At 38.5% G+C, this 121,896-nt stretch overlaps 3 protein-coding genes across 8 annotated transcripts; 1 reads left to right on the forward strand and 2 right to left on the reverse strand.

Annotated features, from left to right (window-relative positions):
- The first annotated feature begins 32,036 nt into the window (after window positions 1-32,036).
- Window positions 32,037-38,756, forward strand: cuedc2 (CUE domain containing 2). 2 transcript variants are annotated; one of them, XM_057848231.1, is made up of 9 exons: window positions 32,037-32,202; window positions 32,757-32,838; window positions 34,157-34,300; window positions 34,371-34,432; window positions 34,506-34,636; window positions 34,707-34,874; window positions 34,949-35,013; window positions 37,019-37,079; window positions 37,159-38,756. In XM_057848231.1, the coding sequence occupies exons 2-9, from the start codon at window positions 32,765-32,767 to the stop codon at window positions 37,303-37,305; spliced, it is 852 nt and encodes a 283-aa protein (XP_057704214.1). In that variant the 5' UTR covers window positions 32,037-32,202; window positions 32,757-32,764; the 3' UTR covers window positions 37,306-38,756. The 2 variants fall into 2 exon arrangements, with proteins under 2 accessions (XP_057704214.1, XP_057704215.1); XM_057848232.1 differs by having other exon boundaries at window positions 32,044-32,166.
- A 31,035-nt stretch (window positions 38,757-69,791) lies between these two features.
- On the reverse strand, window positions 69,792-80,890 carry hif1an (hypoxia inducible factor 1 subunit alpha inhibitor). 2 transcript variants are annotated; one of them, XM_057849082.1, is made up of 8 exons: window positions 80,319-80,890; window positions 74,992-75,242; window positions 74,752-74,924; window positions 74,534-74,679; window positions 72,325-72,431; window positions 72,188-72,251; window positions 71,223-71,333; window positions 69,792-71,047 (listed from the first exon to the last, which is right to left on the reverse strand). In XM_057849082.1, exons 1-8 carry the CDS (start codon window positions 80,502-80,504, stop codon window positions 70,979-70,981), a joined length of 1,107 nt encoding a protein of 368 aa, XP_057705065.1. In that variant the 5' UTR covers window positions 80,505-80,890; the 3' UTR covers window positions 69,792-70,978. The 2 variants fall into 2 exon arrangements, with proteins under 2 accessions (XP_057705065.1, XP_057705066.1); XM_057849083.1 differs by having other exon boundaries at window positions 74,776-74,924; window positions 80,319-80,831.
- Window positions 80,891-93,739: 12,849 nt separating this feature from the next.
- wnt8b (wingless-type MMTV integration site family, member 8b) lies at window positions 93,740-120,700 on the reverse strand. Of its 4 annotated transcripts, XM_057848515.1 has the most exons (8): window positions 120,467-120,700; window positions 117,273-117,392; window positions 111,824-111,857; window positions 111,097-111,219; window positions 109,621-109,759; window positions 105,660-105,785; window positions 101,217-101,359; window positions 93,740-95,058 (listed from the first exon to the last, which is right to left on the reverse strand). In XM_057848515.1, the coding sequence occupies exons 2-8, from the start codon at window positions 117,341-117,343 to the stop codon at window positions 94,489-94,491; spliced, it is 1,206 nt and encodes a 401-aa protein (XP_057704498.1). In that variant the 5' UTR covers window positions 117,344-117,392; window positions 120,467-120,700; the 3' UTR covers window positions 93,740-94,488. The 4 variants fall into 4 exon arrangements, with proteins under 4 accessions (XP_057704498.1, XP_057704499.1, XP_057704500.1 ...); XM_057848516.1 differs by lacking the exon at window positions 111,097-111,219; XM_057848517.1 differs by lacking the exons at window positions 111,097-111,219; window positions 117,273-117,392; window positions 120,467-120,700 and adding an exon at window positions 115,280-115,353.
- Window positions 120,701-121,896: the final 1,196 nt, after the last annotated feature.

Genomic DNA, 121,896 nt, shown 5'->3' on the forward strand with positions numbered 1-121,896 from the left:
TGCGTTGGGTCCTCCGTGGGACGTTACAGAGGCCAAACATAAAGCAGTGTTTCATGCGGCTGCGGCTTATCTGGCCTCTTCAAGTATGTGAGACATGCCAGGAAACAAAGGAGCGTCTCTGTACGCCCACCGACGGGGCGAGCATATCCTTTTCAGGGGCCACACATTGGACCGTGGGCTACACCTGGACCGAGATGGAAAAAATATAGCTATAGACTTACTGCTTACACTTAAGTGGAGGAGTAGAAGACATAGGTTTAAAATGTTGAAAGTCTGAATTAGGACTTAATGGGGAGTTTTTTAAGGCCACTTCAGTCAAAGTGAACAAAATGCAATCCCTATTGTAAATCAGCCTTGTTGTTAATTGTGCCTGTGTTATTTTAAGATTACTTAGATTTGTTGTTTTTCTTTGTTTGTTTTTTAAGTATACTTAAGGCTTGAGTTACCATTAAAAAATAATAATGAGCATCCAAATGTCCCATCAGGCAAAGAAACTCATGTTGCATGTGGAGTTTATGTTTTAATATTTCGGCTCATGTTCTCATGACGTGTCTTTTATGTGTTTGTTCTTTTCGATGTTTAAACCAGCTCTCAAATTACAAATTGATTCTAATTATGAGGCCAGCACACAAAGGCAGTGAGCCTTGTGAATATAACTATTTGTGTGTGCTTACTGTGTGCAAATGAGAGGCCTCGCTCTTCCATGACCCATATAAGGCTCTGCAGAGACGAGGAATGAGTGCAGGTTGGAGAAAGCATGGCCTCAGCTGGCCAAACAGGAGTAGTACAAGCCAAATCTGAATTTTTACCTGCTATTTTTAAGTACATGAAGGCTAAAAATATCAGATAAATAATCGCACAAAAAATGACTGCGAATGATGGGCTTGCACACATAATGACTGTATTTCTATGTGAGAGCGTGCCTATGTGTGTGACATGAGTAGTTCGGTGTCACTGTGTCACAGCTAATCCCTAGTGTACTGTCAGAAGACAGAGACCCTCAGGGCCTTTTTTAAGTAAAAGTGTCTATACAGCATCTGTCAAATGGTTGCATTACAACTGTGTGTCTCTGTGGGCATGTTTGTTCATTTTAGGGTATCCATATTTTGTGAATACACTGGTGCAGGGTCGTCAAACACATGAAGGTAGGCAGGCCACATTCATCCCAAATTTCTCAAGCAAACACGACAAGTCTATTTGTGGCTTAATCTATAAATCATCCAAGACAACTTAAAATTTCACCTCTTTTTGGGGGGTAGAGGGTGCAAAAGACTACAAATCCATTTGGAAAACATTCACACTTATCTTATGAAAATTATGTATGCAATCTCCAATTTTTGTGAACAAAAGTATGTGCGGTTTCACAATATTGTAATCAGTGTTTTCATTTACACATGCAATTTATATATGACAGTGGCTTTATGCACAAGGTGTACCTTTTATAAAACAATTTCTAATCATCTCAAAACAAATTGAAATTTGCATAAATGTCCATGTCCATCTGGAAATCATAAAATCTACTTGGTCCTCACACTATTAAAAAAACTGTGCGTCATCATAGTCAACATTTAACACTACACTCCCATTCACTCAAAAGTTTCAACAAATTTGGAAAAACTCGATTGTACTTGCAACCCCAACCCTAATCCATGAAACTATGTAACAAACTGGCCTTATTGGGCCCCATGGCAAGCCAGTTTGGGGCCACGGGCCATCAGTTTGCCACTATTTGCATCATTAAATGAGTGAAGATGGTAGTCATTGCTTCTTAACTCATTGAATGCCATTGACGGTGCAGACATCTAATCCAGTTCAAATGGGTTGGACGTCTATTTCTGTAATTAGCACTGAAATAATTATTCAAAGCCAGACTTCCCAGTTTAAATCGATTGGACATCAGTTGTATCTTAAGGAGTGCTTGATAATTAGTAGTAAAGGAAGATGACGTATTCATCACTTGTGTCTGTATGACTTTATGATGATGATGATTTTAAAGGCGAGCAGGCAAGAAAGAGCAGCGCAATGAACTTGAATTGCAGCATTAAATAATGGATGTACAGACTATTTTTAAACTATTTTTAAAAGGTGCTTTTACTGTTTCTTTATTAAAAACACCAAAAAAAATTGGGGGGGGGGCAGGGGCTTTTTCAAATTTGCCACAGAATGCCACAGAACGAATAAAACACATATCTTAAGATCCTACCGTATTTTCTTTTTATTTCTCATTGTTTGTTTGCCGGATAATATGGATCACTGATTCTATGTTCAATACACCTGCCAAGTGCCCTTTCTTCCGACTTCCTCTTGTGTTTGTTTGTTCTGTCTTGGATAACAGGTCATTCAGGTGGCCACAGCCAATGTTGACCTTGGTTTAACCCCACTGCCACAGTAGCCGTGCTCCATAAACAGCCAGGAAAGACATGGCGTCTGGTGTTAAAAGCCCCAACTGTCTAAGTAACGAAAGGTAAATAACAGTGACTTGAGTTGTGGTGCGTCTCTTGCTCTAGCTGAGCCATTGTCCTTAGGTTACCTTGAGCAAGGCTGAATAGCCAAATGCAATGATTATATATCTATAATGGCTATTTTTTTTCAAGATATGGTAAAAACCCGAAAGTCATGAGTGGAAATGTAGCTTACTTTTTACAGAGGGACATTTATCATCTTTTCTAGGGTCATCAAAAAATGTTAACTGTACAGAGTTTTAAGTAACATTTTCAATCTTTTTAATGGCCATACAAGTTTCTTTCTTTCACCAAAATGTTTGTAATTGAGTAAAAAGAAAAGAGAGAAATCTAGCTTTTTTGCATATTTACTATGGGTGTAAGTAGTAGTATTTATTGGGGGTGTAATTATACATTGATCTCGATTGATACATTGATTGGTTATGGAACGACCCAATCAAGTCGATTTTATAATATCGATTAAGATCAAGATCGTTTAGACATGCTATTTTGTTAAACAGAATGGTTTCCCTTCAAATGTCTGAAATGTTTTGGCAACAATTTTCTCAAAATGTACAGATTGCTCTGTAGTATTTCTTATTGCTTTGGTTGACATGTAACTACTGTGTTTTCTGCACTACAAGGCACGAAAGATTATAAGGCGCACCTTCAAGGAATGGCCGATTTTAAAACCTTTTTTTTTTTTTTTTTTTTTTTTTTTTTTTTTTTTTTTTTTAAATAGAGCACACCACATTATAAGGCGCAGTAGTAGTAGTAGCGTTTGGGGTTGCGTCATGCATCCACTTGATGAATGCTAAAAGGAATGTCATGCCAAGATTCACCAATGTTGATCCATATTTAAGGCACATCAGATTATAAGGCACACTGTTGGCATTTGAGAAAACTGAAGGCTTTTAAGTGCACCTTATACTGCGGGAAATACGGTAACTGTATTGATCAAAAGCCCTTGGATAACATCTAATCGTGGCAGACTTTCTAATATTGTGTTGTTGTCCAATTAATTGATATCGTAGTCATGAAATTGCTGATTTAACCACATATTAATTGTGTTGTATCAACATAAATCTACTTTAAAATGTTACATTTTTACACTGTAGCCGAAAATCAATATACTACAGCCTGGAAAATGTTACATTTTAATGTTTAAATTACATTTATAAGTGTGTACTTTACATGAGGGAGAGAGTCAGTATTAGTACTTTTAGATGTAATATTTTTTATATCTCTTACTAAAATAAATGGGGGGGTTGCTATTAATTTACTAGCACAATGATTCAAAAAGTTTTACTAGTCTTGGATTGGTCTCGGTCTCGACTCTCTAAAGTCTTTGTCTTCTCTCGGTCTTGGACTGGCCGGAGGAGCAGTATTTAGCTTTTCAGTCAAGACCAGCAATTCAATTTCAATAGTTTAATTATAAGACGGTGTCATGGTGATTGCGTGGTTAGTTATGAGATCATGGGTTCAGTCCAAGGCTAACAGCCTTCCTGTGTGGAGTTTGCATGCTTCGTGCCTGTGTGGGTTTTCTCTGGGTACACTGGTTTCCTCCCAACCCAAAAACATACTTGGTAGGCTGATTGGTTACTCCAAATTGTCCGTATGTATGAATGTGTGCATATATGGTTGTTTGTCTCGTTGTGTCCTACCCTCCCAAGTCCCCAAAACAGGCATGATAGGCTGACTAATCATGAACAGCATGAATGGTTGTTCAACTCCTTGTGCCCCGTGAGTGGCTGGCAACCAATTCAGGATGTTCCTCACCTACCACCCATAGTTAGCTGGGATAGGCACTCCAGCAACCCTCGTGAGGATAAGCGGCTCAGGAAATGGATAATTCAATGAAAGAAATTAGTTGATGTATTATATTTGTGTTATCACCATAACAACATAGAATATGCATATACGTTCAGTACAATTTATTATTTTTAAAACTTATTTGTATTGTCTTGTACTCGTCTGTCTGGACTACCAAAAGTCTTGTTCATCTGTTGTGATTTCTGGTGTCGGGCAAATAAGCACAGTTTTAATACAAATAATGTGCATTAAATTAGTGTGGCCTACCATATTTAACTCAATGTCTGCCGTTGACAGCAATGGATGTCCGAGGTCTATCGTCCGCAGCTAATGTCAAGTTATGATGGTAACAACTGCTAACACAGCAAGAGAGTAAGGAGTTAGCTATCGGTTTGCTGTCCAAAGTGTCTATATTAATATAATTAATAGAAAATTAAGGAGGCAAAATGGTGACCAGTAGCAAGTTGTTGCAAAATTAATGACTGCGTCATGAAAAGACATGATGGAGTCAATAAGGAATGTCCAGAAGTCTATTTATGAAGCCTTTAACATTATACGAGGCTCTCAAAGAATGGCTAGCGGCGAGGTATTTATTTGTTTTGACGCCGTGTGGTACTGAGAAAAGCGCTGAGCTAATGCTTTGGAGAAGCCTCTCGAAAAGGCACTGAGGAGCTCACTCGCTTCCTTGAGTAGACACAGACAGACTGCTCCAGGTTAACTGGTTTTCTTAATGTCGCCACGCTAGCCAAGTTTCTTTCAGGAGGTGAAAGTCAAACAGGGCCCGGTGAAAGACTTCATCGGCCATTAGCACAAGAGGGGGTAAATGGCTCTCCTGTGAGCTAGCGGTAAAAGCAGGGCCAAATAAAGGGCCTCTCCACGGTCCACACACACTTGCTCAGACAGATTAGTGAGGTGACGCTAGTCTTGAGGGTGGAAAATGTTTGTATCCGCACGGGCGAACGTTCCAAACTCAGCGGCGTCACCATTATGTAGATTGTTAGGAATTAGCAAAAAATCTGCAAGGGCTCCCCTGCAATTAAAAAGCTTGTACTGATGTATTATTTTTAGGGCTACCAAAAACGATATTTTGATAGTTGACTAATCATCGAATATTTTCGCGATGTATTAACCAATCGACTTTTATATAAGTCACATAATTTATTACTCTGATTTTAACATTTGAGCTGAAAATATACTGTACACTGGAACCAAAAGCTATGCATTGACAAAAGTTGCACTATGTAACTGTGTCATTGCAAAACAGATGTCTGCAAATGTCTAATTTTGATTGACTACAAAGATAATCAAGTCTGCTTTTCATCGAGGGCTAAAGAAATCAAAGAATATTTACGCTTAAGAGGCTCAAAGAAGAGTATTTGGACATTTTTTGGGGTAAACAATATCGCTAAATGATCAATCGATTATCAACATAGTTTTTGATCAATTTAGTTATTGATTAGTTGTCGTTTCATGATGGCAGCCCTAGTTATTTTGGAGCTAATGTACAGTGGGGCAAATAAGTATTTAGTCAACCTCTAATTGTGCAAGTTCTCCCACTTGAAAATATTAGAGAGGCCTGTAATTGTCAACATGGGTAAACCTCAACCATGAGAGGACAGAACGTGGGGGGAAAAAACAGAAAATCACATTGCTTGATTTTAAAGAATTTATTTGCAAATCATGGTGGAAAATAAGTATTTGGTCAATACCAAAAGTTCATCTCAATACTTTGTTATATACCCTTTGTGGCTATAACGGAGGCCAAACATTTTCTATAACTTTTCAAAAGCTTTTCACACACTGTTGCTGGTATTTCGGCCCATTCCGCCATCCAGATCTCCTCTAGAGGAGTGATGTTTTGGGGCTGTATTTGGGCAACACGGAATTTCAACTCCCTCCACAGATTTTCTCTGGGGTTGAGATCTGGAGACTGGCTAGGCCAATCCAGGACCTTGAAATGCTTCTTACGAAGCCACTCCTTTGTTGCCCTGGCTGTGTGTTTGGGATCACTGTCATGCTGAAAGACCCAGCCACGTCTCATCTTCAATGCCCTTGCTGATAGAAGGAGATTTTCACTCAAAATCTCTCGATACATGGCCCCATTCATTCTTTCCTTTACACAGATCAGTCGTCCTGTTCCCTTTGCAGAAAAACAGCCTCAAAGCATGATATTTCCACCCCCATGCTTCACAGTGGGTATGGTGTTCTTCGGGTGCAATTCAGTATTTTTTTTCCTCCAAACACGAGAACCTGTGTATCTACCAAAAAGTTCTATTTTGGTTTCATCTGACCATAACACATTCTCCCAGTCCTCTTCTGGATCATCCAAATGCTCTTTAGCGAACCGCAGACAGGCCTGGACGTGTACTTTCTTCAGCAGGGGGACACGTCTGGCTGTGCAGGATTTGAGTCCCTGGCGGCGTATTGTGTTACTGATAGTAGCCTTTGTTACTGTGGTCCCAGCTCTCTGTCGGTCATTCACTAGGTCCCCCCATGTGGTTCTGGGATTTTTTGCTCACCGTTCTTGTTATCATTTTGACTCCACGGGGTGAGATCTTGCATGGAGCCCCAGATCGAGGGAGATTGTCAGTGGTCTAGTATGTCTTCCATTTTCTAATAATTGCTCCCACAGTTGATTTCTTTACACCAAGCGTTTTACCAATTGGAGATTCAGTCTTCCCAGCCTGGTGCAGGTCTACAATTTTGTCTCGGGTGTCCTTCGACAGCTCTTTGGTCTTGGCCATAGTGGAGTTTGGAGTGTGACTGACTGAGACTGTGGACAGGTGTCTTTTATACCGATAATGAGTTAAAACAGGTGCCAATAATACTGGTAACGAGTGGAGCCTCGTTAAACCTCGTTAGAAGAAGTTAGACCTCTTTGACAGCCAGAAATCTTGCTTGTTTGTAGGTGACCAAATACTTATTTTCCACGCTAATTTGGAAATAAATTCTTTAAAAATCAAACAATGTGATTTTCTGTTTTTTTCCCACATTCTGTCTCTCATGGTTGAGGTTTACCCATGTTGACAATTACAGGCCTCTCTAATCTTTTCAAGTATGAGAACTTGCACAATTGGTGGTTGACTAAATACTTATTTGCCCCACTGTATTTGAGCGTGGGTGGGGAACCAATTGAAAAAGGAATAAAATCTCAAAAGAACTGTCATGAAAAAAAAAAAAAGCGACTGACCCAGTTAAAAATTGGATTGGATGTCTATCACTATCAATGGCAGTTAATGAGAGAAAACCATGTTTTCAATTGTGGTAACGCAGGTAATGTATCATCAGAATATATACAGGGCCGTTGACTTGTGTGTTTAATTCATTCCGAGAGCATGCTTATACATCAAATCTTTTCTATTAAAGGAACTTTTTCTATTGAGAGTAATAGAAATACCATTAAACTGTTACAGCACCCAAAAATCCCACCAAAAAAGCCATATGCTGTAGTCACATTATGCAATAGGATGTATACATTGTGTTCCCTGTTTTGTGGCCACCAGTAGGAAATATTAAACATACGTCAATTTTCAAATTCCTATTTTAAAACATATATTGCAGGTGAGTGATTATAAAAGATTGATTGGAAAGACTGATAGAAAAGTTTTTTTTTTTTTTTTCAGAACCAAGAATTGGCTTGAGTCGAGACTGTTGCCTGGTGATCCTGGAATAGAATATCCTATTTGTGGCCCTTCCCAAGGTTTTCCATTTTCCCCTGTTGGGGTTTTTGTTTGTCTATTGTTTGTTTTGTTTTGTTTTGTGTTTCTTGTTCTTTTGGGGGTTCAGATTAGTGGATGTCGTAATTGTCTGTCAAGTGTGGGCCAATAAAGCCCTTTGAGGCATTTGATGTGATTAAGGGCTATACAATAAAAAGTAATTTGACAAGGTTGCCCAGTTCCTCAGCGCTCTCCATACTAGTGGGCATGAAGGAAGGAGGTAGTAGGCAGCTACTTGCATATTAAGGCACGGTGTGACATCACAATGTGACTGATTTCAAAACCTACCATTTGCAGACGATTTAACTTGCAAACACGATTGCAATCCAATTTAAAAAAAGATTTTTTAAAATAAATAAATAAATAAAACACACTTCAATCAGGCAGGGCAGACTCCTATTTCATTTTGTGCATGAAACAGTTCCAAATATTGAAAAATGACATCCAGGCCTCTTTAAGCTCTAAACTTAAAACACTTTTTTCCAACGACTGCAAAAAAATAAAAATGAAAAAAAAAGATTCGTGTCACCACTAGCTTGTTGCTCCACTGCCAGCGTGCAGGCCCTGATTTGGTTGCAGCCAAGAAGTAAATGTTACATGCCCAGTTAGCAAGTGAAACCAAGCAAGTAGATGTGTCAGCAGCCTCAGTTGACACTCACCAGGCCCTGATGCCGCCTGCCCGCGTGTGCTACATACTTTCCAGCCAAGTCAGCTGCTCAGTAGCCATGTTAATGAGCAGGCGTATGTGTGAGGAATATACAACAATGTAGCAGAAGACATAAATGCACTTTTTTATTATTTGTTGTCAGTGTATTTTTCACTTTTCTAGAGTTAAAGCATGTATTTATATGAGGACTGCCTTGATCGTCAATAATCGATTAATTGTTTCACCATTTTCACTTGAAGATTGTCCTTTTTTTTCTTTCTTTATATGTATTCTAAAAATATTTTAGATTAGAAAAACAAAAAGTGCAAAGGTTTTTGAAAAATGTAGTTTTTCATTTCCATTACTTATCATTGTATATTATATTATCTATATTGGGAGTGGGAACCTCTTGGTACCTTGCGATACGATACGATTTGCGATAAAAATCTCACGATAACGATGATCTGACAATATAGCGATACAACCATTTTCGATACATTGGTCAGGAAATAATTCTAGGATATTCTCCAAAAAAACAATAAACAGAAAAACAAGCTTCTGCTGTGAATTGGAATGAGTTCATCACTAGTAGACGTCCAATCCATTTGAAGTGGGAGGGGTGGCAGCGAATGAACATTTGTTCATTCGCTGCCATCCCTCCCACTTCAAACGGATTAAACGTCTATGGCCGTCAGTGGCAGCCAATGCCAGGCAATGAGTAATTTTGGGCCATTTAAGGTCATTTACCTGTTGATTTTCATTTACTTCCTGTTGATTTTGCGGTATTTTATGGGTCACTTGCTATTTATTTTGCATTACAGAACAGGAAGTGACCCGGGTATCACCCAAATGAATAGGCTCAACAGCTCAAACTCAACAGGAAATGACCTGTAAATGCCCTAAAATGAAAAGCAAGTGACCTGTAAATGCCCCGAAAATCAGACCAAATGACTGTGAATGCTCTGGTATATATTGTATATATTCTGAATTTAAAAAGAAAAAAACAAAAAAGGAAAACAGTAAATACTCCTTTTTCTGTTTTCTTTTATTAGAATAAGCAAAGAAAAAAGTATAAATACAGTAAATGTTTTCTGACCTCGGTTGTCCTCCATGAAAGCTGATTACTTTTATACTAAATTAAAAAAAAGACATTTGTAAATATCAGCCTGTTTTGGAAAACATTGATAGAGTTACATAGTTAAATTATTATTTAGTGTGAAATATCTCACTCTCCTCGCTCCTATTAAGCTAAACGCTAAGTCCAGTCATTGTTGTCAAACTCGGATCCTGCGGGCCAGATCCGGGCTGCCACACCATTTGTGTGCCCCGTGAAAGTAGGGCATGCGCATCGACTTGATGTTTCTTAATAAAATAAGATTTAAATAATATTTCTGTAGTCCTGAAAGATTGAGGACCACAGAAATCAGAGATTTTTTTTTTTTTTTTAATGAAATTTAGAATAAATTAACCGATAAATGATTTTAAAAAGAGAATATTACCTTTTTTTTCTTTTGTTTTTATAAGAAAAAAAAAACAAAAATGAGCACTACAGAAATCAGAAAGTATTTATAATTGTCGATCCATTTGATAATCAATTAGTTTTCGATCAGTCGATTCATCACGGCAGGCCTTTGCACAAAAAAAAGCAATTTTTTTATGCATACCTAAAACGTGCCAAAACGTCTTCACTGTTTGTTATGGGTAGAGCAGAGGTATGTCAGCTATAGCAAGAACACAATAGCCCTGCTTCTAAGAGTACGTAACAGTAGACTCTCATAAAGTTGCGGCCCGCAAATAAAGAGCCACATTCGGCTCACGTTTCAACAACAAGGACCGCCATTATGCAACAGGAGCTGTGGTTTGATGAAGGACACCAAATGTCAGGGAGCAGCAAGAGCAGCGAGACCACCGCCACACAGCGATTCAAACGCATCGTAATGTACATGGTGAATTAAGAAGCATTAAAAGATGTCTGTTCATATTACAATGTGTGTAGACATGTAGGTTTCTTCTGTAGAATGTCTTAATTAAAAATATAGCACTTAACTATATGAAAACATTTACAGTAATCACATCATTGACTCATTTACTGCTATTCATGGCGATAAGACATCCAATCCATTTTGACTCGGATTTAAAATAGATTGGACGTTTATCCCCATCAAAGGCAGCCAAAGAGTTGGCTCACCCTCCCACCAAAAATGGACTGGATGTCTATTACTGCCAAACATTGTTCATTCTGAAAACGTTGCAACCACACAGTAACCTGGCACGCCAGATTAATTGTTCCATATAGCCACTATGAGTATATTCCACATACAGTATCTATCTGAGAAAGATCCAATTGACTCCTGTTTCATGGAAGGAACCTTAAAAAAATACAGCTACGGATTGGAAAATGGCTTTCTCGTCACACTCCTGACGACATCATTTCCTGTCAAAAAAAAAAATTGTTGTTCTTTGCTCCTGTTTTAATGAGGAATTAAGTGTCATGTCTTCAGCTCCTGCCTCTTTCCCCGGATTGGTTTACCATCATAAAGCAACCAATCCACATTAAGCCACAGTATGGCGCATTGGTTCACTGAAGAGCAAAACATCATTTCACATCAAGAAAAGCTTTTCGTGACGTTCTTTCCTCTTCTTTTAATGAGGAAATGAAGTGTTTCCGACAAACTTCAGAAATTTAACTAACTACAAGAACCGCTTTGCATAACGACACTGTCTTCAAGTGCAACTGAGGTCACAAGCGGTACCATCCAAGTGGGATAAATCCGACTTCCCACCTTCCTCGAATGCAGCATAATCACACAGTGCTCACAACTGGAGGTTCTACAGAAAGTCAAAGGGGGGAAAAATTGAAAAAAAAATTTTGAAAAAAACTGGTTACTCATATCTCAAGGCATTACTGTATGTACAGTATGAGGTGAGGTAACAAAAAAAATTAAGAAAGTAGATTGTGTTGAAAACAGTCATTTAAACAGGGTAAATGGTTTTTTCCCTTAAAAACACAATTTGGTATTGTGTCAATAGTTTGCAAGCAGCCAATGACTCTGGGAGCTTTTCCGGCCTCCCCATTGCTAAAGGTTGTGACCTCACTTTTTAGTTTTCCCGGGGCTGTTGGGTTAATGAAGTAACAACAAACTAAGCCTGCGGCTAATTTGGAGTGGCACTTCCTGCACCCCCCTTCCCTCCTTCGTCTCCACCAAGACGTATTTCATTTTCTCTTATCTCTGCCTCAGTCATGTGGCTTTCCGCATGGACGCCCATGTCTCCCCCACTTGCAAGACTAATGGAAACTTCGTTAATGTCATTAATCTGCCGACCAGGACACGGACCCAACATGTTTAACCTTCCCGGTTAGGTAGGCCGCTGCCACCGCAAATGCAGGTGTCCGCACACTGTAACCCTCATTGGCTGCCATCTCCGGTGATAGACGTCTAATCCATTAGAACAACGACGGGAGACGGCAGATGAGACATCTATCATCGCCGATGGCAGCCAATGAGTTAATAAAGAAAGAAGAGGGAAAACAGCGAAGAAAGAAAGAAATATGAGTATCGTTATTTTCGGACTATAAGCCGCTACTTTTGTCCATTTAATCCTGCGACGTATAGTCCAGTCTGGCTTATTTGTTGATTTATTTTGGTTAATAGGTAACACTTTATTTTACAGTGGCATTCTAAGACTGCCACAAGACCGTCATATTTATGACATGACACTATCATGGGCCTTAATGAATGCTTATGACGGTTGTCATTTTGTGTCATCCAGCAAATTATTTCACTCCATTTATGTCCAGCTCAGATCTTTTATATCCATTCAAAAGTGAGACGATGCCCAATGACAGAAAATGACATCAGTCATAAGCATTCATTAATGCTCATGGCAGTGTCATGTCATAGTTATGATGGTGTTTTGACATTCTTATGGTGGCACTTTCAAATAAAGTGTTACAAAATACCTTAACTAGCAATTATTGAAATAACTAGAACAGTAACTGAAGAAATAATTAGCACAAAACATGAATTTTGATTGTAATTTACATCTGTAGCACCGCAATTCATGCTAGGAGGCATGTTGGACTACAACAGTTGACAGCAGGTGACAGCAGAGGTTCACTGTGTCCTCCAAGGGAGTCGTGATGGCCACATGAAGCTTCTTTAAGCAATGGAGCTTTACAGCTAATTGGTTCAAAGCTTCATGGTGTTTATTTGTTCTTATGAAAGTCGTATGATGCCTCTGTTAAATGAAGTGTTACTGGTTAATATTATTCTGGTGTAAATATCCCATGATACAGTGAGGACAGCTGCAGCTTATCGTCCAGTGCGGCTTATCTAGGAACAAATGCCGTTTTTGTATCAGATTTGGTTGGTGGCAGTTTATAGTCAGGTGCGCCTTATAGTCAGAAAATTATGAAATATAAGGGTAAAATTATGAAAATAAGGGTAAAGAGAAAAAGGTAAGTAGAAAAGCTTTAAACAGATTACACGTCTATCAGTGTCAGAGGAAGTCTGTGAGTTACGTGTGTATCTAGTCGGTTCCACAATGACTGGTGACACTAACTTTTGCTCTGACTTGAACCTTCAATAATAATGGTTTGAAATTCTGGGAAATCTGGCGAAAAAAATATCATCTGATCTCAATTTACTATCACGATTTTTTAAAAACTTGATTTTTATCTTCTATTTTGATTAAGAGGTTTAAAGAATCTGTACCACCCAACTTTGTACAAACATATGAAGTAAATACTACTACAGTATATGAAGATAAGATAATATGAAGTATGAAGTATAAGTCTGAAGCGACTTATGTGTCAAATTATTAACACATTATTATATCATTTCACATGTTATTTTGGTGTTTTGGAGTGACACTAATGGTTTGGTAAACTTGTTAGCATGTTCTTTATGCCATAGTTATCTGAATAACTTTTAATGGCTATGTAACATTAACATACCGATCACGTTCGCATTTCGTTGTTCATGCATCATGTAACATTATCTTACTGTACACTTTTTCAGCATGTTGTTCTCTATTGTATTTTTATTTTAAATTGCCTTTCAAGATGACATATCTGTTCCATGTGTTAGATTTTATCAAGTAAATTTCCCCCCAAAATGCGACTTATACTCCAGTGTGACTTATATATGTTTTTTTCCTCTTCATTGCGCATTTTTGGGCTGGTGCGACTAATACTCGGGTGCGATCAAATAAATATAAGGTTGACTGATTGGCTGATTGCTACATTTCTGCTAGCTTTCCTTAAACGACATGGTCATTTTTTAATGATAATTCCAAGTGGAAGGTGTCTTCAGATAAACACTCAACTTCATGTTTTGTCATTTTATTTCTATTCAAATTCTTCTTCAAGTAAATGTAGAGCAGGAAAAGGTTGACTGACTTGACTCCGATTGGTTGTCAGTTGTTGAGCGCTTTTTCGACCTTGTTTGATTGAGGGAATACGCTAATGGCTAAAAAAAACAAAATTGACCACAAATTTTTGCGATCATATAATCGCAGCATAGTTCAGACCTATATTTTTTTCCTACCTGTTTAGCATAACCGACTTTTTTTTTTTTTTTTTTTTGGATGTTCGACTCGAGATGTTCCACTGTATCTCCTTTCTTTCTTTTCCAATCAGCCTCACTCCACTGACCGAGCCATTTCTACATGACAGCACGCTCACTTCCACCATGCACATTCAAACAATGGCGACGTCAAAAGCCTGCTTAATGACTAATCAGGTGGCTGTGATTCATTCCTCATTCAGAGCCCCCTTATTCACACATTCCAACCGCTCGATGAATGGACACTCTCAGCCCTGCGTGGCGTATACTTTCATTCATAAAGAAGAAAACAGGAGAGGGGGGAAGCAAGGTCGTGGGGAGGGGGGGGGGGCGAAAAAAAAGAGAAACCTCTCTGGAAGGATGGGTAACCCAGGGGACATCATTTTCTTTTGTGTGGCACTCAGCTTATGGGGCCAAATGCCAGCAGGCTTACCCGCACACTGTCTGTCTGTGTGTGTCCCTCTTTCCTTTGCACACAGTAATTAGGAGGATCTTAATTGAGAGGGGGTTTATTAGTGTCTGAGGAAGGCTTTAAACGTCACTTTAATTAAGGGGGATTCGGCAGACAGCTTGTGTGGCGATGTCACCCGTTTTATAAAATCCTTGTTTGGGCACAACAAGGAAAATAGAAGGCAGCGGGAAGGCCAAGGGGGCTTTCCAGGGGAGGTTGTCTAGACCTGCGGTCAGACACAGAAAAGTTAGTCTGACCCCGGCCGGGCATCCAGATGACGGCATTATCTGCCAGCAAATTGTGCGTGTGCAACGTGTGTGCAAAGGGAAGCCAATCGCTTCTATTCAAAAGATAACCTGGCTCCAAAAATTCCAAAGGGGGGGATTAATTTATTCCCGGCATATCCTATGGCCACTCATGCAGGATATAAAATCAGAGATTATTTCCTGCTTGGTTAACCCGCATCCGGCCGCTCGCTCGCACAAAGCCACTCTAATGTTACCATTAGTTATGCTCCTCTGGTGGCCAAAAGATTGATCCCAGACACTTGGAATCCAATAAATGTGGACATGAATGGTCGGGGGAGATAACGCATTTGCCGCCAATAGCCACAACGGGCGATCTGCGTTTGTACGTGATTGAAAAAAGATGAACGATATCGCCGTCGTGTAATATTATTCACTTGGACGTTACGGTTTTTCTCTTCTGGTCATATTTTTAGTAACATTGCTCACACTTACTATACTTATGATCGGCCAATTGAAACGTTCCACTACAAAGGCAATGTACTGTAGAGGTTGACTTAGGGGCAATGCGAACTGGTATTTAAAAAAAAAAATGAGGGGAAAAAAGATGGGGGTTTTTTCGCTTGTTTTTTTACATTGTATTTTATCTGTACTGACTTATATTAAAAAAAAAACAGTACTACATATTTGAATCTTTTAATAACATATGAAGTAAATCATAACAAACCTAGCATCACTTGTTTATTGATATGCCTCTTGCAAAAACTTCTCATGGTGAATAAAAGACCAAACCCAACATCATTATCTACAAAGTAAATAACGAGTAAACTAGATGAGATATTTTTAAAGTATAGGAAATTCAATAAACAATGAAAGTAATGTATGAAAAGATCTTATAGGTAGAGTGATTTTTAGAGGTAAACAAGATTTTTTTTTTTTTTAAAAATAAATGAATAAATAAATAAATAAATAAATAACCTCCTCCCTGAGGGCAAATGAAGACACTCTGGATTTACATTTCTACATTAACATCGTTGTTTCTTTGAAATGTGTATCATCTTCAATAACAATTGAAAATTTTGTGAAGTTATCAATCAGACAAATTTCTGCTACTTTTAATCGAGTAAATATGTCACCACTGATCACCGAAATTAATACAAAATAATCGCAATCAAATAATTGCCCAGCCCGAGGTTAACCATTTCGAGACTGGTGCTTTGAAATTCCAGTTTAACTCATTCTAAGACCTTGCTTATAGCTCAAAAGGTTTGTATTTTTTTTTTTTTCAAAAGCACGTTTAAAGCGACATATTTGTAGTAAAATAAGTAAGATTATATTGTGTACATCTTTGTTAGAAAATGAACAGACAAAGAAATTAGGATTGAAATAAAATTGTTCACACTACAGTGTATTCCTTAGTTCAATGCAGAATGTGCTGCTCCCTCTGTTGTGCACCATTCAGCCACTTGAAGGCAGTATAAAACAGATTTACAGTTGTACAGTCACCCCTTGCTCCCCCCAAAAATGTCACTTAAGAAATTAAGAATATCATGGAAAAATGTCAATCACAAATTTTCATTTAAAAAAAGAAGAATATCAAGAAAAAAAATATTCTATCTACAGTAGGCTACAGGCCAAAAGTTTGGACTCACCTCATTCATTGCAACACAAATGAAGGTCCCAACCCCATACACGTGAAGTCCAAAAACATTTTAGGTGACTCCCTCTTGAAGTTTATCAAGAGATTGGCAAGAGTGTGCAAAAACGAATTTACAATGTAAATAGTCATGAAAATAAAGAAAATGCACAAAGGAGAAGGTGTGTCCAAACTTTTGGCCTGTACTGTACATCTATAACAAATCTTCTTGTCCTTTCGGCCTTTCCCTTCTGGGGTCGCCACAGCGAATCAGTTGTCTCCATCTAACCCTGTCCTCTGCATCATCTGCTCTCATACCAACTACCTTCATGTCCTCTTTTACTGCATCGATACTCCATAAAGTCTATTTCAATAATAGAAAAAAAATATGGCGGAAAACACAGACAAGACTGAAAAAGCAGTTTCTGCTTTTGCACTCCTCTTTAAAAAAACTGCTGTATTTTAAGCCAAAACAACTGTTGTGTTTGATAGAACAATATGTCTATATGCTTCCATAGCAGATTCATGGCGCATTAAGCCCCCGAACTATTTTTTATCTGCCCGTTTTACCCTGAAAACCCCCGTTTACAGACGTCGCGCAACCGCTTTTGTTTCAACCCAGACATAAAACGAAGGTAATTAATTATATTTATTACTCAAAATGTCTGTCATTTTTAGCTTAGAATCATTAATGGATGTCTAAAATTTCTTTAAAAAAAAAAAAAAAAAAAAAAAACGACTTTGAAAAATTATTCACTCGCATATTTTAAACTTTTAAACAAATGACGTCACAATGAAAAAAATGATGTCTGTAAAAAAGTCCCGGATATTTACCTCATAATTATCGCTTAATTGTATTTTTTTTTTTTTTTCGTTTCTGTCTCATTTTCCCTGATATGTTAGATGATAAATAATCAATCCAAATAAAGAAAAAATGGAAAAAAATGTTTAAAAAGGTAAATATATGAAAAAGAAAATGTCGACCACTCCTTGATGTCTGCGATTTCTGCATCGCGACCCTTGTTATATCACCATGTTTCACCCATATAATTCCCAAAAAAATCCAGGTGTGGCCATTCACAGCTGTGTCTTGACACTCGGTGATACATGCTACAAGGAGTTTTTGGATCGAAACAAGGTAAGTACGTGATAATATTTCGTTAAAGTCATGGCTTCTGTAATTCTGCTCTCGCGTGCTCTCACCTCCAGATAGGGTTTTGCTGTTTAAAAACTTTTTTTTTTAAATGCCCTCCTGTTCAAAATTTTTCTTCCCCCAAAAAATGGAGATTTTAAGCTTTCCAATGATGTATCACACGGGCATATGGGACAATTTTGAAATTTGGCCAAATTGGTGGTCTCAGAGCAGAACTTCAAGTCACTTGAATGTTTTCCGCAATATAAAAATATTTCTTTCCATCATAACATTACAAATTAATATTTTTGGGGTGACCTGCGGAGTCACCTATTTCGCTCTTTTTTTTCTCAACATTTTGTTTTTCTTTTTAATTTTGGGGCATGAATCAACGTGTGTTTATCACTTTTTGGTTGCCATTAACTGTGACAAACATCCAATCCATTTGAACTGGGCATGACCACTGCCAGGCCCTCCCTTTTCAAATGGTTTGGACGTCTATTGGTGTCAATGGCAGTGAGTGATATAACTGTGTGAGCTGAAATAAGAACTAAACCATTCAAGGCCCCTTAAGCCACACAGCATACAAGTGAAAGAGCACCTCTCAATGTCCACAAAACAACATGTACTCACTCATAAAAGCCAGTGTTGTCACAGACATCATGGGGCTATAAACGCCGTCTTCCACAATAACCGCAGCTGCCGGGAGCTTGCGTCGGGGATCTGATAATGGGCCTGAGGGGAAACGACAACGTGCTCAGGGAGCAGGGATTGTCTGCCAGACAGATAAGAAGTCACAGGGATGGGTTATCAGCTAGTTTATGGGGTGTTGCTATACGGTGAAAACACTCACCTGTTCGGCCGGGGAAAAGAATAATCATAGCGTCACGCTTTCTACCATGTAGTCATGGCACTCTTGGTCATTTAAAAGTACATATTTTGAAAGTGTGGAAACATTTCTTGCCGCAAACGATTGTATAAGCTGCTCTCACACATATTCAGTGGATACTAGTACTGTATATATACATGTGTATCATTGAAAAAAGGTAGACTATGTAACTTTTTTCCCAAAGCAAAAAGTCTTTGCAAATACGTACAAAGAGTTTTATTTTGATGAATTACAGACACAACAGTCTAATAAAGACCAAATATTTCTAAATAATTGTAGTATAATTACAATATTTTATATAATAATAACAGTAATCGTTTATTCATTCATTTGAAAATCCTTGATTGACAATCAGTTATTGCAGTCCTACTGCTTAATAAATTTTCTTTGTTAACATCTTGTGACATCTCATCAACCCAGATACACAATAAGCTTACCCAAAGGGCGTGCAAGCCTTTTCCAGGTAGTCCCCAGGTTACGAACGAGTTTCGTTCTTACGCTGTTCACGTAACCCGAATGGCTGCGTAAGTCGGAATCAACCCTTCAAGTACCTTTTAATACCCGCCATATCTCAAAATAACTATCCAAAAACATGTATTATACATCATTGTACCATCCTCACCAAGGCGTTGGACCTAAGTCCTAGCTAGACAGCGAGCTAAGCTCCGAAATGACGATGACAGACATCGGCTGGGTTTGCTGACTTTATTCAGCTGCTGATGACATCAACAATTGCAGAATGAAACTATAATAAAAATGAAATTAAATCAGTTTTATCTTCATTAACAGGAATTAAAATTTGCATTTATAACTAGCTGCTGATACAGCAATAACAATCCACACAAACGATTAGCATGTATTATTTCGCGTCTGCACATCATCAAAAACACTCACATAAACTTGCCCCAAGTATTCGACCACAATTGAAAACGCACAATAAACAGTAAAAAAGGTGTTATATACATGTGTTGCCTCCATGGATGCGTCACAAACAACAAATGTGTACGCAGGCTTGTAGGCTTTCCCCTCTTTCTCTCTCTCTCTCTCTCACTCGTCTGCGGGACATCTTCGCTGGAACTAGGGCTGCAGCTATCAAATATTTTAGTAGTCGATTAATCGATGGACTAGTTCGTTCAAATAATCGGATAAGGAACATGAAAAATTAAAATACCTGAGCTGAGCCTCAAACGGTATAATTTTTTTTTTAATGAGGATCTATGTACAACAAAAGAACAATTTGCTAACTTACATAGAAAAAGTCTGCTAGCTTAAATGCAGTAAAATGCAAAAGTTTTTTTTTTTTTTACAATTCTCTGAACAAATGGTTCAGACACATATTCCCACAAAAAAACGGCTAAATATACCTATAAACTAAATTATGAATGCATTAAACAAAAACTTAGCTTACGTTGGTCTTAACAGTGAGCAGTTGGATTCAGCCATGTAAAAAGAGGTGGGGCAGTGTATCCACCCTAATCAATAAAACTAAATGCAAATACTTTCAAAATAAACCATTACAACACCACTATAATTAAGCGAATATTCGAAGCAACAAAATTTAATTCGAACATTATTTTTCTAATCGAATACTCGAGTTAATCGATTAATCGCTGCAGCACTAGTTGGAACAAATGAGCTCTTCCTCATGTGTGCACCTGCCTGTTCGCTCTTCTTCGTGTGCGCAAATACGTTCTTCTTCGTGTGAACATGCGCTCTTACTTGCGTGCCATTAGTACTACCTGCTCTACGCTTCCTGCCCCAAGATAAAAGCATGCCTCACAAAACAAAAGTCAACATTATCCAGAATTTTAAAAAAAAAAAAATTTAAAAGAGATTCCAGTGTCGTAAAGTCGAAATCACGTAAGTCAGGTATGTCGTAATCCGGGGACTACCTGTATTGACTAACTCACAACCTAAAGGCGACAATAAGTTGGCTGTTGACTTATCAGCCTTGAGACAAAGAAAAAAAATCAGGCTCTGATGATCAATGTCAAATAAAAATCTGCAGAGAATAACATAAAAAATAATAATTGAAAATAAGATTTAATATTATTACAATTTGATTTCAGTTTAACAAGCAACACTATATTGTTTCCCTTCACAGTGACAATATGTTTCGTACATTATTTATCACTGCAATCCATTATTATACACACATGTACGTAGATGATAAACTGAATCCAATTTTCCTCTGAAGTGGTTCTAAAACTATGAATATATCATTGAATTTAAAGATTTTCCCGAATTTAATTGTAATTCTTTAGACTAAATAAAAATTAAAAACACAAGATCCTACAGGTTTCACCAAGTGAAATTTAAGACTTTTTAAGAGGACATAGAAACAAATTTTAATGCCAATTCCAGGGCAAACTTCACAGCCAACCCAGCAAACAAGCACAAGTCTGCCACAGCGCACAAATTTGTAACCTACAGGCCAAACAGACACCAATAAGTCTGAAATTAATTTATCAGCTCGGAGGATCAGTAGATACTGACTCATGCTATATTGCAACCAAGTTTCAAGACAATCAGTTCACAAATGATGAAGGATTTCAAGGTTAGATTCCACAAGAAGAAGAACGACAACAATAACTTGAACCTGTAAAAATCAGTAACTCCTAGAAAAACTGAAAAATTTTCAGTAATAATTTCCTTCAATGAAGTGCAATTTAGGGCTGCAGCTATCGATTATTTTAGTAGTCGATTAATCAATGAGTTAGTTCGAATAATCGAGTAATCGGATAAGAAACATGAAAAATTTAAATACCTGAGCTGAGCTAAAAAAAAATAATACAAAAATAAACAAGGATCTATTTACAAGAAAAGAACAATTGGCTAACTTACAGTGCCTTGCAAAAGTATTCGGTCCCCTTGAACCTTGCAACCTTTCGCCACATTTCAGGCTTCAAACATAAAGATATAAAATTTTAATTTTTTGTCAAGAATCAACAACAAGTGGGACACAATCGTGAAGTGGAACAAAATTTATTGGATAATTTTAACTTTTTTAACAAATAAAAAACTGAAAAGTGGGGCGTGCAATATTATTCGGCCCCCTTGCGTTAATACTTTGTAGCGCCACCTTTTGCTCCAATTACAGCTGCAAGTCGCTTGGTGTATGTTTCTATCAGTTTTGCACATCGAGAGACTGACATTCTTGCCCATTCTTCCTTGCAAAACAGCTCGAGCTCAGTGAGGTTGGATGGAGAGTGTTTGTGAACAGCAGTCTTCAGCTCTTTCCACAGATTCTCGATTGGATTCAGGTCTGGACTTTGACTTGGCCATTCTAACACCTATACGTTTATTTTTTAACCATTCCATTGTAGATTTGGCTTAATGTTTTGGATCATTGTCCTGTTGGAAAATAAATCTCCGTCCCAGTCTCAGGTCTTGTGCAGATACCAACAGGTTTTCTTCCAGAATGTTCCTGTATTTGGCTGCATCCATCTTCCCGTCAATTTTAACCATCTTCCCTGTCCCTGCTGAAGAAAAGCAGGCCCAAACCATGATGCTGCCACCACCATGTTTGACAGTGGGGATGGTGTGTTCAGGGTGATGAGCTGTGTTGCTTTTACGCCAAACATATCGTTTTGCATTGTGGCCAAAAAGTTCAATTTTGGTTTCATCTGACCAGAGCACCTTCTTCCACATGTTTGGTGTGTCTCCCAGGTGGCTTGTGGCAAACTTTAAATGAGACTTTTTATGGATATCTTTGAGAAATGGCTTTCTTCTTGCCACTCTTCCATAAAGGCCAGATTTGTGCAGTGTACGACTGATTGTTGTCCTATGGACAGACTCTCCCACCTCAGCTGTAGATCTCTGCAGTTCATCCAGAGTGATCATGGGCCTCTTGGCTGCATCTCTGATCAGTTTTCTCCTTGTTTGAGAAGAAAGTTTGGAAGGACGGCCGGGTCTTGGTAGATTTGCAGTGGTCTGATGCTCCTTCCATTTCAATATGATGGCTTGCACAGTGCTCCTTGAGATGTTTAAAGCTTGGGAAATCTTTTTGTATCCAAATCCGGCTTTAAACTTCTCCACAACAGTATCTCGGACCTGCCTGGTGTGTTCCTTGGTTTTCATAATGCTCTCTGCACTTTAAACAGAACGCTGAGACTATCACAGAGCAGGTGCATTTATACGGAGACTTGATTACACACAGGTGGATTCTATTTATCATCATCGGTCATTTAGGACAACATTGGATCATTCAGAGATCCTCACTGAACTTCTGGAGTGAGTTTGCTGCACTGAAAGTAAAGGGGCCGAATAATATTGCACGCCCCACTTTTCAGTTTTTTATTTGTTAAAAAAGTTTAAATTATCCAATAAATGTTGTTCCACGTCACGATTGTGTCCCACTTGTTGTTGATTCTTGACAAAAAAATTAAATTTCATATCTTTATGTTTGAAGCCTGAAATGTGGCGAAAGGTTGCGAGATTCAAGGGGGCCGAATACTTTTGCAAGGCACTGTAAATGCTATAAAACGCTAACATTTTTTTGTTGTTGGTTTTTTCTTTACAATGCTCTTAACAAATGGTTCAGACACATATTCCTAATATTCCTACAAAAAAACGGCTAAATATACCTATAAACTAAATGACAAATGCTTTAAAAAAAACATTAGCTCAAACAAAAACTTGCTTATGTTGGTCTTAACATGGAGCAGCTGGATTCAGCCATATTAAACGAGGCAGACTGGAGGGCAGTGTATCCACCCAAATCAATAAAACTAAATACAAACACTTTCAAAATTAACCATTACCACGTCACTTTAATTAAACGAATACTCGAAGCAGCAAAATTTAATTTGAATATTTTTTTCTAATTGAATACTCGAGTTAATCGATTAATCGTTGCAGCACTAGTGCAATTTCAAATTGAAAAATTTTAAGACATACAAGACTTAATTCAGTACGTTTTTAGGTAAATTTGACTTTTCACATTTGTAAGACCCAGTGGGAAACCTGTTTTTATGAATTTCATTGTGATTTTACAGTCTGACACCTCACATCTAAACAAAGAAATCCGCGAGTGTTTCATAATAGAACCAGAAACAGACAAAACTGTGGCAAAGAAAATTTCATGATGATACAATACGATGGTTATTCTTTGAACACTGATATAATATTGACCTATATTACATGGGCAGTCAGTTTTCCTCATTACTGTTTTTCACTGATGGCAGTAGACGTCCAATCCATTTGAATGAATGGTCTCCCACTTCAAATGGATTGGACCTCTATAACTGTCAATGGCAATGAAACATGATCAATGACCACATTTCTATCAACTTGGATGTCCAGCAGCATCACAGAACAGATGGAATGTCTTTGACTTTGTGTTGCCCACCAGTATGCAACAAAAAGCTTGTGTGCATGCAATCTTGTGTGAGTGTTTTGCCCTGAAATGACTGGAAGCAGCTCCTTGACTAAGATAAATGGCAGTGAACGGGAAGAACACAGAGGTGATGTGCCTCGTGGCGTTTACAAAAGAGAGGTTGTGAAAACACTTCCTGTTTATGCCACAAAAACAACTCTTTACAAACCTAAATCCACCATTTGTTAAACTTAGAGGTGTTAATTTGTGTAAAATGCCAAAAATTACTTCAACCAACGAACCACATGGATTGTTTTTGATACAAAAGCACACTTTGTAAATTTCAATTTTCCAGTAGCTTTCTCAATCAGATAACCAGTGCATCTTTATGAATAATTCATATTTTTCTTATCATCTTACACCAGCTTGTCCAACCCGCACGGAGGAAGAAAATGCCAACAAAATTCCATTTAAAATTACTGTTTAAGTTGACTTTTAGGTGAAATAACATTTTCTTCCCACTCCTAGAAATGTTCAAAACAAACGGCGTCTGCTTTCGACAAGAGACGGAGGCCGCAAAATCTGACAGCCTTTCGCACAACAGATGTTTTTACAGAGGGGTGTCTCCTCTCCGCTGAGCAGTCTCACACATGAGAGACCCCCAAAAGCTGCAGATAAACGTCCAGAAAATCAACATGTAAATTTGTAACTGCCACATCTTAGACTGACGGCACCAAAAAAAAAAAAAAAATAGTAATTAAAAAAAAATTCAGCACAGCTAGAAACACGTCTGTATATTCTAGACTTTACATGTGAGGAATTGAATGTGAATTTCAATACTGGGGGACAGTGTTATGTGTTATTGTGAAAAGATAAGTCTTATTGATCCACATTGTGGGCAAAGGCTGCACTATTGACAGGAAGACAGAAGACGGCAGAGAGGCGATATTTCATACATTTGCTCTGTTCACTCCATCAATGTGAAAGGGCTTGTTTTTTCTGGCGTGTATATAATAACACGTGTGCTCTTTATTTCCCGCAGATCAATGGTAATGCGCGGGGGGGTCGCCAAAGATGGATGCCACGCGCAGGTTAACCTATCGACTGATGCGAGACAAGGGGGGCCGAGTTTGCTGACACGGAGATAACAGAGTTGTACAAGGAGTTGCACCACTTATTGTGTGTTTTAGTAAAACACGGAATAACTCATTGGCTGACATTGACGGTGATAGACGTCCCATTCATTTTGACTGGGAGGGGATGGACCTCAGTCAAAATGGAGTGGCAATGATTGTTTTTTTTTGTTTGTTTTTTTTTGTTTTGTTTTTTTTTTTTTAAATAGTGGTGGGGGAATAGAATATTGTAAGAAAATAATGGATTTGAAAAATATTGAGTTGTAATTTTACAATAATTGAGTCATATCATAACAAGAAAATTCAACTATGTCATTCAACTATGACAATAAACACGTGGTTTTCGGAATGTTATTACAATATAATATTCACATGAAAAAAAAACAGTTACCAGAGTAAAACGAGAATTACGGCTGCCACAAACGATTACTTCGATAATTGACTAATCCTGATTATTTTTGTGATTGGTCGACAAACCTTAAACAACAATCACGTAATAGACTGCTATATTACTCTGGCTTTGACATTTTAGTTTTAAATATGTATTGGAACCATTAAATGTGCTAAGAACTATGAATACTATCTATGTAAGAGTATCATTGTATATGTTTTATTTAAAATCAGATGTCAGTGAATATCTTATTGTGACTACTTACAAAGATAAGCACTTTTCTGTCATTGAAGAGTAAAGAAATCAAAAATCATTCACTGTTAAGAGGCTCAAAGAATAGCATTTGGACCATTTTGAAATAAACACTTTCTCTAAACGATTAAATAATTTTCAAAATTGTTGTTCATTGATTTTATATTCAACTAGTCCATTAATCGGTGCAGCCCTAATCAGAATTCTACAATAAATTTGCAATATTACATTAAAAAGTGTTGCAAACAATAAATTTGTAATGTGACAAGAGCAAATAAGTAAACATTGCAAAATGTCATAAAATTATACGAATAAATCTAGAATAATATAGTAGAGTTGATATACTATTACACAAAAATGTCTACATTACAAGAACCAAATCAAAACTTTTTGAGAAGCCATTCATGTTACTAATGTCAAAAAAAAAAAAAAAAAAAAAAAAGACAACAAAGGTTTACGACTTTTGAGAATAATGTGGCTGTTTTTTCAAGAATAATATCACCTGTCTCCTGTGAGTCATGTTACATTTTTACCAACAAAATGCTAAGTGCTCATTTGAAACCTAAATTGTGTGTGTGTGAGGAGTTTGAATAAGGGGGGAGTCAAGTGGCAATGAGCCGGTTGGAGACCACCTCCTGAAAGGGGGACAGGATGCAGACGGGAAGACAGGCTAGGCCCACTTAGGTGGCCCGGATCTGGATTGGGTCAAGCACTCAGTGCATAGGAAATTTGCCAGCTAATCTCTTGTCCCTTCAAGTGAAAAAAAATGACTTCCAACAGTGACTTTACAAATGTATTTAACAGAATGTCGCATCTACACAATCTATTTAAACTGGTTAGGGGAATGTGTTAAAGAATTTTTTCATTAAAGACAGGCTATGATTATGAAAGGAAGCCGGCATTGTCAAAGTTCTGATTAATTAAAGCGTTGTGTGCTTGAATTCACACTATAAATGCCTTTTTATAATGCTCAGAGACAGCTAGACTAAGTGAAATTTGCTATTCGACAAACCCACCCGGCAAAGAATGTGCTGATAAGATCTCTGTCGCGCGAGCGTTTCAGCAGAAACTATCGAATAATTCGAAACCATTATAATACGGATGCAACGCTACACGTCGGCTTGGAAATACAATAAAATCCAAATATGAAGTCACTGTAGCTGAACTGCAAATTGTGCGTTAATAGAATAATACAGCTCGAGCAGACAGCTCTGAGCGTTATTGTCTAAAGTTGGGTAAAGGGTAATTAATTTGGCTCATTCAGTGTTTTGTTGATGAGAATTGTAATTTATCTTTTTCTCCTTTAGCTCAGACATCCCCACCGTCGACCCCCAATTGTCATTGTCTGAATGGAAATGAAAATCTGAGTCACCCGTACAATATCAAGGTTCAGAGCATTGGCTCAACACTGTGGAACGACAAGCTTGATTTTAATTGCACAACACTGTAAATACACCATTAACACATTTTAAGTTTTAACTAGGAAAGTGGCACATCATGTAGATATGTATCATTGTTTTTGACAAAAACACAATAATGTCATTGGCTCTTATACAGTACTATTGAGGTTGACCCATGTGAAACATTGCTTTTTATAAACATGTAAATTGGAAAAAAAAAAAAAAAAAAATCAAAGTATACCAGAGAAGATGAATAAATTCACTTTAAAAAGCAGCAATGAATTACATGTTCAGAACTTTACATGTTGAAAACCCTATATAGTCCTAAAACAGATTATGTTATATAAGTCTATCCAAGATCATAGAAATGTTCTAATTACAGTATTTATCTTTGAAGTGGTTGTTAATTTTGTATGTATGCATACATGGCAACCCAACAATTAAATCACCGAGCTTCAGTTTAATATATTTCATCATCTGTGCTCTGTATGTTTTTTCTCATTAGATACAACCACTCTTTTCTACCCTCATTATGCCTTTGTGAAATTGAAGTGTGGTCAATTACATACACAGATAAAAGATTTGTTAGACTCAGCCAAAGCATTACAGCCGTCTATTGCTGTAAATAAAGCCAATCAGGCTCCACCTAAATGTTAAATGGTCATGTGCAATCTACATTATGGAGATTGTTTTATGGGGTCAGTGAAAGTGGATGAGCTGCAGTTGTTATTAATAACTCTATGCTGCCACCTTGTGCCAAATTGATGCCAACTCATTGTGCAATGCTGGCTGGCGAGTAATAATGCAGTAAATGGAATGTTGAACACTAACTTTTAGGCCAGGGGTCAGCAACCCAAAATGTTGAAGGAGCCAAATTGGAGCAAAAAAACAAATACAGTTTTCTGCAGCAAAAAAAAATTGAAAGCCTTATATAAGCCTTATAATGAAGGCAACACATGCTGTATGCATATTAGCTACATTGGGATACTATCAAAATGAGTAAATTGGCTACAAATACAGCCTTCATGATTACTGTATTTTCCGCCTCATAATCCGATGTGCCTTATATATGGATCAATATTAGTTAATCATGGCATGACATTCCGTTTAGCTCAGCTCCAGCTTGTGGATGCATGACGCAACGGCAACCACTTTGTTGAGGTGGTTGCAGCTCAACGTTGCATTCGTAGGAAGAATTGACGGAGAATACGTTGTCTTTTAGCCAAAACTCGGCGTATTTAATTTCCATTGACATGCGGATACATCCTCTCTCATTGCTGTCTTCACAGGCAATCCCACAAATCAAAGTCATCAAAGTCAAACACAAAGAAGTAATAAATGTAGCACTTTAGACAATTAAGTCCCATCCTGCCATCTTGTGGCGAAAAGATAATATGTCAATAATAACAAGCAATAGGAACATTATTTTAACATCAACTGAGGACACATTTATGAATACAAAACATTTCCTCCACCATTTCTCTCAACACCCCCACTTGCTCTCATGTTGATGCCTTTTTAACAACCAAATGAAATTTTACATTTCAAATTCCAAAAATAACACTGTCAAACTTCTTCAATTTTAACTTTGTCACAGGTTTTGTCAAGATATCAGCAATCATGTCATCCGTTGTCAGTCAGGTAGCACTCCGCATCTCCTCTTTTGAGTGCGACTCCACTGCACCGGGTACCATCTGCCAACTCGACGCTGTGGTTCTCTGGTTTGAACGTCTCCTGGAAGCTTTTGAATTTGGTCTCGTCAGTGATGATATGAGATGTCGCTCCCGTGTCCACCATCAGGCCTCGTTCCCGGATGCTGTGTGTATCCTGCCGCCTGGTGTCGGGCTGTTCATCTCTCACCTTGAACGCGAAGTCAGGATCTCCATCTTCAGCAATTTTTCTCGCTCCCTCCGGTGTTTCCTTGCATCTGCAAGTGGTGTCTTTGTGCGTGTCCGTTTTGCACCGACTACACTATGTCTTTTGTCGACATGATTTTGCACGGTGACCTTTGATACCACATTTGAAGCACACCAATTCTGTGTCGTCTTTGATCCGGTCACAAGCGTTTGCTTTTGTGGTTTGCTTTGAAGCTCTTGCTTGAGTCATCACTCTGTCGCTTGATTCTGCTGCATTTAATTTTTCCGTTTCTTCAAAACTTCGGAGTTTGGTTTTGAATTCTGAAAATGTCATTTTCTCATCGGTATGCGCCACATGAATTGTAAATGGCTTGTAATTTTCTGGCAGCCCCTTCAAGACCATTGCGATAAGTAGACCATCTGCCATTGTTTCACCTGCATTTCGCAATGCTGTGATGGCGGTCTCAGCTCTTATTATGTAGTCCACTATGCTTTCTTCGGTTCCCTTTTGAAGAGATGTTAGCATGGTGTACAAGTTTATAATCCTGGGTTTTCCCTTCCCAGCATAATATTCCCTTAATATTTTCAGAGTTTTTCTTCCGGGTTTTTCCTTCCCAGCATAATATTCCCTTAATATTTTCAGAGCTTTTCTTCCGTCATTTGGCGCATCTCTCATTATTAACGAAAGGCTTTTATCATCAAGGACTTGTATCATTTCAGCATACGCGTCCGCATTTTTCATTTCATCATTTTCTCTCTCTGCTTCAGTGGTTGGTCCTACCAGCACTGTCTTCTTTAGCCCGATTAGATGAAAATGTCCCAACATTTTAGTTTCCCAGAGTTCATATTTAGCTTCATCTCCGTCAAATGCCAGTTGAGTCAACCTACTTGTTCCTCGTGGATCCATGTTGCTTGTTAGCTTTTTCCGCTAATCAGCAGTCCGTGAGCACGCTGTCCTTCGCGACCTTCTACACGGTGGAAACTGACTTTACCTTCGAATGACTCCTGGGCCCATAACCTGTTGAGGTGGTTGCAGCTCAACGTTGCATTCGTAGGAAGAATTGACGGAGAATAAGTTGTCTTTTAGCCAAAACTCGGCGTATTTAATTTCCATTGACATGCGGATACATCCTCTCTCATTGCTGTCTTCACAGGCAATCCCACAAATCAAAGTCATCAAAGTCAAACACAAAGAAGTAATAAATGTAGCACTTTAGACAATTAAGTCCCATCATGCCATCTTGTGGCGAAAAGATAATATGTCAATAATAACAAGCAATAGGAACATTATTTCAACATCAACTGAGGACACATTTATGAATACAAAACATTTCCTCCACCATTTCTCTCAACACACTTCTACTACTACTATTGCTGTGCCTTATAATGCAGTGTGCCCTACACATGAAAACGGTTTTAAAATAGGCCACTCATTGAAGGTGCGGCTTATACTCCGATGCGCCTGATAGTGCGGAAAATACGGTAAATTTTTATTTTCCCTGCAGTGCATCCTATCGAGAATGACACGCCACGTGACTACTCTTTTGTACGACGCTGCCTTAAGTTTAACTTAATTACAAATTTAATGAATTAGAAGAACGTTTGTGTCATGTTTGTCCTCCTACAGAAACCATAGTAAACACCAAAGAATATATATTTCCTTCCACCATCTTTTTCCATTTTCAAATATTTTTGAAAAAGCTCCAGGGAGCCACTAGGGCAGCACTCAAGAGCCGCATACGGCTATAGAGCTGCGGGTTGCTGACCACCATTCTAGGCCTATTAAAACAACAAAAACAAACATGTACAGTGGGGAGAACAAGTATTTGATACACTGCCAATGGGTTTTCCCATTGACTGTGTATCAAATACGTGTTCTCCCCACTGTAGCTGTGGCAAAAATGTGTTGCAAAACACACAATCAAGCGCAATAAGACATTTTATTGTTGAGTTTTTAAAAAAAAAAAAAAAAAAGGATTTACGTACAAAAAAAATAAAAAATGTAAATCGTTAAGTAACCGCAAATATTTAAAGAAATCAAATTCCTGGTTTGAACTTTCAACTAGGCCTGCAGCTATTGATTATTTTAGTAGTCGATTAATCGATGAACTAGTTAGTTCGAATAATCGAGTAATCGGATAAGGAACATAAAAAATTAAAATAGCTGACCTGAGCCTCTAATGGTATAAAAAAATAAGTAAATGAGGATATACTGGACTGTCTCAGAAAATTAGAATACACAATATTCTAATTTTTTGAGACAGTCCTGTGTATATATACAGGACTGTCTCAAAAAATTAGAATATTGTGTATTCTAATTTCCTGAGACAGTCCAGTATGTAGAACAATAGAACAATTGGCTAACCTACATAGCAAAAGTCCGCTAGTTTTAATGCTATAAAAAGCCAACGTTTTTTTACAATGCTCTTAACAAAGAGTTGAAACACATTTTCCCACAAAAAAAACGTCTAAATATGCCTTTACACTAAATTACGAATGCATTAAAAAAAAAAAAATTAGCTCAAACTTTGCCTATGTTGGTCTTAACATGGAGCAGCTGGATTCAGTTATGTGAAATGAGGCAGATTAGAGGGCAGTGCATCCACCCATATCAATAAAACTAAAGGCAAACCCTTTCAAAACAAACCACTACATTGCCACTTTAATTAAACGAATTCTCGAGGCAGCCAAATTTAATTTGAATATTTTTTCTCTAACCGAATACTCGAGTTAATCGATTAATCGTTGCAGCACTACTTTCAACTACGGATGACACCTCGAGGTCTGATTACTGAAGGCGTTTCCACGCGTACTAGGAAAATGTTGTCTCTTAAAATGAGTTTGCCATTTTATGAACTGCACATATATGAGTATAATTGTTAACAGAGTTCATTGTTAAAAATAATAATAATAATAAAAAAAATAAGAATCAAACTTCAAGGATAAAGTGGTTTATGTATGTGGTTTGTTTAAAGTTTTATTGGGAGGGTTACTCCGAAATGTATTAAATTATGTGTGTGTTTGCACGTTTGCTTCAGTAGATGCCTTTAATGTAATTGCCGTAATGCATTCGTACTTTGTGATATGAACAGTCTAGATAGTATAAACACGTTAAAACACATTATTTCTCTTTCGTACTACATTGTTGAACGGGCTGTTTACAATGTGAGGAAATGACGTCGCAATGTTGTGAATTGCTAATAAGCTTGCATACACACTCAGAACCAATTTGACTCCATCATCCTGAACTGAATCCCACCTCAGGAATAATTTTGAGTCAACGTAAGAGCCATTCATGTCCTAACACATTTGGACACAGTAAGTCAATTAAAATCAGCGTCGTTTTCGATTATTAATAAGCCGAGGCATATTGGTTAGCCTCTTAGCTATTAGCAATTTACCTTTGGATTGACAGTCTTCCACTTACGTCATTTTTAAAGAAAGAAAGCGTGCCATTTCCCGTCGTAATTGAAAAATGAGATGAATATTGTCGTCGTATAGGGAGCATAAGTTGGAAATAATGCCTCCGTTTTGCTTCGAGTGTGCTGTAAAGTAACACAGGAGGTTAGCTCTGGTAGCATTGCTAACGACTATCTGAGAATTGATGCAGAAAGACAACCTTCATAAAGAGCTTTTGAATTGACATAGCCTATGCACCTTAATCATGTTTGTGTGTATTACTTTGTCTGTACTTTTAAAAATTCTAAATGTCACATGTTGAGACTGACAAAATATATTAGCCGTTTTTTTTTTAATTAAGTGTCGTAATACGTTTCACAACTTGTTCACGTAAGAGCGCCCTATATTTAGTCTGTACGTTTGGTATGGGGTCGACCGGACCGCTCTCACCGGTATAGTTGTTCTCACTTCAGAAACCACCATGGACCTCCACAAAATCATCCACGGTGCGTTGCAGGACTTCTTACTGACTTACATCCCTGATGCAGATCTCAGGTCAGTGCTCCTCTCGATTTATCGTTTTTTTCTGACCTCTTTGGTGTCGTTAACTGAGGTAGACGTCCGATCCCTTAGGACTGGGAAGGCTGTTGGCATAAGCGGATTTTAGGGGGGGGCTGGTGTCTGAGAAGTGTCATTGCATGTAACTGTCTTTCCTATAGATATAAAAGTTGTAAAGCAATAAAACTGCAACAAAAATGAATGAAATGAACAAAAAAAAATATTTTTATAATGGGTCAAAATTATTTTTCGAAAAGATCATGTGACTAGCAGTTTAGACGGTCGTTGGCTGCATATAATTTTCAAAAACAAAAAAATTAGGGGAGGGCAATTTTATTTTTCAAATGATTTTTTTATTTGATTGAAGCAACTTTTTGGGGGGATTGAATCATTTAGACACAAATGTCCTCCCCATATTATGGCCCAAACATAAAAAGGATTTCTTCAATCAAAGGCAACTTTTTCAGTGAAAAATTAAGTGTTCAAATGCAAATTTTTCAATCTCCAATATTTTTTCGCATTCAAAAACTTTTTTGATTGAGATTTTTCTTTTTTTGATTGACTTTTCTTTTTGAAAATATTTTTTTGAAGCAACTAATTTTTTGTTTGAATGATAAAGACAAAAATGTCCTAGCCAAAATGTGGCACAAATCAACATTACTTCAATCAAAAAAGTTGCTTCAATAAAAAAAAATATATATATACTTCAATCAAAAAAGAAAAAAAAAAATCAAAGAAAAATAGCTTTCACATGTATTTTTTTGTTTCCCATTTATTTTTGCATTCAAACACTTTTTTTTTTTATTAGAGCGACCTTTTCTGGGGTTGAAAATATATATTTTGATTGAAGCAACTTTTTTTATTGAAGAAACTTTTTTGGATTGAATAATAAAGACACAAATCTACCTCTACAGTATATGGTTCCGCCCAGGGGATACAATTTTTGACTGGGGTAACTACATTGGCACGACACCGACAGGCGTACAATATTCAACGGATGACGATCTTGGCGAAAAATATTGTCTAAGCAGCCTGATTTAGAATTCCCCTCAAGAATGATGGGAAACAAAAAAATTGTCTCATTGTCAACTTATTATTATTAATATTCTTGTAAGTTAATTTTATTGCTGACACTGCGTTTCGGTGTCATGTTGCATGTTTTGCCCCCCCCCCACTCCCCGCCCCAATAATCAAACCCCGCCTATGGCTGTCGGCGATCATTCGCTGCCAGCCACTCTCAGTCCAAATAGATTGCACGTCTATTGCCGTCACTGTCACTGTAAAAATGCTGTGTTGAATATTTTTTTAAATGCAGCACTTTGGATGATGTCCTCCTGTCATACATCACCGGAGTTCTGGAAGATCTCGGCTCACAGCAGAGTGTGGAGGAGAACTTTGATGTGGAGGTCTTTGCCGAGATGCTGGAGGCATACATACCGGGTTTTGCTGAAATTGATAGGTCAGAACAACAACAAAAAAAGTTCTAAAAATGCAATAATTTAAGTTTGTTCTCTGTTTTAATGTCTCAGTGTCAAAGTGTGTGAAATGATGTTCAGCCTGGCATCCACGCTTACCAAAGCTCGAACCTCAGGTACTTCTACTCTTTGGTTACCACTCTGCTTGGCGCTGATTCATATTCATTATGTGAATGTGTTCCTTTCTAGCGGACGGAGAAAACAACATGGTTAAGCCGCAAGACGCCTCCTTGAAAATTGCAGCTCGCCTACTGAGTGAACCGCAGACTGGCAGGGACATGCAGCGCTTACAAACACAGACAGAGGGCGCCACCGCTGAAGTAATCCGCAGTAGTAAAATGAGTATCGTTTAAAATTTCAATTAGAGAATTTTGAATTCTGCGTTCTCAGCTAGCAGCATCAGAACTGGAAATCCAGGAGCAGCATCTTTTGGAAATGTTCCCAAAGTGCAGCCTCTCCGAGGCCCGCAGTGCTCTATCTATCGCCAAAGGAGACATGGAGGAAGCCGTACGCCTCATCATCGAAGGCGACGTCCAACTCAGCCCTACGCCGCTCAACGTCAGTCCACCCTTGTGTCATGTTAATGTTGTGTTGTAGAAGAAGTTGGCGCAAATTCCTTTTTGTTTCCTCAGGTAAATCAAGGGAAGAATATCTCCCCTGTGGCAGATCAAAAACTGAAAGAAAGCATCCTTGAGAAGTAAGTGACTGACCACAGGCGTTTTTTTAACTGTTGTATGGTCATAATTATGAGAGTCCATGAATCGTGCAAACTTATCGATGATCAAATTAATCGATGACACTTCTGATAGTAGATTAATCATTTAGCTTCAGTTATAAATTGGCCAACTCCTTTTTGCCATGAATCGAGCAATCGACAAAATAGATAGAAAGACAAACTTATAGACAAGCACTATTGAAACGCCACATTAAATTTTATAATTAGGGTAAAACCAGAATAAAACAACAGACAAACACTTTTGAGTCATTCCATATTCCTAACCTAACCATTAATAGCTGTAATTAAGTAGATAATTGAACATAATGCAAAGGAAAAAAGAAAAAAAAGTATCTTCCCTCTCGAGTGAGGCGATGTCCTCTTGTTTCACAAGATCGAAAATGGTGTTGGCTTTGTGGCAGACTACCATCTCGGTGATTGTGTCCCCAGCGATTTCCTATTCATTAAGCCAGAGAAGTCTTTCCATCATCATGAAACTGACTCCTCTTGCATGATAGTCAAGCTCTTCGAAAGAGTTAATGCATTGATGGCTTCCTTCTGTTTCAAGATGGTGCCTATTTCACTGTTCGTGACTAGTATTGTAGTGAACAGTATTCGGGCTTAACCTTTTATTGCCAAATGTATCACATTTGATACACCTAAAATTTCATGATTTTGAGAGTGAGAGTAATTCAGAATTTTGACATATCTTTTAGGGGGGGAAAATGATGGATGCAAGTCAACACATGCAACCGCAGGTTCCGTGAGAAAAAAAAAAACAGGATTTAGCGAGGGTTATAGATATTAGAGCGCTGATTACACATATTCATTTTGACATTTCTTTTTACAAATTTGAAAAAAAGATTTCACTAGGACCTTATTTTTCGAATTTTGGGATTCTCTGATAATTGCTTCATGTTGCAGGTCTTTAAGGGTTAAAAAAAAACAAAAAACTCTTCGTGAGACAAAAACGTGAGGAGACCTGTGCTCTTTTGGCGAGGACGTCGAGCCCGCTATAACACCAACACTGTCGCACCTGTGCACATCATCGTACTGCAACACCCAAATTAAAACCTCCTCAACAATAGGCCAATAGGAGAGAAGAATCGCTTTACTGAAGCATATTGGGAAAGATTATGACCAATAGGGAAGAAGGATCTTATGGTGCAACATTTTAAAGCAGGAAGTACATATGTATCTTAATACAATATTGTATAGTATTTTTGCCTCTCGTAACCTGAAATTTCTTTCATAACAAGAGGAAATAGTTTCCCGTTTAGGCGTTTTGTAACATGAAAATTAAGTTTGTAGAGTAGACGTACAACTGTAGTTGTTTTATAAATTGGCCAAATCCTTTTTAAGCCTTTTAAATGTAAATAAATGTTTTTTTTTGTTTGTTTTGGTTTTTTTATTTATTTATTTATTCTTGGAAAAAAAAGAAAAGCAAACAAAAACTAAATATTATATATTCAATATTGTTTTTTAAAAAGCATGTTTTAAAAACGAGGGGGAAAAGCTGCATATTCTTTGTATTTTTAGAAAAACTGATTAACTTTGCAATTAATCAAAATTATATTTGCAAACATCTGCTTTTCACTTTGAAAAACAATGATAGATACTTAGTATTAGTACCCCAACTTTTTGTCAGTGCGTTGCAGTTACAACTAAAATCTTAAGAGCAGATGTATAAAACAGTAAATAGCGTAATATATGAAAAGATTAATCGGCTAATATTTTTTGTTTTTTAAATCAGTGATGGCTGAACTATCGAAATAGGCATTTGTGGCACTGTGGCGACCCCTAAAAGCTCAAACCAAAAATATGAAAAATAATCATAAATCAAAATAATTTATAGCAACCGTAATAATCACACATGGACAACGCCCAGTCCATTTTTAATTGGGAGGTACAAGCAGTGAATAATCACAGCCAGTCTTCCCTATCCAAAGGGATTGAACGTCTTATTCCCCTAAAACTTTTTTTCCAGATACATGCTCGTCGATAACGAAGAGGACAAGAAAACGCATCGACCCGTCGCCCCTAAAGAGGTAAAAAGTCCTGCAGAACCTGTTTGTCGGGCAAACACGCAGCCGGTTTTAATTCAAGTTCTATTTCCATTCGGAACAGGCCCCCAAGAAGCTGGTTCGCTACCACGGCAACCAGGTGGTGAGCACCAAAGGAGAACGCTATCAGGTGGTGAAGAAAAATGAAACTGACGACATGAAGAAGACGTATGTCAACCTCAAGCCGGCGCGCAAATACCGATTTCATTGACAACACAGTCGTCTTTTATTTATATCATTACTCTGGTTTGGATTTTTTTTCCAAAGCTTGTGAGCTTTTTCTTATTGATATTTTCATGGTTTCCACATTTGTTTTTGGATATATTTCATGTTTTCATTTTGGTCGTGATTTTGTTTTAAGTGCTCTTTTTGTACATTGTTTATTGTCCTTTGTGGTGTTGAAATGAAAGAACAGTATCCCTTCACTAATTCTAAAAGTGTTGCTTTGGCACTATTTTATCAGGAATTATAGGTCATTTGTGGGGATAACTGTATCGAAATTTATGTCAACTTCTAGCGGTGCTTTATATATTTTCTTATGTCAACTGCTTGTACAATATGAGAACTCTTTTTATTTCGTATTTTATTTGGGTTTTTTTGCCATGCCGTCAAGACTGATTTATGATCGTTTGCACTGTGGTTTCTCCTCCAGATAATGCGACGTACTGTCCAGATATTATTTTATAGTATATTAAAACTAGTGTTTCTGAGTAATTACATATTTTAGATTTGTGGGTATATTTAAGATTAGATCCCATTTTTTCTATTACTGTCACATCATTTACATCAAAGAGCTGTGTCTGTATAAGCTAAACATTTGTATCATTTCAAATGGAAAAATAGGAAAGAGATTTAAACTTACAATTGGGAAAAACATGCAAGTCAAAATTGTGATTTTGTCCAAAGGAAAAAAACATTTTGGATTTAAGAGTCACAAATTTGGAGATACATGTTTTTATTGGACAATATGCTTGATTGACAAACATAGTAACATTTAGCAACTTAGTTGTGTACAGCAGTGCCTTGAGATAAGAGTTCATTTTGTAACCATGCTTCTAACTCAAAACTAGGGCGATCCGTCAAAAGAAAAACTTCTTTTATATCGTCTGATCTGTATTATAATTAGCTTTTTTTTAACTTGATTTATTGTTCAAAGACAAAAGGTCAACTGATTGGCTGTTGCCATACACATTTGTGTAACATTTGACCGCAGATCACCAAAACCAACCTCAAATTTTTCACAATCAACAATCCCAGTCATATAATCGTCCTGCCCGATTGGAAATACTCTCAAAGCAGTTTTCTTTTTAAAATTAATGGTGACATTTTCCATTCCAACCTTCTTAAACTCTTCAATCAGGTCACATCTCAAAGCCCCACTGTACTCATCACATTGCAGAGTATCATGAAATCTTGGGTTTTGTGAATTTGGTGTGTTTTTTTTTTTTTTTTTAACCATTAGGAGTGAGCTCTAAAGTTCCACACTGGTCAATTGTGTGTATCTACTGCATACTCTTTCATTCATAACTGAGTGATTATACAGCAACAGTGGTGTCTGTGACTGATATGATGATCGGTATTACTGTAACGCGTGCCGTGGCTGTTGACTGAACTTGTAACCCTCTTGCTTTGACGAAAACGCACAATTTATAGTAAAGACTAATTTTGTAGATTATCGTGTTGCTGTTGTTCTATTTCTTCCATCAAAATTTGGTTCTTAACCTGGGTTCGATCAAACATCAGGGGTTTGGTGAGTAAGTCTAAGGCAGGGGTGCCCAAGTCCAGTCCTCGAGAGCCCCTATCCAGCTTGTTTTCCATTTCTCCCTCCTCCAACACACCCGACTCAAATAATGAGGATCATTATCAGGCTCCTGCAGGGCTTGCTGATGAGCTGATCATTTGATTCAGGTGTGTTAAAGGAAGGAGACATGGAAAACAAGCTGGATAGGGGCTCTCGAGGACCGGACTTGGGCACCCCTGGTCTAAGGGGTTCGGCAAAGGTAAAGAAACGCAGAGCCCTATTTTAGTTCGCTGGGCAAAGTGTCTTTTTAGACCAGGTTTTGGACTGGTTTGCTCCAATTTACAGGCTTATACTATTTCTTTTAACTGCTAGTCCTCAATCTGATGGGAGGAGGAACTGGTTTGTACAGTGGAAGGTTGACTCGCACTTGGTATGAGGAAATACAACAGACCAATGGGCAACATAGTCTCAAATTTTGACCTGTTTATAAAGCATGCTGTCAAAATAAGAATTCTAAACGGGAATTTGCTAAACTATTAGCTTGCTAGCTTAGATATATCGGTTTTGAATTGAAAAAAAATTGCTTTATTATTTCATTCCGAAGCAATGTTAAGAACTAGGGTTGTTCCAATCATGTTTTTTTGCTCCCGATCCGATCCCGATCGTTTTAGTTTGAGTATCTGCCGATCCCGATATTTCCCGATCCGATCCGTGACTGTGCGAAGTGGCACCAATTGATATATCTTCTCTGCTTTGGGAAATAACATAGGGTGTTAAGAAAAAGATCAAGCACTACCTTTCTTCCCCACATTGCTTCCCATGATATTTCTAATCGTAGGGAGAGAGATTGTAAGGCTTTAGCCAATTAAAAGAAGGCTCCAAAGGCTGCCAAAATTCACTCTACTCATTTTACGCTGCCTCTTAGCTCTATATATAGGTAAAACGGCGCCATTACAGATTGAACGCGACAATGATGTGAGTGGGTCGTGCAGTGAATGCATTAATTGCGTTAAATATTTTAACGTGATAAAAACTGATTACCGCCGTTAAATTTGATAAATTTGATAACCCTACTTTAAGCCCAAACTAAAGACTCTGGATGAGTGTAACATATTATGTCTGTAACGTTAAATACAATTAGAAAACGATTTCATTAAAATATATATATATATTAAAAAAAGGCATGTCCGATATTTTTTTGCCGATTCCGATACTTTGAAAATGACGTGATCGGACCCGATCGATCGGGATGACATCTCTATTATGAACCACTGATCTAAATTACTCTAATTCGCTGCCAAAGATAATCGTTGGCTGGCAGCCCCTTCCAGTAGAAATACTGTCAATGCCACTGAAATATCTTTATTCCATCATCAACAATATATTCATCTGTAAACATTCTTTAATTCTAGAAACAACGACAAAAAGAATTAGTTGAACACAGCAAATAACACCATCACCAAGTTGTGTAGCGGGTACAATCGGGAAAAACAAGTCCAAATTTTGTGATTTGAATAAAACAATTTAAAGTTACATGCTTCACATTAGTACAACTAGTTGGCAGCATGTTGACAGGAAGTGTAAACAAGCAAAAATGCAAACTGTTTATTTGAATGTTGAACTTTGATGAGGTATTTTGACTTTTTTCAAGTAAAGACAAATTCTACAGTAAAGTGTCTGCATCACCATGCAAAAAATGTCCTGCAAATTGTCTCTTCAAAATCATAAAATGTTGTACGTATTGCCTTTTTAGTGGCATTGCTGCGTCACTTTCAATAAGGGTTGCAGAATCTTTTAGAATGTTTTTTGAAACAGACCATGAGAATTAAAACAAAAAAATGAGAAATTTCCTGAATTGAAGTTTATTAGTTACATAAATTGAATAACCTTCAAGTTCAAATGGATTAGACATCTCACTGTTAATGGCAGTCAATGTTAACTCCCATGAATTCCTATTGCAACATTACAATTTGGAAAACAGTGAAACCTTGAGGATAAGAGTCCTAATTTGTCCAGTGACGAAGCGCATAACTCAAGTCACTCAACACATTCAGTGTCGGAAGTGATTTGACATATGAATGTTTTGGAGGTAATTTCCTGGAAGCTTTACTTTAATACTTCCAGCTTTTTTGTAACCCTGCTTTCGACTTCAATTGTTACCTTGGTCTTTCCAAGGGAAAGAACAAGGTTATGTTGTTGTACAACTTTATTGTACTTCTTTATTATTATTCTTTATTACCTTGGTCTTTCCAAAGGAAAGAACAAGGTAATGATATTCTACAACTTTATTGTACTTATTACCTTGGTCTTTCTGAAGGAAAGAACAAGGTTATGTTGTTGTGCAACTTTATTACCTTGGTCTTTCTGAAAGAAAGAACAAGGTATTGTTATTGTGCAACTTTATTACCTTGGTCTTTCTGAAAGAAAGAACAAGGTATTGTTATTGTGCAACTTTATTGTACTTATTACCTTGGTCTTTCTGAAAGAAAGAACAAGGTATTGTTATTGTGCAACTTTATTGTACTTATTATTTATTCATCTTATTCTCCGCGTTTTTTTGAGCCAACGCACAGCCCAAACCGTAGCACCGATCGGCACAGTTCAAGTATCGGCACGACCGGAATTTTCGCGTGACGATGGGAATTTTTCAAACCGCCACGAAAAATTTTCCGTTCGCCCGTAAACGGCAATTTTCCGAAAAATAAAAAAAGTTTCAAAATGTATCTAGTCCTACAATTTTTGACCAAATCACATAATTTGGGCATCAAAAATTCCGGGACGGTGAGGGGCATAAAAGTTGTATACAGAATTTGGCAAAAATTTACGGTTCCCCGGAAATTTGCCAAAAACTTTCCTATTCATTTTGAATGGAAAAAAAACGCGCGCTTCACAGCCCGAACCGTTAGACCGATCGGCACCGTTCAAGTATCGGCACGACCGGAATTTTCGCGTGACACAGGAAACTTTAAAAATGGCCCCGAAAATTTTTCCGTTCGTCCGTAAACGGCAATTTTCCGTGAAAAAAAAAAAAGTTTCAAAATGTATCTAGTCCTACAATTTTTGACCAAATCACATAATTTGGGCATCAAAAATTCCGGGACGGTGAGGGGCATAAAAGTTGTATACAGAATTTGGAAAAAAATTACGCTTCCTCGGAAATTTGCCAAAAACTATCCCATTCATTTCGAATGGGAAAAGTCCCATTCACTTCCAATGGGATTTCCAATGGAATTTACATTGCATTGATGCCATTGACGGCCATGCATGTCGAATCTACTGATGCCAATGTACTTGGATTCAACTGACTATATAGATGTCGATGCCATTGACTGCCATGGACGTCCAAAATTTTTCCCATTCATTTTCAATGGGGAAAAAACAAAATTACCCCAAATCAACAGAAAATGACCAGATATCAATAGGACGTGTCCCCCAAACTTCCCCAATTCCATTGACGCTTATGAAGGGTGCCGCCATTGACTTACATGGACGTCCAAAATTTTTCCCATTCATTTTCAATGGGGAAAAAACTAAATTTCTCCAAATCAACAGAAAATGACCAGATATCAATAGGACGTATATCCCAAACGTCCCCAATTCCATTGACGCTTATGGGGGGTGCTGCCATTGACGTCCATGGACGTCCAAAATTTTACCCATTCATTTTCAATGGGAAATTTTTTTTTTTCCCCAAATCAACAGAAAATGACTAGATATCAATAGGACCTGTCCCCCAAATGTCCCCGATTGCATTGCTACTTATGGAGGGTGATGCCATTGACGTCCAGGGACGTCCAAACTTCCCATTCATTTCCAATGGCATTTCTTCATGTTTGTTCATTCTTTTGATGCCAATGTACTTGGATTCCATTGACGGTTATGTAAGTTGATACCATTGACGTCCATGGACGTCCAAAATTTTTCCCATTCATTTTCAATGGGAATTTTTTTTTTTTCCCCAAATCAACAGAAAATGACTAGATATCATTAGGACGTGTCCCCCAAATGTCCCCGATTGCATTACCGCTTATGGGGGGTGATGCCATTGACGTCCATGGACGTCCAAACTTCCCAATCATTTCCAAAGCCATTTCTTCATGTTTGTTCATTTTATTGATGCCAATGTACTTGGATTCCATTGACGCTTATGTAAGTTGATACCATTGACGTCCATGGACGTCCAAAATTTTTCCCATTCATTTTCAATGGGATTTTTTTTTTTTTTTCCCAAATCAACAGAAAATGACTAGATATCATTAGGACGTTTCCCCCAAATGTCCCCGATTGCATTGCCGCTTATGGAGGGTGATGCCATTGACGTTCATGGACGTCTAAACTTCCCATTCATTTCCAATGGCATTTCTTCATGTTTGTTCATTTTATTGATGCCAATGTACTTGGATTCCATTGACGCTTATGTAAGTTGATACCATTGACGTCCATGGACGTCCAAAATTTTTCCCATTCATTTTCAATGGGAAATTTTTTTTTTTCCCCAAATCAACAGAAAATGACTAGATATCAATAGGACCTGTCCCCCAAATGTCCCCGATTGCATTGCTACTTATGGAGGGTGATGCCATTGACGTCCAGGGACGTCCAAACTTCCCATTCATTTCCAATGGCATTTCTTCATGTTTGTTCATTCTTTTGATGCCAATGTACTTGGATTCCATTGACGGTTATGTAAGTTGATACCATTGACGTCCATGGACGTCCAAAATTTTTCCCATTCATTTTCAATGGGAATTTTTTTTTTTTCCCCAAATCAACAGAAAATGACTAGATATCATTAGGACGTGTCCCCCAAATGTCCCCGATTGCATTACCGCTTATGGGGGGTGATGCCATTGACGTCCATGGACGTCCAAACTTCCCAATCATTTCCAAAGCCATTTCTTCATGTTTGTTCATTTTATTGATGCCAATGTACTTGGATTCCATTGACGCTTATGTAAGTTGATACCATTGACGTCCATGGACGTCCAAAATTTTTCCCATTCATTTTCAATGGGATTTTTTTTTTTTTTTCCCAAATCAACAGAAAATGACTAGATATCATTAGGACGTGTCCCCCAAATGTCCCCGATTGCATTACCGCTTATGGGGGGTGATGCCATTGACGTCCATGGACGTCCAAACTTCCCAATCATTTCCAAAGCCATTTCTTCATGTTTGTTCATTTTATTGATGCCAATGTACTTGGATTCCATTGACGCTTATGTAAGTTGATACCATTGACGTCCATGGACGTCCAAAATTTTTCCCATTCATTTTCAATGGGAAATTTTTTTTTTTCCTCAAATCAACAGAAAATGACTAGATATCATTAGGACGTGTCCCCCAAATGTCCCCGATTGCATTGCCGCTTATGGGGGGTGATGCCATTGACCTCCATGGACGTCCAAACTTCCCATTCATTTCCAAAGGCATTTCTTCATGTTTGTTCATTCTATTGATGCCAATGTACTTGGATTCCATTGACGCTTATGTAAGTTGATACATTTGACGTCCATGGACGTCCAAAATTTTTCCCATTCATTTTCAATGGGATTTTTTTTTTTTTCCCAAATCAACAGAAAATGACTAGATATCATTAGGACGTGTCCCCCAAATGTCCCCGATTGCATTGCCGCTTATGGAGGGTGATGCCATTGACGTTCATGGACGTCCAAACTTCCCATTCATTTCCAATGGCATTTCTTCATGTTTGTTCATTTTATTGATGCCAATGTACTTGGATTCCATTGACGCTTATGTAAGTTGATACCATTGACGTCCATGGACGTCCAAAATTTTTCCCATTCATTTTCAATGGGAAATTTTTTTTTTTTCCCAAATCAACAGAAAATGACTACATATCAATAGGACGTGTCCCCCAAACTTCCCCGATTCCATTAACAATTATGGAGGGTGCTGCCATTGACGGACATGGACGTCCAATTCTCCCAATCTTTTCTAATGGCTTTAACTTTGTTTAGTGCCAATGACTGGCATTATGGTCCATTCTATTGATAGACCTGAGTGGGGCTAAGATTTGTATCTCCACAGAGGAAAGACCAAGGTGTGTAATTTCTCCCGAAATTGCAGTTTCTAGTTATTTATTCATCTTATTCTCCGCGTTTTTTTGAGCCAACGCACAGCCCAAACCGTAGCACCGATCGGCACAGTTCAAGTATCGGCACGACCGGAATTTTCGCGTGACGATGGGAATTTTTCAAACCGCCACGAAAAATTTTCCGTTCGCCCGTAAACGGCAATTTTCCGAAAAATAAAAAAAGTTTCAAAATGTATCTAGTCCTACAATTTTTGACCAAATCACATAATTTGGGCATCAAAAATTCCGGGACGGTGAGGGGCATAAAAGTTGTATACAGAATTTGGCAAAAATTTACGGTTTCCCGGAAATTTGCCAAAAACTTTCCTATTCATTTTGAATGGAAAAAAAACGCGCGCTTCACAGCCCGAACCGTTAGACCGATCGGCACCGTTCAAGTATCGGCACGACCGGAATTTTCGCGTGACACAGGAAACTTTACAAATGGCCCCGAAAAATTTTCCGTTCGTCCGTAAACGGCAATTTTCCGTGAAAAAAAAAAAAGTTTCAAAATGTATCTAGTCCTACAATTTTTGACCAAATCACATAATTTGGGCATCAAAAATTCCGGGACGGTGAGGGGCATAAAAGTTGTATACAGAATTTGGAAAAAAATTACGCTTCCTCGGAAATTTGCCAAAAACTATCCCATTCATTTCGAATGGGAAAAGTTCCCATTCACTTCCAATGGGATTTCCAATGGAATTTACATTGCATTGATGCCATTGACGGCCATGCATGTCGAATCTACTGATGCCAATGTACTTGGATTCAATTGATTATATGGATGTCGATGCCATTGACTGCCATGGACGTCCAAAATTTTTCCCATTCATTTTCAATGGGGAAAAAACAAAATTACCCCAAATCAACAGAAAATGGCCAGATATCAATAGGACGTGTCCCCCAAACTTCCCCAATTCCATTGACGCTTATGAAGGGTGCCGCCATTGACTTACATGGACGTCCAAAATTTTTCCCATTCATTTTCAATGGGGAAAAAAATAAATTTCTCCAAATCAACAGAAAATGACCAGATATCAATAGGACGTATACCCCAAACGTCCCCAACTCCATTGACGCTTATGGGGGGTGCTGCCATTGACGTCCATGGACGTCCAAAATTTTACCCATTCATTTTCAATGGGAATTTTTTTTTTTTCCCCAAATCAACAGAAAATGACTAGATATCAATAGGACGTGTCCCCCAAATATCCCCGATTGCATTGCTGCTTATGGAGGGTGATGCCATTGACGTCCAGGGACGTCCAAACTTCCCATTTATTCCAATGGCATTTCTTCATGTTTGTTCATTCTATTGATGCCAATGTACTTGGATTCCATTGACGCTTATGTAAGTTGATACCATTGACGTCCATGGACGTCCAAAATTTTACCCATTCATTTTCAATGGGAATTTTTTTTTTTTTCCCAAAATCAACAGAAAATGACTAGATATCAATAGGACGTGTCCCACAAATATCCCCGATTGCATTGCTGCTTATGGAGGGTGATGCCATTGACGTCCAGGGACGTCCAAACTTCCCATTTATTCCAATGGCATTTCTTCATGTTTGTTCATTCTATTGATGCCAATGTACTTGCATTCCATTGACGCTTATGTAAGTTGATACCATTGACGTCCATGGACGTCCAAAATTTTTCCCATTCATTTTCAATGGGAATTTTTTTTTTTTCCCCAAATCAACAGAAAATGACTAGATATCAATAGGACGTTTCCCCCAAATGTGCCCGATTGCATTGCCGCTTATGGAGGGTGATGCCATTGACGTCCACGGACGTCCAAACTTCCCATTAATTTCCAATGGCATTTCTTCATGTTTGTTCATTTTATTGATGCCAATGTACTTGGATTCCATTGACGCTTATGTAAGTTGATACCATTGACGTCCATGGACGTCCAAAATTTTTCCCATTCATTTTCAATGGGAAATTTTTTTTTTTTCCCAAATCAACAGAAAATGACTAGATATCAATAGGACCTGTCCCCCAAATGTCCCCGATTGCATTGCTGCTTATGGAGGGTGATGCCATTGACGTCCAGGGACGTCCAAACTTCCCATTCATTTCCAATGGCATTTCTTCATGTTTGTTCATTCTTTTGATGCCAATGTACTTGGATTCCATTGACGGTTATGTAAGTTGATACCATTGACGTCCATGGACGTCCAAAATTTTTCCCATTCATTTTCAATGGGAAATTTTTTTTTTTCCCCAAATCAACAGAAAATGACTAGATATCATTAGGACGTGTCCCCCAAATGTCCCCGATTGCATTGCCGCTTATGGGGGGTGATGCCATTGACGTCCATGGACGTCCAAACTTCCCATTCATTTCCAAAGGCATTTCTTCATGTTTGTTCATTCTATTGATGCCAATGTACTTGGATTCCATTGACGCTTATGTAAGTTGATACCATTGACGTCCATGGACGTCCAAAATTTTTCCCATTCATTTTCAATGGTAATTTTTTTTTTTCCCCAAATCAACAGAAAATGACTAGATATCATTAGGACGTGTCCCCCAAACTTCCCCGATTCCATTAACAATTATGAAAGGTGCCGCCATTGACGTCCATGGACGTCCAATTCTCCCATTCATTTCTAATGGCTTTTACTTTGTTTTGTGCCAATGACTGGCATTATGATCCATTCTATTGATAGACCTGAGTGGGGCTAAGATCTGTATCACCACAGAGGAAAGACCAAGGTGTGTAATTTCTCCCGAAATTGCAGTTTCTAGTTGTACTTATTATTTATTCATCTTATTCTCCGCGTTTTTTTGAGCCAACGCACAGCCCAAACCGTAGCACCGATCGGCACAGTTCAAGTATCGGCACGACCGGAATTTTCGCGTGACGATGGGAATTTTTCAAACCGCCACGAAAAATTTTCCGTTCGCCCGTAAACGGCAATTTTCCGAAAAATAAAAAAAGTTTCAAAATGTATCTAGTCCTACAATTTTTGACCAAATCACATAATTTGGGCATCAAAAATTCCGGGACGGTGAGGGGCATAAAAGTTGTATACAGAATTTGGCAAAAATTTACGGTTCCCCGGAAATTTGCCAAAAACTTTCCTATTCATTTTGAATGGAAAAAAAACGCGCGCTTCACAGCCCGAACCGTTAGACCGATCGGCACCGTTCAAGTATCGGCACGACCGGAATTTTCGCGTGACACAGGAAACTTTACAAATGGCCCGGAAAATTTTTCCGTTCGTCCGTAAACGGCAATTTTCCGTGAAAAAAAAAAAAGTTTCAAAATGTATCTAGTCCTACAATTTTTGACCAAATCACATAATTTGGGCATCAAAAATTCCGGGACGGTGAGGGGCATAAAAGTTGTATACAGAATTTGGAAAAAAATTACGCTTCCTCGGAAATTTGCCAAAAACTATCCCATTCATTTCGAATGGGAAAAGTCCCATTCACTTCCAATGGGATTTCCAATGGAATTTACATTGCATTGATGCCATTGACGGCCATGCATGTCGAATCTACTGATGCCAATGTACTTGGATTCAATTGATTATATGGATGTCGATGCCATTGACTGCCATGGACGTCCAAAATTTTTCCCATTCATTTTCAATGGGGAAAAAACAAAATTACCCCAAATCAACAGAAAATGACCAGATATCAATAGGACGTGTCCCCCAAACTTCCCCAATTCCATTGACGCTTATGAAGCGTGCCGCCATTGACTTCCATGGACGTCCAAAATTTTTCCCATTCATTTTCAATGGGGAAAAAACTAAATTTCTCCAAATCAACAGAAAATGACCAGATATCAATAGGACGTATACCCCAAACGTCCCCAACTCCATTGACGCTTATGGGGGGTGCTGCCATTGACGTCCATGGACGTCCAAAATTTTACCCATTCATTTTCAATGGGAATTTTTTTTTTTTCCCCAAATCAACAGAAAATGACTAGATATCAATAGGACCTGTCCCCCAAATGTCCCCGATTGCATTGCCGCTTATGGAGGGTGATGCCATTGACGGCCATGGACGTCCAATTCTCCCAATCTTTTCTAATGGCTTTTACTTTGTTTAGTGCCATTGACTGGCATTATGGTCCATTCTATTGATAGACCTGAGTGGGGCTAAGATCTGTATCTCCACAGAGGAAAGACCAAGGTGTGTAATTTCTCCCGAAATTGCAGTTTCTAGTTATTATTATTACCTTGGTCTTTCCAAAGGAAAGAACAAGGTAATGATATTCTACAACTTTATTGTACTTATTATTATTCATCTTATTCTCCGCGTTTTTTTGAGCCAACGCACAGCCCAAACCGTAGCACCGATCGGCACCGTTGAAGTATCGGCACGACCGGAATTCTCGCGTGACGATGGGAATTTTTCAAACCGCCACGAAAAATTTTCCGTTCGCCCGTAAACGGCAATTTTCCGAAAAATAAAAAAAGTTTAAAAATGTATCTAGTCCTACAATTTTTGACCAAATCACATAATTTGGGCATCAAAAATTCCGGGACGGTGAGGGGCATAAAAGTTGTATACAGAATTTGGCAAAAATTTACGGTTCCCTGGAAATTTGCCAAAAACTTTCCTATTCATTTTGAATGGAAAAAAAACGCGCGCTTCACAGCCCGAACCGTTAGACCGATCGGCACCGTTCAAGTATCGGCACGACCGGAATTTTCGCGTGACACAGGAAACTTTACAAATGGCCCCGAAAATTTTTCCGTTCGTCCGTAAACGGCAATTTTCCGTGAAAAAAAAAAAAGTTTCAAAATGTATCTAGTCCTACAATTTTTGACCAAATCACATAATTTGGGCATCAAAAATTCCGGGACGGTGAGGGGCATAAAAGTTGTATACAGAATTTGGAAAAAAATTACGCTTCATTGGAAATTTGCCAAAAACTATCCCATTCATTTCAAATGGGAAAAGTCCCATTCACTTCCAATGGGATTTCCAATGGAATTTACATTGCATTGATGCCATTGACGGCCATGCATGTCGAATCTACTGATGCCAATGTACTTGGATTCAATTGACTGTATGGATGTCGATGCCATTGACGGCCATGGACGTCCAAAATTTTTCCCATTCATTTTCAATGGGGAAAAAACAAAATTACCCCAAATCAACAGAAAATGACCAGATATCAATAGGACGTGTCCCCCAAACTTCCCCAATTCCATTGACGCTTATGAAGGGTGCCGCCATTGACTTACATGGACGTCCAAAATTTTTCCCATTCATTTTCAATGGGGAAAAAACTACATTTTCTAAATCAACAGAAAATGACCAGATATCAATAGGACGTATACCCCAAACGTCCCCAACTCCATTGACGCTTATGGGGGGTGCTGCCATTGACGTCCATGGACGTCCAAAATTTTACCCATTCATTTTCAATGGGAAATTTTTTTTTTTCCCCAAATCAACAGAAAATGACTAGATATCAATAGGACGTGTCCCCCAAATGTCCCCAATTGCATTGCTGCTTATGGAGGGTGATGCCATTGACGTCCAGGGACGTCCAAACTTCCCATTTATTCCAATGGCATTTTTTCATGTTTGTTCATTCTATTGATGCCAATGTACTTAGATTCCATTGACGCTTATGTAAGTTGATACCATTGACGTCCATAGACGTCCAAAATTTTTCCCATTCATTTTCAATGGGAAATTTTTTTTTTTTCCCCAAATCAACAGAAAATGACTAGATATCATTAGGACGTGTCCCCCAAATGTCCCCGATTGCATTGCCGCTTATGGAGGGTGATGCCATTGACGTTCATGGACGTCCAAACTTCCCATTAAATCCCAATGGCATTTCTTCATGTTTGTTCATTCTATTGATGCCAATGTACTTGGATTCCATTGACGCTTATCTAAGTTGATACCATTGACGTCCATGGACGTCCAAAATTTTTCCCATTCATTTTCAATGGGAATTTTTTTTTTTTCCCCAAATCAACAGAAAATGACTAGATATCAATAGGACGTGTCCCCCAAATGTCCCCGATTGCATTGCCTCTTATGGAGGGTGATGCCATTGACGGCCACGGACGTCCAAACTTCCCATTCATTTCCAATGGCATTTCTTCATGTTTGTTCATTCTATTGATGCCAATGTACTTGGATTCCATTGACGCTTATGTAAATTGATACCATTGACGTCCATGGACGTCCAAAATTTTTCCCATTCATTTTCAATGGGAATTTTTTTTTTTTCCCCAAATCAACAGAAAATGACTAGATATCATTAGGACGTGTCCCCCAAATGTCCCTGATTGGATTGCCGCTTATGGAGGGTGATGCCATTGACGGCCATGGACGTCCAATTCTCCCAATCTTTTCTAATGGCTTTTACTTTGTTTAGTGCCATTGACTGGCATTATGGTCCATTCTATTGATAGACCTGAGTGGGGCTAAGATTTGTATCTCCACAGAGGAAAGACCAAGGTGTAATTTCTCCCGAAATTGCAGTTTCTAGTTATTTATTCATCTTATTCTCCGCGTTTTTTTGAGCCAACGCACAGCCTAAACCGTAGCCCCGATCGGCACCGTTCAAGTATCGGCATGACCGGAATTTTCGCGTGACGATGGGAATTTTTCAAAACGCCACGAAAAATTTTCCGTTCGCCCGTAAACGGCAATTTTCCGAAAAAAAAAAAAAGTTTAAAAATGTATCTAGTCCTACAATTTTTGACCAAATCACATAATTTGGGTATCAAAAATTCCGGGACGGTGAGGGGCATAAAAGTTGTATACAGAATTTGGAAAAAACTTACGGTTCCCCAGAAATTTGCCAAAAACTCTCCCATTCATTTCTAATGGGAAAAGTTCCCATTCACTTACAATGGGATTTCAATGGAATTTACATTGAATTGATGCCATTGACGGCCATGCATGTCGAATCTACTGATGCCAATGTACTTGGATCCTATTGACTATATGGATGTCGATGCCATTGACGGCCATGGACGTCCAAAAATTTTCCCATTCATTTTCAATGGGGAAAAAACAAAATTTCACCAAATCAACAGAAAATGACCAGATATCAATAGGACATGTCCCCCAAACTTCCCTGCTTCCATTGACGCTTATGGGGGGTGCTGCCATTGACGTCTATGGACGTCCAAATTTTTTCCCATTCATTTTCAATGGGATTTTTTGTTTTTCCCAAAATCAAAAGAAAATGACTACATATCAATAGGACGTGTCCCCCAAACTTCCCCAATTACATTGACGCTTATGGAGGGTGCTGCCATAGACGGACATGGACGTCCAATTCTCCCAATCTTTTCTAATGGCTTTTACTTTGTTTAGTGCCATTGACTGGCATTATGGTCCATTCTATTGATAGACCTGAGTGGGGCTAAGATTTGTATCTCCACAGAGGAAAGACCAAGGTGTAATTTCTCCCGAAATTGCAGTTTCTAGTTACCTTGGTCTTTCTGAAAGAAAGAACAAGGTATTGTTATTGTGCAACTTTATTGTACTTATTATTTATTCATCTTATTCTCCGCGTTTTTTTGAGCCAACGCACAGCCCAAACCGTAGCACCGATCGGCACAGTTCAAGTATCGGCACGACCGGAATTTTCGCGTGACGATGGGAATTTTTCAAACCGCCACGAAAAATTTTCCGTTCGCCCGTAAACGGCAATTTTCCGAAAAATAAAAAAAGTTTCAAAATGTATCTAGTCCTACAATTTTTGACCAAATCACATAATTTGGGCATCAAAAATTCCGGGACGGTGAGGGGCATAAAAGTTGTATACAGAATTTGGCAAAAATTTACGGTTCCCCGGAAATTTGCCAAAAACTTTCCTATTCATTTTGAATGGAAAAAAAACGCGCGCTTCACAGCCCGAACCGTTAGACCGATCGGCACCGTTCAAGTATCGGCACGACCGGAATTTTCGCGTGACACAGGAAACTTTACAAATGGCCCCGAAAAATTTTCCGTTCGTCCGTAAACGGCAATTTTCCGTGAAAAAAAAAAAAGTTTCAAAATGTATCTAGTCCTACAATTTTTGACCAAATCACATAATTTGGCCATCAAAAATTCCGGGACGGTGAGGGGCATAAAAGTTGTATACAGAATTTGGAAAAAAATTACGCTTCCTCGGAAATTTGCCAAAAACTATCCCATTCATTTCGAATGGGAAAAGTCCCATTCACTTCCAATGGGATTTCCAATGGAATTTACATTGCATTGATGCCATTGACGGCAGTTCATGTCGAATCTACTGATGCCAATGTACTTGGATTCAATTGACTATATGGATGTCGATGCCATTGTCTGCCATGGACGTCCAAAATTTTTCCCATTCATTTTCAATGGGGAAAAAACAAAATTACCCCAAATCAACAGAAAATGACCAGATATCAATAGGACGTGTCCCCCAAACTTCCCCAATTCCATTGACGCTTATGAAGGGTGCCGCCATTGACTTACATGGACGTCCAAAATTTTTCCCATTCATTTTCAATGGGGAAAAAACTACATTTCTCCAAATCAACAGAAAATGACCTGATATCAATAGGACGTATATCCCAAACGTCCCCAATTCCATTGACGCTTATGGGGGGTGCTGCCATTGACGTCCATGGACGTCCAAAATTTTACCCATTCATTTTCAATGGGAAATTTTTTTTTTTCCCCAAATCAACAGAAAATAACTAGATATCAATAGGACCTGTCCCCCAAATGTCCCCGATTGCATTGCTGCTTATGGAGGGTGATGCCATTGACGTCCAGGGACGTCCAAACTTCCCATACATTTCCAATGGCATTTCTTCATGTTTGTTCATTCTATTGATGCCAATGTACTTGGATTCCATTGACGCTTATGTAAGTTGACACCATTGACGTCCATGGACGTCCAAAATTTTTCCCATTCATTTTCAATGGGAAATTTTTTTTCTTCTCCCAAATCAAAAGAAAATGACTAAATATCAATAGGACGTGTCCCCCAAATGTCCCCGATTGTATTGCTGCTTATGGAGGGTGATGCCATTGACGTCCATGGACGTCCAAACTTCCCATTAATTTCTAATGGTATTTCTTCATGTTTGTTCATTCTATTGATGCCAATGTACTTGGTATCCATTGACGCTTATGTAAGTTGATACCATTGACGTCCATGGACGTCCAAAATTTTTCCCATTCATTTTCAATGGGAATTTTTTTTTTTTCCCCAAATCAACAAAAAATGACCAGATATCAATAGGACGTGTACCCCAAATGTCCCCGATTGTATTGCTGCTTATGGAGGGTGATGCCATTGACGTCCATGGACGTCCAAACTTCCCATTAATTTCTAATGGCATTTCTTCATGTTTGTTCATTCTATTGATGCCAATGTACTTGGTATCCATTGACGCTTATGTAAGTTGATACCATTGACGTCCATGGACGTCCAAAATTTTTCCCATTCATTTTCAATGGGATTTTTTTTTTTTTTCCCAAATCAACAAAAAATGACCAGATATCAATAGGACGTGTACCCCAAATGTCCCCGATTGTATTGCTGCTTATGGAGGGTGATGCCATTGACGTCCATGGACGTCCAAACTTCCCATTAATTTCTAATGGCATTTCTTCATGTTTGTTCATTCTATTGATGCCAATGTACTTGGTATCCATTGACGCTTATGTAAGTTGATACCATTGACGTCCATGGACGTCCAAAATTTTTCCCATTCATTTTCAATGGGAAATTTTTTTTTTTCCCCAAATCAACAGAAAATGACTAGATATCATTAGGACGTGTCCCCCAAATGTCCCCGATTGCATTGCCGCTTATGGGGGGTGATGCCATTGACGTCCATGGACGTCCAAACTTCCCATTCATTTCCAAAGGCATTTCTTCATGTTTGTTCATTCTATTGATGCCAATGTACTTGGATTCCATTGACGCTTATGTAAGTTGATACCATTGACGTCCATGGACGTCCAAAATTTTTCCCATTCATTTTCAATGGGAATTTTTTTTTTTTCCCAAATCAACAGAAAATGACTAGATATCATTAGGACGTGTCCCCCAAATGTCCCCGATTGCATTGCCGCTTATGGAGGGTGATGCCATTGACGTTCATGGACGTCCAAACTTCCCATTCATTTCCAATGGCATTTCTTCATGTTTCTTCATTTTATTGATGCCAATGTACTTGGATTCCATTGACGCTTATGTAAGTTGATACCATTGACGTCCATGGACGTCCAAAATTTTTCCCATTCATTTTCAATGGGAATTTTTTTTTTTTTCCCAAATCAACAGAAAATGACTAGATATCATTAGGACGTGTCCCCCAAACTTCCCCGATTCCATTAACAATTATGAAAGGTGCCGCCATTGACGTCCATGGACGTCCAATTCTCCCATTCATTTCTAACGGCTTTTACTTTGTTTTTTGCCAATGACTGGCATTATGATCCATTCTATTGATAGACCTGAGTGGGGCTAAGATCTGTATCTCCACAGAGGAAAGACCAAGGTGTGTAATTTCTCCCGAAATTGCAGTTTCTAGTTGTACTTATTATTTATTCATCTTATTCTCCGCGTTTTTTTGAGCCAACGCACAGCCCAAACCGTAGCACCGATCGGCACAGTTCAAGTATCGGCACGACCGGAATTTTCGCGTGACGATGGGAATTTTTCAAGCCGCCACGAAAAATTTTCCGTTCGCCCGTAAACGGCAATTTTCCGAAAAACAAAAAAAGTTTCAAAATGTATCTAGTCCTACAATTTTTGACCAAATCACATAATTTGGGCATCAAAAATTCCGGGACGGTGAGGGGCATAAAAGTTGTATACAGAATTTGGCAAAAATTTACGGTTCCCCGGAAATTTGCCAAAAACTTTCCTATTCATTTTGAATGGAAAAAAAACGCGCGCTTCACAGCCCGAACCGTTAGACCGATCGGCACCGTTCAAGTATCGGCACGACCGGAATTTTAGCGTGACACAGGAAACTTTACAAATGGCCCCGAAAATTTTTCCGTTCGTCCGTAAACGGCAATTTTCCGTGAAAAAAAAAAAACTTTCAAAATGTATCTAGTCCTACAATTTTTGACCAAATCACATAATTTGGCCATCAAAAATTCCGGGACGGTGAGGGGCATAAAAGTTGTATACAGAATTTGGAAAAAAATTACGCTTCCTCGGAAATTTGCCAAAAACTATCCCATTCATTTCGAATGGGAAAAGTTCCCATTCACTTCCAATGGGATTTCCAATGGAATTTACATTGCATTGATGCCATTGACGGCCATGCATGTCGAATCTACTGATGCCAATGTACTTGGATTCAATTGACTATATGGATGTCGATGCCATTGACGGCCATGGACGTCCAAAATTTTTCCCATTCATTTTCAATGGGGAAAAAACAAAATTTCCCCAAATCAACAGAAAATGACCAGATATCAATAGGACGTGTCCCCCAAACTTCCCCAATTCCATTGACGCTTATGAAGGGTGCCACCATTGACTTCCATGGACGTCCAAAAATTTTCCCATTCATTTTCAATGGGGAAAAAACTAAATTTCTCCAAATCAACAGAAAATGACCAGATATCAATAGGACGTATATCCCAAACGTCCCCAACTCCATTGACGCTTATGGAGGGTGCTGCCATTGACGTCCATGGACGTCCAAAATTTTTCCCATTCATTTTCAATGGGAAATTTTTTTTTTCCCCATATCAACAGAAAATGACTAGATATCAATAGGACGTGTCCCCCAAATGTCCCCGATTGCATTGCTGCTTATGGAGGGTGATGCCATTGACGTCCAGGGACGTCCAAACTTCCCATTCATTTCCAATGGCATTTCTTCATGTTTGTTCATTCTTTTGATGCCAATGTACTTGGATTCCATTGACGCTTAAGTAAGTTGACACCATTGACGTCCATGGACGTCCAAAATTTTTCCCATTCATTTTCAATGGGAAATTTTTTTTTTCCCCCAAATCAACAGAAAATGACTAGATATCAATAGGACGTTTCCCCCAAAATGTGCCCGATTGCATTGCTGCTTATGGAGGGTGATGCCATTGACGTCCACGGACGTCCAAACTTCCCATTAATTTCCAATGGCATTTCTTCATGTTTGTTCATTCTATTGATGCCAATGTACTTGGATTCCATTGACGCTTATGTAAGTTGATACCATTGACGTCCATGGACGTCCAAAATTTTTCCCATTCATTTTCAATGGGAAATTTTTTTTTTCCCCAAATCAACAGAAAATGACTAGATATCATTAGGACGTGTCCCCCAAATGTCCCCGATTGCATTGCCGCTTATGGGGGGTGATGCCATTGACGTCCATGGACGTCCAAACTTCCCATTCATTTCCAAAGGCATTTCTTCATGTTTGTTCATTCTATTGATGCCAATGTACTTGGATTCCATTGACGCTTATGTAAGTTGATACCATTGACGTCCATGGACGTCAAAAATTTTTCCCATTCATTTTCAATGGGATTTTTTTTTTTTTTCCCAAATCAACAGAAAATGACTAGATATCATTAGGACGTGTCCCCCAAATGTCCCCGATTGCATTGCCGCTTATGGAGGGTGATGCCATTGACGTTCATGGACGTCCAAACTTCCCATTCATTTCCAATGGCATTTCTTCATGTTTGTTCATTTTATTGATGCCAATGTACTTGGATTCCATTGACGCTTATGTCAGTTGATACCATTGACGTCCATGGACGTCCAAAATTTTTCCCATTCATATTCAATGGGAATTTTTTTTTTTTCCCCAAATCAACTGAAAATGACTAGATATCATTAGGACGTGTCCCCCAAATGTCCCCGATTGCATTGCCGCTTATGGAGGGTGATGCCATTGACGTTCATGGACGTCCAAACTTCCCATTAATTCCAATGGCATTTCTTCATGTTTGTTCATTCTATTGATGCCAATGTACTTGGATTCCATTGACGCTTATGTAAGTTGATACCATTGACGTCCATGGACGTCCAAAATTTTTCCCATTCATTTTCAATGGGATTTTTTTTTTTTTTTCCCAAATCAACAGAAAATGACTAAATATCATTAGGACGTGTCCCCCAAATGTCCCTGATTGGATTGCCGCTTATGGAGGGTGATGCCATTGACGGCCATGGACGTCCAATTCTCCCAATCTTTTCTAATGGCTTTAACTTTGTTTAGTGCCAATGACTGGCATTATGGTCCATTCTATTGATAGACCTGAGTGGGGCTAAGATTTGTACCTCCACAGAGGAAAGACCAAGGTGTGTAATTTCTCCCGAAATTGCAGTTTCTAGTTATTATTATTATTATTATTTATTCATCTTATTCTCCGCGTTTTTTTGAGCCAACGCACAGCCTAAACCGTAGCCCCGATCGGGACCGTTCAAGTATCGGCATGACCGGAATTTTCGCGTGACGATGGGAATTTTTCAAAACGCCACGAAAAATTTTCCGTTCGCCCGTAAACGGCAATTTTCCGAAAAAAAAAAAAAGTTTAAAAATGTATCTAGTCCTACAATTTTTGACCAAATCACATAATTTGGGTATCAAAAATTCCGGGACGGTGAGGGGCATAAAAGTTGTATACAGAATTTGGAAAAAACTTACGGTTCCCCAGAAATTTGCCAAAAACTCTCCCATTCATTTCTAATGGGAAAAGTTCCCATTCACTTTCAATGGAATTTACATTGCATTGATGCCATTGACGGCCATGCATGTCGAATCTACTGATGCCAATGTACTTGGATCCTATTGACTATATGGATGTCGATGCCATTGACGGCCATGGACGTCCAAAAATTTTCCCATTCATTTTCAATGGGGAAAAAACAAAATTTCACCAAATCAACAGAAAATGACCAGATATCAATAGGACATGTCCCCCAAACTTCCCTGCTTCCATTGACGCTTATGGGGGGTGCTGCCATTGACGTCTATGGACGTCCAAATTTTTTCCCATTCATTTTCAATGGGATTTTTTTTTTTTTCCCCAAAATCAAAAGAAAATGACTACATATCAATAGGACGTGTCCCCCAAACTTCCCCAATTACATTGACGCTTATGGAGGGTGCTGCCATTAACGGACATGGACGTCCAATTCTCCCAATCTTTTCTAATGGCTTTTACTTTGTTTAGTGCCATTGACTGGCATTATGGTCCATTCTATTGATAGACCTGAGTGGGGCTAAGATTTGTATCTCCACAGAGGAAAGACCAAGGTGTAATTTCTCCCGAAATTGCAGTTTCTAGTTATTATTATTATTCAATAATTGTTGACGTTTTTTTCGGCGCGCCGCGCAGCCCGAACCGTAGCACCGATCGGCACCGTTCAAGTATCGGCACGACCGGAATTTTCGCGCGACGATGGGAATTTTTCAAACGGCCCCGAAAAATTTTCCGTTCGCCCGTAAACGGCAAATTTCCGAAAAATAAAAAAAGTTTCAAAACGCTACTTGTCCTACAATTTTTGACCAAATCACATAATTTGGGTATCAAAAATTCCGGGACGGTGAGGGGCATAAAAGTTGTATACAGAATTTGACAAAAATTTACGGTTCCCCGGAAATTTGCCAAAAACTTTCCTATTCATTTTGAATGGAAAAAAAACGTGCGCTTCACAGCCCGAACCATAGCACCGATCGCCATCGTTCAAGTTTTGGCATGACCGGAATTTTCGTGCGACGCAGGGTCTTTTTCAAACGGCCCCGAAAAATTTTCCGTTTGCCCGTAAACGGCAATTTTCCGTAAAAAAAACAAAAGTTTCAAAACGCTACTTGTCCTACAATTTTTGACCAAATCACATAAATTGGACATCAAAAATTCCGGGACGGTGGGGGGCATAAAGATTGTATACAGAATTTGGAAAAAAATTACGGTTCCCCGGATATTTGCCAAAAACTATCCCATTCATTTCTAATGGGAAAATTTCCCATTCACTTCCAATGGGATTTCCATTGGAATTTACATCATTGATGCCATTGACGGCCATAAATGTCGAATCTATTGATGCCAATGTACTTGGATTCAATTGACTATATGGATGTCGATGCCAATGACGGCCATGGACGTCCAAAATTTTTCCCATTCATTTTCAATGGGGAAAAAACTACATTTCCCCAAATCAACAGAAAATGACCAGATATCAATAGGACGTGTCCCCCAAACGTCCCCAACTCCATTGACGCTTATAGGGGGTTCTGCCATTGACGGCCATGGACGTCCAAAATTTTTCCCATTCATTTTCAATGGGGAAAAAACTAAATTTCCCCAAATCAACAGAAAATGACCAGATATTAATAGGACGTATACCCCAAACGTCCCCAACTCCATTGACGCTTATGGGGGGTGCTGCCATTGACGTCCATGGACGTCCAAAATTTTTCCCATTCATTTTCAATGGGGAAAAAACTAAATTTCCCCAAATCAACAGAAAATGACTAGATGTCAATAGGACGTGTCCCCCAAACTTCCCCAATTCCATTTACGCTTATGGAGGGTGATGCCATTGACGTTCATGGACGTCCAAACTTCCCATTCATTTCCAATGGCATTTCTTCATGTTTGTTCATTCTATTGATGCCAATGTACTTGGATTCAATTGACGCTTATGTAAGTTGATACCATTGACGTCCATGGACGTCCAAAATTTTTCCCATTCATTTTCAATGGGAATTTTTTTTTTTCCCCAAATCAACAGAAAATGACTAGATATCATTAGGACGTGTCCCCCAAATGTCCCCGATTGCATTGCCGCTTATGGAGGGTGATGCCATTGACGTCCATGGACGTCCAAACTTCCCATTCATTTTTCCAATGGCATTTCTTCATGTTTGTTCATTCTATTGATGCCAATGTACTTGGATTCTATTGACGCTTATGTAAGTTGATACCATTGACGTCCATGGACGTCCAAAATTTTTCCCATTCATTTTCAATGGGAATTTTTTTTTTTTTCCCCAAATCAATACAATATGACCAGATATCAATAGGACGTGTCCCCCAAACTTCCCCAATTCCATTGAAGCTTATGGCGGGTACCGCCATTGACGGCCATGGACGTCCAAATGTCCCATTCATTTCTAATGGCTATAAATTATGTTTTTTCATTCTCTTGATGCCAATGTACTTGGATTCCATTGACGCCTCTATAAGTTGATACCATTGACGTCCATGGACGTCCAAAATTTTTCCCATTCATTTTCAATGGGAATTTTTTTTTTTTCCCCAAATCAACAGAAAATGACTAGATATCATTAGGCCGTGTCCCCCAAATGTCCCCGATTGCATTGCCGCTTATGGAGGGTGATGCCATTGATGTCCATGGACGTCCAAATGTCCCATTCATTTCTAATGGCATTTAATTATATTTTTTCATTCTATTGATGCCAATGTACTTGGATTCCATTGACGCCTATGTAAGTTGATACCGTTGACGTCCATGGACGTCCAAATTTTTTCCCATTCATTTTCAATGGGAATTTTTTTTTTCCCCCAAATCAACAGAAAATGACAAGATATCAATAGGACGTGTCCCCCAAACTTCCCCAATTCCATTAACAATTATGAAGGGTGCCGCCATTGACGTCCATGGACGTCCAATTCTCCCATTCATTTCTAATGGCTTTTACTTTGTTTCGTGCCATTGACTGGCATTATGGTCCATTCTATTGATAGACCTAAGTGGGGCTAAGATCTGTATCTCCACAGAGGAAAGACCAAGGTGTAATTTCTCAAGAAATTGCAGTTTCTAGTTATTATTATTATTATTATTATTATTCAATAATTGTCGACGTTTTTTTCGGCGCGCCGCGCAGCCCGAACCATACCTCCGATCGGTACCGTTCAAGTATCGGCACGACCGGAATTTTCGCGCGACGATGGGAATTTTTCAAACGGCCCCGAAAAATTTTCCGTTCGCCCGTAAACGGCAATTTTCCGGAAAAAAAAAAAAGTTTAAAAATGTATCTAGTCCTACAATTTTTGACCAAATCACATAATTTGGGTATCAAAAATTCCGGGACGGTGAGGGGCATAAAAGTTGTATACAGAATTTGGCAAAAATTTACGGTTCCCCGGAAATTTGCCAAAAACTTTCCTATTCATTTTGAATGGAAAAAAAACGCGCGCTTCACAGCCCGAACCGTTAGACCGATCGGCACCGTTCAAGTATCGGCACGACCGGAATTTTAGCGTGACACAGGAAACTTTAAAAATGGCCCGGAAAATTTTTCCGTTCGTCCGTAAACGGCAATTTTCCGTGAAAAAAAAAAAACTTTCAAAATGTATCTAGTCCTACAATTTTTGACCAAATCACATAATTTGGGCATCAAAAATTCCGGGACGGTGAGGGGCATAAAAGTTGTATACAGAATTTGGAAAAAAATTACGCTTCCTCGGAAATTTGCCAAAAACTATCCCATTCATTTCGAATGGGAAAAGTTCCCATTCACTTCCAATGGGATTTCCAATGGAATTTACATTGCATTGATGCCATTGACGGCCATGCATGTCGAATCTACTGATGCCAATGTACTTGGATTCAATTGACTATATGAATGTCGATTCCATTGACGTCCATGGACGTCCAAAATTTTTCCCACTCATTTTCAATGGGGAAAAAACAAAATTTCCCCAAATCAACAGAAAATGACCAGATATCAATAGGACGTGTCCCCCAAACTTCCCCAATTCCATTGATGCTTATGAAGGGTGCCGCCATTGACTTCCATGGACGTCCAAAATTTTTCCCATTCATTTTCAATGGGGAAAAAAGTAAATTTCTCCAAATCAACAGAAAATGACCAGATATCAATAGGACGTATATCCCAAACGTCCCCAATTCCATTGACGCTTATGGGGGGTGCTGCCATTGACGTCCATGGACGTCCAAAATTTTACCCATTCATTTTCAATGGGAAATTTTTTTTTTTCCCCAAATCAACAGAAAATGACTAGATATCAATAGGACCTGTCCCCCAAATGTCCCCGATTGCATTGCTGCTTATGGAGGGTGATGCCATTGACGTCCACGGACGTCCAAACTTCCCATTCATTTCCAATGGCATTTCTTCATGTTTGTTCATTCTTTTGATGCCAATGTACTTGGATTCCATTGACGCTTATGTAAGTTGATACCATTGACGTCCATGGACGTCCAAAATTTTTCCCATTCATTTTCAATGGGAATTTTTTTTTTTCCCCAAATCAACAGAAAATGACTAGATATCAATAGGACGTTTCCCCCAAATGTGCCCGATTGCATTGCTGCTTATGGAGGGTGATGCCATTGACGTCCACGGACGTCCAAACTTCCCATTAATTTCCAAATGCATTTCTTCATGTTTGTTCATTCTATTGATGCCAATGTACTTGGATTCCATTGACGCTTGAGTAAGGTGATACCATTGACGTCCATGGACGTCCAAAATTTTTCCCATTCATTTTCAATGGGAATTTTTTTTTTTTTCCCAAATCAACAGAAAATGACTAGATATCATTAGGACGTGTCCCCCAAATGTCCCCGATTGCATTGCCCCTTATGGAGGGTGATGCCATTGACGTCCATGGACGTCCAAACTTCCCATTCATTTCCAATGGCATTTCTTCATGTTTGTTCATTTTATTGATGCCAATGTACTTGGATTCCATTGACGCTTATGTAAGTTGATACAATTGACGTCCATGGACGTCCAAAATTTTTCCCATTCATTTTCAATGGGAATTTTTTTTTTTTTCCCAAATCAACAGAAAATGACTAGATATCATTAGGACGTGTCCCCCAAATGTCCCCGATTGCATTGCCCCTTATGGAGGGTGATGCCATTGACGTCCATGGACGTCCAAACTTCCCATTCATTTCCAATGGCATTTCTTCATGTTTGTTCATTTTATTGATGCCAATGTACTTGGATTCCATTGACGCTTATGTAAGTTGATAACATTGACGTCCATGGACGTCCAAAATTTTTCCCATTCATTTTCAATGGGAATTTTTTTTTTTTTCCCAAATCAACAGAAAATGACTAGATATCATTAGGACGTGTCCCCCAAACTTCCCCGATTCCATTAACAATTATGAAAGGTGCCGCCATTGACGTCCATGGACGTCCAATTCTCCCATTCATTTCTAATGGCTTTTACTTTGTTTTTTGCCAATGACTGGCATTATGATCCATTCTATTGATAGACCTGAGTGGGGCTAAGATCTGTATCTCCACAGAGGAAAGACCAAGGTGTGTAATTTCTCCCGAAATTGCAGTTTCTAGTTGTACAACTTTATTGTACTTTTTCTTTATTTATTATTATTATTCAATAATTGTTGACGTTTTTTTCGGCGCGCCGCACAGCCCGAACCGTACCACCGATCGGCACCGTTCAAGTATCGGCACGACCGGAATTTTCGCGCGACGATGGGAATTTTTCAAACGGCCCCGAAAAATTTTCCGTTCGCCCGTAAACGGCAATTTTCCGGAAAAAAAAAAAAGTTTCAAAATGTATCTAGTCCTACAATTTTTGACCAAATCACATAATTTGGGCATCAAAAATTCCGGGACGGTGAGGGGCATAAAAGTTGTATACAGAATTTGGCAAAAATGTACGGTTCCCCGGAAATTTGCCAAAAACTTTCCTATTCATTTTGAATGCAAAAAAAACGCGAGCTTCACGGCCCGAACCGTTAGACCGATCGGCACCGTTCAAGTATCGGCACGACCGGAATTTTAGCGTGACACAGGAAACTTTACAAATGGCCCCGAAAAATTTTCCGTTCGTCCGTAAACGGCAATTTTCCGTGAAAAAAAAAAAAGTTTCAAAATGTATCTAGTCCTACAATTTTTGACCACATCACATAATTTGGGCATCAAAAATTCCGGGACGGTGAGGGGCATAAAAGTTGTATACAGAATTTGGAAAAAAATTACGCTTCCTCGGAAATTTGCCAAAAACTATCCCATTCATTTCGAATGGGAAAAGTCCCATTCACTTCCAATGGGATTTCCAATGGAATTTACATTGCATTGATGCCATTGACGGCCATGCATGTCGAATCTACTGATGCCAATGTACTTGGATTCAATTGACTATATGGATGTCGATGCCATTGACGGCCATGGACGTCCAAAATTTTTCCCATTCATTTTCAATGGGGAAAAAACAAAATTACCCCAAATCAACAGAAAATGACCAGATATCAATAGGACGTGTCCCCCAAACTTCCCCAATTCCATTGACGCTTATGAAGGGTGCCGCCATTGACTTACATGGACGTCCAAAATTTTTCCCATTCATTTTCAATGGGGAAAAAACTAAATTTCTCCAAATCAACAGAAAATGACCAGATATCAATAGGACGTATATCCCAAACGCCCCAATTCCATTGACGCTTATGGGGGGTGCTGCCATTGACGTCCATGGACGTCCAAAATTTTACCCATTCATTTTCAATGGGAAATTTTTTTTTTTCCCCAAATCAACAGAAAATGACTAGATATCAATAGGACCTGTCCCCCAAATGTCCCCGATTGCATTGCTGCTTATGGAGGGTGATGCCATTGAAGTCCAGGGACGTCCAAACTTCCCATTCATTTCCAATGGCATTTCTTCATGTTTGTTCATTCTTTTGATGCCAATGTACTTGGATTCCATTGACGCTTATGTAAGTTGATACCATTGACGTCCATGGACGTCCAAAATTTTTCCCATTCATTTTCAATGGGAATTTTTTTTTTTTTCCCCCAATCAACAGAAAATGACTAGATATCAATAGGACGTTTCCCCCAAATGTGCCCGATTGCATTGCTGCTTATGGAGGGTGATGCCATTGACGTCCACGGACGTCGAAACTTCCCATTAATTTCCAATGGCATTTCTTCATGTTTGTTCATTCTATTGATGCCAATGTACTTGGATTCCATTGACGCTTATGTAAGTTGATACCATTGACGTACATGGACGTCCAAAATTTTTCCCATTCATTTTCAATGGGAAATTTTTTTTTTCCCCAAATCAACAGAAAATGACTAGATATCATTAGGACGTGTCCCCCAAATGTCCCCGATTGCATTGCCGCTTATGGGGGGTGATGCCATTGACGTCCACGGACGTCCAAACTTCCCATTAATTTCCAATGGCATTTCTTCATGTTTGTTCATTCTATTGATGCCAATGTACTTGGATTCCATTGACGCTTATGTAAGTTGATACCATTGACGTCCATGGACGTCCAAAATTTTTCCCATTCATTTTCAATGGGATTTTTTTTTTTCTCCCAAATCAACAGAAAATGACTAGATATAATTAGGACGTGTCCCCCAAATGTCCCCGATTGCATTGCCGCTTATGGAGGGTGATGCCATTGACGTTCATGGACGTCCAATTCTCCCATTCATTTCTAACGGCTTTTACTTTGTTTTTTGCCAATGACTGGCATTATGATCCATTCTATTGATAGACCTGAGTGGGGCTAAGATCTGTATCTCCACAGAGGAAAGACCAAGGTGTGTAATTTCTCCCGAAATTGCAGTTTCTAGTTTTTTTATGTTGTTGGGCACATACAGTACAGAAAAGAATACACTTTACACAAAAAACATATACAGCTGCGTGAAGTCAGTGTGAAAACAAAACAGAATGAAACACAATCCAATCCTGTAGTGATTGATACAGCTTATTGCGTCTTTGTGTTCGCACAGTATACATCACACAAACAGCCATGAAGCTTATCAAGCAGCTTTCGTGTATGTAGTATCAGCCTAAAAATATTTTTAAATGAGCCTTACTGTAAGTGAGTTGGCCAAGAAGCCCAAACCTGAATGTTACTGTATTTGCTGCAATATTAAATCGACGCCTTTGTTTGTTGTTGTTTTCTTTTAGCGCTGTCCTTGCCCATGTCTAATTTAAAAGTTCTCTATATTATAAATTAAAAAAAAACATTAAGAACAAAAATTAGTCAAACAATCCCTAGTGTAAAGTTGTTTGGCTGCTTGCTGTCACATACTTTTGAATATATGGGGTGTTCCTCTTCCTTTTTTGTTAAATCCTATTACATTGTTTATCATACACATTACTATGTGATTTATGACTGTGCCAGCCTTCACTCCGACAAAGCCACATTTTTTCATGTGTTGTAATAATGCAGCTCATGCTGACCTCAAGGACAATGGTAAGTAATACTGGCTAAGATTCAAAAAGCAAAAAAATTAGTCATGTGTTTATCGACAATTTTACAATAATATGTCAAACAAGTAAATTTGCTTATTGTGAAGAATTTTGAAGGCTTTAATACCTAAACAGTAAAGGACTAATTAGTTGAAAAATATATATTGTTGGTATTGTCCTGCAAAAAGGTCACGCGAAAATGAAATTCCATCCTTTTTTCCAGAGATAAAAAAATGAATCACTAACCAATGAGTACGACGCAGGCAATCTATTTTTTATCTTAATGTGAAAAGCAAAGTTTTACTAACAAATACTAACAAAAAAAATACGAATTAAAATTTAATTTTATTAGCAACACACTGTCCAATTAAACATAATTAGATTTTATATAATATACGCTTTTTATTTTTGCCTGAATCCTATGGTGCTAAATCAATGCCAAAAGTATTGTAATCTTTTAAAAACATTGGAGAAAAAAAAATTGAACTGAATGTTGAAAGTTTGTTTCTAAATCTCTTAAAACCTAAAAAAAACTTTTTATTTTATCAGTTACAAAGTTGATATTTTTAGGTTAAAAATTAACTTTTTTGTTTCGGTTATCTTATGTTCATCTTTACATTTCGGGGGGGGCTTTCAGATCTTTTTTTTTTTTTTTTTTGGTTAATTTTAAAAACACACGTTATGGCGCAGGGGGCAAGGCCTCGATGAAAGGTGTGCTGGCTTGTGAGAGACCGCCTATCAAAGCAACCCCAAATGATGTTGCCTTCAGGAAACGTGGGTGCTTTGATGGATCATGACTCCACACTCCCTCCCACTTTATTTTCTTGATACATGTAGATAGAATAATGCTCAAAAGGGGCCAGGGGGACTTTTGTAAGATATTCTAGACAACAATCTGGAATTTTTCCTCATTTTTATTCATCAAAACTGACCAAGAATTGTCTTGAATGATACTTTTGGCCTTGATTTAACACCATAAACTTCAACCACAGAAGGTTTCTGTGACTTAGATAACAAGAATCTAAACACAATGTAACTTTTAACCTTTCCTTTATAAATTTTAAAGACAACATCTTTCTGTTCTATCCCACAGGTTTTGAAAATAGGCTTGTTATTTTTACAAACCCCACAGATGACAGAAAAATTAAGTTATGATAAAAAGTGCTTACTTTTTTGTCCGATTGCCTACAAAATGCCCATTGCCGAGACAACAGTAGTCAGGTTTTGTCATCAATTTGGAATCAATTTGACCCATTCCGCCACTCAATTCTACAAACAAATGAGAGGAACTGTTACAAAACACATTGAACCAACATACACTCGCAACTTATCATCACAGAAAAGGTTGACGTCATCTTCATCCCTCAAATCCTGTGTCTGTGCTTCGGCAAAAATTATGGAATCACCAGTCTATGAGGATTTTCATGCAGTTGGTAGAAAAAAAGCAGATCAAATGACACAAAACTGAAGTCATTTTAAATGGCAACTTTCTGGCTTTAAGAAACATTAAAAGAAATTAAGAAGAAAAAAAAGATGTGGTTGTCGGTAACAGTTACTTTATTAGACCAAGCTGAAGTGAAAAAATGAGTCACTCAATTTTGAGGAAAAAATGGGGAATCAGGCTGTAAATATTATGATCAAACTTCTTAAGAAAGGTAAGAACTCCAAAAATGTTGGTTGTTCAGTCAGCTGTCTTTAAAAACTGGACCAAGCACAAACAACATGGGAAAGCTGTTAAAGGCAAGCATACTGGTAGACCCAACGAAGATATCAAAAGTGTCAAGAAAGAAAAATCAAAGCAATACGTCTTGAAAACAGAAAAAGCACAACATAACAAATGAGGAACAAATGTAGGGAAACTGGAGTCAATGTCTGTGACCGAATGGTAAGAAACCGCCTAAAGGGCATGGGATTTACATTCTGGAAAGCTAAACGAAAGCCACCTGAAGAGAAAAAAACAAGGTTACAATGGGCTAAGGAAAAGCAGTCATGGGCTGTGGATGACTGGATGAAAGTCATATTCTTTGATGAATTGCGAATCTGCATTGGACAAGGTGATGATGGAAGACATTTTGTTTGGTACCACTCCAGTGAAATTTATGAAGACAACTGCCTGAAGAAAACATGTAAATTTCCGCAATCATTGATGATATGGGGCTGAATGTCAAGTGAATGCAACGAGGAGGTAGCTGGCATCACATCTTCAATAAATGCACAAGTTTACATTGATTTTTTGGACACTTTTCTTCACCATTTACCATCCCATCAATTGAAAGAGCGTTTGGGGATGACGACATCACTTTTCCGAATGACAATGCATCTTGCCGTAGAACAAAAAAATGTGAAAACCTCCCTTGAACAAAGATGCATAAGGTCAATGTCATGACCTGCAAAAAGTCCAGATCGCAATCCAAATGAAAATTTGTGGTGGAAGTTGGAAAAAGATGGTCCATAACAAGGCTCCAACCTGCAAAGCTGATCTGGCAAAAGAAATGCGAGAAAGTTGGAGCCAGATTGATGAAGAGTACTGTTTGTCACTCAATAAGTCCATGCCTCTGATGCGGCAATCTGTTGTAAGAGCCAGAAGTGGTGCTACAAAGTACTAGTGGTGTGTTAGCTGTTTTTTTTTTTGTTGGAGTTGTTTTTTCATGATTCCAATCCACCCCCCCCACCCCCCCCCCCCCCGACTTGGTCAAAAAATTAACTTACCGACTAATTTTTTATTTTCCCTCAATTTGTTTCTTAAAGCCAGAAAGTCATCATTCAAAATGACTTTAGTTTTGTGTCATGTCTGTGATGTTTTTTGCCCACATTTTTTTTTTTTTTTTTAAACTGCATTAAAATCCTAACAGACGGCCGATTCCACAATTTTTGCCAAGCGTTGTACAACCCGAGTTGCCACTGGAGCCTGGCTTCACATCAGAGCAATTTACATTCAAGGCAATGTAAAAAATTTCACAATCAAAACAAACTTGTTTATATCCTAGTACAAACTTTGAATTGAATCAGAATGAATAAAAAACCCTTTTCATTTCAACTGAACAAGTGGTATTTTTTTTTTTTTTTTTTTTTGTTCTACCACAGTCGTTCAACAGATTGAATGTTTTTTGGATTCATTCATTCCAGCTTTGCAGCTTTTGTGGCATCCAGCATCACATATGCAAAGCTCAATTTTAATCTTGAATTAGTGATGTAAACTTTAGTCTTTTAAAATATGGCTTACTGTTCAGTTGGCTGTACTAACAGATCTTCAATGTGTTTGGCTCTTGGATTTCTATTTCCAAGTATTTTTGTTGCATGTTGTTTTGGGTCACTTTTATGTTCGTAAATGCCAAAAATCCTTGAGCCTAATTTTAGGATGTAACATGCATGTACACCTTTGGAAACAAGTTCTTAGTTTGAAACACAGGTTGTACATGTTTATGTTAATCAACCAAACACATGACTGCTCAAATACGATAAGTGCATTTATATGTTGTGTGGATTTGTTTACTGCCTACATTGTCCCTAGATGTAAAGGACACAAGCCTTCAGATGTCAGTCTCACTCCCCGCCTAAATAGACAATATATGACCTCGATGAATGCGGACAGAAAACATGGCACCTGCCGACTGAATCCTTCACTAGTGGTTAACTCCTCCAAATGTTCGCTTCACATCTTATAACTTTATTTATTTTGTCAAATGACATAATTTGCTATGCCTGGAATAAATAACTAACCAAGAAAAAAACAAAACACCCCAAAAAAACTTCTTCAAGTACAGTCAACTCTCATGAGATGGGCAAAGACGATGGCACTCTGAGAAGCACGATGGTTTCAAGATAGGCGCTTATTGCCATGCAGCGACATAGTCCGAAAGGCATACAATGCTGTTTCAAGGGTCCGCCTCTTCGTTGGGGTCTTCGTAGCGTCCTGTGATCATAGTTCGGAGCAACGGTCCCACCTGAGGAACGAATATGACGCAGACATGTTATTAGGACACTTTGGAGCTATTTTTAAAAAAGTGTGACGTGGGTGAGCACTAATTATAAGAAGAAAGTGGGTTGAAGGCACGGTCGGATGTGCAGCAGGGATTTTCAGGCAACAGGTGACCTCAATAGAAAAAAGGAGGCATTTACTTGTCGAGGGTCCCCGAGCGCCTCTCCCAGCATCTTTTCGATGTTCCGCATGATGGCTACCTTCTGGTGAGCTTGCAGCGGGTATTCTATCCTCTTGGGTGTAGGTGCCCCCTTGACACACACACATCAGGTTTGTAAGACTTTCAGAAACGGTGCATTCATTTGAATTGGGAGCTTCCAGCTCTCACAGTCCAAATGGAGTGGATGTCTATCACCATCAATGGCAGCCAATGAGTTAAGACTGCAATTTTTTTTTTGTAGCAATAGTGCAATTTTTTTTTTGTAGCAATAGTGTACAGTGTGCCTTGCTATACGAGTTACCTGACTTAAAAGTTGTTTTTAGATATATGCCATCAGTTTGACAATATTTGATAATTATTATCTATTTTTTTGCCTTTGATGGATCATGTCACAGTATTTATGGTCGTAGTCTTATGATAAACAATTAAAGTAACATCGTTCAGTTTTCGATAATTTTGGCGACACTAGTGGACGAAAGAGGTAGTATTTTGCCAGACGGCAGACCACATTTCCCATGAGGACCTGCGCAAGTGTTGTAAGGTCCTGATCTCCCAGTCACCTACAGTCAGCCTGAACTATATTTGTGTTTCCAGTGGCTGTGCGAAGGAAGAAAAGCGATGAGGTACTAAATCTAATTGTGGCTAAACAATATCATATGACAATGTAACGAATGGGGAAAGTGGTATGCCATAAAGGAGGTAGCACATATGAATATTTTGTGTGGCAGGGTTCCCACCATCCTCCTTGAAATTGCTTGGTGCCAGTAAAAGTGATACAGACACCATAGAGCTGTAACAGAGGTGTCATTCAACTACTTGTAAATCGATGTTTAATTATCATCATTATCATAGTTAAAAAGTTAATTTGAGATAAAAGTGCTTTGAGAATAAACTAAACTCGTATCTTAAGGCAATGTTGTACTTCAAACCGTTTAAAATGCATACTTTGTACCAAAAGTTGACCGTAATTGTAACTCCCCCACTCAGAAGTGATTCAATGTGATGCCACCTAGAGGAATATAAAGAGTAAATTGATCAGCACGTTTTATACTTAAATTTGCAAAGTATATTCTGCATCTTACCAATACATGGGGATGTAGAGCACATCTCCCGGGCCTACAACTGTTTCATAACCCACAACATTTTTAAAATTGGGGAACCTCTTGTAGTCGGGGTTGTCAAAATCAACCTAGAAAGACAAACAATAATGTTTAGCACGACAATATAGTACCAGTAATAGCTGATAGTAATAGTAACATCTATTGCCATTAATGGCAGTGAAACATGATCATTTGCTTTCTGCATTTTTCTATGTATTTAAGGCTTTAGCAGATGGCAAGTATTCCAAAATGCAAGCTTTTATCATCAACTGCAGGAAACAACCCTCCTGGTCTGCTTGGCAACACTCAACATCTTATAATAAGGAAGACATTCAAAATAAACCATGAATGAAAATAAAAATGAATAAAACAACAGGTTCACCACAATGACTTAGGTCATATGTTGATTTACCGGATTTTTTTAGACTACAAGTTGGTACTTTTTTCTCTCTCTTTGAAGCCTGTATCTTTAATCACAAAGAGGCTAATGTGTGGTCTTGTTGTCAAAAGAAGACCCTTGATGCTACGACAGAAGAATAATTTAAGGCTAACCATAAGAAGTAAGGTTCACAATAAAAAGAATTAATTTAAAAAATATATATTTTATATTAAAAAAAAGAATTTTTAAAAAATGGATAGCCGCAGTGTGCTACAACGAAACTGCTATACTAGCATGCTGCTAGCAGAGTTCGTTAGACCTACAGAAGAAGTAGGATTTGACAGATTAACAGATTTGAAAAGAACGGACATCCACAGTGTCCTACAACTAAGCTGGTATGGCAATGATAGTCATTATCCCAGAGCAGGATTTTAATTTTTTTCTTATTAATAATTATAGCGACCTGCTTTTTAAAGTGAAATGATCTTGTGGTTTCAGACTGGTTGTGAACACAACACACATGTTGGCACTGTCTGGCTGCCCTAGCAGGTAGCTCCATATCAGTGTTTTTGTCATCGGCGACAAATACGAAAATTTTAATCAACCAACAATTTTTTCATGACGATGACGTGCTGAAAACTAGAGACTAAAACATAACGAGATGGATGCCAGTTGTTGTCTGACGACACGAGAACGAGATGAAAATTCGTCATATTTTCCGTCATAAATTCACAATGTGTGATATTTACTTATTGTATGTATAGTTAGCACACAATTAGCAGTGTTTGGCCGTGTCACTCATGTGACGTGCTGCGCCTCCCCCTGACTCCCCCCCTACACACGCCTACTCATCAGCCGGTGAGTAAGCCTGTGCCCATTCCAGGCTCCTTTTGTGAAACATGTGTGTCAGGTGCTGCTTGGTAAGTATTATTTTCTTATCTTGGCTGGATATGCCATGTTGCTTTAGCCTCTAAAGGTCTGTGCTGAGTGATCATCACTCACTAAATTAACTTGTAGCGTTAGCATAGCGTTTGCGTTATTATAGCGTTCGAGTTAGCATTAGCATTTAGCGCGGTGACTCGGTGTCTTCTTAAACTCTTGGAAAACATTTTACATACAGTTTGTGGCGTGCAATTGCAAATACCGTGCTGTTTTCCTGCTGAGTGTGTATTATCGTTATTAAAATGGTGATGTCCTTGTAGACTCTACAGGTATGTGCTCGTCTGTCATCTTCATTCAAAATTATTGGAAACCTTTTATTCGTTTATTTATTCATGGACTAAAACTTTTGAGGTTTATAGACGAAAACATTTTGAGAATTGTCGACTAAAACTAGATGAAATTTGAAATTTGTTTTCGTTGACTAAAACTAGACAAAGACGAACACATTTCGAAATGACTGAAATATGACTAAGACTAATAAGTATTTTCGTCCAAAAGACTAAGACTAAAACGAAAATTAAAATGGATGCCAAAAACAACACCACTGCATAAGAATTAGGAGGACACAACTTGACATGCTGATGATGTTAATTTGGTTAATAGAAATTTTTGGTCAACCAAATTTTTCTGCATTACATCTTTCTATATAAGCATCCCATATTGAAAGATGGACACCAGTGACTTAGAGTTAAGTGGCGCTTATGTGTCCTTTTTCTTACATTTTAAGAAATTTGAGTGGTGTGTCTTAATAGTGAGGTGTGCACCATTGTTTTCACAATTTTCAGTACTTGGCAGTCACTCTTGATAAACAATAACACTGTACGAATACAATGTTTAGCTCTTAATGAATAAATAAAAATAATAACTTACTTGACTCTGTCTGTCACATGGGTGGTGCACAGGGTAAGGATACAGACACTCAAATTGGTCTGGAGGGAAGAGAATACACCTTTTATGGCCTTTGATTTGTGCAAAGAAGTTCTGCTGCTCGTCGTAATGCGCCGGCGTCACATTGCCTGAGCGTGGAGAAGATGACTTGAGTCAAATTACATGATCACAAACTATGTGGAATGGCGGAGAAATGTTGCCTGTGAGGAGTGGAACCTGCGTACCCTCCATGCCTATAAGCAGGAGGTTAGATGTCAGCTGGCCCCAGTTCCTCTTGGCCTGTTGCTTGTTGATCCAGTTCCAATTGAAACCGAGGAAGTCCATTACTATTTTCTTTCCTACTGTGTCGTTGAGCGTCTGCTGCAGGTATACCCTAAAAGACAGTTTGTCATGTTGTGATTGTTCCCACTATACTAAACAGAGTGATTCTTCAGCTTCACCTCTCCTCTCCTTCCATTTGCTGCACTTGCTGCATCCTCTCCACGAACTCAGAGAATTTCATCTCCAGCCTTTGTGACTTGGGGGCAAAGTTCTCCACGTTGGCCATCTTTTTCTCATCGTAGTAGAGGAACTTATGGTTTTCCGCCACGTAGACAGAGAAGTCCCCGTTGCCGATATTCTCCTGGAGGTACGCCACGTCCCATTTGAGGGCAGGATACACCAGGTTGGTGTCCGTTAGAACTACTGGCTCCTACAGATACATACAGTAGAGCGAGATAGGACTTAAGAATAAATTCGAATTTTTTTTCACCAAAAATTGATTACCGATTTTTTTCTCTCACTTTTTAAATGTGAAAATAATTACAAAATAAAGAGAAATCTTGCCATTAACTCGAGCTAACTTAGCCACTCCGGAGCTATGAAACTAAAAAATAACATGAAACTTCACGGAATTTGTTGAAATCAAATCCACCAACTAATTAAACCCCTGTAAACTCAAAGATTAAGCCTAATGTCAAAAAAATTGAACTTCCGCTTTAACTGCTGGACCCTGCTATAAAGCAATTAAATCACTTATGCATGCTATGTTGAAAGAAAAACAAAATCAGGCCACTTTGGGTGGATGCTTCATATCTCATGGAAGCAAAACATGCGCCGCAACAAGAGGGGAATAAAACAAACAAAAAAACTTTACATTTTTTAAATCCTGTGACAAAAAAAAAAACTCAAATTAATTCACCAAATTGATTTATTGCCTAGGGCTAGAGGAAAAAATTGCTAGACAGTGATGAATTTCTAATCCATTTTAGCTACCATGATCGCTGCCAGCTCTCCCAGCCAAAATGGATTGTACGTCTTATCACCGTCAATAGTTAAATAACCGCTTAACTGATTTCACGTTAACCGTCAAATAACATCCCCTGGAATTGAGTTATAATGTTGTGACATGAGAGGAGGAGGAGGAGAACGGTAAAAAAAAATCCAGCACACAAACAGCAGCGTCTCAATGGTACAAGTCAAGAGTGCCATTGGACACCGTTGGAGCAAATTGGCCACGCTGCAGATCGGGGCTACGTGACTAAACAAACGTACAACCAAGGCATGGTCATAACGCCGAATGAAGGAAGTTCTAAAACAGTCACAATCTAAAAAAAAATCTATGTTCTCTGATAAAGAGCACACATAAAGAGAAACATGGCCTGAAAGATTACTGTTCACGCTTTTATTAGAGATTTACAGTATACATTACACCCTTTCACTCCCGTGGCTTTAATGGACATACCGTTACCATATATTGTTTTATTACTTGGTTTCACTGTGTGATTCAATAAGCTACTTCGACTGGAGCTACTGCGCCATAAGACAGATGTAAATGTAATGTTAAAAAATTTACAAAAGCGTTACAAAACCGGTATTATGATGTAAATGTGTTTGTCAGGTGACAACTGCTCAATGATTTTTTTTTAATCAATGCACACCAGAAACACAGAAAGTTAAAGTTCATTACCAAATAAGACACTTTTCATGTCTTAAAGGGATAGGGCCTGTTCTGTTTGATAGTGGTCTGGTTCTGGCGTCCTTTTTTAAGACACACATAAAAAATCTTGGAGTGATATTCGATAACAGGCTCAACTTTGAAAAACAGATTAATTCTGTTGTAAGAGCAGGTTTTTTACAGCTCTGCTTCTTGGCCAAAGTGAAGTCTTTTCTTAGCCGCTATGACCTTGAGAAAGCAATTCATGCCTTTATAAGCTCAAGGCCGGACTACTGCATGCACTTGATGTTGGTTTTCTCAAGTCCTCTCTTCTCGTCTGCAATTTGTTCAGAATGATGCTCCTCCATTTTTAACTGGTACCTTCAGACGTGAACATCTCAGTCATCTCCGCTGATTTCCAGTTCATTTTAGAATTAATTTTAAACTTTTACTGTTTGTTTTTAATTCTATTAACGGCTGAGCTCCTTCCTACTTATCAGAGATTTTAACCTTCCTTGAACTTTTTTTTTTTTTAAACCTGTCCTGTTCAGCTGTGTGACACAGAGAATGGAAGTCTAAGTGTCCGGTTGGTCTGAACAGTTTTAATGTTTCACATTGAGAGTATGACATACTCCCATTGTGATCACTCAACATACCTCGTTTATTATGACAAAGCAGCGGACAGAAAGGGGTCATGGGGGAACAGAAGAAAAGAAGCACTAGAAAAGAAAGAAAAACACAAACAACAAGAAATACATTGAACGCCTACACTAACTATTAATATGTTGGTGCTATCGTCAGCTAGATGTATTTTCGGTTGACCCCATGTGGGGGGCCTGTTGACCAGGGAAAGAAGGGGAGGGGGGGGTGGGAAAGTCTCAAAAATAAGTGATTGGAGGGGGGTAGAGTGTACACAAATCAACTCTGTGATCTAGAACCCAGTAATCGTGTGAATCCCTTGTGAGTGTAATCCAGTTGGCAACCGACCCTACGCCGCCCCACCACCAATCCCGGCACCGGGACCTCCACCCGAGCGCGCCCAATCACATCCAGCCGCACGTGCGCCCCACCAAACACGCGACAGCCACACAGATGAGCAGAGAGGCTGCGCGGGCGCCAGCCCAGGGCCACGGCCCCACCCAGCCAGCCCGGGGAGGGAGGGCGGTCGGAGAGGGAAGGGGCCGCACAGCCGATCCCTCCTCCTGCAGCCCAGCAAAGGAACCATCGTCACCCCCCCCCCCCGGATCCAGGGTGGTCCCTCGGGCCACCCAGGCTCCCATCAACTAGCCCTCAGGGATGGGAAGAGGGGACGCACCACCATTCTTGCACCAACTTCCTTGAACTTCAATAGCCCGGCTCCATCTACTGGGTAACACGGAGTCAACAGACAACAATACATCTACAATTAATGAATGCGATTAATCAGCCCTGAGACAATTCAAAAATGGGGCTCGATCGGCGAGTATACATGCCTAGAATATACCCACCGAATTTCATTGCGATCCATCCATGAATAACGGCAGAATAGCCATTTTAGTTAGTGTCTTCCCCAAGAACAGGCACTAGTGTGCTACTACAGGCTGAAGGCTGCCGTCTACTGGCTATATCGTAACCTCTTGCAACCATAAGTCCGCAATTAATTAATCAGACCTGATACACAAAAAATGCTCGATGCATGTTTGTATGGAACTGTAGTTCACGAATAAACCAAGCTAAAACTAATAAAACTCTATATACTGGTATTATAACCACATATGTTGCTCACACAACATAATTTAATACTATATTTATCTTTAAGTGTACAAATAAATACAAATTTTGGGGATTTCGCGACCTACCCACACAAGCGTTGCGATCAACGTAATGAGCCCCCCTGCATTACACCAGCACATCATCCCGCTTCCTACATGGGTAAGGTATGAAACTATAAGATCATTCAGGAGGGCTCGCCTCGGGTAAAGCCTGATCCCTGCAGCTACTGCTGTGATCCCTCGCTACTTCGTGGTTTAAACTTTGCGTCCTCAGTCCATCGCAGATTTTCTTTTCAGTTAAAAAATAAATAAATACAGATGAGCTGTCCCGAGCCAATCTAATAGTCTCCCTCTCCCTCCCTCTCCCTTCTCTTTGTTGGTCAGGCAGTGCACTGGAGTTACTTATTAAAGTTAACGATGATTGATAGAGGTTTAATGTTTGATCTTGCCACAGATGCCCGGAAGCCGAAGATTCAAAGCGCTACATGTGTCAATCATCATTTAATTTGTTAAACCGTTGCTGTGGCAACTCATTGTGTGTAAGTGAGCAGCTTGAGTGGATTTGAGTGGACTCACTCAATGAAGCATTTAATAAAGACAAGCATTTTTATACTTTTTTCTTGTTTAAAACTAATTCAGTGGGACAGTAACATGTTTAAAACTCATATTTAAAAAAATATATGATAATATATATGATATATATGATACTAATATATATATTTGCATAATTGTTTTTGAAACATATTTTGGGAAAAAATGTGAAAAACATATCTTATACAGTGGTACCTCGACCTACGATCGCTTCGACACACGTACACGATCTTTTCGACATCTGACGTAAAATTTGACTCGCCATTTATTTCTACATTCGACGACATGCTCGAAATACGACGACATGACAGCACCGCAGACGAACGCACGGCAGATTTTCTTGTGAGAGAAATCAACAGAGGTTTCAAAAAGGTTGGTACAGGTGGTGAAACAAGGAAAAAGGTGACACTTACCATTGAACTGGTAATGCATAATATCGAAAAATATGAGCGTGGGCCACGCATTCGTGAACTGGCTCCACAATACATCTCCACGGTCCTCCTCCGACCATCGTTCGCCATTCTTTATAAGTTAAGGTGACAATTATTATTGTGGTAACATCGCCAAAGAATTCGCCAGCTTCGTCAGGTTTTTAACGTTTATTATAGAACTTATCCACCACAAAACATTTACTGTCCGCCGCAGTTGACGGTGTTCTCAAGAAAACATTAAAAGTGAAAGTAAACTCTCCACCTCGCCGCTCCCTCTCTCGGTCACGTCAGCAGCGCGGTGCGTTCAGGTACAGCAAAAAACGTCCGCCAATTAGAGCCTGATTCGTTACATTATTTGAGCAGTTATTATTATTATTTTATTATTACGATTTTTATTTATAATTCATTTGTTTTGCTATGTGTAATTGCCATTTGTAATAATACCAGCAGTATTTATTAAGCATTTAGTGTAGGTTTTTGGGCTGTGGAACAACTTAATTATAATGTATTCTTATGGGAATGTCCTGCTCGACAGATGACCATTTCGACTTACAAACAAGGTCCTGGAACGAATTAACTTTGTATGTAAAGGTACCACTGTATGTATCTCTTTCCAATGCTAAATCTGAATAAATACATTGAACACAAAAAAGGGGGGGGGGCGCTACTTCGCGGTTTTTCACTTATCGCGACGGGTTCTGGTCCCCATTAACCGCGAAAAACGAGGGATCACTGTATATTGAAAATGTCACGGTCATTCTATGCGGTTTGTCTTTTTTGTCTTTGGTGTGAAATGTTTATGTCTTTCTTGTAATGTACAGCCAGCAAAAATGAATTTTCCCACGGGGACCAATTAAAACAAAACCAAATAAAATCAATCTCCATAGTCCATGATGAGAATACATCGGTTTCGCTGCAGAATTACCATAAGTTGAGGACTAAGAAGTTAAGAAAATGAATGGGTGGGGGGTATGGAAAGTGCGACTCAAAAATAATAACAACACTGAATTCGAGTCTACAAACGTTTATGGATGTTAAAAATTCTGATAATTATTGGTATCCTTGTGTATAGTGCTTACCTCGTTGTTAATGAGCAATTCGGCAGCAGGGTCGCCATGCGACAGCCTGGGGATGGCTTTAGTGGAGAACGTATACCTCCGCAGCTGAGATTCGTCCCAAGCCCGTTCGTGGATGCCGGTAAAGCCGTCGGAGGCGCCTTCGCTTCCCGACGGATTCTCAGCCTCCACGACTGTCACTGCTGCCATGGTCGGACGCTCTGTCTGTGGGACCTGCCTTCCTGCCACTGCCGATTCAGCAGTTTACCTCCCGTCACGTACGCCGTCCTCGCCAATAAGAGACTTTTGTCCCCCAGTCGCTCCACCGGGATGTTTCACTCTAACAATAGGGTTGGTCAACTGATTATTTCTCAAATAATACAAATACGTTACCATGAGCGATAACTTGTCTACGGTTCTGTTTTCTGCACTGGACTGAATGGGTAGTGTAGTGTTTACACATCGTGTTGACATCCGGAAAACAAACGAGATTAACACTTAACTGTGCAGCCAAGGTTCTGGGGTGAAAAGAAATAGCGACACCTGGCGTAGTGGCGTGTTAACAGCACACGCTTGCACCTCCCACCTTTAGCACAGTAAAGCCTTGTCAACCCAAACCATTAAATAATTCATTGAACAGTCAAAACCTAGAGCCCTAATTGATCTATCTAAGCAAAAAAAAAAAAACACAAAAGTATTATTTTAATTTTTCACTAATTTGCGTCATACGGTCTCGATTCTCAAAGACTATATGATGGGATATGGGAATTTAGGAATATGTATTTTTACTTTGAATAAAAAAGCAATTGTTGTAAGATGTATTCAACGCTGGAGGGTGCTGTTGCCTTGAAGTGGCAACCTGTTGCATTTTATTCTGCCTATACAGTCACTATGTTTATGTAGCTGGCATAGATAAATGACGAAGATACAGTACAATTTTTTTGCCATGAATAAACATTTTTCATATAATATGACATTTGGACTTTTCTCACTGTAATCTGGATGGCATTCACTGGTATAAGGAATGTGTATTTTTTTATCAATAAATATAAAAGCAAAATCATAAAATTATGAAAATCAATTGGTTTGTCGATCATGTTTCCATTAAGCTGTGAATTTAATTTTCTTTATATCCTTATATTCAGAGACAGGATATTACTACAAATTGACAGCCAACAAACAAATTGATGCTACGACAATAAAATTGATTTAATTCTTGAAATTTGGGGGGGGGGGGGGGGTTAATTGTTGCTTACCAATTGGTTAAAGTGAAATTAATTTGCTGAAATTTTCAGTATTTGGACAGTTTTAGGTTAACTTGGTGAACACAAGCCCAATGTTGTGTTATACTGTAAAGACAACTGTGAGTTCTCTTTTCTATTTCTTCAACTGTGAATCGTATAACAAGCTTTGCCAACTCTTGACCTATTACCAATGCAAAAGAGAACATTAAAAGACTTTGTCTGCCTAGAATTCAAAAGGAACTTTTACTGTGGACACCAGAAATCATTTAGACATTTTCCACCAAATAAGATCAGTGTTTGCAATTGGGTTCTTGACGATCCGCACCTCGTGTAAAATCATTTGAAGTCGGAGGGCTGGCAGTAAAGAATCCTATTTCAATTCCATTGACAGTGATAGATATCCAATTCATTTTTGACTAAAAGGGGCTGGCAGCCAATAATGTTGGCAAACAGCATGTTAATGCCTGCCATGGACAAACACCAAATTTGACACAGAAACTTATAACTGTCCTGAAACAGTTTGGGCACCAGTTCAGTCCACTGCCAGGCATTTACAACATCATTTAAATTGCAAGATGACTGCTGTTTCAGACTGTCAGAAAATTCCATATTCTTCCAGAAAGCCATTAAATCTTCATGAACAATCAGATTTTTACCTTCAGAATCCGTAGAAATCTCAGACTGTGATAACAGTCACATGTTGCAATTTTTGAGCACAGAGCCACTATGGCACAATGCACTGTGTGTGAAAAAAGAACCATCGGAGGCCGGGATACAGTGAGGAAAATAAGTATTTGAACACCCTGCGTTTCTGCAAGTTCTCCAACTTAGAAATTATGGGCGGGTTTGAAATTTTCATGGTAGGTGCTTGTCCAGCGTGAGGGACAATTTACCAAAAAAAATCCAGAAATCACAGTGTATGATTTTTTAACTATTTATTAGTATCATAGTGCTGCAAATAAGTATTTGAACACCTGCCTCCAACCCACTTGTTCTCCTAAATAAGTGGCGTTGAGTTGGACTTTTTCAACCCTAATATAAACACCTGTCCACACCATACACTCCAAAGAGTTGTCCAAAGACACAAGAGACAGAATTGTAGACCTCTACAAGGCTGGAAAGAGTTACGGGGCAATTGCCAAGCAGCTTGGTGAAATAAGATCCACCGTTGGAGCAATTATTAGAAAATGGAAGAAGCTAAAAATGACTGTCAATCTCCCTAGGACTGGTGCTCCATGCAAGATCTACCTCGTAGGGTCTCATTGAGACTAAGAATTGTGACGAATCAGCCGAGAACTACACAGGAGGAGCTGGTCGATGACCTGAAAAAAGCTGGGACCACCATTTCCAAGGTTACTGTTGGTAATACACAAAAACGTCAGTTTAAAATCATGCATGGCACGGAAGGTTCCTCTGCTTAACCAGCACATGTCCAGGCCTGTTTTAAGTCATGGAAAAATGTCATGTCGTCATATGAGATCAAAATGGAACTTTTTGGTCTAAATTCCTCTCGTAGTGTTTAGATCAAGAAGAATAATGAGTACCATCCCAAGAACACCATCCCTACTGTGAAGCATGGGGGTGGTAGCATCATGCTTTGGGGGTGCTATTCTGCACATGGGACTGGGCGACTGCACTGTATTTAGGAGAGGATGACCAGGGCCATGTATTGTAAGATTTTGAGGAATAATCTCCTTTTCATAGTTAAAGCATTGAAAATGGGTCGTAACTGGGTCTTCCAACATGACAATTAGGAGTGGGAACCTCTTGATACCTCATAATACAATACGATTTGCAATACAAAGCTTACGATAATGATGATCTGACGATATGATGATACAACGATTATCGATACATTGGTCAGGAAATCATTCTAGGATATTCTACAAACAACTAATAAACAGAAAAACTATTTTCTGCTGTGAATTCAAATGAGTTTAGCACTAGTAGACGTCCAATCCATTTGAACCGGGAGGGTGGCAGTTCGCTGCCATCCCTCCCATTTCAAATGGATTGAACGTCTATGGCCATCAGTGGCAGCCAGTGCCAGGCAACAAGGTAATTTTGGGCCATTTAAGTTCATTTACCTGTTCATTTTCAGTTACTTCCTGTTGATTTTGGGGTGTGTTATGGGTCACTTCCTGTTTATTTTGAGTTACAGAACAGGAAGTGACCTGGGAATCATCCAAATAAATAGGCAGTGACTCAAACTCAACAGGAAATGACATGTAAATGAAAAGCAAGTGACCTGTAAATACCCTGAAAATCGGACAGAATGACTATGAATGCTTTGGTTTCGAATGAACGAACGTTCCCAGTCTAAATGGATTGGGCGTCGAGCACCGTCAATGCAGACACTATTATGATGGAAGATGTTGGTAGCAACTTGTTGGTTCCTTTTTAATTATTTTTTTTAGACATTGACACCATTTTAAAACGATATCTCGATTCTTGGCAGGCACATATCGATAACCTTTTGGGATACAAAGTATCACGATTTATCACCATTTCGATATTTTGTCACACTCCTAATGACAATGGACCGAAGCAAACAGCCAGAATAACCAAGGAGTGGCTTTGTAAAAAGCATATCAAGGCTCTGGAGGGGACTAGCCAGTCTCCAGACCTAAACCCAATAGAAAATCTTTGGAGGAAACGCAAACTCTGTTTATCCGTAACAGTCCAGAAACCTGATTGATCTAGAGAAGTTCTGTGTGGAACAGTGGTGCAAAATCCCTGCTGCAGTCTGTGCAAACCTGGTGAAAAGTTACAGAAAACATTTGACCTCTGTAATTGTAAACAAAGGCTACTATACCAAATATTGACATTGATTTTTTTCAGGTGTTGAAATAGTTATTTACAGAATATAATACATTTTTATTTTTATTTTTCTAAACTTACACTGCGATTTTTGGATTTTTTTTTTTTAATTGTCTCTCACTGTGGACAAGCACCTACCATGAAAATTTCACACCCGCCCATCATTTCCAAGTGGAAGAACTTGCAAAAATCACAGGGTGTTCAATTGTACTTACTTTGCTCACTGTATTTGGAAGGACAGTACGTACACCAAAATAGAACAATCAAAAGCCGGTGTCTTAAAAAATCCAATCGCTAAAAATCTTTACACACATTCCTTGCCTAACTTAAATTTATAATGAAGTAGTCTGTAGAATTTTTAAAATACATACAATATTAGCAAGAGGGATTCCTTGTACTTATACCTGTACCTTAGGGGATATTTGACCTTTGACGTTGACGTTCGACCTCTGAAATTGTAAACAAAGGGTACCAAATATTGACATAGATTTTCTCAGGTGTTCAAATCCGTTACTTGCCAATATTTTTTTTTTGTTAGGACAATTAAGTTTTACACCAGTAAAAAATGAGTTTATACAATATGTAATGAGAATGACCAATTCTGAAACTTTTCACCTGGTAAACATTATTGTCTTTTTCTCTCAATCTCTGATTTTCAACTCATTTTGCTGTCAAGTCACATTTACTGTAATAGATGGGTCTATGTCAACTCAAGAGCAGATGCCTGAAAAATCTCCTCTAGTACATTCACAAAGTTGTTTATACGTTAACCGGTAATGTGCAATATATCAGTGTTATGGATATCTGTGAAATATTTGGGCTATTTTATTTTTTCTCCTAATCTCCCAAACATCCCCAAAGCACCACAAATGAAGACATTCCTGAAAGCGAAGCACCTTGTTTGTTTCCTCCTGACCTGATGGGTATTCACCTCGGCCCGGCAGGGAACCTCATCTGGCAGCGCCGACACCCCGGTGGGTTCCCATGCTCTTGTGTTTCCTGTGCACATCAGTGGGATGAGCTGAGCTTGATCCCTCTGATGCTCCTCTGCTTCCCCATTCTTGTGTGGATGAGCAGGGATATTGACCACCCCGGTGAGCCCTCTTCAAGCCCCCCATAGAAGTTTGTATCTCAATCCTGATTGATCATGCACAACTATTGTCTCCTGTCTGTCCACTGCTCTTTTTAATTTAGACTCCACGGAAGTCGAGTGGGCTCATTTTGAGCAATTTGTGACGCGGATTCAGCAGATTTTGGGGTCACATGATAGCACGTCCGGCATCCTACATCCTCCAAGTCATCTATGTTGGCTTTCTCTCACATTCATATTGACCCTCGCCCCTCTAGGTGATGTAGGTCCAGAGACCCTAAGCCTTAAATCCTATTAGTCAGGGATTCTCTCAAGCATTAGAAGGATTTTTTTTCCCATTTGCTTGCTACCTAAGAAGAATCTTTGTTGATTTTGAATGAAAACTAAGAAATTCACGAGAAATTTTTGAATGGGCCGAAGCTTGTATATAGAACTTGTTTAAACTTTGTCCCGGGCAACAAGGAAAATATTGATAAAACCTTTGACCAAATATATTTTCCTATGTCTTTTACACTGATGTTTTCTTTTGTATCTTAGCGTTGCATAACAGCTCACCTTTTGTAATCCTACAAATGTTAAACAGCTTTTAAAAAAACAGCACAAAACCTTTGACATAATGATTACAGTTTGTATGCTGACTTCACAACGTAAAATATAAATCATGTTCTTGACTAATTCTTTGTCGGGCACCCATGATTATTCGATTAATGGACAACACTATGAATACAATGGCCAACAAATGTTATTTTAATTTTCTGTTGCATTTTTTAACTGATTTTTACACAATTTTTGTTCGCTTTAAATCTTCCATCAGCTTTTTGTATATGCTTTAGTTTTCAAGCATTCTGCATTTTTTTTCTACTCATGTTTGCAGCATTTTTTACACTGTACATTTGTTTCGCACAATTATAAACATTTTTCGGAATCGCTGTCAACATCAGCTCGTTATAGTTGATTGATATTCAAATATTTATTTATTATCTATTTAAGGCCAAAGTCCAAATACTAGTATCTTCATGTTTGTCATCGTATACTGTATATGAACTCTGGTGGGAAAAAAAATATTTAAAGAAAATTTTGAAGTGGCGCCTTATGTCGATCGTGACACAGACAGATAAGCATTTGCCCCCACTCAGCAGGCAACGTGACCTCAGACAGAGGGGTCCAAACTTCTGTGTCTGTGAGCCGGCCCTGCCGCGTCCAATTTGCCAACGTGCATGAACGCGAGGTGGCGGGGGAGTGATGTACGACAGCGAGAAGGAAATGTGGGATTTTAAGTAGCCTCTCGCACACAAAGCAGATGTTTGAAAAAAGTACTTGCACTCCGTATTTAATTGATGTGCAGGTTCTTTAACCTAGTACTGGGCAATAGTGTCATGACCGGTCACATTCTGAGAGTCATTGTCTTGTCTCGGTCTCGACTCCCAAAAGGCTTGGTCATGACTTAGATTTAGGATTTTTTGGGTGAAAATCAGCACTTCTACTTAAATTTTTTGTTTCCTGACTTATGGCTCAACCACACTGATAATGTTGTGAATGTTTTGGGGTTTTTTTTTTTTAACCATTTTCCCATTCATTCATTCATTCATTTATTTTATTTATTTATTTATTTATTATAATACAATATGTTAATATTTCGTTTCAACGAATTTAAAAAATATAGTTCTAAAATGAATTAAAATACAAATTGGGAAGTGGGGTGCTGAGGGTGCTGCAGCACCCCCTGGTGTTAGGGAGAAAAGTGTTTTGGTAGATTTTTTTGTTGTTTTTGAAAATAAATGAATTAAACATTGAAACAATAGCGTATTTCATTTTGGCGATTAAACATAGCTGTTGGTTTTTTTTTTTCGTTTTTTTTTTGCTTTTGTTTTTGGTTAATAACACCACCTGACACCTTGCTTGCTACCGGGTCAAGTTGAATAAGTTGCTAGTGGAACGGAAAAGTAAACTTTTTTTGTTTTTGTTTTTTAACAAAAGCTGCAACATTTTCTAAATTTAAATTTGAGGTCCAAAATGAAGATGATTGTCCTTTGGTGTCTTCAAATAGGTAAGAAATGCTTGCATTGTGGCCAGATTAATGTTTGTTGTTGCTGTTGAGCTGCCGCCGTGCAGAGCACTGTTGGATATTCGTGTGCAATTTATTTTTGCGTTGTGAAGAGGGGGTGTTAAACCGATGCTTATTGGCCCTTTTAGTTTTCAAATGTGTTCGTGTGCAGTGTTGTTAATCTTACTGAAAAAAAGTAATTAATTATAGTTACAAATTACTTCTCCCAAAAAGTAATTGCGTTAGTAACTCAATTACCTGAATGTAAGAGTAATTAGTTACTTGGCAAAGTAATTGGTGATAATTACTTTTTTTTTTTTCCTCAAAAAAAAAAAAAAAAAAAAACATTGGCCACACGATGGGAAGTTTTTTGTGAAGGTTTTTGGTACAATTGGCCCGAGCCCAATTCTTTACCCTAATTTACCCTTTACCCTGAACCAACTGTTAAAAGTTGTTAAAATTGCTCCCATTATTGCATTAGTTCCCTTCTCTCTACTTTCGACATATGTACGTTTTAAAACTGTTTCATCATTTAAAGATAGATTTAAGTCAAGATTTTGCCGATTTAGAAGTATTTTAGATGAAAAGTTACTTAGGTTCGCTGGGAAGGTTTTCTCCAACAGAGCCATTCTAAAAAATGTACTGCTTTAAGATGGCGGCTGTCTACTAACTCATTTAGTGCCATGTCTGTCATTTTGCATCTAATTATATCTATGTACAGTACAAGGGGTATTTACCATGTCTACCATATCTACCACAACATGTGGGCGTAGTTTGTAGGCTATCTGCTACAACATGTATTATTGGAGCTACCTAGCATCGCGTTTTCTCGGCGTCACAACTTTGCCTCCTACCTACTCCTGTTCTGCTCTGTCGTCTCGGTGAGTCCGTCTCCCTCAGACTGTTCGACCAATATAGTAACGCATGCCTTTCCGTCCTCAGTAACGGTAACGGCGTTGCCAAGATGAGAAAAGTAATTAATTAGATTACCCACTACTGAAAAAAATAACGCCGTTAGTAACGCCGTTATATTGTAACGCCGTTATTAACAACACTGTTCGTGTGTCATTGCGCCTTCTAGCACATTTATTTTCCAATACAAAAACTCCAACACACACTGTGGGTGAAATAAAACTATCCAGCATGCGTGTGTACTGCCATTGTGCACGCCTTGTATGGAGAAAACTCACAAGCATAACAAATTTGGACCGAAATGGGTGTTTTGGGATGGGAAATTTTTAAAAAAATATATCCTCAGCACCCCTTGCTGTGTGTCTTCCAGCGCCCCTGAAAATGTTATATTTCTAACATACCGAATACATTTATAAGAAACCTTTATATCTATTCATAAAATAAATTACATCTAAAATGTGTTAAAATTTATTTCAGCCCTGCTGCTGAAAGAAGTCTTTTTTTTTTTGTATGCGTGTGCGTGTGTGTGTGGTTTTTATGGGTTTTTTTTGTTTTGTTTTTTGCCGTTTTGTGTAAATCGTTTTTATTTTTGTCTCTTATAGCGTGTAAAAATGTTTAACATGCTCTGGGTATCTTGCTTGGTGTCATTTTTCTCAGCACAACATCATTTCTATGAACTGTGAAGAAAACCACAATATCAGTGTTGTTTTTGGCAACCCTTTTAATTTTCGTCCTTGTCTTTTGAACGATAATAGTTATTTGTCTTATCCATATTTTAGTCATTTCAAAATGTGTTTGTCTAGTTTTTCTTGACGAAAACTCAGACTAGTTTCGTCTAGCTTTAGTAAGTGTTTACTTAAAAAGTATTCGTCTGTAAAATTCAAATATTTTAGTCCAAAAATAAATATATAAATAAAGGTTTCCAACTATATCGAATGAACATTGACAGATGAGTAAATATTTTAGCGTCTACAAGGACAACACCAACTTGGTGATAATACACACTCAGCAAGAAAACAGTACATAATTTTCAATTAATTATACCCACCTGGACGCTACAAACTGTATGTAAAAAAAGAAAAAAAGTCAGAGTTTTTAAGAGGACGCAAGCCGTTAGCATTAGCCTAAGGCTAACGTGAATGATATGCTAACGCTACGAGTAACATTTAGTTTGTGATGATCACTCAGCACCTTTAGAGTTTAAAGCAACATTGCATATTCTCTCTTGCTAAAATAAAACAAATCTTACAGTGTGTGTTTCAAAACAAGCAAGCCTGGAGAGGACACTGGCGAGTTGGGGGTGCGCAGCACATCACATCAGTGACACAACCAGACATGGCCACAATGTAGGCTAACTATTCATAAAAATGTTAAACATTGTGAACATGTGACGGAAACTATGGCGCATTTTCGTCTCATTCTTGTCTCATAGACGAAAATTGCATTCGTCTCTCTATGTTTTAGTCTCCCAAAACACATTTTTAGCTCATTATGGTCTTGTCATGGTACGTCGATGAAATACTCGGTTATCATTATCGTTGACAAAAACAACACTGCACTAAAACCTATTAAATTACCATTTTAGGGGAAAAAAATACATGAAAATAATCAAATTCCGACTTGAGAAATACGTATACAGAAGTGAATCGTCAAGACGTCTAGTCCCAAGAGCACGAGTGCCCTCTAGTGTCTAGTGCGTCACACATGCATGGATAAAGATATTTTCTATCCTCGCATTAAAACGAGCATATCTCCGGTTTTCTGTGGTTTTGTGTGCCAAATAAAAACTGGGAGAGTCCTCAATGTGAAAAAGTTTAAACTTTAAACATTTAAACGTTCTTTTTTTTTTTCACGGTTCTTTAAAGACACGATGTCATTGATCACGCAGTTTTGATCATACGACTCGTGACTGTCAATATACAAAGCAGAACAGTAAGAAAAGTGCAAACATAAAAAAAATAATAATAACTTCGAGGCTGCGTTATTTTTTGGGTTGTCCATGCTGTTGTCTTCCGTTATCGTCATGACTAGCGACAGTAACTCGACCAATGAGATGAGCGGGATTTCATATTGCCATTGTTATACTCGTATGCTCATTGGTCACAAAGCAGGCTGCATTATCTTAAAGACACTATTTTTTAGTTTCATGGTAATACGGGGTAATACGGGACAAAGTGCGTCCCTTGTAACGGGACGCGTACTTTAGTTTCTGAATACGGGACGATTCATTTTTTTTCAAAGGACGGTTGGCAGCTGGAGCATGCATGCACACACACATACACTTTCTTTCACTCTAAACAATTTTCATAACTTGAAAAACCTGGTTTTTATTGGATGCCATTCTTTAGTTAGCTTTAGCAATTAGCTTCAGGGGCAAAAAAAAAACAGTCCAGTGTTCGCACAGCAATATGTCTGGAATGCTGCTTTTCATGCGAGCGATCCTGCCGGGGGGTCAGCGGCTTTTGATTTTCGTGGTTTACTAAATAAGATGTCAACAAGGTGTTTCCTTGACACATTATTGAGCCAAAAAAGGAAGGTGCAGAAATGAATGCTCTGTTCCCCCTTTTTCCTCAATGGGACCCCTAATCTCCTCTTTCTGGCCTGAAGGGCTTCGGCCCTCGGCCGCCCGAGCATAGGCCCCCGCTAGCGCACGGCGCTTGGTCGGCCATCTCGGCGAGCATGTGTTTATAAAAGCCACTTGTCAGGGCACAATACTTGAACTAACTTCTTTTGAGGGAACAGTGTGAATCTGTGTAAAGCCTTTTCCCAAACTCCTTTCGGAGGCGACGGGCCATTGAGAGCAGCCCAAGAAGGAGGATTATCTTCCTGGACGGCGGCGCATTTCCGAGAGAGCTGATTAGCTCTGCGCGCATTGTTAAATCGAGCAAAGGCAGGCCCTAAAGGAGTGAAAGGAGCCAAATAGGTGGGCCCGTTGGAATAAAGCAGCAGCAGGAAGCCTCACGCAAGTTTTCCCAACATTTTCTCCCCCTCAATCGCCGCTCTGAGGAGGTGCGGCGTGAAAAAGGAGATTAGCATACAAAATTAAAGGCGGGATGATTTTTATAAGGGCAACTTGCCTCATGCCCTCCACTGAGACCCCCCCTCTGGGTTGTACTACTCTGTCTGGACAAAGTTAATTAAACTAGTATTAAACAGTAAAGAAACTCGGGCGTTCTTTTGAGGATTATCAAGACGAGGGAGGGAACGGGAGGGATTGGTTGTGGGGGTGAAATTGAGAAAAGCACGATGGAGCGAAGTTGAACGGAGTTGAAGGGTTTTTCTGGACTGGCCCCCTCTCCGAGGCCCCACCTTGAGGACCCTAACCCACTTGTGTGAACAATGAGAGAAGTAGCGCTATGTTTACTTCAAAACAACAGACACCAGATGATACAAGGAAGGGTTTATTATTCTTTACATCATGGCAGAATAGAAAACAAACAGGACTAATAATACAACTAAGGCGGTGCAATAAATTAACAATGTACAGTACAAAGTGCTTCATCTTATATACATTTAAATACATGGAGAGGGAAGCAAATGTAAGTTAGAGTTGAATTCCGATAGATTGCCAAATCAAAAAAACTGACATGGATATTTAAACTTTATAGTCATTTGTTCTATTAATGACAGCGTTAGACGTCCAATCCATTTTGAGTTGTTAAGTGAATGTCTATTGTAGTGAAGGGCAGGATATGAGTTCAAAATGAATTAATTTAGGTGGTCATGAACTCACTTTCAGACATTGGAGCATTTTGACTTGAAATTTAAAAAATATTTCTAACATTGTTTGTTCTTCAGTAATCAGAAATAGAACAGGTAGCTTTTTCAAAATGCAACCGTTTTACCCATAAACCAAAAAGTTTAAACTTCGAAGTAAATTTTGGTTTTCTTTATGTCGTGTTCATTCAATAAATCAACTAAAACAATAATTACGAATGGTTTTGGACAGCAAATGTATTTAATGTTGCACTCGCAAAAAAGCATGACAGTCCTGGCCTCACATGTTGTCTAACGCATGTTGAAAATCAACACAAAATGCTTTTGGAGTGATGAAAAAACTCATGATGTCATTAGTGTAACGCAAGACTTGAACTTTTGTCTTAAATTAGCAGTGCAAAGTACAGGTAGTCCCCGGGTAACGAACGAGTTCAATTCCTACGCAGACGACGTAGCCCGAATTTCCGTGTAAATCGGAATCAACCCTTTAAAATTTCAAATACCTATCCAAAAAGTCCAAAAGTATTGCATTTTGTTTAATGGTGGGGGATACACTGCCCTCTGGCAGGAGTGTAGGGTCTGGTTGGACTGTCTTTCAATAATGCTTCCATACAGGAGCACTTAGACGTCTCACATAGATAAAAGATAGTTGAGGTCTGCTTTTGCCCACATAAGGCTATAAGTTGCTTCAGCTAATATATGTTTGTGTATGCATTTGTAATTAAGTTTAGAGCCACAGTTTGTCAAGTTACGTATGAGCGATTTGCTATGAGAATTGTTAATACGTTAGCATTCGTAGCATTTGAGCTAGCGGATTTATATGAGACAAATTAGGCTAATTTAATCCACTAAATTTACATATTGATCAGACAAGATGGACGTTTGAACACCAATCGTTTTGTGTTGAGTGTTTTATCGTTAAAATGTGTACCGTTTTGAACAGACGTATACATATGTGCGTTACAGCTTTACAAATTATCAAAAGTGAAGGACGTTAAAAGCTTTAAGAAGCACAAATGCTTTGTTTGCTGTCTGTCAAGCCGAACAACAACAAAAAAAACACTGGAGACAAAACAGCGGACGAGGCTCCGGCGTCATAAAGTGGAAATCACATAAGTCGTGTACGTCGTAACCCGGGGACTACCTGTACCGGGGTAGTGAGAGTTAGCGAAAAGTTATGAGCTCGCTAGGTTTGGTGGAATGCAAAAATGGTGTGATTTACTGTATGTTATGATGTTCTCCATAGGTGATGTTTATGCATTGCGAAAGAGATATGCCGATTAATTGTGTGATTCCAAATGTCTTGAAAAAAAAAACAATATTGACCTGCTAGTCCCAAGCAAAGGCCAATATGGCCTCTCCCCTGGAAAACCCAGAGGTGGCCAAAATGACCCAAGTGCTTTAGAAATGGCAAGTCATTGTCCGACAGACAACAGCCGTTCATATTGAAATGCAACCACTACACATACATTAACTTCAGACACAGTGACCTCAATTAATGCTCCATGCCCCTGATTCAGTCCGTCTAAACTACAGACACAATTCCTGCTTTACGTTCAATTGCAGTTCTAAGATGCTTCCCCCCCCCCCCCCCCCCCCTCAAAACAATGTACGCATTTGGGCCATTTTTTTCTGTCCTTCTGTGTGGAGTATAAGAGAACTGTGTTTAAATGTGTAAAAATGTGTCAAACGTCATAAATAAATGTAATTAAATAAATGTAGCTTTACTTGAACTGACACAAATGTTTGGGCCGCATACCAACACGATGTATGTCTAGTGGTTGCATTTGTGAATATGAATGGTTGCTGTCTGTCGGACAACGACTTGCTAGTTCAAAAGCACTTTTGGGTTTTTTTCGGAGGAGAGGCCAAATCGGCCATTGCTTGGGAATATTAGGAGTATTTGTCATGGGAAAAGCCGAGTCAGCCTCTGCTGGGTTTTCTAGTGTTAACCTGAATATCGGCTGCATAAAAATGAACAACCGAGAGAAACATGGGGAAAAATCTTATCTTCTCCTACCCATCGTAGTTGAAAAATTGATACTCGTCAATGGCTGTGAACCAGTTCAAAGTTGTTCCCACAGGAAGAATTGTTTAGCATTTTTCCGTGTTTATAAATTACATTTCCAGCGAAATTACCAGATAAACACCTGGTTCCATCCTTCCTTAAAATCTAAAGTAAGCCACCATTTTCTTCAATCCATTTCTTCCCCAGGGCAGGTTAGGTTGAGCCTACCTCCCACCCCCACCCCCAAACAAGCCAGAATTGGACTTACTTTTCACAGATTTGACTTGTCTTTTTTTCTGGAAAATTACAACTCGTTTCTCTGACTTCATCTCGATGACCCAAAGTACTCCAGGGGTTGCTCAGTGCTTCTTGCCAGGCTTGAGGGTCTTGCGTCGTCCAACAGCGCTCTCATTCCTCCCTCTGGCGCCTCTTCGCTTGACGCAGAAAAACTTGGTCAAAGTCTTCCTGCATTGTTCACATTTAACCGCGCAGCACCAGTGGAATTTACAATTACAACTGGACACCGTCTCAGCCTTGCGCTCCTCCACGGCAAGGCCGCACTCGGCACACAGCCTCTTGCAGCTGCGTTTCTCCCACTTGCTCAAGTTCTTGCCCTTTTTCAGGCACTCACGGCCTTCAGTGCCCGGCAAGCCCAAAGTGCGGTTCTCCAGGCAGTAGTCGGGCGAGTCTTCCAAGTGGACTAGCTCCTTGCGGGAGATGGAGCTGAAGGTCTCAGCCACCGCCCCCCGGCTGGCCGCGCTGTTTCCTCCCCCGCGGAGGAGGTCCACCTTTAGTGCTCTGTGGTATTTCTCTTTCAGGTAGTTGCCCACCTCCCTGAATTCGGGCAGCTGCAGCCAGCAGGTCTGCGTGGTGCAGCTCCCCGACACCCCATGGCATTTGCATGTCTTCTGCATGGTCCCCTTCACCGCCTGCAGTTGGAAGAAACCAGGATTTTTTTTCTCTCGTTCCATACAGTAACTGTCTTCACTAACTGTATTTTTGTCATTTTAAGCTGTTACTGTGTTTCTCTCCTTGAACATTGTGGCTTTAATAACAAAGCATCTCATTGGTAGATTTTTACAGTGGAATTAGCATTGTGCTTCCTTGTTTCTGACATTCATTTTGCTCAGTGGCCTTGAGCACTCCATTACGTTGACATTTTGGTTGCATTCAGAGTCTACACTTACTAGCATGAGTGCTAGGTTTCCCCTAAACATAAAAGATTGTGGCGCACCACCACACCAAAATAAAACCACACCTTGCAAATTTATTTTTGAAGATACATTCTAATTTAATAATTTGTATCATTTAACAATCCGTCTAAATGAATATCTTTAGCTCATTATTTACGCACTATTTGCCGGAAGTCGTCTGAAATAGCACGTCAAATACAAATTGTTGCTACACGCTTTATTTTGAAAATCACATCGGTTCTCCTGTTGTAAGTATGAGTCTGACTACGTTGGCGCGGAGTCGGGAGAAAAATCTACAGAAAGGTATTTCAAGGTAATGAATGTCATTCTGGTTTAAACCTGTAAAAACAACCTAATATTGACATGACGTTTTGGTTCTTTTTGGCGTGTACGTAATAATACATTTTTCCCCCTCTTAGCAAATTCAATCTTGTAGTCATCTAATTTATTTATTTTTTTATTTGGCCCCAATACTCCAACTTAAATGCTGAGAGTCACGTTTCGAAATATTTAATTAGCCTGGCTAATGAAATATTTCAAATAGATCTTTGTTATGTTTGTTCTTGGAAAAAATAAATGTCGTGAAAAAAATTCGGGAACACTTTATAATAACTATCCGTTTTACTTGTTAATAGATCATGAGTAAACTTTTGATAAATGATTTATTGTTGATTTGTGAAGTATTTGTTAACAGTTTGTTAAGCATTTACAGGGTGTTCCATAATGGTTGACCCCATTCTAAATGCCCATGCTAGTTGATGGATCTTAATAAAACTATATACACTTTATGTTGAAGGTCATAAATTTTATTGGTTAAATATATAAAGAAAAGTACAAATATTTGTTGGTTCTATGGCAGATTTTCATAAATGTGCAACATGAGCGCTGCCTGCAAAATGCCTTATCAAAATGCCTTTTCTTTTGAAGTGAACGGCATTTCTTAACCTGAAAAGATAGAAATGCCAAATGTTACACACAAAAACTTGAAATGTTTCTACACAAACTGTGTTTCAGGTTAAGAACAGCCTGTAAATGCTTAACAAACTGTTTACAAATACTTCACAAATCAACAATAAATCATTTATCAACAGTTTACTAATGATCTATTAACTAGTAAAATGGATAGTTATTATAAAGTGTTACCAAAAATTCTCATTAGTCATGATATGAAGCAATTTCGCCGCGGCACAACATGTGGGGCTGTCCGACTTCGATGCAGCCCACCACCACCACAGCTTCACAAAATTGTGGGGGGAACCCTGGAGTGTTCCATTATCCAACAACACTCTGAGTTTCCGAGGATAGTAGCGCACACTCTGGGCACATTGGCTAATGCACCTTTAACGACAGCATTCCTGAGGCTGTGTTTATAAGAGGCAGAGTTATTTACAGGTACATGCCGACTTGTTGAAAAGATTAAACTCTTTGTGCTATAATAATAATGTTAACAATAAAAAATAATAAAAACGATAGCTACAGTTTGCTATGATGAAGCTTCTATATGAGCACACTGTTAGTCAAGGTCTTTAGACACTATGGGGATTTTATTGCCACTGCTTGGCACCACTAAAGAATAGAGATGGACAAACAAAACTGAAGCTATGTAGCTTGTGTCACTCTAATTAACCACAATGTTTGACTCAAAAGTGTCAGAGCATGTATCAAACGACAACAGTCATGTGACTGATGACGTCCGAAGCTTCATTTGTCCTGAAACTGCTTCTGGCGTCATCGATCTCATCACATTTTTTCCTTGTTATCGACAGTGCAGTCACTTTAGAGTTGATGCAAGCAGTTCATTTTAATTTCAAATGACACAATAGCTGCTATTGTTTGCACATCCATAAAAAAACAGCAGTATACAATGTATTTATGTAAGAATAAAGCCTATACACACACAAAATATGACACGCAATTCGTGTGCTGGTATAGCTCAACATGTGAACTCACTAAAGGGTTCTAGCGGCAACAATAAAAAATGTCTTTTTGTTTGATATCAAATATTTAAGACGTAAAAAAGAGACAATTAGGCTACCGCTGGGTGGGGTGTGTAAAAACACATTGATTTCCAAACATGTATCTTGTAAGTTTTTATTGAACGTTATGGTTTGAAACACTGATTTGAGCAATGGGTTCGCCTCGAATACAGACGTGTTTGGTTTTGCGCCCACCATGTCTTTCGCTCGCTATGCTTCTACTAGCCTCCTGGAATAACAGAAAAGCGTATACTGACATCACAGACATGTGCGGTAAAGATGTTTTGTTCTAAAATTTACAACTACACTTTTTTTTTGCTTTTAACCAAGAATTGAGACTGTTTTACATCCAATCCAAAAAAGAATTTGGGGATTTTAGCATTTATTCACAAGAATTTTCACCGGAAAAGCTCTTTTTACATAAGGCGGCCTTTAGCTACATTCACTAACAGACTAGCATTGTACTTCGACATATTTACGTAAAATAAATGCTAACTGCACGTTATTTTTTGCTCTTAACCAAGAATCGAGATTGTTTTACGTCCATATCTATAAAGAATTCGGAGATTTAAGCATGTATTCACAAGAATTTTCACCGGAAAAGCTCTGTTTACATATGGCCGCCGCTAGCTACATTCACTAACAGACTAGCATTGTACTTCGACATATTTACATAAAATAAATGCTAACTGCACGTTTTGAGGTTTGTTTTGCTTTTAATCAAGAACTGAGACTGTTTTACATCCATATCTATAAAGAATTCAGAGATTTAAGACTTTATTCACACGAATTTTCAATAAAAAAAGCTCTTTGTCTGTGATTCCACTCAGTTATCTTTGATGGCCCTGCCAACAATGCAGGGCCCCCTATTTATCGGCCCCGTGCACCGTGTCCCATCAATACATTATGAAGTCTATGACCTTTATCAGCATTGAAGGCAACCAGTAGTTTTGTGAAAATTATGTGCATTCTAACAAACTTTTTCATTCATAAACCCATTCAAGAGCCAATTAAAGTTCATTAGCGGTGTTCCACTTCACGTTGTAATTAGCTTTCAGTTGGCTACATTTACTTTACTGCTAGTTCTGCATTGCTCAATAATTTGAGTTATGATGACAGTCATGGAAAAAAGTAAATATGCTGTACTTTTTCAATAAAGTTGACTGTAGTTTACCTAGACATGTGATGAAACGTAATGTTTCATGTTTGGGAAAATATTTTGTTTGTGTCCAAATCAGGGTGTAGCATAACAATCAAGGGCGTAGATTTGCATTGTGACGTTAGGGAGATAACACTACCAACTTTTCAGGCTGCTCAAATTGTACCCACCACTTTTAAGCAACCTTATTTGAATTATTTAATGAGTTCAGTTATATAGGAAATTTAGATTGTCTTCACCATTATTAAGGGAAATATTTTCATCATGTTCAGACATTTACCCCTGCTCACTTGCTGAATGTGCCGGTCCATTTTTTCCCCTAAAACGCACATTTGATTGGCTGATGACTTACATTTATTTGAAATATACAGTATTTATTTATTTTCTACACTATTTATTTAAAAATTAGGGATGTCCCGATCAAATATTTTGCACCCGAGTCTGAGTCACCTGATGTAGAGAATCTGCCGATACCGAGTCTCGATCCGATGACGGAAAAAAGTTTTTGGGTTTTTTTTTTGTTTGTTTGTTTGTTTTTTTGTTTTTTGTTTTTAATAAAAGTTCCACACAAGTTACGGTACAGTTCTGTTTACAGTACTTCTCTTTTCCGCTTTTTCTGGGGGTAAAATATATGTTTTATACATATATTTTTGTTGCTTTTGGCAATGCCATAGTATTTCTGGATTATTTTGTTACTTCTTAGCCCCAAAATTTTTTTTTAAATTAAAAACCTGATCCTTTCACCTGATTCCAGCCCACTGAAAAATGGACCGATTGGCCCGATTTCTGATCACATGATCGGATCGGGGACATGCCTATTAAAAATATTTTTATTCGACGTCTATGCAGAAATTTTGTCAGATAATCATACATTAATCATAATCAAGGTAAAAAGTTTTCATTTTTTGTTGAGTTTGGCTGTGCTAGTGGACAAAAGCAGTCGTGTTTTACCTGAAGGAAGGCTCCGTTTTTATTTATTTGTGTTATACAATGACTAAGAAATGTTTTCAGTTATATTTAATTGTATTTGATTTATTTATTTAGACAGACAATGCTGAGTGGTCTTAAGACAAATTTTTATTTTATGCATTAAGAGATTATTAACAAGTTTGTATTTATTGCGTAAAATTAATATAATTTAAGTTATTGCAACTTAAATTTGCTAATAAAATCCAGACATTTATTCTGGAAGTTTTCAAAAATGTTCTTTAGCAGTTGTTGAAAACAAAGGCTTGACTCAAGCAGTGTATTACCTGAACCAATACACGTGAAACTTAGTATAAGTCAATAAATATTTATTTTGCATTGATCATTTAGCCTATCAATTAATTTGGTTGATATTCATGAGAAATGTAGCCCTGTAGTTCAATAATCTGTTTGGTCTTATTAATGTACCGTCCCCAGCAAAAAGTGTACATGCAAGTTATGCTGTTATATCGTCCCTACCAATGTTGAGACCTTTGGAGAGACCAAACATACGCCCTTGATTACAATACAAGATTGGTTAAACAAAAATGGAATCGAAATGCAAAACATTGATCAACAACATCATCTTTTAGATACGCCGTTTTGTTAGAAAAGAATGGTTTTATACAAATGTCTGCCATGTTTCAGTAACAAAATTGTTAAAATTGCTTTGTATTCTTCATTGCTTTAGGTAAAATTAAAGTGATTGTGTTTAATATGTACATATATCGTATTAAACCGACCGAAATGATTTCAGCAAGTATGATATCGTTTCAAAAGAATTAATATTGCATTGTATCGTCACAAAATTGGTGATTTACACCACTAGTAACTGAAGAAATAACACAAATAGACGGTCACAAACCAAAATAAAAGTAAAGAGAGGTGACAGCTCTTTTGAAATGACTGGACTGTGTCCCCAACACGACACACTTGAGTAAAACAAAAGCCTGGAACACCCAATAAAAGAAAAAGATGATTGTCTCGGAGTCCACGACTATGTTTTTGTTTTGACCGGCACTTCCTGACTTTAACCAACACAAAACATCTGCCACTTGAAAAGAGGACGTCCTCTTTTCCTTTTTGTCAATCCAAAACTTTCGCATCGCTCCCCGTTGTGCCCCCCATAGAAACGTGAGTATTTATTTAGCCTGTTCATTATCATCATGTTTTGCGAGAGTGACGAGACCCAATGGAGGGTCCCATTGAGTGGGGATATGAAAAAGGAGTTTTTCTGTGCCCATTTTTTTCTGTTACAATGATGCTCCAGGTGCCGTGGGGATCCCGGGGCTCGACGGGGGGTCGCAAAGGCACCGTCCACAAAGAGCACTTCAGCTGCACGCCTGTGGTCCCCTCAGACTACCCCCGGAGCTGGACAAAGACCAACATAAATGTGGGATCCTTATTGCAAGAATAAAACTAAACACTTATTTAAAAAGCTGGGGGATAATACAGAACGCTGTGCAGTGTCCAGCTCCCCTGGATCTCCAATTAGGCTTGCACGCCGGCGATTCTCGAGTTGAGGGATTGTCATTCAGAGCCGCTTAAATAGACCCTTCTGGTACAGCGAACACACTGTTGTGATCGGGGACGAGTGGCACCTCACTTATAGCCGTGTGAAAGGGGATGCTTGGGTGGCACACTCGCCGAGACAGGTTGGGAGGCATGGAAGGGGAGGCCAAACTATCAACCTTTCTGTCTCTCATATACGTACAATACAATCAGTTTCATAAGTACTGTCACTCTTCTCAATCCAACAAGTGCGAGTTTTAGCATACTGTAGTTCCACGTACCTTTCTGCCAGCTTCGTTGTTGTGAAGATTCATGGCCGCTCGGGCATCCTGACCCGTCTCCAGAGCGTCCACAAACTGTTTAGCGATGGCCTCGGCGAAGCCCACATTGTCGCTGCAGCCTCCCCACAGCCAACCGTGACCACCTGGAAGTAAGAAGAGTCATTAACTAGAACTAAAAGGACCACAGATCTGGAATGCACCTGATGCTCAAGTCATAATCCTTCGCTATCTTCAAGAAAAATTGCTTAAGCCGTGTATCGCACAGCTAGAGACCTGGGAATGTCTTTGTTTTGTGGTCTTGTAAACTGTGTTGTGTTTTTCTGTATATTTTTTAGTAGTGTAACAATACATCAATACTGTAATTGCATTAGCAGTGATACCATTAAAAATCAATTGACATGCAAAATAGCAAGCTACTGTATATACAGTGGGGCAAATAAGTATTTAGTCAACCACTAATTGTGCAAGTTCTCCCACTTGAAAATATTAGAGAGGCCTGTAATTGTCAACATGGGTAAACCTCAACCATGAGAGACAGAATGTGGGAAAAAAAACAGAAAATGACATTGTTTGATTTATAAAGAATTTATTTCCAAATTAGAGTGGAAAATAAGTATTTCGTCAATACCAAAAGTTCATCTCAATACTTTGTTATGTATCCTTTGTTGGCAATAACGGAGGCCAAACATTTTCTGTAACTCTTCACAAGCTTATCACACACTGTTGCTGTTATTTTGGCCCATTCCTCCATGCAGATCTCCTCTAGAGCAGTGATGTTTTGGGGCTGTCGTTGGGCAACACAGACTTTCAACTCCCTCCACAGATTTTCTATGGGGTAGACATCTGGAGATTGGCTGGGCCACTCTAGGACCTTGAAATGCTTCTTACGAAGCCACTCCTTTGTTGCCCTGGCTGTATGTTTGGGATCATTGTCATGCTGAAAGACCCAGCCACGTCTCATCTTCAATGCCCTTGCTGATGGAAGGAGATTTTCACTCAAAATCTCTTGATACATGGCCTCATTAATTCTTTCCTTTACACAGATCAGTCGTCCTGGCCCCTTTGCAGAAAAACAGCCCCAAAGCATGATGTTTCCACCCCCATGCTTCACAGTGGGTATGGTGTTCTTCGGATGCAATTCGGTATTCTTTCTCCTCCAAACACGAGAACCTGTGTTTTTACCAAAAAGTTCTATTTTGGTTTCATCTGACCATAACACATTCTTCCAGTCCTCTTCTGGATCATCATCCAATGCTCTCTAGCGAACCGCAGACGGGCCTGGACGTGTACTGGCTTCAGCAGGGGGACACGTCTGGCAGTGCAGGATTTGAGTCCCTGGCGGCGCATTGTGTTACTGATAGTAGCCTTTGTTATCGTGGTCCCAGCTCTCTGTAGGTCATTCACTAGGTCCCCCCCGTGTGGTTCTGGGATTTTTGCTCACCCTTCTAGTTATCATTTTGACGCCACGGGGTGAGATCTTGCACGGAGCCCCAGATCGAGGGAGATTATCAGTGGGCTTGTATGTCTTCCATTTCCTAATAATTGCTCCCACAGTTGATTTCTTTACACTAAGCGTTTTACCTATTGCAGATTCAGTCTTCCCAGCCTAGTGCAGGTTTACAATTTTGTCTCTGGTGTCCTTCGACAGCTCTTTGATCTTGGCCATAGTGGAGTATTGAATGTGACTGACTGAGTCTGTGGACAGGTGTCTTTAATACCGATAATGAGTTAAAACAGGTGCCATTGATACAGGTAACAAGTGGAGCCTCGTTAGACCTCGTTAGAAGAAGTTAGACCTCTTTGACAGCCAGAAATCTTGCTTGTTTGTAGGTGACCAAATACTTATTTTCCACTCTAATTTGGAAATAAATTCTTTATAAATCAAACAATGTGATTTTCCGGGGGGGGGGGGGGGGGGGGGGGTTTCCACATTCTGTCTCTCATGGTTGAGGTTTACCCATGTTGACAATTACAGGCCTCTCTAATCTTTTCAAGTAGGAGAACTTGCACAATTGGTGGTTGACTAAATACTTATTTGCCCCACTGTATATATTTCCCGTCAAAAATTTTAGATGTTTAAGCAACAAAAAATTAAATGGTCAAAAAAATCAAATATACATTGGATTTTTTTTCTATTGTTAAGGTTTCCACTATGAGCTACCATAAGGCTGTTTCTCTCAATAACTTCTACAATTGGACTTTTCTGAGTTCTTAGGTGTGTTAAATATGCAAAATAAAAAGGGGTTCAAAATTCAAAAATTTCTAAATTACAGTAAAAACAAATTAATATCAGGACCACAGTTACAATTATTGATTATCTGCAGTAAACCGCCACTGTTTGATAAAAAACGTAAAATTCAGTCAGTCATGAACTAGGTAAAAGACAAACACAGTAGGTGTTTTTAACAGTCTCTAACAGTTTGTGTTCTTCTAGTGGAATTTAACTTCGAATTCATACTCCTCCATCAATCGTGAACTGATCGTCTTGAAACTTGGAAGCTGTGTAGCATGGGCTGGTATGTATTGATCCTCAGAGCCCCTTTTTTTGTGTGTGTGTCAGGGCTTATTAATTATTTGTGGAGTTATCGGTTTCTTTTTTGCCTGTAGGTTACGAGTACAGCCTGTAGTGTGCTGGAGAACACTTGTGCTTGTTTCCGGCAACACTTGCCAACTTTTCAGTTTTGGTGGATTTTAGCGATGCTGGTGGACAAAAGCGGTAGTGTTTTGCCTTAAGGAAGGCTGGGATTCACATGAGGACCAGCGCTGCATTTCCCATGAAGACCAGCGTACACCCACATAGTGTCGTAAAATCATGATGGTCGCCTGCAGATGGATTAAACAACATTTCTGTTTCCAGTGGCTGTGTGAAGGATGAAAAGTAATAACGTAATGAATCCATTTGTTGCCAAACAATAGCATATGACGGTCAGCAACCATGTGGCTTTGTGTGGGTAAACCACCCCCCCAACCGAATTTGTCAGCTGACGAGTTCGGTGAGGTGCGGGGGCATCCCGCCAGCGAGTGAAAGCCGAACCAATGTTTATTCTGTATATCCTGGTAGACTCCCATTCTTAGCGTTAGCAAAGTGTTAGCATCGACTTCCTTCTTTATAATGAATGCGGAAAGGGGGTAGTGACTTATGCCGTAAAGCAGTCAGCACATTTGTAGGTTTTTTTTTTTTTTCCTTTGTGGCAGGGTTACAGTGTCACTAATTTGTGAAAAATTACCTAATGTTGCTGTAAGTTACAAACTAAATTGAGTCGAGACAAATTGGGATAGGCTAGTGCTTGAGTGGGGAAAAAATGAGAGTCAGTTGCTGATACATTTAAGATGTTTAACTCATTGTTTGTCATTGGCGGCAATCAACATCCAATCCACTCAAACACACAGGTGACTTGAAGTTCCGCTCTGAGACCCCAAATTTGGCCAAATTTCCAAATTGTCCTAAATGCATGTGTGATAAATCATTGGAAAGCTTAAAATCCCAATTTTCTGTGGGAAGAAAAATTTAGAACGGGAGAGCATTTTTAAGAAAAAAAAAAATCTAAACAGCAAAACCCTATCTGTAGGTGAGAGCATGCAAGAGCAGAATTAAAGACGCCATGACTTTAACGATATATTATCGCGTACCTACCTTGTTTCGATCCAAAAACTCCATGTAGCATGTATCACTGAGTGTCAAGACACAGCAGTGAATGGCCACAGCTGGATTTTTGGGAGATTTTATGGGTGAAACATGGTAATATAACAAGGGTCGCGATGCAGAAATCGCAGACAACAAGGAGTGGTTGAGATTTTCTTTTTCATATATTTACCCTTTGGATCAATTAATTATCATCTAACATATCGGAGAAATATGTTAGGTAACCAAAAAAAATGCAATTAAGCAATAGTTATGAGGTAGATATCCGTGACTTTTTTATGGACACCATTTTTTTTATTGTGGCGTAATTTGTTTAAAAGTTTAAAATATGTGAGTGAACATATATATATATATATATATATATATATATTTTTTTTTTTTTTTTTTTTTTTTTACGAAATATTAGACATCAATGAATGATTCTAAGCTAAACATGACAGACATTTTGAATAATAAATACTGTATAATTAATTACTTTCGTTTTATGGCTGGATTGAAACAAAAGCGGTTGCGCGACGTCTGTAAACGGGGGTTTCCAGGGTAAAAAGGACAAATTAAAAATAGTTCGGGGGCTTAATGCGCCATGAATCTGCTATGGCAGCATATACACATATTGTTCAGTCAAACACAACAGTTCATCAAAATGTTTCTTTTATCCCAGGCAAGAAATGTGCAAGAGCAGAAACTGCTTTTTCAGTCTTGTCTGCATTTTCCGCCATATTAATTTTTGCATCACTGACAGTTTTTCAGAGTCATGTTCAGAAGCAGAAAAGATTCCTTGAATCAAATGAGTTTCCTACCTCGTTGTCCATTGCGGCTGTCATCGCAGCCACAATTGTCGAAATCCCCCATACTGCAGTTGCGAGTCAGCGTGTACATGACGCCTGCAGAGCTGATGGCATGCACAAACGCTGTCTCCCGATTTGCTGCCACAGAGATGTTTATAAATGTTATTTTTAATAATGAAGCACAGTATGATGCCTTTTTAGGTTTTGTACATGCCCACAAATGGATGGAAATCAGTCACATAGGCTACGTTCATACTACAGGTCTTAATGCACGAATCCGTTTTTTTCGTGTTTTTCCGACTCGAGTGAGGCATTAACTTGACGGTCTGAACGTGACAAGTCGCATAGAATGGGACCATTTCAAATCCGATCTGGGTCACTTTCGTATGTGGTCTAAATCCGATCTGGGCCACATTTTTCCAGACTGTCGCGGCGGTCTGTACTGTCCAGTCCCGCAAATCGGATTTCATGCAGCAATTACGTCATCAAATAGCGAGAGAGTCGTTACCGTAGCGATGCACCTGTGCGTTATTAGCGCCTAGCTTGCAATGAACACGGCTTTTGAGGAAGAGCTGAGCTTGACAACAGTCATAAAAAATAAAAATGGGTTGAGGATAAGCCTGAGAATGCTCAGTTTTCTCTCTGTTCCAAGTGAGCAATATTTCAACATTGCCTCCACGGCCGAGAGTCGGGACAAACTGCCCGTATGTGTGTGTGACGTGCACGGACAGTGCGTGCATGCTATCGATCCATATAAACTTTGAATATAAGCCTAAACGGGGATTATTTATGTCTGTTATTTGTGTCCACCTTTTGAAAAGCAAAATATGATATCCCTGGAATGACGGATGACGTCTGTCATTTGTTTTGATGCTTCTGCGCATGCGGGTCTTCTTGCTTAGCGCGTGTCGGACTGCGAATTAGTGCGCATGCGTTATACTTGAACGGTCTCAATGGATAAAGGCAGTCTGAACGGGCACGCCAAAAAAACGGATATGACAAAAAATCGGATTCGTGCATTAAGACCTTTAGTATGAACGTAGCCATAGAGACACTTTTTTTTTTTAATCTGTTATTGTTACACACATATTAAAACAAACTTTCTAGAACACATTTCTAGTGTGAGAAAGGGTTTATTTCAATATGTGTTACTTAAAATAATTTGGGTATACCAGACAGGATAATAATTTATGTAACCAAAATTAATTCACATTTTTGAAAAAATTGCAATTAAAAAGTAATATTATCAAGTCAAGTCACATTTATTTATAGGCCAAAGCCCTAAATCACATAAAGGTCCAAAAGGGCTTCAAAGACCTACAGTTGGAGTTAAGATATTAAATGTATAGACCTCTAATAAATTAGATTAGAAGTAATGTCATAGTAATAATTATGATTAAAAAACAATTACCGTTATTTTTCGGACTATAAGTCGAACCTAAGCATAAGTCACACCAGTCATAAAATGCCCAACGAAGAGGAAAAAAAAACATATATAAGTCGCACCGGAGTATAAGTCGCATTTTTGGGGGAAATTTACTTGATAAAATCCAACTCCTAGAACAGATATTTCATCTTGAAAGGCAATTTAAAATAAAAATACAATAGAAAACAACATGCTGAATAAGTGTACAGTACGATAATGTTACATGATGCATGAAAAACGAAATGCGAGTGTGGCCGGTATATTAACGAAACATAGCTATTAAGAGTTAGTCAGATAACTACAGCATAAAGAACATGCTAACAAGTTTACCAAACCGTCAGTGTCACTCCAAAACACCAAAATAACATGTAAAATGATAAATTAATGAGTTAATAATTTCACACATAAGTCGCTCCAGAATGTAAGTCGCACCCCCAGCCAAACTACTGTATGAAAAAAACTGTGACTTATAGTCCGAAAAATACGGTAATATCCAACACTTCATTAGATTTTTGCCTATATTTTCTTCTTTGTTTTTTTTATCAGTTTTTTTGTCTTTTTTTTTTTCATAAATTTTTTTTTCCACTCTACAGTGTAAACTTTTTTTCATATTAGTGATTATCTTCTCCAGAGTATAAGTCGCACCCCCAGCCAAACTATGGAAAAAACTGCGACTTATAGTCCGAAAAATACGATAATAGAAAAACAGTAAATATGATTTTTTTTTTTTTTTTTTTTTTTTCATCCATTCATCTTATTCACCGCTTATCCTTACAAAGGCCACGGGGGTGCTGGAGCCTATACCAGCTAACAATGGGTAGGAGGCAGGATATACCCAGAACTGTTTGCTAGCCAGTCGCAGGGCACATAGAGACAAACAACCCTTCACGCACACACACACACCTATGGACAATTTGGAGTGTTCAATCAGCCTACCATGCATGTTTTTGGGATGTGGGAGAAAACCGACAAAGGCGCGGAGAGAACAAGCAAACTCTACACAGGGAGGTTTCACCCCAGTGGACAGGAGAATCGTCTCCCTCCGTTGCTCTTTGTCACTGATTCGGTTATTAACTTTACGGACAGAATATCTAGGCACAACTGAGGAGTTGAGGATTTTCAGTTTGGTGTCATCAGAATTGCTTCTCATATTGCATGTGATGTAGTTCTATTGGTTTCATCAAGCAGTGATCTTCAACACTCATTGGAGTGGTTCACAGCTGTGTGCGAAGCGGTCAGGATGAGAATCAACATTCCCAATCTGAGATTTTGTCCTCGGTCGGAAAAAGGTCGAAAGCCTTCTCCCAGTCAGGGTTGATGTTCTTCCTCAACTGGAGGAGTTTAAGTAACTGGGTCTTGTTCACGAGTGAGGGAAGAATGGAACGGGAGCTCGACTGGCAGATAGGTGCAGTGTCTGTTGTGATGCAGACTCTGTATCTGTCGTGGTGAAGAAGGAGCTGCGCCGAATAGAAAAGCTCTCTATTTACCAGTCGATCTATGTTCCCAACTTCCTACCCTTATCTATTGTTGCGAGTTGTGGGTCATGACCGAAAGAACAAGAGCCCAGATATAAGCGACCAAAATGAGTGGAATAAATTAAACAAATAGATAAATAAACTGTACAAAACAATAACTAAAATAACGATGAATAGTAATGATAGATAAATAACTCATCATATCCATAAATACATATACAGTTAATGTAATACTTTTGATAACAAAGACTAAACAGACATTTACAAAACTGAGGTTAAGGAAAGAAAACATGAATAAAAATATTTATAGCACTCCCAAACCAAAAAATGTGAAAAAGCAGGGAAACTGGCATTTTTTTTCTTTTTCTTAATCCCTGGCCCCTTTTTAACCCCTTCAGACCTAAGCATGCTGCTGAAGGACATGACGCGTTTGCATCTCTATATCAATAAATACACTGAATTTAGTTGCTATTGCCACTTGTGGGTGATGATTGGACGAAACTTCACCCATCGAAATCAAATCATGAGGTTTAGCACGGCCTCTTTGCTATTTTTGGCTCTTGGAAAATGGCTGAGACAAAACCCTTCAAAAAGGCAAACGTAAGTGCTCATTTCTCATTAAAAACAATGTAACATTAACATTAAAAATAATCAATAAAAGCATAAAATATCCTAGACCAAAAAATTGCTATTTGTTCTTGTATTTGAGTAGAATAAAAAAATATGTTTTTTCTGCCTAGCAGAAAAATGCTGGTCTGAAGGGGTTAATATCTAATATGTAATATTAAATATCATATATTGGGTAAACGTTTGTTCATCCTTAACTTGTTCGTGACTGAATACAACAATAGACCTCCAATTCATTTTGACTGGAAACCTCTCCCAATCAAAATGGACTGGACATCTATCACTGTTAATAGCAGCCAATGAATTAAATAAAAATTAAACAAATACGATCTGCATCTCTCCATGTAGTAATACACTCTTTGTCCAGTTAAGCATGCTAGTAGACTCACTAGGGTGCATTAGTCAACTTACTTATGTGCTGACTTGCGTGTGGGTGTGTACTCACCACTGCGCAGGCCACTGTGTGTGGACAGCTGCAGCGCTCTCTCGGGGCAATTCCAGCGGTCCCACGCAAACTGGTACTTGCACTCCTCGATGCCACTCTGGGCGCCCGCCGCCACACTGCTGGAATAAATCAGGTATGCCTGCAAGACACGCAGTCACAGAATGGGTTGCCTTGTCATGCCAGACACACATTCAGATGATATTTTGGCTTTGACATGAGAGCAAAAACATGAGACGCAAGCAACATGCGGTGACTATGGATGCAGCTCAATTTTGTACGTCTTAATTCAAGGAATTATGAGTTTAACCATTCTGAATTTTTGTCATAATTACTCAGTTGTTATGAGTACAAAAGAATGTATTCGTTTTAATTATGCGTATGCATTACAGTATAGTATACCTAATGAAACGAACATAGAATAGCAATCAAAGGCATATATTCTTTATCCTGTGTAAAGAGCAACTAATATTATAGCAACTACTTAGGTAGAGTTTTGACACAGTAACGTGGTTACATTTCTCAGTATAATTCTGCTCTCTGGTGGCCAAAGTATAAATAATAATAGTCTGAATTAAAAGTACTAATAATAAATAAATTTAAAAATAATATTAATAAAACTATACAAATGAGTTTATCAATTAAATGACAAAAATATTTAAAATAATAATGAAACAAAATAGAAACATTAATCAAAAAACAAAAAAAATCAATTGAATTGAGGCCAAAAAAAATGTATATGTGCTATAAACAGATTGAATATTAGCATGGGGCCGCAGGTTGAATTGTATTATTGGCAAGGGCAGTGAAAGAATTCATGGCACTGGGAAATATGATTTGGGATAGGAATAGTCATGTAACGAACTAAACTTGTATTTTGAATACAGCAGTAGAATTTTTTATTATCATTATTAAACTGGGGAATCATTTGGAAAAACATTAATTGTTGTTAATAAAAATAGATATGTGTGCTGATTCCAAAACTGAAGTCAGTTTCTTTATATCTCATCAATTTTCTCCTCAGCTTATAGCTACTTACTTAAGTTGTCACTACTAGTACACAATTACGATCACAGTATCCATATCCTTTGTTCAAAAAAAAAAAAAAAAAAAAAGATAAACAAAAATAAAAATAATAATGGTGTTTAATAAACATTGCACCCATGGCTGTTTCTTTCATATTGAATTGTATGTCAATATTAGAATATTTTTATGAATCAAGTAAGCTACATACGTAAAGTATATGTACAGTATTTGCCATATATTCAAAGAAAATGATAAATATGAAAAGGTAAAGCATAAATTTGTTTCAGATTCCCCAAATGAGTTAAAAACAGCTGTCATACCTAACACAATAAAATTTGTGTCCAACTGTGATATTGCTTTTTGACACGTTTTGAGTGTATAATAATGTTGACCTGTTAAATTGCAATGTTTTGAAGAGACTGTTTCTGATCTGTCTTTTTACAGCGTACTTACTGCCTTGGCCTGGAGGCAGGAGAGCCACCGTTGCCACCCTTCAGTTAAACAAAGTGAGCAGTGCCGTTGTCCATCACCGCTCACTTCCGGACACTCGTACAGACCACACAGCCTCACACGTCTCTTAACGGCAAAGGCATATGCACAGTCGCTTTAATATGCACAGGTAACCGAGACGTTTTATTGAAATTTTTGTGTGCTAAAATATGCTTACAATCTGTTTCTTTAAAATACTTTTTTGTTTTAAGTGCTTTCTGCAATTGATGGGGATAAATGTCAAGTCGTGGCTGTGCTGTCCAGTCAAAAATGGATTGGACATATATTGCTGTAAACGGCAGCCAATGAGTTACTTGTGAGGTGATGAGAATGATCATATGATTAACATGTTTCAAGTGGCCTTTTTTTTTTTTTTTTTTTTTTTTTAAACTGAGGTGGGGTGTAGCATCTCACACACACACACGCCTACACAGACATAGGGGCCCAGGGTCTCGCTAATGATGACCACCCACTAAAGCAATAGCCACCCTTGCCTCTTAACACATTCACCCGCTCCTACACACACACACAAGCTCTCGATAAGGTCAAGTGTACACATGCAGGAGGGAAAAGAATGAGGAAGAATATGGCATTAAAGCCACACAGGTAGCGCACACACACACATACTCATGCATGCAGAAGTTGAGTAAAAAGGGGATGGGAAGGAGAGATCAAAAGCAAGTTGGCTTACCTTGGGTCCAGTCATCAAGAAATTATTCACTGACCTGGAAAAGAAGACAGGCTTATTGAACTCAGTGTCGTCCATAACACATTCCGCTCATTAAGCGCATGACGCAGTAGCATGGGAAACATCCCATCGATGAGATTGCTGTACAACATGATGCATTGAATTTGTCTGGAAGAGATCAGACTGGCTGATTATTAAAAGGAATATGTTTTTTTATTCCTTTTTGGGCAACAATTTAACTCATTGGCAGCAAATGACCCTTCCAGTCAAAATGGACGAATTATTTTGTCCAGTCATTACTAACGAACTGCCAAAAAATCCATTATTAGATGTATCGCTATTCGACACGTGATGATTCGATTACGATTCATAAATGTTCAAAAACGATGATTTTCCCTAATAACTTTATGACAGCCGCTCGTAGCGGAAAGAGATTCAAGACACGTCTGCCAACCGGACACCTTTAACGGACACACAACATTATGATGGATGCTGCCGGTTACTGAGCGAGAGATTTACTCCTTTTCAAAAGACTGGAAAATAAATTTGTGTATGAGAAATGCTAGGACCCGGCGGTTGTGCTTCTGTGCGCAAGTTATTTTTTAGAGTGAGAGGGGAAAAGAGATAGTTTGTTGCTCATTGTCTTTCATTTATCCAGCAGTAGTTTCAAGTCATGTCAATTGAAAAATATCCTGAGTGTGTTGCTAATACCCGTTTGTGTCTATAAGAGGTAAGTACACAAACCCTCTTATACTGTTTAGCCTTTATTGTTGTTGTCTTAGCCGAGCGCTAAGCTAATTAGCTAATTCGTTAACGTGTAGTTCCATGTCCAATTGTGTGTTGTTTGTTGGTATACAAAAGTTACTTCATTAGCAGAATGTTTAAAACCATGATTAAGTACAGCGGTAACACTACAAACATGCGAAATAGTACAAAAATCTGTAAAAACAAAGTATATTGGTTAAAAGAAGTCTTATTTCTATAGACACTTTGTTTCCAGAAAATGAGGAATGCGTTCCACCTGGTAAATTTTATTGTATTGTTGAGAGAAATAAGGACTGCCTTTTTTTGCACTTTCCTGTCAAAAAAAAAAAAAAAATTGCAGTATAAGGGCAGCTTTTTGTTGTATGAGCATGTTTCCATCGTTGAATGGGCATAAATTTGTTTGGCTACTTTATTAATTAGTAATGTACGATGCACCAATAATCGTGATAATCATGCTAACCGTGATCAACGTCAATACCGTGATCATCGTTCAATAATCGAATTGTAGCACCCTGAATCGTAATCGAATCGAATCGTAGGGTACCTAACATGGCACACCCCTGGTCATTACCATTGAAAGATGAGCATTCACAGCCAATCATCAGTGATTTGGAAGTAAATTGTTGCCATTCAACTGCAGGCAATCTGTTAAATGCTATGAAATGTAAAAAAAAAAATTTTAAAAAAAGAATAAATAAATACTTCAGAGCAGTGGTTCTTAACCTTGTTAATGCTACCGAAACCCCATGAGTTTCACATGTGCATTAATCAAACCCTTTGGAATTACAAAAATAATTTATAAATAATTCTAAAATATTTTTTTCAAATTCTAAATCGATATATCTAAGGTAGCAAGCTAAAACCTAAGTGAATTTCCATCCAAATTTCTTTTCATATAGACAGCATGTTTTTAAACAGGCCAAAATGTATGTTTTTATCTATATGCCTGCAGCATCATCAGACCACTGAAGCAAGACTGGGCCCAATGTGCATAATTATTTAAAAAAAAAAAAAAAAAAAAAAAAGAATCTTCTCACAAATCGAACAAACAGTGTTACAGTGTTTCTCAATTGCTTTGGTACGTTTCTCAGATCAGACTTACAATTCTCAAAACTACTTATTCAATCCTCACAACATCGCATCACTAGTGCACATCAAAAACGCAGTTTCTCATTCCATTGAGCAAGTTGCAAATGCTTTTGTGCATCCATGCAAATGATGTTGCACAATTCTCTGCTGTTTCCTGCATTGTCAGTTGCATCTGCCATGATGGTCAAAATGGATTATCATTAGTCTCGATTGAATAGTCTCACCATCCACAACATCTAGTCATTACTTGCAAAATTGATGAACAATTTGTCAGAATATATGTCAACATGTGTGTGCTTATTTCTGATCATTTTCATTACCTATTTCACATAACTTAGTTTAACCTGCCAAAATTTGGAATAGTTTGGGATAATGTGAGTTTCCACCACGCCAACATAATCTGGGAATGGTTTGCAATCCACAACAGAATTGTAATGAAGTTCCTACCACCATACTCCCCATTCCTCAGTGCCATAGAAGATTTTTTTTTTCCCCATGGAGATGTCAAGTGTATGATTGCCAGCCTCACAATCAGATGACTCTCCTGGATGCCATGATTGCAGCATGCAGTGATATCACATTAGATGCCTGCAGAGGCTGGCTAAGGCATCCAAGAAGATTCTCTCCACACTGTGTAGCAAGAGAGGACATCCGTTATGGCTTGGAAGAAAATTTGTGGCCACACAGAGAGGAACGTCCAGATGTGTAGAAAGAATGGGTGAATAACCCTGACAGCATTTGAAGTTTAGTTGTGCTGATTGTCTTATGTTCACATTTCTAATTTGCTTTTATATTTCTTTGTGATACTCGGTCCTGTCTCTTGCTTTCTGTATTGCAATGATATGGTCTGTAAAGGTTGTAAAAACAGTAAAATTGTAAACTGAATCTTGTTCAGTCTCTTGCAATCAATCTCCCACACACAAAGGCGTAACTTGCAATTTTCCTCAAAACTCACGAACACCATCTTCAGCATCAGACCCTTCCACCAGAGTAACTGTACAATTAATAGCATGACTATGCAATTTGACTGTTTTGTCTGTATACAATAAAACAAGGACTTATCATTCTGACAGCAGTGACATGTTCATTGACACAGACATTTTGAGCAATAGGCAAAGTATTTTGCACAGAAAAGCGGCTTTTGCAGGTAATCCATGTTGTTTTGCTACTTGTGCGACATGTTGTGAGGATTGAACAAGTAGTTTTAAGAATTTCCATACTGATCTGAGAAATGTACCTAAGCAATTGAGAAAAAAATTTTTACAACAAATAATGTTGCCTTTTGATTTGCTTTTCACATTGGAAAATGAAATCAAACTCGATTCATTTCACACTGTTTCTATTCTTGTTTTCATGCCGACATTTTCATTCTATTGCATCCTTGCCTCACATACTATTTTCATGGCGTAAAACGTGAAGCAAAATTAGTTGTTGTTTTTTTTAATGTCAACGCAGTGCATGCCTCCCATGAGATAGAGGACTAGCGGTAATATGATTGGGAATACAGCCTGTAAATTGGGGACTAACTAGTCCAAAACCTGGTTTAAAACGCCACTTTGCCTAGATTTAGTCAGCTTCCGAAAATAGATCCCTGTGTGTCTTAACCTTCATCTTAGACCAGGGATGTCCAAACCGGTCCTCAAGGGCTGCTGTGGGTCCTGGTTTTTGTTCCTACGAATTGAGCGCAGACAGTTTAACCAATTAAGTTTCTTCTAAAACAAGCAGCACCTGACTGTAATCAACTGATTACACTTGTGAGACACCAGATTGGTGAAAACGTGTCGTCTTGTTTTGTTGAAATGAAATCCAGCATCCACTGCGGCCCAATGTGATATAGTCTGGACACCCCTGCTAGGCTACGTCTACACTAGGACAGATAATGGCCTCAAACGTGTAATTAGTTGGACTATACGGCATGTTGGCTATACTAGTATGCCTATTATCTGGATTAGTTGTTAGAAGGATAATGTAGGCGGGTAATGTTACTCACCGCCTATGCGCCTCTCTACAATTTTCAAGTGGGAGAACTTGCACAGTTAGTGGTTGACTAAATACTTATTTGCCCCACTCTATCTATCTATCTATCTATCTATCTATCTATCTATCTATCTATCTATCTATCTATCTACTGTATCTATCTATCTATCTATCTATCTATCTAATTTCCATCAAATAGGAGGCTCCTCGTTCTGGTCTTCACCACAAGTGAGCAGAATGATATTAGTTCATTTTCCATACTGCTTATCCTCACGATGGTCACGGGGGTGCTGGAGCCTATCATATGAGCAAACCTTGGGGAGTTGGCGGGGTACACCCTCAACTGGTTCCCAGCCAATCGCAGAGCACAGGGAAAAGGACAACCATTCACACATACACAGGAACAATTTTGGAGTGTTCATTCAGCCCTATGCATGGAGCTTGGGATTCAACCTGTGATCTCGGAATTGTGTGGTGGATGTGCTAACCACTCATCTACCGTGCTGCTCAAAATATACAGACACATGAACATTGTTTGGCATTCATCACAGAAGATAAAGAATAGACACTTTAATTGTATATTGGCCAACACATGGTGCCCCAATGATTGACATACAGTAATTATCTATAAACATTAAATCACTTTTGTGAAATTTCCTAGGTTTGCCTCTATATTTTTATTTATGTGTAAAATTTTTGATTAGAAAATGGAGCAGGCTCTTTATGATTCATATTCAAGCAACTGGTTGTTTGAGAATAAGTGCAGAAAAGCGCATATGATTACCAAATAGAAATGAGTTAAATAGGTTGTTCATGAAAGTAAATCACGTTTATGCATCAGTATGACATTACATACAAAACATTTCTAAGAAAATAGAAATAGTTGCTTCAAAGATTAAATACAGGTTGGTTTTTTGTTTGTTTGTTTGTTTTAATATGTTGTAGGGGGGGGGGAAGGCCTTCATATTGAAATCATTAATTGTTGATGGAAACTGCGAAAAACTGTCCTCGAAGGTATGTCTTAATGTACTTCATTGTTTACATGACATATTTGCTTGCTTTTTAAATTACTTTGTAATTTATTTAATTTTATTTACGTACATAACCTTTATACTTATTTGTTTTCATTACAAACTATTTGTTTTTTTTACTTGCTTTTAACTTTTTTTAATGTATTTTTTTATACTTATTTACTTGTTTTCAAAACCAATATGATTTTAACCTGACAAAAAGCCACTTCTGTCATTCATTCTATAAATGATAAATGTCCATCTAACCCTTGATCAAGTTATGTAGGAAAAAACGTATAATAATTTGCATTAAATTGAATAATAATAATGCATTAATTAAAATGAGTACAACCACAGAAAAAAAAGAGAACACAAAAAAACGCACCACTTTTTTTCATCAAATCATTTGTCAATATTTTGTGCAAAGCAATTGTTTGATGGTAAAAATGTCTTTTTTAAACCAAATATTTATAATAATAATAATAATAACAACAAAATAGGGAAGCAAATCATTTTGTCAGGTTTGAATGATCAAATAAATGGAACAGCATCACCTTTCCTTTTCTTGACATGCACTTAGTCGCGAGAAAGTGATGCGCCATGGAACTCACCAACAGCAGTAGGACCTCATGTGCGCCAGCAGGATGAAAATGTAGAAGCAAACCTCCAAATGCATGAACATCCTGACGTGATGCGAGATGGACCCTGAAGCTCCGAGCCTCTCGCGCAATCTGAAGAAGATGAAGATGAGGTTGAGGAGGGGCTGCTCTGAAATGGAGCCCCTCTCTTCCCCAACAAGAGATTATCTGCTTAATTCAAGATTGACCCCCCCACTACACCCCCTTTCTTGTTCCCTTCGCGGCCAATCCCAAGAGTCTGTCTGTTTGGTGGTGTTGGTGAGAGGAGATGATCAAAAGGAGCTCCCAGGGCCTTGGGGGTCGCATGCGTGGAGCTGCAGGCGGGGACGAGCTGCTGTTGCCGCAGCATTATCGAAACAAAAAAGTGCAACCATAAAAAAGAAGAAGAAAATAATCTGAGCGAAAATCGCGAGGGATTAAGACATGTTTGGGGGCGTGACGTCATGCCGTTGAAATCTAAATCCGAAATTTGCGCTCAATTACTTCCAGCCGGTCCTCGTTTTACGACGTTGTAAAGCGCCATATTTTTACTTTTTAAAAAAATAAGCATTACAATTTACAAAATGTGTCCATCTGCATGAACATTTTATATAGTTCATTTCTTAAATAAACGATAAACTAAATCATTTATTTGTATACTTAATAGTTAAATTTTATCTTCGTCAATCTGCAGTTATATTGCAAATAAAGCACGTCCTCGATTTAGTCGGAAATGTATTTATTGATATGGGGGGGGGGGGTGTTTTGATACGTTTTGTTATTTACAACTAAATCCACCCCTTTCTCCTTTTTATATGCAAATTGGGATTAGGAAGCGATACTTTCAAGGGATGTTTTTGGATTAAGTTCTAAAAAGATGTATAAATCATGTTGTTTGAAGATATCCGAGTGTGGCCATTTCATTAGGTACACAGGAGTGAACGAACGAAGACAAAAAGACAATGTTGCAGGCAAAAGGGGAATTGTATGCGTACTTCAGAGTTTTACAGTAAAAGTTAATTATCAACTTTTTAAAAACAACCTTTTCTTTCACATTTCAACTTTTTATTCCTGTAATAATATACGTATGTTAATTGCTATTATTGTTAGTGGTAGTAGTAGTTTCATGAAGTATACAATATTTACATTACTCATGCCTTTCAAGTGTACATTTATGGGCTTTTTATTTGTTTACAAGGAGCATTGATTACAGTAACTATTAATATTACTATCCATCAAGGGCGTAGGTTTGCATAGTGACGGTAGGGACATAACACTATAGCAACTTTTCAGGATGCTCCAATTGTCCCTACCAACTTTTAAGCAACCCTATTTGCGTTAAATAATGGCTTCAGTTATATAGGTAATTTAGATTGTCTTCCCATATGTTGCAAATATAGAATTGACCTTACCACTATTAAGTGAATTATTCTCATTATGTTTAGACTTAAATTTACCCCTTTTCATTTGCTGATTTTTTGATTGGCTGATGACTTGAACGCCCAGCCCCCCCTCACTCACGCGCATTCACAGCCCAGACAGAAATACAACATGTTGACAACATGCCGCCTCCCCACCCCCTTCAATGATGAGAAATATTAGATTTTTTTTCGGTCAGCAGCAGCCACTGTAAGTAATGTAAAAAGACGTCAATGTTGCGGAGGTGCGGAACCCACCACTAATTTTTTTACTGAGTCCGACCTGTGTCATAGTTGGCATAATATTGAACTGTGTGAATTTGCTAATCTGCAAAACTCGAATAGGAAACTGCTGAGAGAGGTGTCCTCCTGTATGTTTCCTACTGTTAACGTTAATTAAACTGAGAAATGTAGTGAGGTTTACCCCTTTTGCCCCAATTTTCATTTTTATTTTATTTATGTGGTCGTAAAGCAGCCAAAAGGAGCTTTCATGTTTTTTGTGGAGTTTGGCTGTGCTTGTAGACAAAAGCAGTTGTGTTTTACCTATAGGAAGGCTCCATTTTTATTTACTTTTGTTATTCCCTGACAAAGAACTTTTTTTCAGTTAGACAATGTTGGGTGGTCTTTAGAAAAAAAGTTTAGTTTTTGCATTCTTGGATAGTTAAGAGGTGATTAACAGGTTTGTATTAATTGTGTATGTTATTATATTTATGTTCAAAATTTGTGATTTAAATTTGCTGATAAAATCCAGACATTTATTCTTGAAGTTTTCAGAATGTTTCTTTAGTAGTTTTTGAAAACAAAGGTTTGAATCGAATGGCGTATAACCTGAACCAATACATATGATCAAAGGTTTGCATAGGGACGGTAGGGACATAACACTAGCAACTTTTAAGGATGCTGAAATTATCCCAACCAACTTTTAAGCAACCTTATTTGTATTATATAATGATTTTAGGTATATAGGTAATTTAGATTGTCTTCCTATATGTTGTAAGGATAGAAATCACCCTACCACTATTAACTGAATTACAGTACTTTCATTATGTTCAGACTTACTACATTGACCCCCTTACACTTGCAGAATGTTTTCCCCTCAAACGCATCCCCCCCACCCACACACACATTCACAGCCCCGAAAGAAATACAACATGCCGCCTCCTCCGTCGCCCCCTTCGAAGATGATGGATATTAGAAGTTTTTTTTTTCGCCAGCAGCATCCTCTGTAAGTAATCTAAAAAGACGTCAATGTTGTGGAGGTGCGGAACACACCACTAATTTTGCTACTGAAAGTCCGACCTTCATCAGAGTTGGCATAAAATTTATGTGAATTTCTCGAACTCTAGGAGGAAACCGCTTTGAGAAAAACATCCTCCTGTATGTCTTCTGCTGTCAATGGTAATTAAACTGTACGAAATGTAGTGAACAAAGGTTTACCCCCTTCTCCCCACTTTTCATTTTTATTTTATTTACGTGGTCTTAAAGCAGCCCTAAGGAGCTTTCATTGTTTCTTGAGTTCGCCTGTGCTTGTGGACAAAAGCAGAAGTGTTTTACTTGAAGGAAGCCTCCATTTTAATTTATTTTTGTCTGGGTTATTGTCCCTACTAATATTGACACCATGCCTACGCCCTTGCCATACGTCACTATTTGTAAGATTGCCAACGGTCTCGGGTTGACAGGTATGTAACGAATCTGACATAATCCAAAAACGTGCCTGCCAGTAAGTAACCACATCAACCCAGCAGAGGGCACAACAACACAATTTCCCACCTGTTGCTCTTGCGCCGGTCACTATCTGGTAACACCGTTTTGGATGGGGGAAAGCCGTCAAGTTCGCACCCCCTTTGACGTCCGCTGGTGACACACTCAGACTCGTTGCTGTCAAACGAACGAGGAATGTCCTGCAAACAGATGATGTGAGGCGCTATCTGAAAAATGCGCACTGAGATAGTGACACACGTGCACACAATTTTCTTTGGCGTGTGAGTGCGACACGCAGGAGTTGCACTGATGGCAATCACAAGGCTGAGGACGCCACTCAGTCAAGCCCCACCAAATACAGACTGCATAAAAACACATGTGGGTTATATGCAGGGGTGAAAGAGGCTAGAATTTCTTGCCGGAACTCCCCGACGTTAAGGTCGCCACGGAGCCAGAATTTTTTTCTTTTTTTTTTTTTTTTTTTTTGGGGGGGGGGGGGGGGGGGGGGGGTCAAACCTCTTAAACTACATAAAATGCAAAGAAAACTGTTTTAGCACAGTATTTCTATAACACATTAAAAAAAACTGATTTTCATTCAAATTTGTATTTTTCAATGATTTGCAAAATAAAAGTTAACAAAAACAGCAATAACCCCAACCTCCATATCCTAAATTTTATTTTTCCTCATTTCCTCACATACTAAATGCCAAATCTCAATTTTAACTACCTAAGAACAAAGGATGTATATTAAAATTCAAATTAATGTAAACATTTACTTTTTTTTTTTTTTTATAATAAAGATATAAGTAACATACATTCAGAAAAATAAGTACAAATGACTTATATTATGCAGAGTGAAATGAAATATAGTTTGAACATTGACTTTTTTTTTTTTAATCATAAGGAAATGAATAAGTAGCCTAACATAATGAACAAATATAAGTCCAAAGTGCACATTGACAGCTAATATGTTCTGAACCGCCCCATCAGAGCAAAAACTAAATATGATAAATGAGCCTCCTCAACTCTTTCGTTGCTCTTAAATATTTTCTCCATTTTATGTTTTGCCCTTTTTTGTCACATCAATTCAACAACCTTTTTTTTTTTTTTTTTTTTTTTTTTTGCTGTTCCAGAAAACATGCACATTTGAACCAATCAGAGCTAACTATCTCTGCTGATCACATGTCAGTATGTCACCGAATTGAACGGATAAATGAGTCCAGGCGTTTTGCTTTGCTGCGTGCATTCGCACATTGACGTGACTCATCATCGTCAGACTCTGATAACTGCAGCAGCTGCGGAAACCTCCATGCCGTCCGTGGAATAAAATAAATAATAAATATCGGTGGAAACAGATTACGCTACACAAGCACTTCATTATGCTTGTTGTTAACACTTGTGTATGTAAATCTGTTGTTGGTAGATTGTTTTCTTCTTTGAGATTAAATGCATGTGTGGCACCTTAGCATTATTATTATTATCTTTTTTTTTTACATAGC

Source organism: Corythoichthys intestinalis, chromosome 10 (genome assembly GCF_030265065.1).
Source record: "Corythoichthys intestinalis isolate RoL2023-P3 chromosome 10, ASM3026506v1, whole genome shotgun sequence".
In the NCBI taxonomy this organism is placed as follows: domain Eukaryota; kingdom Metazoa; phylum Chordata; class Actinopteri; order Syngnathiformes; family Syngnathidae; genus Corythoichthys; species Corythoichthys intestinalis.

What these genes read in the sequence shown, in the direction of transcription:
- hif1an (XM_057849082.1), bottom strand. Translation starts at nt 80,504, where the DNA reads ATGGCAGCAGTGACAGTCGTGGAGGCTGAGAATCCGTCGGGAAGCGAA. An exon ending in CGGTCAACTTTTGGTACAAA is followed by an intron (nt 71,334 to 72,187) that starts GTATGCATTTTA and finishes GTGTGTGTCAAG; the next exon opens with GGGGCACCTACACCCAAGAG. An exon ending in CGCTCGGGGACCCTCGACAA is followed by an intron (nt 71,048 to 71,222) that starts GTAAATGCCTCC and finishes TTCGTTCCTCAG; the next exon opens with GTGGGACCGTTGCTCCGAAC.
- wnt8b (XM_057848514.1), bottom strand. Translation starts at nt 106,531, where the DNA reads ATGCGCAGAAGCATCAAAACAAATGACAGACGTCATCCGTCATTCCAG. An exon ending in CGCACAGGTGCATCGCTACG is followed by an intron (nt 105,786 to 106,155) that starts GTAACGACTCTC and finishes TCTCTGTGGCAG; the next exon opens with CAAATCGGGAGACAGCGTTT. An exon ending in CAGCCGCAATGGACAACGAG is followed by an intron (nt 101,360 to 105,659) that starts GTAGGAAACTCA and finishes TCTTACTTCCAG; the next exon opens with GTGGTCACGGTTGGCTGTGG.
- cuedc2 (XM_057848231.1), top strand. Translation starts at nt 32,765, where the DNA reads ATGGACCTCCACAAAATCATCCACGGTGCGTTGCAGGACTTCTTACTG. An exon ending in CAGAGGGCGCCACCGCTGAA is followed by an intron (nt 34,637 to 34,706) that starts GTAATCCGCAGT and finishes CTGCGTTCTCAG; the next exon opens with CTAGCAGCATCAGAACTGGA. An exon ending in GACCCGTCGCCCCTAAAGAG is followed by an intron (nt 37,080 to 37,158) that starts GTAAAAAGTCCT and finishes CATTCGGAACAG; the next exon opens with GCCCCCAAGAAGCTGGTTCG.